General features: G+C 37.2%; 6 protein-coding genes, 2 long non-coding RNA genes and 5 pseudogenes across 22 annotated transcripts in view; 9 read left to right on the top strand and 4 right to left on the bottom strand.

Annotated features, from left to right (window-relative positions):
- LOC147506261 (uncharacterized) overlaps positions 1-5,724 on the top strand; it is a 6,911-nt gene extending 1,187 nt beyond the window's left edge. The window contains exons 3-13 of one of the 10 annotated variants that reach the window (XR_015193672.1): positions 1-130; positions 233-299; positions 788-1,129; positions 1,285-1,344; positions 1,738-1,952; positions 2,115-2,221; positions 2,327-2,424; positions 3,798-3,857; positions 3,954-4,034; positions 4,936-5,009; positions 5,380-5,724. The exon at positions 1-130 is cut by the window's left edge and continues 370 nt beyond it. This is a non-coding gene — a long non-coding RNA (uncharacterized LOC147506261). Of the gene's footprint in view, positions 131-232; positions 300-767; positions 1,130-1,284; positions 1,345-1,737; positions 1,953-2,114; positions 2,222-2,326; positions 2,492-3,797; positions 3,858-3,953; positions 4,035-4,935; positions 5,236-5,379 lie in introns of those variants that run through there. The other 9 variants (XR_015193679.1, XR_015193675.1, XR_015193673.1 and 6 more) reach the window with 9 other exon arrangements.
- Positions 5,725-12,631: 6,907 nt separating this feature from the next.
- On the top strand, positions 12,632-22,681 carry LOC147506262 (protein MOR1-like; annotated as a pseudogene). The gene is made up of 12 exons (XR_015221134.1): positions 12,632-12,774; positions 12,896-12,950; positions 14,633-14,755; positions 14,865-14,942; positions 15,032-15,179; positions 15,269-15,427; positions 15,846-15,942; positions 16,023-16,179; positions 16,272-16,561; positions 16,699-17,094; positions 19,880-20,114; positions 22,234-22,681. The product of XR_015221134.1 is annotated as a protein MOR1-like (transcript).
- Positions 22,682-25,475: 2,794 nt separating this feature from the next.
- On the top strand, positions 25,476-30,282 carry LOC147506263 (uncharacterized). Of its 4 annotated transcripts, none has more exons than XM_086558502.1 (4): positions 25,476-26,486; positions 28,150-28,817; positions 28,905-29,167; positions 30,043-30,282. In XM_086558502.1, exons 3-4 carry the CDS (start codon positions 28,943-28,945, stop codon positions 30,115-30,117), a joined length of 300 nt encoding a protein of 99 aa, XP_086414628.1. In that variant the 5' UTR covers positions 25,476-26,486; positions 28,150-28,817; positions 28,905-28,942; the 3' UTR covers positions 30,118-30,282. The 4 variants fall into 4 exon arrangements, with proteins under 4 accessions (XP_086414628.1, XP_086414629.1, XP_086414631.1 ...); XM_086558503.1 differs by having other exon boundaries at positions 28,670-28,817; XM_086558506.1 differs by having other exon boundaries at positions 25,478-26,486; positions 28,905-29,192.
- Positions 30,283-42,502: 12,220 nt separating this feature from the next.
- Positions 42,503-44,723, bottom strand: LOC147506264 (uncharacterized; annotated as a pseudogene).
- Positions 44,724-55,555: 10,832 nt separating this feature from the next.
- Positions 55,556-56,480, bottom strand: LOC147506265 (cyclin-dependent kinase C-2 pseudogene; annotated as a pseudogene).
- Positions 56,481-59,494: 3,014 nt separating this feature from the next.
- LOC147506266 (elongation factor 1-alpha pseudogene) lies at positions 59,495-93,608 on the top strand (annotated as a pseudogene). The gene is made up of 2 exons (XR_015193680.1): positions 59,495-60,623; positions 93,413-93,608. The product of XR_015193680.1 is annotated as an elongation factor 1-alpha pseudogene (transcript).
- On the bottom strand, positions 63,693-65,846 carry LOC147506267 (putative pectinesterase 8). The gene is made up of 5 exons (XM_086558507.1): positions 65,446-65,846; positions 65,069-65,240; positions 64,700-64,906; positions 64,199-64,458; positions 63,693-63,999 (listed from the first exon to the last, which is right to left on the bottom strand). The coding sequence occupies exons 1-5, from the start codon at positions 65,814-65,816 to the stop codon at positions 63,846-63,848; spliced, it is 1,164 nt and encodes a 387-aa protein (XP_086414633.1). The 5' UTR covers positions 65,817-65,846; the 3' UTR covers positions 63,693-63,845.
- LOC147506268 (RNA-binding NOB1-like protein) lies at positions 69,848-71,330 on the top strand. Its single transcript, XM_086558508.1, has 2 exons — positions 69,848-70,326; positions 70,400-71,330. The coding sequence occupies exons 1-2, from the start codon at positions 70,194-70,196 to the stop codon at positions 71,227-71,229; spliced, it is 963 nt and encodes a 320-aa protein (XP_086414634.1). The 5' UTR covers positions 69,848-70,193; the 3' UTR covers positions 71,230-71,330.
- Positions 89,637-90,404, top strand: LOC147506269 (uncharacterized). Its single transcript, XM_086605727.1, has one exon. The coding sequence runs from the start codon at positions 89,637-89,639 to the stop codon at positions 90,402-90,404; it is 768 nt and encodes a 255-aa protein (XP_086461853.1).
- Positions 92,314-93,405, top strand: LOC147506270 (elongation factor 1-alpha pseudogene; annotated as a pseudogene).
- Positions 93,609-96,521: 2,913 nt separating the features above from the next.
- On the bottom strand, positions 96,522-98,673 carry LOC147506271 (putative pectinesterase 8). Its single transcript, XM_086604228.1, is given in 6 exon segments — positions 96,522-96,826; positions 97,027-97,286; positions 97,528-97,734; positions 97,895-97,933; positions 97,936-98,068; positions 98,274-98,673. Coding segments are annotated over 6 exon segments (1,164 nt in total). The 5' UTR covers positions 98,645-98,673; the 3' UTR covers positions 96,522-96,672.
- Positions 98,674-104,621: 5,948 nt separating this feature from the next.
- On the top strand, positions 104,622-106,909 carry LOC147506272 (uncharacterized). Its single transcript, XR_015220770.1, has 3 exons — positions 104,622-104,777; positions 105,740-105,821; positions 106,872-106,909. It is a non-coding gene; the product is annotated as an uncharacterized LOC147506272 (long non-coding RNA).
- Positions 106,910-120,651: 13,742 nt separating this feature from the next.
- On the top strand, positions 120,652-124,245 carry OMT1 (O-methyltransferase 1). Its single transcript, XM_086558509.1, has 4 exons — positions 120,652-121,423; positions 123,099-123,409; positions 123,595-123,659; positions 123,817-124,245. Exons 1-4 carry the CDS (start codon positions 121,008-121,010, stop codon positions 124,111-124,113), a joined length of 1,089 nt encoding a protein of 362 aa, XP_086414635.1. The 5' UTR covers positions 120,652-121,007; the 3' UTR covers positions 124,114-124,245.
- The last annotated feature ends 19,934 nt before the right edge of the window (positions 124,246-144,179 follow it).

Raw genomic sequence — 144,179 nt, forward strand, 5'->3', positions numbered from 1 at the left:
TTTGATTAGTCTGATCCACCATCTCGACAGCATTGAAGGAACAAGAGGAACAGAATAATCGAAGCTATCATTCTCTCTTTAGATTGAGTTCTCTCATTGCAACAAATTCCACCCAATCAATTCAATCGAGGTAAAAAAAATGAATTTTCTCTTTATAACATTGTTATTCTTTTACCTTTTTGATGTTTAGTGCAAACTCCATCTCAACTAATTTGCTATATGATGTGGCAAGTTCTTCCCCTTTCGACAATGAGTTCATCAGGTTCAATATCATTGGTTCAATGAGAGAACTTCATCAGGTAGAAAATTCATTTTTAAGCTGGTCCATGTTAATTATAGTGTATTCTACTAATATATATATATATATATATATATATATATATATATATATATATATATATATATATATATATATATAACTTTTTAAGGCTGAGTCCAATGGCTCCCTATCCCTTTAAAAGTAGAGCTAAAGTCAACAGATTTTACTCTCTATCATTAATTTCCTCTTTATATATACAAATGATTCTACTCTCTATCTCTATATATAGAGAGTAAAATCCTTTGTATATATACATAGAAAAATAATGATAGAGAGTAAAATATATTGACTTTAGCTCTATTTTATTGACTTTAGCTCTACTTTATTGACTTTAACACTACTTTTAAAGGGATAGGGAGCCATTGGACTTTAACACTACTTTAACACTACTTTAGCGTTTAATGCATGAGTTTGGCGTTGATCATTTTGGCTATCTATACACCTCAAGCTATGTCGCGTAACCTCTAGGAACTATCTATGGAAGATAGGCATGAGCAATGGATGACCAATTATAGACAAGTCTACAAGGACTCTGTTGAGAAAGAGATGCGCTTCCAGATATTCAAAATCAACGTCGAGTACATTGATACTTTTAACAAAGTTGGTGATCAAACCTATGTGCTAAGTGTCAATGCTTTGCTGACCAAACCAATGAAGAGTTTGTAGCATCTCGAAATAGATACAAGAAGTCCTCTGAAGAACGAAAGTTGGAGACATCTTTCAAGTACGAAAATATTACAGCAGTTCCATCTAGCATGGATTGGAGAAAGAAAGGAGTTGTTACACCAATCAAGGACCAAGGCCAATGTGGTAAGTGAAACATACACTTCTAAGTTCTAATAAGCTATATACTAATATGAGTTGCTCTTGGTTTTTGGCATATCTAGGTTATTAAAAAGACACCACCGTACCATTTTGCTGTTTGCTAATAAATTTTTTTTATATGAAAATACACAAAAATTCAGGAAGTTGTTGGGCATTCTCTACTGTAGCTTCTATGGAAGGTATAACCCAACTCACAATAGGTACATGGATATCTTGACCATGGTTGTGGAGCCAAGTTTACCATTAATTGGTATTATTTCATTGATTGATTGTTCAAGCCATGGGTTTTTAATTCTAACATGTTTTAATTGAGTGTTTGTATATTTTTTTTATTAAAAAGGAAGAAAAAATATCATATATATCCAATTTTAATGAAATTGAACAGACCCTATTTATATATAGCGACAGCTTCTTACAGGCTCAATTGAATGGGAATAATGATTTTTTTGTTTCTTGATTTATTCTTTAACTATTTTCATTTATTTTTTTGATTTATTTGTGAGAATCCCTCTTGAGGTTATGTGGAAAACTTTTGGAATTAGTAGGTGTTAACTTGACGGATCTTTATTTTATTTTTTTTGTTATGGATACAGATAGTTTGATTTATCATTTGTTTAGGAGGATGCGTAGTGGTTTCTAGAGTCAATGTGGGAAGAAGAAATCTATTGAAAAATCTGCAAATGAGTTGAACTAGGAACTGGATAACTATCCCGCTGAAGTCGTTAACACTTCCTATTGTGTTGGTATATGTACGGAGAATGCACTGATCAAAAGTGGCGGTTGGAGCAGTAATGCTGCTGTCCAGATTGTAAGTGGGTTTTGGGATTGAATTAAGAAGCAGGAACTCAAGTGGTTTCCAGATTTTTTTTTTAAAGATTTTTTTGTCTTTGAAATATATTGTGAAATATTTTTCATGTTTGCTATCTGATTTGTATTTTATTTCTTGCATGGAATGATTCATACTTTACAGGGGTGTCTTCCTGTATAGCACATGTAATCTTTGATCGAGGTACATCAAATTTAGAGATGAACGCCAGCGTGAGGAAGAAGCCTATAACTCCATGATTTGGCTGAAAGGTTAGTTTCTTCAATGGCGGTGTGAAACTGATTGGATTGTTATGTTGTAATGTTCTAGATATTTTACAATTCCAAAGTTTTTGATTGATTAAAATTGCGTTTAAGGTTTGCTGCCGGTCAACTATATTCATTGCAACTATATTCATTGCAAACCAGTTGAGATTTGAAAGTAATCACCTTGGCTCAAGCAGCACAATTTACAGGTTTGGTATTTTTTTCAACAAGCTGAAGCAAGAAACCCAGTAGGAAGATATTGAAATTCAATCAAATGTGAGCTTCCAGCCATGGGTTTCATGGTTTACTTTTATATATCTTCGATTCTCCGATATGGGTATATTTGATTTCTTTATTAGCAATGTTTTCCTATAATCATCTACAAACTATGCTATGGGTGCTTCACTTTTTTTCTTCTTTGTTTATCTTTCTGATATATATTTTGGCAGTGTTTGAGTTGTTCTTTAACACAGGATTGATTTGGACAGATGGTTGGAATTTCATGGCACTTCATTGCAAGCATAGCCATATAAAATGAAAAAAATATCATTTCATGCTAAATATAAGATGTCTTTATGAGTTTTCATATTTGAAACGCTGTTATTTTTTCCAGTGGTGGTATATATGTGACCTTAGTCGTTAGCTCAAGCATAAACCTTTTATTCATTAATTTTATCTTATCGTTCATATGTATATCTTTTCTTTTCACTTCAATTTTTCTAATTATTCAATTTTGTTGTTGTTGTTGTTGTTGTTGTTGTTGTTGTTGTTGTTGAATAAGCTACTTTAGGAGAAAACTTGAGTATCACATTTCTCTTCTTTTATTTGCCTTCAGTCGGGTCATCAAGTGTTCAGATATATATAAACAAACATTACATTTAGTGGGTTGATAGCTTTTTAATCTTCTTAATTGTAAATGAGCTTGATTGGGGGAATTAGTTTAGTCATGTGACATTGGAGTTGTTCGATTTTATCATTTCAAGATTTATAATCGGTTCTAACAAGAAATATATTTTCCCAAATATGCAAGTGGCGGTGTTCATTTTTTCGTCAATTACCTAGGTTTTTCTTTTTCATTTCTTTTTGGTGTATGAAGCCTGACGGGGAAGCATTTATGTATTTTGGCTACAATTTGTCGTACTTAGGTTGGTATGATGGCATTGTTATTGTTAGTAATGGTACATACATTTAATGTATTTTGGCTATAGTTTGTCGTACATATATAGGCTGGTGTGATGGCATTGTTATTGTTAGTAATGATACAAATAATGACGTGGACTAATTTATGCTGAAGTATTCACAGGGAGCCAACTGTAGGGAGATAGTGGTGTATCGGTTTAGGGCATACATAATGTAGCTGGCAGTAGAAATAGCACTAGAAGTGCGGGATTGCCTGGCTTCGTACCCCAATAGGAACAACCATAACCAACCCAAGTATCGTCCTTCTCCTCCCGAACATGGACCGTACCCTCATATTCTCTAACACATCTCAACATGTTATTGCTTTAGAATCTATGATCTTTTCTTTGTTATGTTATTGGTTGTCGCCGAAATGATTTTCAACTATCTTCTGCTGCTGCAGGTAAATTTTATACTTCTCCAAGAGTCAAGAGTCAAGTATATCATTGACACCTATTCTCTGGTTTGTGTTTCAGTTTCTTCTTTACTACTCCAGTATTGTTTTTAGCATATGGCTTCCATGTACTTTTAGTTTAGGTTTGGTTTATGATTTGTTTAGGAACAACTTGATACGTGCTACCAGTTCAGATCGTATGAACCGAAAGCGATTTGGATGAACTGAAAGCTATGTTTATGACAGGTACAATTCATAAATTCCTATTCCTATACTTGCACTCTAAGCCACAAAATAACATAATCTCTTTTATTAATCCTAAGGTTTACAAGCTCACTTTCTAGATCAATTTTTGTACTTAAGGTTATCTATATGTTTGTACTATACGTAAGGTATTAGTATTGTAAAACCCGTTAAACAAGGCCCTATCCACACCGAGCTCTAATTGGAAAGTATAGACACTTATACTTCTGTCATATATTTAATTTTTAGAGAATATCTTTAATCAAGAAGTGGTTAGAATAGGTTACTAGAGAAGCTCCAAGATAACCAGGTCAGTCTTAATGAAATTACAAATGTTTGTCGTATATTATAGATGTTACGATGTTTAAATTTTTAATCTGCTTTGTTGCAAAACTCTACGGGAAGTTAATTTAAAATTTTACATTGTTATATGTATATCTAACATAACTATTTTGGAGCATACTTCATGGGTTATACGCATTCTACCCTCCTTTCATTCTCGGATGCAAACGTTCTCACTATAAATAAAATCCAGGATGGTAAGTTAGGTTAAAACTCTTAGTTTAATACTTTAACCCTGCCATATCTTGATTGAGCTTATAACGCACATTGGGTGGTCAGAGAAATGAACCTCACTCTTAAGTCCCAGACAAATGAAAGGATGAGTACAGTACCACAAGTGGAATTTGGATTTGTATTATTTAGACATGGACTTAACCATAGAAATCGTAGAGTGCGTAGGCCTTTTGACCTCAAGGAGATTATGCTTATTGGGTTTTGAGGTACTTCTCATGAAATCGAGTTAACAAATTATTTGCTCCGCAATAGCCTAGCACTTTTGTGAAAATGACCATCATCTATGAGCATTAACACTACGATTATGATCATGGCTTTTATGATCCAGATGACATGGGAGTATTATCAAAAAAATAGATGGAAGAATGGGTAGCAGAAGATGTTAATCAAAAGAAGAAAATGGTAAAGCAAGTCCATTCACAACTTGGGAACGTACTAGGCCCTGGTTTGCAATTACAGTTTGTGTAGTTTGGATTTACCTGTTTATGTGTTTTTTTTTAAGCTTACAAATATTCGTTAGTTTTGGATATGCTGAACTTATTTGTTTATGTGGCCTGTGAGAGTCTCTTCACTTGCTGTGAAACAAATATTTATTTGGTTTTGATTATGAACCATACCATATTTCATACTGTTGTATTGAGTTCTGCTTGTTTCATAATTATTTAGTTCGTTTCGTATCATGATTCGTGAGGCAACTTTCATCTATCAGTGTTACATCCTGTTTTGCCTATTTATTTGAAAACAATTTGAAATTTGGAAGTTCATCTGTCAGGGCTCTGGCTGAGTTTTCTAAATCTGCTTCTTGAATTGCTCCAAGATAAACGAAGCAAGCATTTATGCATTACCGAGTCAGGAAACTAGATTCGAGGTCAAATGTGCAGCTATGAGGATGATCATGCCATTGGAATCCTTGAGTCAATGCAGAATCAATTCAATACAAAAGCTCGCCTTTTGTTGAAATATTCAACTGTAAAGTAATCTTTAGTTTACACAAAATGCCAAAACGTTCTTTCCATTATCTTCCTAACTAGCACTCTCTTCCCATATCTATACTGCGACATTTCTTAACTGGATGTTTCTTCCAATCCTATTTACTTTGTTCACTAAATGAAATGGAATTTCTAAGTCCCTAAATTAATCACAAACTGGATTGAAATCAGATAAAATTCCTAATGATATTATACTGTTCTTAGGCTGCTTACGAGCCACAAGTGTTGATACTCATACCGGTGGATCATTTTATCAGCTCCTTGGCTTGGATCGGCTATTTGGAGTGACAAAATAAATAATTTTAGAACAAGGAAAAATACTTCATTCTCATTGAAGTTGGTTCCTATTATATGTACTAGATTGATGCATGTTACATAGAAAGATAATATCGTCAATCTCTACTAAAAAAACAGGGGTAAAATAGTCAAAACAAAACCAAGAGATTTAGAGATACATAAAAAAAATTATCACTGTTGCGGGACTGTAGATGAGGGTCACGAATTTTGAAGTAGTTTAGATATACAATTTTTACATGCATTGCAGGACATCTAAAGTACGGAGTTGGAGCTTGGAGGCATTAAACTGAAGAAAACAGGCTTGCCCACACATTTTTTTTTGCCAGGTGCCGACTAGCAAAGTCGGTAAAACCTTTGGTTGATGATACCAGAGGTCTATGGCTTGAACCCACCAGCATCAAAGAGTTACTGATCTCATTTAAAACAGGCTTACCAATAAAAAAAAAACTGAAGAAAGCTACTGCCTTTGATTTAGTTTTTTTTTAATTCACTTTCGTCTTGAGTAGTTGATTTTTTCAAAATGAACAAGTGCATTTTAATATTTTTTCAAAATGAACAAGTGCTGAAGGATGTGTTGCACATGATGGTAATTTGTGGTAGGTGTGAGTGTGATGCCAAATAATATTTTAATTTATGTAAGACTAAATAGGTTAATTAATGTTGTATCTTATTCACCTTAGTTATAATATTACAGAAAAGTGAAAAAGAAAAATGTAATAAGTACACATTTGCTCCTATGCAGCCTAAGATTTGTCAACTATGAATTATATTAATCAGTTGTATGTTCTAATCCAAGTATTTTGTAAGGTTACGTAAAGTTATGAGATTAAAGGCAAATTTGTGTGGTCTTGACTCCTTTCAAAATGTTTTTTCCTTGGATTTACTTTATTATTATATTTATCTTGCTTAGTTGCTATTTCCCCCACTATTTTTAAGTTTTCTTTATTTATATGTAAAAAAAAACACCTATACGGATTTGACCACTTAATATCTATAGTTTTATTTTGTTGGTGATTAAAAGTTTTTTTTTTTATTTTTTATGTGATGGTTTTAGTGGATCATATTAGACTATTGAAATGACTCATCACATGTCATTTCAATGTATTTTTATAAGTTTTTGGTGATCCCAAATAGTTAAAATCATACATAACTACAATATTATAATTTGATAACTAATAGAAGCATTTGTGAATTTGATTTTTATTGCTATTTTTTGTAGAGACACTGCACGAGGATCTACGTACACAGTTGGCTATTATAGATCAGCTTGATTAATCAACGGAAAATCAGAAACTTAATGCAAAACACTCACGAGACGGAAAAATTGGATCAATCCCAAAGCACCAACGGGACAGGAAAACAGAAGCCTGATGCAAAAGAATTGAATCAATCTCAAAGCACCCACCAAACGGGAAATCAGAAGCTTGAATAATACTTACAATGTCTAAGGTTCGAGCTTATTGTATCTAACCAACCAAGAAGGCCCAATGTAACAAAATATCAAGTCTTTTTCATACACATTGTCCATTTGAAGTTTTGGAGCAAGCTAAACCACTAATGTATTTGTTTTCTCATGATTTTACCATGTTTCTTGAAGAACATTATTGTTTGAATTGTACACCCATGAGGTGCTAATTATGGCACAAATTCCAATTGTATCATGACTTTCTTCTAATGGCAAATGTCTCTTATAAAAAATATAAAGATAGAATTTCAAACGGGATCGTTACCAAAAGTCCGACATAGATAGTCTTACTCAGAGAACAAATAATCCAAACTCACAAACTCTCTTTCTAAAAAGTCTGAAAGTGTTGATAGAAAGACTGAAAGACGATTATGATAATAAGCAGGATTAATGCACCATAAGTATGTAAAAACTGTAAATACGCGCTACCGTGTGTAGTAGTGCAACTCAATCTTGAAGGATAAAAGAATTCTAATTTATATTTTAAAATAATATTATTAGATGGTAACCGTTCGTAGGACGGGTTCAAAAACTAGTGTAAGTCATATATCCGTGATTCAATTCAGAGGGACCCGTGGCTTTCCTGCCCCTGAAATGTGGATGCAAATGCTAGTAACCTACAAAAGTGATGTTTACAGCTTTGGCATGTTATTGTTTGAAGGAGAATTTGTGACGGCGAAGATTGGTTTCCTGGATAAGTTTGGGACATGTTTGAGAAGAAACAACTAGACAAACTTATAGAGGGTTGTTGCATTGAGGAGAAGAATAAAGAGAAAGCAAAGACGTTATCTAGTTTGTCTGAAATAATTAATGTTTATGATAAAAGGCCTGATAACATGAGCCTTGTTGTGCAGGTTCTTGAGGGAAACATACAGCTTCGGCCACCTCCTAATCCACAATATCCATAGGTGTTTGTTATTGGCGGACCCGATATTGTTTTGGGCAGACCCCAAAAACTAAAACACTTATTACAAATGTGCCATTGGTCCTAAAAATTGTTTTGTGTTGGGCACCTTCCAAACTAAAGTGAATTTGACTTGTTGCAATCTTTTCAGCCCTTCTCTTCTATTCTCTTCTCTTCCACCATCAAAAACCATAAACCCTTAAACCCTTAAACTAACACTAAACACTAATGGAAGAGCCCAACCCCATTTTAGAACATGAAGATGACGAAGAAAATGTAATGCATCATGACCCCATTCAAGAAGAAAATGTAGAACAAGTTCCAAGTGACCCCATTCAAAAATAAAATGTAGAACAAGTTCAAAGTGAAGAAAATAGAGGAATGGATGATGATGCATTTAATAAGAATAAGGTAAATCTAAATTAAACGTAATTATGCATGTAGTAATTATACATGTAGTAATTATTGATGTGTACAATGATGTGGCTGAAAGAGAAAATTCGAGGCTTAAACGACCCGGTTAGGTCGTTTGTATTACACCAAACGGTCTGGTCACACCGTCTGGACTGAGTCCAAAACGATGTGGCCATGTCGTTTGGCATATGAACTAAAAAAAACTTGCCGGTGTGGCTACACCGTTTGGACTTAGTCCCAAACAGCATGACCACACCATTTGGAAACGGTGTGGCCATGTCGTTTGGGATTTGAACTTGGAAAAAATGACTTGTCTATTTTTTTGCCACCGTTTGGACTAGGTCCAAATAGCATGGCCACACCGTTTGGGCTAGGTCCCAAACGGTGTGGCCATGTCGTTTGGGATTTGAACTTGTAAAAAATGATTTGTCTGTTTTTTTGCCTCTTGAACGGTGTAGCCACACCATTTGGACTAGGTCCCAAACAGTGTAGCCATGTCGTTCATCCTCACAACTCAATCAAACAAGGTACCATTAACATGCTTAACTTTATAGTGTTTTCTTATTCTTTCGTTTGTTTTTTTTTTCTCTCTCTCTCTGAAATCTAACTATTTGCAATATGTATCTATATTATCCATAACAATTTAATTTTGAAAACCTAAAACGTTTCAGTGTATATACTTTTGAGTTTTTGCTCAATGTGAATATTCTCCTTCTCCCGACATTTACTATTTTACAGATATTATGAAGGGATCTTCATCCCTACCAGGTGTTCAATTTCTCTTGCGTAAGATATATAAACTATTTTCAAGGAATACAAGAGTTCAAGGACTTGATCTACCTAAAGAGATAATCTACAACATTTAGAGTAGACTTCTTGCTGAGTGCTTAGTCCGTTGTGCACGTGATACGCAACTTCGCGGCATTACAACAAGCATTACAACAAGTCCATCTTTTGTTGAAACGCACCTTCGTCGAGCTACTCCAGTCATTGCTTTCAGCCATGACCATTCTGTTTGCGAGCTACATGTTAAATTCATTGATAAAACGGCTAAGAAGATCACCAAACGCAACTATTGTTTGGATGGCTTTTACGGTTCCTACAATGGGTTCCTTCTGTTCAGATCACCCAAAGTGTTATATATGTGCAATCCCATCATAGAACAAAATATAGAGATTCCTTATGCTCACATTTGTGGGCTTTTCTTCCACCCAGCCTACATGGAGTACACAGTTTTATCTGTATGTCCCCTGACAGATGGAAACTTCCAGGTTTCTTTACATGGCTTGCTGTCCGATAGACAGAGAGCAGTTAGCACCTTTACTCATCCTCCATCTAATGAAAAAACCCCTATAATCTTAAATGGGAATTTACATTAGATGGTCTACGACAAAGCTTACAAAGAGGCAAATGGTGTTAAGGCAGATTGTTCAAACTCCATTGTGCTATGTAATATAAAATCAAGAGTTTGATGGAGAGTTTTTGATCGAGGGTTTGATGGAGAGTTTCGAAATCGAGGGTTTGTGAATTTGACGAAGGGTGGTATTGGCTATTGCTGGTTTCTCAGTTTGTTGAGTGTTTTGGTTGGGGGTATATGGTTTAGAAGTTGCGCCCAACACAATGGGCAGAGCCCGGCCCAACTCAGGGTTTGCCTAACACAAATTGGGGTATGGCAGTAACAGGACTCCGATCCATATTGTGTTTCTTCAGTGGCTTCAAGTATATACAACTGGATAGATGGTTCCACAAGCATTAGTGGACCGCCCCGTCACCAGTTTCTTTTATTGGCTTTCATTCATCTGATAAGCAATATGATTTCTTTCTAAAAATATGTTTTTGATACTCTAAGGGGGTGTTTAGATCCTATTTATTTATTGTCAAAAAGTGTTTATTAGTGAAAAAATATTTTTTGAAAAAATAAATGTGTTTGGTTTCTGTTTAAAAAATAAATAGTTTTTCATCTAAAAAACACTTTTTGGTCCCAAAAACTTGTTTTATGATAATTAGATAAAATTTGTTTTTCAAGTTAAAAAACTATTTTTCTTTGAAGGAAACACTTTGGGTGCTCAAGGCACATAAACTATCCGGATGTTTTAGACTTTAGTGATTTATGCCACGATTTACCAAAATATATCGAGAAACATAGTGCAAAATCTGATTTGATAAAATAGCTTTTAAGAAAAATCATAACCAAACATGTTTATTGAAAAACTGTTTTTAGAATAAATATTTTTTCATAAAAATATTTTTTAAGAAAAAATGATTTTTTGAAAAAATGAGAACCAAACACCCACTAAGTTTGTTATGGTGTGGATTGAACTTGAGAATTTAATGTTTCTGAAATAATTCCAACTGCTATCTTGTGTATTGTAATGACAATTAAGCACGCAATGGAAAACACTTGATGAGGAAGTTTTGGATTCATAAAATGTGGGATTCCAATGATCAGACGTCTCCCTTTTTATTTTTATTTTGTCCGTCTGTCTTTCAGTGATTTGCCGATAAAGGACACGCTTGCATCTTTTCTGCCTTGTTTTTTACTGTTTCATCTATAATGTGGAATTTGGGCGTCTAACGTGTTTTCTTCTTGTCTCGTAACTTTGTATGTGTTAGGAAAGGTAAGCCGTGCTTTAAGTTTGATTTTGCATTGTGAATGCTTTGTTCTAGCTGCACGTTTGGAAATATCTTAGAAGGTTTTAAGGAACCTGTTGTATTGGTATCTGAATATCCAATTTTGTTCATATCATATTCTATTCACTTATTTTAATTGATATTTTCATATATCTTATTTTTGCAGTGAGTTATAGTTTTCAAAAACATAACTCGCTTCAAAATTTTAAGTTTATACTTTTACTTGGTTGACTAGGGCAATGGGAAAACATGTCGTTGCTAAGTTTTTGTGGTGTAGTTAAGAATGGACAGAAGCATCTTGGTGAACAAATTGCCAGGCATTGTTTTCGTCTATCCATTCTATGTAGATGATGGAGTGACTGCTTACTTTAGAAGTAATTTGGTTGCTTTTTACATTTGAAAGAAGGTTATGTAAAAAACAGAAGGTTAAGGACTGCTTTTTGTGTTAAAAAATGGTGATAAGTGATGTATTCTAGGGTTCTAAACCCTTGGTTTAGTCCCATATTGGTTCACATATTATTAAAGTTACATGTAAGGCATCACCTTGAATGTGATGACCACCTATTAAGCGGTGCCTTTTGGAATGAGCGACAAACTAGTGTTGGATTTGAAACAAGAACAGAGTTTTCATGGTAAAATCCTTATGGCCAAGCTACAGGCAAGCGTGATCCTTCAAAAATGGACTTTTAGCAAACTTGATTACTAGCGGATTCAGTGCGAAGTACCTTACAATGAGGCTTACCACAGGAGAATACCATAATATTGCTAAACTGAGTAGAAGAATACAAAATACCCTAAAGCAATCAGTTGGCCGGGAGTTGTGGTATTCAAACAATGAAGTAAGAGCACCGAATCATTCTTGATAGCAAAGGACCTTTTGTTTTTTTTTTGGTTAGGAATCAGGAATATCAAAGTCAGAGGGCTGAAATTCTAAGACTCTTTTCACTTCACTAGGATCTATGTTGTCCAAGGCGCCCAAACAAGCCAGTTAACTTTTGTGAAAATTGTTACGACTTTTTCTCAAAGGTGTTGTGGAAATCTTAGGAAAAATTGTTGGGAAGCGTAATGCCGTAATGCCTCCCGTAGCCTTGACAACATAGATAAGAATATAAATGTGTGGTAACATTGACAACAAATAGGGAGTATCACAATTTATAACACAAATGCAGTCATTTTTAAATGCTTGAATTCTTGCTCAATGCTATGCTATAAAAAGTGCTTTCCTTTCTACGCTATAGTCAGTATATTTCTATTGATGTTTATTACGTATCCCTAACTTAGAATGGAATTGTATTGTCTGGAAAAAGTGAGAAATTGAATTCTAATGGGTGCCTTTGAATATGTTGTACGCTCCTTTTACGTGAACGATTTGATTTGGTTACATGTTTATGATCCTTACAGGTTAGATGTAGCAGAGCAGAGTGGGGAAGTTCTTTCAGGATCTGTGTCTGCTGAAATCCTGTCAAGGTATACATATCTTAGATCTGTATTTTTGGGAAAGTTTTGGCATTAGAAAGTTGTTCTTGTTGGTTGTATTGTTTTTTTTTTCTCTCCCTGACTCTTTCTATTTGGCTTTTCTAACTTATAGGGAAAACATTGGAAACTCTGCAGCAAGTCCAAATGCTTCAACAGACTGGAATGCGGTTCATTTGGTTCTCCTGAGCAGGTTCTTTATTTTTCTTGTTATATGCGTGATTTATTTAATTTATGGTTTTTTAGGATGTTAGATTTCTAAGAGAGCATCCCCCGACCCGAAATTTTTAGGAAGTTTCTATTATGTGAAGCCCTGTTATCTTTTCAAAAATATTGAGTGATACTAGGTCAAAATGAACTGAGACTGTATTATCTCTTTTCTCTCCAAGCTTTCTTCTCCATTAGCAGGTTTCGGTTCAACTTAAAATGACAGTTAAGCTTTGGGACAAAACTCACAAAAGTAATCAGTGATTAGGTTTTGCTCTTGCAAGCACTCTTGAGGTGTGACCAGCTGTTCATCTGATTAAAATCACATTGAAACTTGAGGCGTGCATTCAAGGGCCAAAACCTAATTACCTACTAATTTTGTCCCAAGGCCTAAATAGCAATATGAAGTGTGACCAAAACCTAAAATTCCTATGTTTAACTGTTTAAGTCTATGTTTAGTATTTCATGGTTTTAGTATGACAAAGATTTAGATCTTATTTATGTTGTGTCATGTGAGCTTCTAATGGGTATTTAACCTTTCTTGTGTTACAACCCACTTAAGGATAGTAGTTCTTTTTTTTTTTTTTTCTCTTTTTTCAAAATAAACTGAAGGTGTAAGAGAAAGTATTTTGAAAGTTACATTTTTCTTGGTGTTTAACCTTTCCTGTGTTACTTAATATAAATGGGAGAAAATAGTTCTAGCTATGTTCTTCTTTACCTGAGAAGCACCAGATTTTGAATTCCTAAATTTTTTAATCATTAGCTGACAATAGTTGGGACTTCTTTTCCTTCTATTTTCAGCAGTAGGGGTGACTTGAAGCTAATCTCCGTCAGACATTTGTATATTTGGAGTATTTCCATAACATGTCTAGTTGTTTTATTATGATTTATCCGATGAGTTCTTGAATTCTTGTTTGTTTTGCTCTTAATTTTTTCTTCTTCAATTTGAGCTGTATGGTATCAATCTCACAGTAAAGAAATATATGATTTATCTGTCTTTCTTTTCTTAATTTCATGCAACATGTCAATGGTCTCTCTCTCTCCTAAGTCATAAATTACATCAGTAATGAATTTCAGTCAAACAGAAAATCTTGGAACTCGACTCTCACATATCAAACTTCAAGCGACATAATCAAAGTACCTTATGCTTCTGAATCCCTTTCCTCTTACAAATTAATCCTACTATTTCTTTCATAGCCCAAGACACAAAGAACGGCCACTTGAATATGGTCAACCTATGTTACATGGACACGACATACTTAAAAAAATAATCCGTGTCGAATGTGTATCCACGTGTCCATGTCGGATACACACGGACACATATTGTATGTGAGATACCTCTACTTTTAACATTTCGCCATGTCAGACACTTTGTATTCGTGTCGGATACGGACACACGTGTCCGTGTCAATGTAACTTAGTGGTCAACCATTAATCTCGTCTCGGCTGAAAAAGGGTGGCCAATCAGCTTAGCTTCCTTTAAGCACAATTGTATTACTTTAAGTTATAATACTTTGCAATCTGTCAAGATTAGATACAGGTGGTTTTGTCTTTTCTGTTTGTGTATTGTGGCGCATGGACAATTCTGAAGTCGTGGGCATGAAAGCATGAAAGCTTCCTAATGCGCTGACTCTACTTGCTGCAGTCTGTTGAAGGCATGAAAGCTATTTGTCATGAGTTGGGAGTGGCTACGAATGACCCTGAAAGCACTGCCATAGATAATTTAATCAAGGACGCAGATAAACTTGTTTTATGCTTGGCAATTAAGGTTCAGTGAACTGACTTCATCGAATTAATTATTATCTCCTGAGGAGTTAAATTTCAATTCTTGGAGCAAGTATTTATTTCTTTTGATTTACAAATTTTAAAATTTACAGGTTCCCAAGACATTCGACTTCCTTCTGGCTGGAGGTTCTTCAAGATCTTTTAAATATGTCTTGAACACACTTATGGAGGTCTTGATCCCCTATTTTAGCAGTTTCTTTCTAAAAATTATTCATGCGTTTATCCCGCAGTCCTAATGTAAATGTTGTATATGCTGCAGACTTTTCAGAATAAAGAACTTGCTCATGGTGTGAAGGAGAGTACTCATCACAGAGCTTCTGCTTTGTCTGTTGGATGAAAAGGTTCCCTTGATAGCTGATGGTGGGCAGCTTTTGAAAGCATCTAACATTGTGATGTTAAAGATTCTGGTTAGATTTAGTCCTATGCATAAACGCTTTGATCATGTAATTTCTATTATGGCTCTGTTTTTCTCCTTGACTGATAGTCTTAAATACAGGATAATTCAGAACGGACATTGTGTTTTGTTGTACTAATCAATCTTCTGTGACCGTTAGACCCCTCCAGATGGCCTTCCCCAGCGTCCACCGAGTCTGTTGTGGCTATAAATCACAAGTTCTCGGATCTGGTTGTCAAGTGTCTTATCAAATTGACCAAAGTAATACTCGTTTCTTACTCTTTTGAACTTTCTAGGAATGTATAGTCCATATATGTGAAAGTATGTAAAATAGAACATTTGAAGATTGAATTTTAAGTTTCGAACAGGGAAAAATTTCCATGTCATTAGAGAACTTTTCTTGATAGTTTATGGTAAATACATAAATTAAGCAAGGATAACCAAAACACGGGCTATTTCTGTAACTCAGTTAACAAAAGGAGAATTAGATTTACTGAATCTGTCAAATTTCATATTGGATATAGCATTTGCGATGGGTTTCTCTCAAGAACTAGCCACCCAACCCATAACTCCCGTTTTTAACTATGATTGATTTGAAATTGTTAATGGGAATCTCTTTTTTCTTCAATTAGTTGTATTATGAAAGTTGTATTATAAACTCGATTTTGTTACAATTCAGGTGCTTCAAAGTACAATACATGAAGTTGACCTTGATCGTATTCTCAGAGCATCCATCTATTTATGCAGGAGTTAGGAATGGAAGAAATCAGAAAAAGGTAATATTTTGCTAAATATTTCCCTTAAGGCCTTAGCTGACTTTTATTTTACTGTATTATGTGTTTCTTTGCCTGATTAGAGCTGGAGCTGATGACAAGCCCTTGAGAATGGTTAAAACTATTTTACATGAACTTTGTAAGTTACGTGGGACTGCTATAAAGGGCCATCTTTCCATGGTTCCAACAGACATGGAACCTCAACCTATTGTTCTTGCCTACATCGACCTTAATCTTGAGGTACGTTGAAGATTAGTTTGAATACTAAAACCTTTCTATAAGTTCAACTCAGAAGACTTACTATTAGGTTTCTGAATCTATTATTCTACCAGACTCTTGCTTCTACCGGAATGCTGACTCCAACTGACCCTGTGGGCCAAACTCATTCTTGGTGATTCTGCAAACACCAGTCCTTCACCAGCAAAACATTTTGCATATGCCCAATTAAAGGTTCTGTATGTCTATCTCTATACATACATTATTACATTTGTTGCATTTTGGCATATGATTGCCCCTCTTGAATATAGTATTCACCGAAATCGTGGTTGTTTGATACTTTGATATGCCCGTACAGCAAAACTTGGTGAAATGAAAATTGGTGACTAGCAGACTATACCCCAAGGTAACTCTATTATATTCTCCTTGATGATGGATTGATCTTGATCTTATTGGACTAAAACTGATTGTTTAGGACACCTTCCAAAAGCAGTTGAAATTTATGTAAACTGACTGAGTTTCTTTCAATTGGTTTTTCTCCAGGTGGACATATTCTCTCAGCTCCAGAATGCGAGTGAGGCATTCAGGGCTTCTAATAGTGGAACTTTTCCTATCAAACATAGAAAAGTAATTATGATGGCTTTCAGGTCTTGCATAAATAACAGAGCTTATGCACAAGTCTGATTTGGTAGGAAAAGCGTCATTTTACCTGAATGGCAGGAATGCTGAGCCAGTGCAGCTATGAGACTAGGACAATGTTAGGGGCGGGTTTGGAAATTGTGTGGCTTTTGAGTATTGACCAAAAACCACAATTCATTTTGCCTAGGGCGGGCTTAATCTTCACACACCCACCCACCAACAGCACCATAGTCCACCACATTTTGGCATCATGAAATTGCTATCATGGACTGCTTTTGCAAGGAACATAGGATCAGCCTGGTATTCGTTTAGGTCTTCTTCGAAATTGTATTGCTAAACTTGATTGTACTTTATTTTCAATATGGTCTTATTCGAAATTAGGACGGATTGTACTTTTTTTTTTTAGTTTAGTAAGTTTAATTCATGAATCCACTTGTAAACAAGAAAAATAAATCTGGTCCCTTAGTAAATAAATTCTGTACGAGGATTTGAGAACCCTTAGTCATTTTCTTTTTAGCTTTTAGACTTAAGTAATAAAAATAAAACTATTAGTATCTTGCATGCATAGGAGTGGCATAGAGTGGAGAATTGGAAGGTGAGGGAGAGGAGAGGAAGGGAGGTCGTGGAGAGGGAGAGGGAGAGATTGAAAGGGCGTGAAAAGTGGATTGAATATGAGGAGATGTATAATAATGTGGTTTAAATTTTAATAAATTAATTGGTATTAAGATGTGGAGTGTACGTATGAATAAGTATGAGAAGATGGTAGCATATATTAATATTTCGATTTAATGGTATTTGCATGAAATTTATTATCATTACTTTGTTTTTATAAATGATGTATAGCACTATAGCCTATATGAGAATAAAAATGGGTGTGTCACTTGTCATTGTGGTTTCAACCATTATGTTGGGATTTTAAAATAAGCAATTTAGTGTTGGTTGGGTTGAAATAATAGATTTTTTTGAATTAATTGTGAAATACGTATTAAGTGAGATGGGTAATATTGTTAATGGCATCAGCCTGGTATTCGTTTAGGTCTTCTTCGAAATTATATTGCTAAACTTGATTGTACTTTATTTTCAATATGGTCTTATTCGAAATTAGGACGGATTGTACTTTTTTTTTTAGTTTAGTAAGTTTAATTCATGAATCCACTTGTAAACAAGAAAAATAAATCTGGTCCCTCCGCAGACCTCAGATCAGGAATTATGGTCCGTCCGTCCATACATGCAATTATGAACTAGGAATCTTAGTATTGGGAGCAGTAGTTAGATTTTTTCGTTAAATAATTCTTGTTTCCTATATCCCAATTGTAACAAAAATTGAAGAGATACAGTGGGTGCCATTTTTGTGTTTGTGCCCCCATAGAAAAATACAGCCCTCAATCCGGAACGAGTTTGAGTCTTTGGCAGTGGGAACTGGATTTGCTGGTTTTAAAGTTGTGTTGTGCGTTTAGCAGTTGACTCATGGAATTCTGTACGAGGATTTGAGAACCCTTAGTCATTTTCTTTTTAGCTTTTAGACTTAAGTAATAAAAATAAAACTATTAGTATACTGCATAGGAGTGGGGCGTGAGTGGAGAATTGGAAGGTCGTGGAGAGGGAGAGGAAGAGGGAGGAGTGGAGAGTGGAGAGGGGAGAGGGAGAGATTGAAAGGGCGTGAAAAGTGGATTGAATATGAGGAGATGTATAATAATGTGGTTTAAATTTTAATAAATTAATTGGTATTAAGATGTGGAGTGTACGTATGAATAAGTATGAGAAGATGGTAGCATATATTAATATTTTGATTTAATGGTATTTGCATGAAATTTATTATCATTACTTTGTTTTTATAAATGATGTATAGCACTATAGCCTATATGAGAATAAAAATGGGTGTGTCACTTGTCATTGTGGTTTCAACCATTATGTTGGGATTTTAAAATAAGCAATTTAGTGTTGGTTGGGTTGAAATAATAGATTTTTTTGAATTAATTGTGAAATAATATTAAAAAAAAATATAGAATTGTAATATTGTTAATTTTCAGGGTTTGGTGTTGTATCTAGAAGATGTCAAAGAAGAAATTATATTGCTAAACTTGATTGTAACTTTATTTTCAATATGGTCTTATTTAAATTAGGACGGATTATACTTTTTTTTAGTTTAGTAAGTTTAATTCATGAATCCACTTGTAAACAAGAAAAATAAATCTGGTCCCCCCATGAGACCTCGGATGGGAATTATGGTCCGTCCGTCCATACATGCAATTATGAACTAGGAATCTTAGTATTATTATTATTATTTTTGGGTAGTTAGTTTTTTAAGAATTAAATAATTCTTGTTTCCTATATCCCAATTGTAATAAAAATTGAAGAAAATAGTGGGTGCCTTTTTTGTGTTTGTGCCCCCATAGAAATTTTACAGCCCTCAATAATGATAATGAGTTTTGAGTCTTTGACAAGCGGGAACTGGATTTCTTTGGTTTTAAAGTTGTTTATGAATTTGAGTTTTTGTTTTTGTTTCATGGAATTCTGTTGTTAGGATTTGAGAACCCAAGTCATTTTCTTTTTAGCTTTTAGACTTAAGTAATAAAAATAAAACTATTATTACACTTGCATAGGAGTGGAAGCGTGGAGTGGAGAATTGGAACCATCGTGGAGATAAGAGGGAGGAGGGAGGAGTTATGGAGAGGGAAGATCTTTATAGATTGAAAGGGTTTAGAATTTTGGATTGAATATGAGGAGATGTATAATAATGTGGTTTAAATTTTAATAAATTAATTGGTATTAAGATGTGGAGTACATGAGACTCATATGAATAAATATGAGAAGATGGTAGCATATATTAATATTTCGATTTAATGGTATTTGCATGAAATTTATTATCATTACTTTGTTTTTATAAATGATGTATAGCACTATAGCCTATATGAGAATAAAAATGGGTGTGTCACTCGTCATTGTGGTTTCAACCATTATGTTGGGATTTTAAAATAAGCAATTTAGTGTTGGTTGGGTTGAAATAATAGATTTGTTTGAATTAATTGTGAAATACGTATTGAAAAATATATAAATTGAACTCGGTCCTAACTCACTTTTTTAGGGTTTGGTGTGGTGTATCTAGAAGATGACAAAGAAGAATTGTTCAGGCTGATTAGCGAAACGACACAACACAAAATCTTTGGAACAATCAGTTTGTTCCTCTTAACTAAACCAACTATATCTTTTGGGTTTTGTCCTAATTACTTATATTTTTTGCAGGTCATGCTGGTCGTGGTTGTCTTCAACCTAGTCGTGGTCGTGGAACCTCTTGATGATGTTGTTCTAGGTATACTTAGGTATAATGTTTTTTTGTTTTTTATTATTATTATTTTTGGGTTGAGGTATGACCGTTTCTTTAAGAATTAAGAGTGAAATAACATTATATATAATGTATAATGTTATATAGACTTATAAAAAATTAACATTGAAAATAAAAAATTACCTTGTTTTGTTTTTTTTTTTTTTTTTTTACGTGGAAATTTTATTGATATTGATAATGATAATGAGTTTTACAAATAATTATGACAAACGTGTAACAAGCTGCGCTGCAAGTCATTTATGAATTTGAGTTTTTTTTTTTTTTTTACTTGCTCGTTGTTAACACCAGCATCTTGCTCGTTGTTAACACTAGCATGCAACAAATTCTCTTGCTCGTTGTTAATACCAGCAGGCAACAAATTTTCTTGCTCATTATTAACACTAGCATTCACCGAAGCAGGCGCAACTGGAATAGAAACCATTAGATAAAGGTGAGGGAGATGAAGAGTTATGGATGGGAAAATCTTTATATAAGGAAGGGTTTAGTATTTTGGTAATTTCACCATTTTTAATGTCATGTCGAGGGATAGGACGTGTGCCTTGTGGCAAACTAACATAGGACAAGACTTTGAGTACATAGAGACTCATACTTGTATATCAAAATTACAGTTAAAATGCACAAGACACATTTTGGAAGAAGCGACTTTCACTGACATTAATCAGTTATTTCTTGTACTCAAACCTCACTAAAATTACATTTAACATTGAAGAGTACAAAGTCAAATAAGAGTTTGGAATGAGTTTTTATTGACGTCAACCTATTTTTCATTAGGCTAGTGCCTAGGTATAATGTTTTTTTGTTTTTTATTATTATTATTTTTGGGTTGAGGTCTGACCGTTTGTTTAAGAATTGAGAGTGAAATAACATTATATATAATGTATAATGTTATATAGACTTATAAAAGATTAACATTGAAAATAAAAAATTACCTTATTTTGTTTTGTTTTTTTTACGTGGAAATTTTATTGATATTGATAATGAGTTTTACAAATAATTAGGACAAACGTGTAACAAGCACTGCAAGTCATTTATGAATTTGAGTTTTTTTTTTTGTTTTTTTTTACTTTTTTTGGTTGAGGTATGACCGTTTGTTTAAGAATTGAGAGTAAAAGAAAGGAAGGAGAGCATACGAGTTTGTTAGGAGTGATTAGAATTATACAAACTGACCGGTTAGGCTTTGGGTCTTTGGCTATTTGTTTTAGTCTCATCAACCCATCAAATATTCAAAGACACATTTATCTCTCTTTAATGATTTTGAACTCAAAATAAATGATAAATGATAATTTTGTAAGGGCAAAAAGAGAAGTAAAAAAAAGTTGGTTTATTAGAAAAGTTTTTATTTTTTTTTTTCATACTATTTTTTGTTGATAATATTCTTATTATAGTTGTGAAAATTTTGAGAGGTGCGTAGTGGAAGTTTGCTAAAAAAATTTGTTGGGGGGGGGGGGTGCGAGTCCTTATAGTTTAAAGATTTTTCTAAGTAATTAGTTATGTGGTATCAGGGTGCGCCCCTATACGCACCCTCTTATATCCATCTATGGTATTGAGGAGAGCAAATCTTTGAGACTTTGAGGCGGAAATTCGTAGGATGTAGTTTTAGTGTTGGTAGAACTGTAATTGTGCATAAATTTTGGAAATGTAAATATTTTGAAATATCGATTAATAAATTTCGTTTCGGTAGATTGGAGGTTTCGGTATTTTGTTTTGTTATATCTCTACACTCATATAATATAGTTGGGTTTTGAGGAAATCCCTCTCCACTATGGAGTAAGGCAAATTGAAATCTTCCTATTTGCTCAATTTATAAACACCTCCCTCACAAAAATTAGAAACCCCCCTGTTTATTAATAATTTTAAAAAACCCTCCTAATATAACTTAAATGATATAATTATCTCCATTTTTCTATCTGAATTTAGAACAAGCCCCATCTTTTATTAATAATTTAGAAAAAAACTTCCTAATGTTACTTAAATAACATAATTGCTATTAGGGATCCTGACCCAGTTGTTTAAAATGAGTTAATGTAAGTCTGTGCATGCTTTATGACAAACTGCACCTCTATGCAACTTGATTAATGCCTTATCTTGTGGTGCAGATATGGTGATTCTTTCCCTGTTTCAGAAAAAGTTCTTGATTCCAGTTTCTGCCTTCCAATATAGTACGTTTTTTGTTGACGGAAATGAGTTGCCTTCCAATATATTATGCATAATGAACATGTAATGCATACATTGTGTACTGTTGACAGATTGAGAAAGAAGGGAAGGACGTCACTATCACAGCCTTTTCAAAGATGGTTGGCTATGCTTTGCAGGTCCGTTAGATGGTTGGCAAAAATGAGTATAAGAAGATGGTTAGATGTGTTGAATTAGGAATTAATGTTTCTACAAGTATTATAGATGTCCCATTGGGGAAAGAGGGAAATTCATATTGCAAATGATTTCCATATGCAGCTTAGATCACACATAGCTTTTGTAAGGGTTTTCGTATGACTAACTTTTGAGCTTATTAAATGATATCATTGAATTTGAATCATTTGTATCTAATTTTGTTTTTGTAGCTTTAGACAATTAAATGCCAGAACAGCAATTGCTTGATTCACACAGAATAAATTGATTAATCTTTCCATTTCTTATTCTATTTCAAACCACTGAGATGCGCGACACAACTGCCACAAGATGTCTTAGAACGACATTGATTGTTAAGCCAGTATTTCTCTATATCTTGGAAATCTTATGTCTACACAATAGAATATAGATTTAGGCATTTGAGTAAACCAGGGTGCAATGATACAGTCAGCAATTTGGTGAATAATGAATTAATTATTGACATCTTAACTGCTTATCGAAAAAAGAATCTCTCCTAATGAATTAATTAGCTCTGATAGTGATTCCAAGATTTCAAGTGATGACACCAGTTTTCGGGCCTGATACGTTGCTATTGGTAAACCAAGTCCATGAATAATGTTACTTAACAGAATGTATTGTACTTATATATATTCCATGTCTTATTCCATCGGTGGGATAAAATTTGTTTTATTGGTTATGTTCCATCCGTGATGGATCCAATGATGTCTTATATCAATGCAAATGCCTATAGAGTGATGCCATAAGGATTTCATGGATAATTGCAATGCCAGTTAGTTGGGGCACGCCCATACATTACTGTGATATTATAGCTTTTGGAGCTTTATGTGTATCATGTTTGGTTACATCATTCACTTATTTTCAACGTTGTTGTAAATGAACTAGTTTACAGGGTACAAAAGAGGAAAAGAAAAAAGAAAAATAGAGAACATTTTCTTATTAGCTATGATGCACTAGTAATTGAATTTTTGGCTACTGTTGATATTTTTAGGCTTAAAGCCTTGAATAACCATATTTTTTGATAATTGGACTCTCATTTGTTTTAACAGTTTCAAAAGTCTGTCATGAATTTGCTTCTCAGATTCCTCCTCTTGTTTTAGCACTATGGAAAGAGGGAAAAGGAAAATTAGGAGGATCATTGATGATGCTGAACTTGGAGAAGAACCAAATAAAAAATTGCCCGCGAAAAGGTTTCCCTCCTCTCCCTATTTATGGCATTATGTGTTTCGTTTGGATCAAAGCTTTATTAAATGTATTCTTGTTCTTCCAGGCTCGTCAAGAGCATCTCAAGTCATTGCATGCCAATTCAAGGACTATAGTTTCTGCAAGTTGCAGTGGGTGTGCCTTAGAAGGAGCCAGTATGGAAACGGAGGGTGATGCAACAAAAAGTTATATAGTAAATGTTTTGAGGGAGAAAGATGAAGAAGCAGTGAGCTTTCCCCCCAGTTTCTCAGCCAAGTTGGAACCTCATCAGGTTGGTCTATCTAGTTTATGTCCGAGTGTCCATTGTGTTTAATGTCCATTGGCCTAGGGATCGGCTTATTTGTATCCAGTATTTCAATGTGGTTCGTCACATCTTGAACGACTTAGCATTATAGTACGCATATAAAAAATCTGATTACCTACCCAACATGGTTGCCCATGAGAAACGTTGGGTTAGAGCAATCCTGACCTTTTTATATATCTATGATCAAACCTTTTTTATCCTTATCAGTTAATGGTCTCAATAAGATTTTTTGATTTGATAAATTAAATCGGTCGTGTACATTATAGCGCCCGCATTGTAGTATTATATTATTGTATTTGGAGGCTGTTATATATACTTTGTTACATGTTAGAGTTCTAGGAGAACATCTCCCAAGAGGCGGACTTCCCATAATGCTACATTAGTTAGTTATGTGTGGGTGGTCCATTGGGGGTTCCGGGGCAGCGCCCCCAACCCAAATATTTTAGGCAGTTTCTATTGTTGTAAACCATTATTTTTCGTATATATATTAAAGTGATACAAGGCCAGAAGTAATTAAGGTCGTATCCTCTTTTTCTCCAAAGTACTTCTTCTCCATTAACTTTTACTCATGTCATTAATTGCAGATTGCTGGTATATGGTTTATGTGGGAAAATATCATACAGTGTGTCAGAAAGGTGAAGTCTGGGGACAGAGGCCTTGGTTGCATTCTTGCTCTCACACCATGGGGATTGGTAAGACTTTCAGGTACCCACTCTCTTTTTAAGATTTTTATTTCCAATTTGTATCTAAGTTATGATGGGTGTCAATCAGAAAAACTGTAAAAAATAAAATAAAAGAAATGTAGCTTATTGCTTATATATCCTTGTGTATCTTGCTGCCATGTTGTGAGAGCCAAACTTCTTTCTTAAAGTGAGGGTGACAATGCGACATGTGATGAGATATGACAAAGTGGTAGTTTCTTAGGACATTCTTATTTATAGTAGTTCTCTTATGTATACAACATATGGGTTTCCCTTACCCTTTGCACTTACCTTCGATCACTGAATAAGATGCTAATTCATGAAAAAACCAAAAAAAGAGATAATAGTGGTGGTAGCCTTAGTTCTTCAGTCCCGTCCTGCTGCAATTTATTTCCTTGTAGGCCTAGTTAGTCAAGGCATTTCACCCTTTTATCTGGTCAAGAATTCAGGTTTTGGGTTTAATCTCCCTAGCCCAAGAACTGGTCCATAAAACCTCCCCCGAAGCGGACAACTAAAAACTGAGTCCTACCTTGATATGGTTCTTTATGTGAGCTTATCTAATAAGTCCACACATGACCTAATCATTTTCATTCACTTATAACTTAATAAAATACCATTTTATTAAGCTTTTATGTTAGTGTTGCAATTGGTTTTTTGAGAAATATCTGGCTAGTTAACTGTGTAACTGTATTCATCCTTTTCCAGGTTTAAGGAATTCTAATATTCCTGTAATATCACGCCAGCAAAAGAAGCATCCAAGGTATGCTTTTTGGTCATTCAAGCTTTCACAGAGTTAATACTGTTTGTTTCTTGAACACCCTATGCTTTTTTCTAATTCTTTTTTCCTGTAAACACCATGCACCTCTTTGTTTCACCCTAGATATTTAAATTCCTCTTAGACTTCATTATTGTGGCATTTATTCACTAAAAGTCAGTCACATTATTGTTACAGAGATTAGGACTTGGAATTTACAAGGATTGGAGAAATGTTAACAAACCTTTATTAAGCACACCATTAGCCGCATTCATATCATACCAAATGTCACCAATGATATGGTTAAAATTGGTCATCCAACTTAAAAACCAACTGGTGAATCAGGTGAGAGGTCCCAAGACTGTTTGCATTATGCGTGGCTTAAGATACCCAATACGGGATTATAACTCTCAACACACCCCCCTCACCTGTGGCGAATTTTGAGCCTAACATGTGGACATTTTTTAAATGGGTGTCGTGAGTGAATGGGCTCTTTGTGCCAGAGAAATAGCCCGCTCAGATACCATGTGGAGTTCTGGCATCCAACTAAAACCAATTTGTAATAAGTTGAGTGCCCCAGGACTTTATATACTTTTTTACATGGCTTAAGATACCTGATATGGGATTATAATCTCAACAGGTATGTAAGGTATTTCCACTGTTAAAAACGGCTACAATATTATCAGCTCTGAAGTTTGAACCTTTCCTTGCTCATAGCTCCTGTCTCAATTTTAGAGTTATCAGTAAGATTTGCAAGATGAAAATAGAAGTTAATTTCCAACTATTCTTATGGAAATTATATTTTGATTACCTACTAATTGGATACCTCCTCTATAGAAATTTTTTGGGTGATCTATCATGCTGCTTTTGTTACAAAATCCTAGAAACTCATATGCATCTCTTCTTTGATTATGAATGCTTCTGTGAAATTTGAAGCTCATGCCTTATGACTGGATGGATAATGCCTATGAAGACAGCTATAGTAATGATGTCATTGAATTGACACGAGCAAGCTCACAGAATGTGAGTTTTCTATCTCTTGTTGGATATGTGACACATGGTATGTGTGGTATAGGTTTTTCATGATTACAGTTATAAAGTGATGGAACTGATCTGCTCTAAAGTGTGCACTTTTCTATGTTTTGTTAAGAAGAATAGGTGTTAGTTTTGTGCCACGTTTATGTTAAAACTGACTTTTGTGTGTGCCTGGTAGTAAAATAGTTTAAACTAATATATACATCTGATTGTTTGTTGCATTGCTAGAAAGTGGTGATCTTATTTAGTTTGTCTTATAGTTGGAGTTCAGTTATTACTAGGTGTATAGGAACATTGCTCATCTGCGATGAACCACCTGCAGTGCATGTGGGATGAGTTTGAGAATTATCGGACTGAAATTGTGTACTTACTGTTGTGTTTTGAGAAAATAGGAGTAATTTTTTTGTCGGGTTTAAAATCAAATAAAGGGGAGTGGTGTCTGGTAGTTTTTTTTTTCTTTTCCCGCTAAGCCATACTTTATATATATAATAATAAAATTGGGATACAGTTGACCTCTGAACAACACTATGGCAGAGAACTCATGTCAGCCTTACTTGTCGCCCATCTTGCAAGGTCATACCCCATTAAGACTACGGTGTAGCCAATTAAAACAGGAAAACACAAACTTACTAGAGGTTCTAATAGTAGCTTTAACAATATTATGTAAATACCAGTTTATACTGGGTTCCTGGCCTTTTAAGATGTTTATGACATTGAGGCTATCTCCCTCAAAAACAAAATTTCCACTTCCCAAGTGTTTTGCCAGTTGAACTGCAACTTCTGCCGCCAGTAGCTCACTTTCTTCAGCTGACTTAGCAACAAACCTTCTAACTGCAGCAGCTAGCAGTCGTCCATCCTCCTTCTATGCCATAGCAGCTCCAGCTCCTTCCCTAGTTCTTTTGTTGAAAGCAGCATCAAATCAATTTAACATTCAATGTAATAATTGATGGTGTAGGACTAGCTAGTTTCTCATTTTAATGAACTAAAGATGGACCGATTAAATTTGCACGATATGGATCATTTCTAGAGATTGACACGTCAAAATGATTTTCCACACATGATGAATATAAATAGTACACATACTCGAACATTTGCACCAAACTCTTCAACAGACAAGCAGTTGCTATATAATCGCATCCCATTGTGCACATTTACAATTGTCAGCGTACTGAAGGTTTAGTTGATGACTTCTTGTGCCTTTGTTTCCAAGATGTAGCTCAGCTTATTTGGTGTTGTTGTGGATAAATAACTGCAGAAACAACATTACCCACTACAAATCAATCAACCCTACACAAGGATTAATTCTTATTCTCTAGACAAGACTTCAACACTTTCCAAGTACTATCCCAACACTTCTCATTAACAATTAATAAGCATATAAAGTAAAGATAATATGATGAAAGAACAACAAACCACAAGGCACGGATATAACGTGGTTCGGCAATCTGCCTACGTCCACACGGTGAGTTCCAAACTTTACTAGATGTCTAGAATAACAGATTACAAGAGCTCTCAATTCACTCACAAAGAATGAACACTCAACCCACTAAGAATTGCTCTCTTACAATCTCTCTTTCTTGGTTTTGGTTAGGGTTAAGTTTTTACAGAAAAAACTTATATTTATACTGTTTCTGAAAACTTCCGAAAACAGTCGAATTCGTGCTGAAAAACGGTGTAGCGCGTGCGCACCCTTGGCCAGGCAAAGTCTGAGCGCGTGCGCGCCTAAAGTACTGTTCGTTTGCCAAGAGAGGAGCGCGGGCGCGCCTTACAAGAGAAAAAAAAAAAAAAAAAAACACACCTTTTTTCTCTACAGGTGTACACTGACAGCCCGACGCTCACATAAGGTATGAGCTAACTCTTTTGCAGACATCTCTTATATAGATTGTCGGTTTCATAGCACACAGACATCTCTTATATAGATTGTTGGTTTCATAGCACACAGGCTCGTTTGCTAGCCTCCGAACTACAAGTCCGTCCTAGCACCATGGTTTTATAGTCATGACCTAGTCCTACGAGCTACTGTTCGGGTTAACTATGCATTATTGTCTGCTGCCTAATCATTGACCCCTTGTCCCTTGATATAATGAACACATTTGCATGTTGCAACTTGCAACTGCCATGGAACCAATTGTTCATAAATGTTGTAATGCTTGTGCTACTCCCACCCCTAGTGAGAGGAGCGGTATAGGGCTTTTCTGGATTGGGTCTGGTATGCCAGACCTAAGAAATATTTTTCCTGGGCCATTTTGGAAAATACCGATCTTCAGTGACCACTGGGGACTTTGATGAACAACTCTCCCTGCCGCTTTTCTTTTCATGGCACGTCTTCGTTTCTTCTTAATTTTTTTTACTTGTTTTCTAGACTTTACATAATTTTTCGGTGTTTCTACTGGTTCTATTTTGTAGCTTTTGTAGGTTAGGACCAAGGGAAGATTAATACAATCATGGATACTAAGGACTCAAATGATATGTTAAAAGGAGTTGACTGGAAAACTGTAGGTAATGCCGGCAATGAATCCAGTGTTGGACCGGTTACGAAGAAGCGGCTTCCAAAGAAAATAAGACAAGTGCCTGACTACTATTTCCTCCCCCGAAGATCCATACCGTCTGCAATTGCTCTTTATGGGACTATTATTGCTGCTGGAGTTGGTGCTGGGATGCTCATTGAGGTATGGATAAACAAGAAAATCAAAGGTGCGTTTCAGTTTGAATGGCATTTGCATAGAAGGCTTTAATTAGTATCGTTTACTGAGTTAGTGTAAAAAACTTAGTTAACAATGGCCTTATGGTATGGCCACCCCAGAATCCGAGATAGATCATTGAAACTGCAAGGAAAAAAGGTTTTAGTCTGAATTCTCGAGTACGATCAATAAGTATGTACCCTGCTTGGATAGTAACGCCACAGATACATAAGTGATCAAGGATGGGAACCAACCATTTTGAAAAACCAATAAATTGCAAACTATAAGGCTTAGCCTCTCCAAAAAATTTCAGGATAGTGTATTACTGCCACCTCATATACCTTGCCCCCCCCCCTAACCGAGATTCCTAGCTCTGTCCTGTAAGTGATAAGGCATCTATCCATGGTAGTGCTTTTCAGAGATAACCAGCAGTCTATAATTTTGTGGCTCTTTGGACGTTGTAAGTTTCTTGGATTCTATTCAAATCTGCAACCAACAACATGCTTTTTGAAACTCTCAAATAGAGTTGAGAGACGAGATGTTTATATTTCATTGGTATGTAAATGTTTTGATGCAAGTAGTAAAACTGAAATAGGATGTATGTGGCTACAAGTCCTGACAGATGCCTGTTGATACCATCACTCTGTATGAGAAATTAATTAATATAGCAGTTAATATAGTCGCTTCAGCGTGAACTCTTCTCAGTGCAAATGACTCGTTGTTCGGTAATCCTGAGTTGTATTCTTGTCAACAATGCTTCTTTATTAATTAAGTTCTAGACTTGTAGCGTCTATGCAGAGCTTGTATTTGCGGTCTGAACTCTGAAGCATAGAAACTAACCAAATCTCTCCTGGTATATGCAGAGGATGGAGGTATCATCTGGGAGTTTGACAAGTAAATCTTTAGTTGGTTCGATGAACTTTCTGGGGCCTTTATGATGTTTCACTTTTTGTTAAAAGTACAAGAATGGATGTCTTGAATTCTTTAGCTAGAATTTGCATCTGATCTAAGCATTAATGGTCCAGACTTCTGGGGCCTTATCCAAATTACAAAATTCATTTCCAGTTATATTCATTATGTTCTCGGTTTATTTCCACAAGAAAGGATTCATTATATTCTCTGTTTCTCAAATAATCTTTATCCTTAGATATATATTATAGCTCTACCCCTCTTGGCTCTATTTTCTTATCCCTCACAGAGTCTCCAATTTTTCCAAAACTCTAATACTAATTCCGAAAAAGAAGGAATGCTAAAGTAAATATTTTCGTTCGTATTCACCACACTCTCCAAAACTATTGAAACACAATCTCTTCGGAATCAAACACGAACCCATTCAATCGTTGCCTCTCGCAATTCTCAAGACATGTCATGTTCATCTGTTTTAGTTACTTGCGGCTTCTTGGGAAGATTGATACCAAATGTGTTTAGTAATGATGAAGAGAGTGTGTAGAGACATAGGTTTCAGTTTCCTATTTAGGGTATTAAGAAAGTGACTGAGGATGAAAAGAGAGAAATTTACTTCAAATGAGTTTTAGACTTTGGTGTTTCTTGATTGCTGAGTTATTGTTATCTGAACCCACATGGAATGATGATGGAGATAATGATTCCTACTGCAAAAACTAGAATTAACAGTCTTAAGAAGTTAGAATCCATTATCTGGTCCCTTCTAACATCGATCGATCTGAAGCACGTTTGTGGTTGTGCAACACGAAAGACTCAAGCTCATAATTTGAGTTCAATCACACCTCAAGCTCAATGCAAAGTGTTTTTGAAGCTATTAAGGACTAACCGAGAATAGGGAAGATAATAGCTAATAAAAGCTATATACTACAGTAGAAGTTCTTTAAAGACAAGTCCTGTTTACACCTTATGCCTTTTTTTTCATCTATGCTTTTGTCATTGCCTACATTTGTGCCCATGTGCCCCACTAAGTAAATGAATAATGGATTGCAGAGACATATCATAACAAAGTGGACGGGAGGATTGCTTGATGTACGTAGCTTCTAGACTGAGAGGCGACAATTCAACCTTTGATTCAAATAGACAAATGAAACACAGTGCCATGGCATCCGATCCCTTGGTAGCTCAAAGTCGTCAATGTCATCATTGGCATGTGTGGTTATGTCTTCACAGAATTCCTATTAGGAAACTCAGACATTAATTAATTAATTAGCAAGATCCTCGCGCAAAATACGAGGTAGAACACGCCAACTCCACACTGGATTCGATTGAGGACTGATAACACCATCAGGTTTTTAAATTTCAAATTGACTTATTTGCATTTGTTTGGTTAGGAGCAGAAACTATTCATGTCTCTAAGTTTCTCTTCTTCCTTCATTATTATTTTAACGTTGGCAGGTTATTGGTTAAGTATCTTTGAGGGGTTGTAGTAGATAATATGTTATTGGATAGTTTCAATCATCAGTAAGTAAAATATATGGTATTCTTTTCCTCTACAATCACTAAGGATCAGCCTGAAGAATAGTGTACAATTCTAGACCTTTATATATAGCTTCAAAGACATCGATTGAAACAACTTGCTTTAGAGTTTTAGAAGTACACTTGATATGGTAACAATTCCTTTTCTTTTTTTGCGGAATGAAATTTCTTTCTCTATCGCTTCTTTTTCATTTGAGCATATTACTCAGCGTCTGATGAGTTGTGAGATGATACTTGGGTGGTTCTGTTACAATGCAGATCGATCTCTTGGGTGGCTCTCAGTTGACTAAGCAATAACTCGACTAGGAGAACTTAGAGAACATGAAGAGTACCTGTGTGACCCGGCTAAAGGATGAATTTAGCATTCGGGCCTTTCTCTTTCACTTTCATCAAAGTGATGAATAGGGTTAGATATAAATTAGATGAGATCGCATTCGTGATTAATTGACATGCTCATAAGCATGAGAAAGTGCAATTTCGTTTTTCAATGGTTACTTCATATCTAATACCGTTTTTAAGGTTTTAATTTTTTTACTTTACATTTGAATGTAAAAGTGTACTGAATTTAGTGAGAGGGCTATTTCATTTTATTTTCAACGGTTAGTGGTTACTTGATATCTAATACCATTTGTAAGGTGTGTATAAGTAGACTGTTTCCAATTGAAAATTCCAATATCCACGTACTGTGGGCTTAAACATTCTTTGGTTCCATTAAGATTGTATGCACTATGGGCTTTATTTGAAATGGACGTTGAGCTTAAAAAAATTATAGACCAAACCAAATTAAAGTATAAAAAAAATAAAAATGACAAACTATATAAAATTAAATTGAAAATAACAAACACATAATGCATTTTACAAGTTAACCACACTAACAAACTAAGTAACAAAACTAAATCATATAAGATGTAGAAAATTAAATTATTTGAAAAACAACATCATCACAAAATGTATAATAGAAATTGAAACAAAAAATATGGCAAAGTGTTACACACAATAACAACAAACTAAACATGTTGAGTTAAATGGTAAATTTAGTAGTATCATCAACCAAACTAACGACGATGAAACCTTTTTAGTATGGTATTTAATTCTTTTAGTTTTATTTAAATTGTGTTGTAGGTTTAACTACAATACTCAATCCTGGGTTTCAAAATAGATACAGGTAGGGTTGTTAATGGGTTTTGATAACCCGATAACCGATCCGAACCAAACCGATAAAAAATGGTTTGGGTTTTGATAATTTAGTTTGCCCTCTACCGACCCAAAACCAAACCGAACCGAACCGATAAGATATTGGTTTGGTTTGGGTTTGCCCTCCACCGAACCGATAAGATAGCATTTTAGTAATATTTATGATTAATTTTGTATATGTTTATCAATTGTGTGGTTAAAATTAATTAATTTAATTTAAAATTTAATTGATTTTATAGTTTTTGGTTCAGGTCGGTTCGGATTCGATTTGCAATATATCTTTATCAGTTCGGTTCAGTTTCGGATTAAACATAATATTATCAGTTCGGTTTGGTTTCGGGTTCCCAATTTTCTTATCGGTTCGGGTTTAGATTTTCCAAAACCCGACCCAAACCAATCCATTGACAGCCCTAGATACAGGGCAATGTAAAAGTAAAAGTTTGAAAAAGATTAACGGTATATTAACTATAGTACTAAAATCGAAGAGATACCTTTAATTTTAGGATTTATGTTCTATAACAATATCATGTAACGGCACCCGTCCGTAGGATTGGTTTCCTCATCTAAATCATACACTTCAATATTTCAAAATTTGAATCTTCAATTAAGTTACAATCTATCAAAGACTACTCAAACTATTTTGATAGTTAAACTATTGCGAGAATTTGTTAGGTTCACCAATAACAAACATCATTCTTGAAACTGTATACAATTTTATTGAACGAATCTCAAAAATTAATTAACAGAAAATTGGAAACTGAATGCAAATGCATCGAACTAACTTTATAAAATAATTTACAAAAAATCAGAAATTGAATGCAAATGCATTGAACTAACCTCAAAGAATAATTAACGGGAAATCAGAAACTAGATGCAAATGCATTGAACATCAAACTAACCTCAAAAAATAAAAATCGACGGAAAATCAAAAATTAAATGCAACCTAAAAATAAATTAACGGGAAATAAGAAAATACATTGAACTAACATCTAAAAAAAATTTAACGAGAAATCGGAACTGGATGCAAATACATCGATTTAACCTCAAAAAATAATTAACGGGAACTTGAAAACTGGATGTAACTGCATATAAGTAACCTCAAAAAATAAAAACCATAAATTAGAAACTGGATGCAACTAAAGCTCAAAGAATAGTTAATGGGAAATCGAAAACCTGAAGTTGAAGGGTTTTATCAAAAGTGAATTCTTTTTCTTTTAATGGAGAGTGAGATTTTCACGTTATAAGAAATTTGGATGAGTGATCAATATAATATTAATATATAATAGTTCTGCATAGTTGCAAATATTTTTCAGAATAATTAATATAACAACACCCGTTCGTAGATAATCTTTGAAGATTCAACATAGTGAGTCATGCATAATTTAAAGAATAATTAACGAGAAATCGGAAATTGGATAATCTTCGATGATCCCATATAGTAAATTAAGCATAATTTATTTTTATGTCATGTTTGCAAGGATACTACAGATGGATCAATAGAAGTTGGTATTACACACCACATTGGATAATTAAAAGGAAATCAGAAACTTCGATTCAAATACATAACTGAGCTCAAAAAGTAATTAACGGAAAATCGGAAACTTTATGCAAATGCAATAAACTAAACTCAAAAAGTAATTAACTAGATATCAGAAACTTTATGCAACTGTATTAAACTAACGTCATAGAATAACTAACAACAAATTAGAAATTTGATGCAAATCCTTGAAAAATATTTAACGAGAAATCAGAAACGGTATGCAAATGCATCAAACAAACCTCAAATAATAATTAATGGAAAATCGGAAACTGGATGCAAATACATTGAACTAACATAAAAAAAAATTAATATAAAATCAAAAACCAAATGCAACTGCATTGAACTAACCTCATAGAATAATTGGTGGGAAATCGAAAACTAAATGCGCGCAAATGCAATGAAAATACCCTTTAAGAATACTTAATGAGAAATAAAAAAACATATGTAATTGCATCGAACTAACCTCAAAGCATAAATAATCATAAACTAGATGCAGATGTATTGAACTAACCTTAAAGAGTTATTAACGGGAAATCGGAAACTGGATGCAAATGCAATGAACTAATCTCAAAAAGTAATTAATGAAACATAAAAAAATGAATGAAACTGCACTGAACTAAACTAAATAATAATTAACTGGAAATTATAAATTTGATGTAATTGCATTGAACTAACATCAAAAAATAATTAACGGGAAATCGGAAACTTGATGCAAATGCATTGAACTAATCTCAAAGAACAATTAACATAATGCAATTGCATTGAACTAACTTCAAAGAATAATTAATGAAAAATCAGAAACTGGATGCAACTGCATTAAACTAAAATCAGAGATTAACTAGCGGGAAATCATAAAGTTGACGCAATTGCATTGATCTAACCTCAAATAATAATTAACGGGAAATTGGAAACTAGATGCAACTACATTTAACTAACTTGAAAGAATAATTAATGAAAAATCAGAAACTTGATGCAAATGCATTGAACTAATAACCCTGAAACATATTTGTATTATATGTAAGGGAATAGAATGTCTCGACAAATATAGTATTGCATTTTAAGTAGTGTTTATTATAATTCTTTTATTATAATTGGGAATGCCTTGCTATTTAAGTAGCTTCAATATTATCTTCACCACATTGGGCATTCTCACAAAACTTTAATCAAACTTCTATTATTAAACCTAACAACAACAAAAAGAAGTCAATAGGTTTTATCAAGGTTTGGTGTTTCCTTTTTATAGAGAGTGGTGCAAAAAATTTAAATGAGTGATTAATATAATTTTCATATCTCATAGTTATGCATAGTTGCTAATATTTTTTAGAATAATTTAATATAATGACACCCGTTCGTAGGACGGGTCTAGTATATATATATTATAGATATACTCTCTTAGCTCTATTTTTCAAGACTTCACAGAGTCTTCAATTTTTTGTAAACTCTAATACTAATTACGGAAAAAAAAAAAAAAAAAAAAAAAAAAAAAAAAAAAAAAAGGAATTCCAAATCCTTATATATATATTATAGATATACCTTCACCAATCTATTTTTTGGAAGTTTTTTCTAAACTCTATACTAATTACGAAAAAGTAGGATATAAATAAAGAAACAATCTCATTTAGAGTTTCACAAAGTCTTTAACTTTTTCTAAACAATATAACTAATTACAAGAAAAATAAAATGAGACAAAAAATTAAATTGCTAAAAACAATAATTTCAACTAAAAATGATTTTCTTAAAACTTTTACGTCGCAAATAATAGTTTCCATACTAATCTCAGGTGAAGTTTAACATAACAAAGTTTCTTTCTAGAAAATATAACAATGAAACTATGTAAGAACAAAAGAAAAAAAATATGAATTGAGTTGCTTAAACATTTATTTTATGCATTTGTTAGGCTAAGTCTAATGGTGTGGCAAAACACCAAATATCACAGAAATTCTAATACAATGGTACTTCAAAACGCTAACCTGCCAATGCTATCGGTATAAGTTTACTTATCTATAGCGCCAGTTTTAACAGTATGAGTGGCGGGTAGAAAAAATCTAAGCCACACGCTACATTGTGTGGCGGCTAAATTTTTTTTTCCCACACGCCTGTGAGAATGGCGGCTGGAGAGTGAGAGTCCAAAAAAAAAAATCCTTCCTATACGCCGTTGGTATTGGTGGTTGGAGAGTGGACGGAGAGTCCAAAAAAAAATAATTACTCCCATACGCCATTGGTACTGGCGGCTGGAGAGAGGAGAGTCCAAAAAAAAATTACTTCCCATACGCATGCCATTGGTACTGGCTGCTGTAAAAAAAACATTAGTTTTGGAAACGCTAACCCGCTAATACTATCCACTATACTATTGTGGTTTGGTGGGATAGCGAAAAAACAGGAAAAAAGTCAACTAATCATAAAATAAGTAACAATGTACACCCAAAACAAATAAAATTGTATTATATGCACTATATATATGGGCCTAAACAAATAAAGTTTGATCAATTTGATGTGTCATCCATTGTGGGATTTAGACATTTAGTCATAGTTAAAGATTTCAAAAACCACAATTCCGGCCACAATAATTACGACATATTCCAATTAAATTTATGAATTCTATAATTTCCAATTTTAACGGAATAATGAGATTCAGCTAAAACGGACGTTGGCTTAAATAAATTATATAACTATAGATTTAGTTAAAGTGGATGTTGGGCTTAAATAAATTATATACCAAACCAAAACAAATTACTTGTAGAAAATTAAATTATACAAAAAATAACATCACAAAATATATAATAGAAAATAAATAAATAAATAAATATTGGCAAACCAATAATGACAAATATATTAAAATATATATAATACTGCATGAAACTAACGTCAAAGAATAACTAACGGGAAACAAAAAACTAGATGCAAATACATCAAACTAACCTCAAATAATATTTAATGGGAAATCGGAAATTGGATGCACATGCATTAAACAAATCTTAAAAAATAATTAATGGACAATCGGAATATGGATACAACTGCATTAAACTAACTTTAAAAAATAATTAACGGGAAATCAAAACTTGGATGCAAATACATCGAACTAACAAAAAAAATAATTGACGGAAAATCGGAAACTGGATGCAAATGCATTGAACTAACCTTCAGAGATTAAATTAACGAGAAATCAAAAACTGGATGCAACTATATTGAACTAACCAAAAAAATTAACTATAAATTAGAAATAGGATGCAAATGCGTGGAACTAATCTTAAAAAATAATTAACGGGAAATCGGAAACCAGATGCAACTACACTGAACTAATCTAAAAAAATAAATCGGATGCAAATGAATTGAACTAACCTCAAGAAATAATTAACAGAAAATCAGAAATGGGATGCAAATTCATTGAACTAACCTCAAACAATAATTAACGGGAAATCAGAAACTAGATGCAAATGCAACCTTATCGAATAATAAACGAAAATAAAAAACTGGATATAAATGTATTAAACTAATCTCAAAAAATAATTAACGGAAAATCGAAAACTGGATGGAAATGCGTTGAACTGACCTCGAAGAACAATTAAGAGGAAATTGGAAATTAGATGCAAATGCATTGATAAACTAACTACAAAGAATAATTAACAATAAATCATAAACTGAATGCAACTGTATTGAACTAACCTAAAAAAAAAACATAAAATCAGAAACTGGATACAAATGCATTGAACTAACCTCAAAATATAGTTGTGTTATATGTTGTAGGAATGTCTCGATAAGTATAGTTTTGCATTTAAAATGGTGTTTTATATATATTTTTTTGTATGATTGGGAACATCTTGCTATTCAAGTAGCTTCAATATGAACTTCGTCTTATTAGACAATCTCACAAAACTTCAATCAAACTTCTATTACTAAACAACAAAATGAAGTTGAAGGGTTTTATCAATGGTGAATTATTTTTTTTAATGGAGAGTATGTGGGATTTTCATGTTATAAGAAATTTGGATGACTGATCAATATAATATTTGTATATAATAGTTATGCATAAATAGTTGCATAAATTTTTCAGAATAATTAATATGACAGGTACCATTCATAGATAATCTTTGAAGATCCCACATAGTGAGTTAAGTATAATTTAAAGAATAATTAAAAAGAAATTGGGAACTGGATAATCTTTGATGATCCCATATAGTAAAATCAAACATAATTTATTTTTATGTCGTGTTTGTAAGGATACTACAGATGGATTACTAGAAAGTTAGTATGACACACCACATTGGATAATTAAAATGAAATCGAAAACTGGATTCAAATACATTGAACTGTGCTCAAAGAGTAATTTACGGGAAATCAGAAACTTTATGCAAATACATGCAATAAACTAAACTCAAAAAGTAATTAACTATAAATTGAAAACTGGATGCAACTGTATTAATCTAACGTTAGAGAATAACTAATATGAAATTAGAAATTGGATACAAATCTTTGAAAAATATTTAACGGGAAATTGAAAACGACATGCAAATGAATCAAACAAACCTCAAATAATAATTAACAAGGAATCGCAAATTGGATACAAATGCATTGAACTAACATCAAAAAATAATTAACAGGAAATCAAAAACCGAATGCAACTGCATTGAACTAACCTCATAGAATAATTGGCGGAAAATCAGAAGTTAGATGCAAATGCATTGAAATAACCTCAAAGAATAGTTAACGGGAAATCAGAAACCAGATGAAATTGTATCGAACTAACCTCAAAGTATAAATAATCAGAAATCATAAACTAGATGCAGATGTATTGAACTAACCTCAAAGAGTTATTAATGAGAAATCGAAAACTGGATGCAAATGCAATGAACTAATCTCAAAGACTAATTAACAAAACATCGAAAAATGGATGCAACTGCACTGAACTAACCTCAATGAATAATTAATAGGAAATCATAAATTTGATGCAACTGTATTGAACAAACCTCAAAAAATAATTAACGGGAAATCAAAAACTTGCTGCAAATGCATTAAACTAACCTCAAAGAACAATTAACGGGAAATCAGAAATTGGATACAACTGCATTGAACTAACCTCAAATAATAATTAACGGAAAATCGGAAACTTGATGCAAATGCATTTGTTATGGATAAATAACTGCGGAAACAACGTTACCCACTACAAATTAATCAACCCTACACAAGGATTAATTATTATTCTCTAGACAAGACTTCAACACCTTCCAAGTACTATCCCAACACTTCTCATTAACAATTAATAAGCATATAAAGTAAAGATAATATGATGAAAGAATAACAAACCACAAGGCACGGATATAACGTGGTTCGGCAATCTGCCTACGTCCACACGGCGAGTTCCAAGCTTTACTAGATGTCCAGAATAACAGATTACAAGAGCTCTCAATTCACTCACAAAAAATGAACACTCAACTCACTAAGAATTGCTCTCTTACAATCTCTCTCTTTCTTGGTTTTGGTTAAGGTTAAGTTTTTACAGAAAAAAACTTATATTTATACTGTTTCTGAAAACTTTCGAAAATAGTCGAATTCATGCTGAAAAATGGTAGAGCGCGTGTGCGCCCTTGGCCAAACAGTCTGAGTGTGTGCGCGCCTAAAGTACTATTCATTTGCCAAGAGAGGAGTGTGGGCGCGCCCTTATCTAGGCATACACAAGCACGGGTGCGCCTTACACAAGAGAAAGAAAAAAAAAACACCTTTTTTTCTCTACAAAACCCCGAAACATAGTTGTATTATATGTATGGAGAATATAATGTCTCTACAAGTATAGTTTTGCATTTTAAGTAGTATTTATTATAATTCTTTTATTATGATTGAGACTGTCTTGCTATTCAAGTAACTTCAATATTATCTTCGCCACATTGGACATTCTCACAAAACTTCAATCAAACTTTTATTATTAAACTTAATAACAAAAATAAGTCGATGGGTTTTATCAAGGTTTGATGCTTTCTTTTTATAGAGAGTGGTGCAAGAAACTTGAATGAGTGACTAATATAATTTTCATATCTCATAGCTCTACATAGTTACTAATATTTTTTAGAATAATTTAATATAACAACACCAGTTTGTAGGACGGGTTCCAAAACTAGTTTCTCTCTTATGCATAAGCCATAAGGTTCTTTTTTTTGGCTGAAAAACCATAAGGTTCAGTAAGACACAATTTGAAATTTGTTTGTATTCCATTTGTTCGTAGAGACTTAAAGATTAGTCAGTATAATTATATGAAGTCGTCCAATGAGTCCTTCCTCTCATAGCGTCTTTGTAGGTATCATGAGCTTGGTAACCTCTGCTGTCTAGCCTTGTAATTTTCATGGAAAAAACCAGAGTCGAGTAATGGCGTGTGGTTAACAAAGACCGTAGAACGGCCCTGATAAACCTCGTGAAGCATTATGAAGATTTTTAGGAACTTTGCTATAGTTAATCTGTATTGCAGAGAATTCTCTTATATTTATTTATGTAAAGAGCTATATACTTCCAAGAGTTTAGGGATCAGATCTTTTGGGGTGTGTTGTTCAGAAATCAGAAGTTGAGTGAGGTTGGAGAATGATGACCTGTGGATTACTTATACTAGCCTTTTGGGCACGCTCAATGAGCGTGAAATTTACCATGAGCTGTATGTTCATACGTACAAAGATTATTACATATAATTATCCATTATACAATTTTGCTATTTTGCATGTGAACATATGTAAATGAGATATAAATGTTGAATCATGCATAGACAGAATGATGCATAATTGCATAAATGAGAGCTCAATTCGATTAAAAACTCAGCTGAAATATACACTCACCCCAATAGACTGATGCGTAGATGAAAACTCAATTAAACCAAAAAATTCAAATATAAATAATCGGAACCCGATCTCACTCGCGTTTGTAAAATTAAACCGATCCCAAAATTCCAAATCAAGATATAAATGTTCACGAATGTAAATATATTGAATTTGTGGTGTAAAATAATGTAAATTTCAAATTTTAGAATATATCAAAATTTCATTCGGAATTTCAATTTAAAAACTTTGAAATTTTGGATGTGAGGGCGAAATTATGAAAGAGATGTGAGATATGGAAGAGAAAGAATAAAAAGAGATAGCAAGAGATACGAGATATTGAGGAAAAGATGAGATGAGATATTAATTTATTAAGACAGAGAGGGAAAGAAATGAGAGATGAGATATTGAGGAGAAAGAGATAATAGCAAAAGAGATGAGATATTAAAGAGAAAGATATGAGATACAGTAAGCATGCTTATGTTTGTACCCATCCTTTACATCACTTAGGGCATCTCCAATGGGGGGTGTAAACCGTATAGAGTGGAAATTTTACACCCCAAATATAAAAAAACTCTCTCCAATGGGGGTGCTATACCGTAGGTAATAGTGTATTAGTTAGTAGAGAGGGTGGGGAATTCCCTCGCTATTATTAGTTAATAAAAGCCGGACGTCACTTAAAATAACGTCTGTTTAACTTTTAAAACTTCGGACGTCACTTCAACACACGTTTGAAGCTTTATTTTTTGTTTTCTGACGGTCTAAGTCCGTCGCTCAGTGATATATTAAACTTAAAAACACGGACGTTGCTTTGAATGACGTTTGAAAGTGGACCACTATTTGTTTTAAGCTTTTGCGACGGACCAAATCCGTTATTTTACATTATTTTGAATAGGCTGTGACAGATTAAGTCCGTTGCTATCTATTTTTACACATTTGCCTCCACCTACTATTGGAATAACCACAAATAGTAAATATACACTTTATGTATTTGGGATTTCTCTAGAGTGTATAATCCTAATGGTGCCTATGTGGAGGTGGATTTTTCCACTCTCTATTGGAGATGCCCTTATTATGTTATTTTGTTCATATATTTTTGAAATAATGGAAAAGCACCAGGGGCAGTTTCAGTATAGAAATTATTTGACTTGTGAATTTGTGTTTAGTGGGTCATATAAATTTTGTTTTAACCCTTCTCACCATCAGTTATTACATATTTTTTCTTTGGTAACAGTTGAAATAAGCGAAAACGGTTAGGGGCAAAATAGGAAGAAAAAAATCCAGTTGAACCAAAACACATTGTTATGTGAGGAGTTTTCTTTATAGGTGAAAGATTTGTCAATTAAAAAGTGGAGCTGCTTTTCTGTCAACAAAATCAAAGTCAGTAAGTTAATATACGAGGGAGTCGGCCACAATCGTTCGGAAGCAATTGTAACCTCTTAGTGCTGCAGTTATGCAGAAGCATTAAGATTTCAATGACATCCTGCTGGCCTGCTTATCCCATGGCCTCCGGTCGATGAAGAGGAAGACCAGCGGAGGTGGAGCTAAATAAAGCCACATACTTCCTTTGCAGCATGTGAGCTCTTCCTTTTCATTTGATGTCAGACCAGTGCTAGGGTCCCTAGGTTTCACTGTTTAGGATAAGCATTAAGATTTCAATGACATCCGGTTGCTGCTTTGAATTGCTTAACCTGTAGTTTAGTAGTATCTTTCATCACACAATGCCCTTGTTGCAACCAAAACAAGCGTCTTTAAAACTGGAACATCAGAAACTTCATCAGATCTCCCAGATTTACACCAAAAACTACCAAACCTCTTCATCTTTGCTGGCTCATCACTTCCAAACAAGATATTTGGGATGTAGGGTCTCATTTCCATCTCATTTATTGGAAAGTCGTAAGGGCAGACCATGACATTTGGTTCCATTCCTTGACCAGGGTGGTTGGCAAAATGACCAAAGGCGAGTGGATTGCGTCGCTCCAATACCTCCCCGTTATTGTCACTTCTGCCACCTTCCAAAGGCTTTGAGCAATTTCCACATACGGTCTGAGCCTCTATCAGTACCTGGACGAACATCTGATCCAACTGCTGGCATGGATAAGCCATTCCATAACTCACGAGTCCAACCACCAGTACCCCAAGGCTGTGCATTAATCACGACGCCATCATACCTTGTAATCAAGTAAGGATTATTAGCGTCTACTCTTGGATACCCTGGGATATACCGATAATAAGCTGGGGAGTATGTTACACCAGGGTAAAGGGCAACCACTGCTCCCACATCAGCCTCACCATTTAAAAATAAACCTTGGCCAGCTTCCTTATGGGGAATTTGAGATGGTTTGATGTCAAGGGCATAAAAAAAACAAAAAAAAACAAACAGGCTTTACGTTTTCAAGAAAAAAAAAGGAGGTTTGTAATAAAGATAGTAGCATACAGTTTATTAGAAATAAAATAAAAGGGTCACTAGTCAGGACTTTGCTGCTGTTCAACTTGCCATATATTCATACAGTGAGGATTTTATCTTAGGGTGTCTTTGAATTACAAGAGAATTTCCATCTGGAGATCCCTTGTGGTTTTTCTCTTGCTTCATGCCATCCCATTTTAGATTCTCCAATGGGCCCTACTGTCTGATTTTCCATGGAATTTTCCTATAGAAGCTTTCTACGGGATAAAGATATGCTCTCAACTTAAAAGTTAAAATTACCCATGAAAACTATTCCTCTCCAATCACACACACACTTAAACGACATGAAATATCCTAGACGAGAATCATTTATCCACAACTCTCCCTCATAATAACAATAATATTACAATGATCTGGGCTACCACGAGGATATCCCTATAGAGATGAGTGTTCCGAGACCGTTGGATCCGAGATCCAATGGTCTGAAAATCAAAAACAAAAAGAAAACAAAAAGGAAGAGAGAATATGGGTTTGTTTTTTATTTTCGGACCGTTGGATCATCCAACGGTCTCAGCTGGCGTCCCTATGAGGATATCCTCGTGGTAGACGAACTCTATTACAATGGTCGATTTACACTTGGTCACTTGGAGTGTGAAATGGTGGGCCAGGCCTAGCCCTCCAGTTTGGTATTGGTTGGTCAAGATGCACCCGAGGCTTAGATTAAGACAAAGAAGCCGCCGAACGCTGAACGCTGCCTCTGAGGGGCAACATAAATATTTCCAATCTTACATAGTTTTGAGAATTACTTGATGTATTAGCTGTAAGACCTTCAGAAATATATGACAATTGATGATGCTAAAAGACCTTATAGAATGTTGGGAGCAAAAATTGGAGTTCCTTTGCAGTTTAAATCTTTCTAATTTTACAACTACCGCACTATGAGATTTCACAAAACATGCACTCACCGGGTTGATTGGGAGGTGGCCCACCTTTGCCAACAGCAAAACTTAGGCCACTTCGACGAGGAACACCACTTATATTCAGAGGGTTGTTAGAGTTCATGAAATTGGGAACAAGAATCTCGTCCATCAATGTTGAGTAGCTTTTGATTTGAGAATGTATGTTTTCTTGAACTTGTTTCTGTTGATCAGCAAGGGCAGCTTTGCTAGCTGTATGCAAGGCCCAAAATTTCGATATCGTTTAATATATCGGTGTACCCAAAAACCGAGATATATCGGATATATCGGATATATCGGATATCTCGGTTTTTTTGGTGACCAGTCCAAAGTTTCTAATATCTCGGATATCTCGCCGATATATCTCGGATATATCGGATATTTCGGAAATTTCAATATTAAATTATTAAAAATTGGTCAAAAAGTCAACCGATATATATCGATTATCTCGGAAATATCGATTATCTCGGCGATATAAACTTTCATATCGGAAATTCCGATATATCTCGGAAAAAAAGGGGTTTAATATTCGGTGGATATATCTCGAAAATATCGATCTCGGTGTACCAATTTACCGAGATATATCGGCGAGATATCGGATATCTTGGCGATATTTTGGGCCATGGCTGTATGTGCCGTCATATCTTCACCCTCGTAAACAATCATTGGGTTGGGTACCGTTATAGCGAAACTATGTACCATGCCCAAAATTATGGTATGCCGGAGCCCCGCCCAAAATTATGGGGTGCCTGCCCTGCCCAAAGATATGACATGCCTGCTCTACCCAAAATTATGGTGTGCCTATCCTGCCCCAAAATTATGGCACCACAAGCTATATATGGCAGATTCAGATTTGTCAAGATATGCTTCCATATTAAGACTTTACATAATTACAGAAGATTTTCTAGCAATTAAAGAAAGGATATTTCTTATTATTATCCTATAAATACTTCATTCCTTTGAAACAAAGAACTACTTTCATTTGAGAAATTTGATTCCAGAGAATGATTTGGATACGTAGGCAGTCATTAAAGGTACAGTCTCAACAATTCTGCAACAATTTTCCTAACAAGATCGTTAGTGTGTTCGGGTGAGTTCTTACCCAAACATAATTGGCGCCGTCCGTGGTCCTTATTGACGGGCCCTCTTCCACGTTATTTCTTCCAAGCACCATTAATGGTAAAAACTACAAGGTCCCAAGCGAACATGAATGCAAGAACACAACAACAACAACAACAACAACAAAATCCAGAAGTACTAATCAATCAGTAAGTGATAGATCAACCCGTAAGCGGATCGCAAGATCGCCTTCAGTAACTCAAGTGCCACGACAGCCCAGATCTAGATGTCTGCCACCTCAGGCTCTAGTAACTCACCTTCAAGAACTAGATGTTACAAATGCAAACGAAGTAGATCCGGAAAATATGAAGATAGGAGATGAAGACGTGCCTTTAGAAGTGTTGCGTCAGAGGTTTAGAAGAGAGAAGGAGCATAGCAACTACTTGCAGAAGCAACTGGACAAAGGGAAGCAAGTACAAAGGGATGACGCTGATTGTCACACCCCGAATTTTCGACAGAATTTGGAAAAACAATATTTGTTCCCGACTCTTCGATTTTCGAGGTGTGATGCACTCTCAATTTCCAAAAACCCATAAACAGTTTAAATATGCGGATAATTAAAAACCAATAAAAATTTTAACTTAAACAAAAGTCATCTTCATTACAAAAATTCACAAATAAGATTAGGTTACAAATCTATTTTCAATAACTCTTTATTTAAAATTACAAATGAAAATACAAATAACATTGTCTCAACTGAAAATCTATATCACCTCAAGGGAAAACAAAACCTATCTTGCAATGCGACGCTAAGGCAAACCACAAGCAGCAACCAACCTTCTTCAATACTAAACCTGTTAAGACTTATCAACTATGTTCATTTAATGAACACACCCGATAAGAAAACATGCAAATCGGGTCAGCATTATAAAAATGCTGGTATGAGTATCTCTAAAATATAACATATACTTATACATATATATATACACAATCCATAAGGCAGTTAGTTCCTCCACTGAGGCGCCTTAACTTCCAACGACTAATACAACATACCATACGCATAATAAATAAGACATGTAGTTTCTCCATCGAGGCGCCTTAGCTTCCCAACAATAATACAAAGGCATTTAGTTCCTCCACCGAGGCGCCTTAGGTTCTAACTAAACTAATAACCAGCTAAGCATATTCTATACTTACCGAATTTCATGCTCAATTACAGAGTGGGTCGTCTCTGCACAAGTAATTAGTTTGACCCACCCTTCTGCAAAACCATATACAATCATATATTTAAAGATATATCATTAACCAACATATTACCATAATTATAGTATTTAAGGCTTTCTTTTGCGTGTCCTTAAAATCCGTCAGATATCTATGTCTTACCTAGTTTCCTGGCTACCACAATCGCTTCCCCAACGCCCGAACATGTACATCCACATGCCTCCCCTCACATAATAAACCACTCCGTGCGTAACTACCTACCGGCGGGATGCAGACATCGAGTAACCCCACACACGGAAGCCATTATGTGAGTACTGCCATTATACGACATAAAATATCGCGCGTCTCGTTCTAAATTTTGCGAACGGAATAATCAAGCTACTATTCGGCTACGCCAGAAGGGCCATTCAGCTTCACTGAAACGCTAGAAGGGCCAATCACATTACTTACGCCAGAAGGGGCATTCAGATTCACTGAAATGCCAGAAGGGTCAATCATATCACATACGCCCATCACAAGGGACAAATCACATGAGTTGTGGTAGCTAGGTTCTAGGATTTTCATTAGTAATTTATTCAAGTGTCATACATTTATATCTCAGAATAATTCTTATTCTATCTCATGCCAGTATACTTAATTGTACTGAAGCTCAACGTTTTTCATTATAATACAATCCACATTATCACGTGCCAATACTATTCATTGCACGATATCTAAATATCTCTATATCAAATCTCGAAACTTATTATTTCACGTGCCAATTATATATTGCACTACACCATATGGAATATCTCAAGCCTTCATAAATACTACAATTCATTTAAGTAACAACTCATAATAGTAATCAATCCTGTAACATATTCGTTCAATATATTTATATGAACTCAAGTCACCATCAAAGCCCAATACTAAAGTCCATGAATCTAAGTCCGTATATAATTTAATCCTCATAAAAACGTATATATCTAAGTCTTATAAGAATTCTCCTCTTGTTACGTGTCAATATTTATATTCTTTACACACTACTCACGTCAAATCTTAATTAGATAATGACAAACAAAGTTATACAATTTGTGACAATATTTTATTACTACATTTGTCTATATTCTTAAATATGTGAAAAACTGGAAAAAGTCAACATTCCACAATCAATGGTCAATGGTCAACGATCAATGTCAAAGTCAACTTGTCATTGTCAAAGTCAAACTGTCGTTTCCATGTTCAACAGGTTCACGGTCATAGCCATGGTTTATGGCTAAGGGCAAAGGTGCATGGCTCATGGGCTCATGACTAAGAAAATGATTTGGACCCAACTAGCCGAGCCCAAACCCAAACCTTAGAACCCGGCCCCAAAAGTCTAAATATTTAAAGATCCAATTAGATCTATTTTAAGTTATATGGACCGGCCCCCAAAACAAACTTGAAACTGGCCCAAAACTTTAATCGGTTCGGCCCAAAGAAAACTAAAGTGGTGGACCTAAGAACAAAATAGAACCGCCCAACCAAACAACCAAAAACCGCCCAAAGAAACAAAATAGAACTGGCCCAACCAACCCAAATAGAATCGGGCCCAAAGAAACAAAATAGAACTCGGCCCAACAACTAAACAAGCTAAGGACCAACCAAACAAATGTTTAGGCCCAAGCCCAAACACAGCAACAGTGTCATCTTCTCCCTCCAGCAGCCTCCACCACCGGATCGACCACCGTCAACTTCCACTAGTCCACCCATTTCAACCAACTGATTTTAATCCCTATAAAAACCCCTACAACTTTAACAAAACCAAAAACCTCAAATCATTCAATCCATATACTCCATCAAAACTAGATCTATAATTTTCGACCTCCATTAATGGCTGCTACAAGCTTCGACAACCCTATCCAATCCAGCATTAAATCACCCATCACTAATCCAACTAACCCACAACATAACCCACCAGAACAAACAACATAATAAAGGGCAGTACCAATTCGAGCTCGCGCCTCCATTAACGCTTGTTCAGAGCTTCAACAGTCCACCCAATTTCAACCAACCCACCGATTTGTTTCAATGGATTTCTCGATTTGTTTACTCGTTTGATTACTCAACAACATAACCCCACTAACACAAACAACATAATAAAGGCAGTACGATTCCCAGGGGCTCGCGCCTCCATTACCAAATCTCCAGAGTTCCAACTGTTCCAACAGTTTCAATAATTTCTGTAGTTACGAACAACAAACAATATATAAGTAACCAGTTTAACAATCTGACAAGTTTAACACTTCAACGCGATAAGAAAAACATCGAAAGAAGAATAATGGCAACACATAGAAACTGAGCGGAAAAACTCGGCAGTAAATGTTTTTATTTGCAGCAAATGTTTTGAATTCGTAGACGTAAAACTCTAGTTCCGATGAAAAAGGAAAACATAACTACTCACCTTAATTAACAACTTGACGAATTCCTCCTAGTCCAAATCGTCGCGCTCTAGCCAACGAGCTTTTATCTCCGCTTCCATTTTTATTTTATTTTTATCTAAAAACCCTATTCTCTAGAAAAATATGTATATATACCTAGGTTTGAAACCTAAGCCCAACACAGACTCGGGCCCAGAAATCAGGCCCACGTATCCCAAATCCAATCCAGCAAATTTTAAATAAATAATTAAATTAATTAATTAATAAATAAATACATATTTTAAATACGGGCGTTACACCGATGCTACATCTTCCACACTGGCAAGAGCCCCCAGATCTGATGAAAACCGGAGTGTATTCAACCGACTATAATTTAATTACGGTATAATCCATCCATTGGAGCCTGTCCCTAAGCATCATCCATATCACTCAAGGTCAAGCAGACATTCATCCCAGTCAAGAAGGCGATCCAGATCTCGAAATACCAACAACATTAGGCGTAGCAGTGGTCATAACATGACAAGATCATTGAATGTTGATCATAGCGCATCAGAAAGGTGGACAACATCCACCATAAGACGTACCCTTGGACTCCAAGATCAGGACCTCAGAGACGAATTGCTACATGACCTTAGACATGGCTTGAATGTAGCAAACCGATATAGACAGGTTAACGAACGTCAGCCCAGAATACGACGACACCAAAGATACGACTCCCCAGTTTGACAGCCTAGCCCGTTTTATCGGCATAGGTCTCGCTGCCCAAGGAACCAACCAAATCTAGAAGCAAGCAACAGTTGGGGGCAACAACACCGTGAGATGCAACGTAGTGAAGTTACTCCTCAAGTCAGAAATCTAGAAGCCACAGGAGAACCATTCACGGAACAACAAATCAAAGACATCATCAAGAAAACAATGACTAATGTGGGTGTCACTGAAACACGATGGAAAGACCTTGCAGTAAACGAAGATGTCGTCGGGAGATTTTCCCTAAAGATACAAAATACAGAGCATCAGGAAGGATTCAAACAGCCAGACCTTCCTACGTTCAAAGAAGCAGGAGGTGACCCGAACGATCATGTTATGGAGTTTAAAAGCAGGCTAATTCTCTGGCGCAGAGATGCCCCCTCTTATGCCAGCTCGATCTATCGCTTCATTCCAGGAATTAGCAAACTAGTTTACAGATCGGTTTAAGCATAATTGGACACGTCCTAAGGATGTCCACATCTTGCTAAACACCAAGCAGCAAAAGGATGAAGCACTGGCAAAGTTTGTTGTTTCCACCAAGTGCAAGCAGAGACCGCTGATGTCCCTGACGTAATGATCATTCATGCATTCAAGGAAGGCGTCCATTTCGACAAAAACGGAATTTACAACTCCCTGGTACGAGACCCCCTACAATCTAAGTACGATTTGTTTGCACGAACGCATCAGTTCATTAACGTGGAGGAAGATGTTAGATCAAAAGCCTCCAAAGACAAAGACTTTCGGAGTAAAGACTTAAACGAAGGTAAATGCAAACAGAAGCAAAACATATCGGAAGGGCAACAACAGAAATCAGAATATAAAAAGGTAAACACAGTTTGTGAGGAAATGAAGCTCACTCCATTAAAAGCCAAGTATGATGCGATATATGAGAAGATCAAGGGGAACTTACTTTTTCTTTTTTGCCCTTGCCCCGAAAACACTAAGTCTAAACGTGACAGAAATCTTTGGTGTCACTTTCACAATGATTTCGGCTATGAAACAGAAGAGTGCAAATCCCTCAGGGGAAAAATACATAGGCTAGTCGACAAGGGACAATTAGACGAGTTTTTGCTGTAAAAAATTATGAAGAAAAATTTAGCAATGACTAGCCCACAATCACTACACCAGAATTGTTGATTAAGGACGACCCTATAAGACTAATTCTACCGTCCTTAATTAACTACTTGTATTCCCGTCGTACATCCTTCAAAACCCGTCGCAAGTACAAAGTGTAGGACTCTTCAAAGATTTGGTAATTAAAAATACGTCTTAATAAAAACACTAAACTCAACGCGTCTTAAACTTCAAAGACTTTCACGCAACCTAAAAATACCCTTTTCTTTGGTCCCATGATTTGCTTCACTTCAACCTAAAAACTCATCTTCTCTGCTGAAGTTGAAGCGCCCAATAATCCCTTGATTTGGGTGAAGAAGTATTCTTCTCTCATGGGGATCCATTTGGAATAGAAGAATCATTATAAAACCCTTAATTTTTCTCTATCATCCAATACTTAACTCAAAACCTAAACCCTAACTCATCCCATCTTCTTCTCACCAAACCCTCTTCTCAAGAGATCGTTTTTTTGTTTGGTGGTGGTGCGTTCAGATCGCGAAGGAGACATGGTCTTTGTGAATGCTTTTCTCAAATGTAATTTTTGTCTCTCCTAGTTTTTCAATTTTGATTATTTTCTCATTTCTTTGTTATTTTATTTTTGTGTTTACAATAGGGTATTTCTTCTTCTGTCTTTGTGTTTACCAAAGGATTACTAATACATATTTTTATTTGTTTTTTGTTTCAGTGTTGCTTGTTGTATTGTAGGTGTTTTGACACTTTTTCTCCTGCCGCTTCTTGCTAAGACCACTTATGTTTCAGAAAATGTTCTTATGCCATGTCAAATTTGTTAAATGATTGGTATTTTTACTAGGAATAATTGTTTGTTAATGTTAACGAAAGAAAGTATTGATTTTTTATGTTATATCTAGTTGGGCATGTGTGTTTATGGATTCTGTAACATGGGGCTCAATTGTTATTAGCATTTGAAAGACTTTGAATGTATGATTAGTGAGGCTTTGTCAGCTATATATGGATTGTTCATAGAGATATTAGGGAAAATATAGCCTTGAATAATTAACAAACTTCGTCTGCTCATTTGGTGATTTTTCTAAAGTCATCTCAATTTGGAGCACCTCAAGGTCATAACTATATAAGCGCCTCTCATTTTTAAGTCGTTATTTGTTTATTTAGTTTTCTCATTTATTTACTTTTTCTTTTACAATACTTATAACTTCTAGTACTATATAACTACTTAGTTTTTATTCCATGCATCTCATTATAATACGGTGATGCTCTGAGGTCTTTTATCTTGCCATGTGCTCTTGGTAATTATAACACCATGATGCTCTGGTCATATGTGCCCTAGGAGTAAGCTTTTTAAAGATATAATATTACTGTAGAGGTCTTCCTAACTCCAACTTGCTTGTGGAGATATAGAAAACTTAAGAGTAAATTAGGTCTTCGTATTTGCATTGTAATTAAGATTTGGTTACCTCGAACCATACTCTGTCCACCCACATGCCAACTCGAAAGTATCTTCGAAAGCACGGGGAAATTGGGGTTGTATAGTATTTGTATTGGTGATGATTTTGATCCTGATTCAAATTGGCCTATTGTACTTCTTTGGAATTTATGTAGTAATTATTTGGTTAAATATCTTACAGAGTCATTGATAGTAAAGTATTGTATTATCTTTGAGTACATTATATTCTCTGTATTCTCAATATATTTATGTTCCTTTTTTCCATTTGCCGAATGTCATTATCCTTTGCTATTTTGGAGCAACTTCCCAACCGATTTCATAATGTGAGGAATTTGAAATTGACTAGATTGAACATTCATCATCTTTGTTGCCACGACAAAGATCTCTCCTAATGCCGAAGGGTAAGATGCGGTAATTGGTGAGGTACTCTCCAAACACTTTGGTATAATTTAGAATATTAGTAAAAGTGAAAACTTAACACTACTATGTCTCGAGGACTACTATATCCACTATAATGTATCCACCGGTCCATACTTAAGAAGTTTGTTTATTTTTTAAGCAAGTGTTTCATTTATATCATGAAGCTATGATTGATTAAGTAAACAAAAGTAATAAGAAATAAATGAAACTGCTCTAGTGTAATTTTTAAATTCTTTTTTATTAGAAGTGTCCGTATACACACAAGTTTTACGTATTGACACTATAGTGTCCATATATATACCAATTTTATGAGTTGCCACTAGTGTGGGTCTATCATCTTTAGCACGTCTTTGGCCTTGTAGACACTAGTATCTATATCTGTTTTTAGCTTGTTGTGTGTGTCAGACACTAGTGTCGGTTACATAGCGCCACATGTGTGTCTGTTTTTATCTGTTTTCGCCACATGTTGTATGGGAGGGGTATGGAAACTTGATTTCTCTATCATATCATTTTTATTATTCCTTGTTGTAATTAGTTTCACATTAGATGTACATTAGTTGATTAGTTTAATGCTTATGCAGCTGGAAGGAGAGACTGCTTTTAAAGCTATTTGACTTGTTGGTTTGGTGAGTACACCTATGCATGTGCATAGTCCATTTATGTACATGTGTGTAATTGAAGATATAACAAGGCTCAATTCAAAATCTGGTGAGGTTTCCCCTTGTCTTGGATTTTCTAGTTTCGCTTGATAATTTTAGTGCCTTAGTTCAAGTTTGCTTTTCTGTTCAACATTACATACTTCTTTTGTTTTCAAGCTTTTGAATGGGTCGCTATAATAGGATCTTATTGTGTACTTTGAGGATAATTGGCTTTGCATTTAATTTGGAATTACGTGGGGCAGGGTATTGTGGGATTATAAGAAGATCAGGTGATATCTTTATGGGTTGATGCATCTGAAAACAAACTAGTTTTTTTACTTTATCCCATTGAATAGCTAAAGATTTAGGGGGCGCTTTTCATTGATGGTTTCTTCTTCTTCTTTATGTAATTAGTACCAAGGTGGAATTCAAACATCAAGGGAGTTGTATTGCTAAAGTTTTAATTGAAGAAGAAAAGAAAGTCAAGTTGATTATTGGCAGATTTGAAATTGATTTCAATTAGACTTGATTCAGGTGAGTTGATTCTCATGTTTTCTCTGCTAAAATTGATTTGGGGTTGATATGTTTCTAAAAGTTAGAAACTTGGGTTTGTAGAGTTTGAAATTATGACAAATAGGATAACTTAGTTTTGTTTGTCTTTCCTTTTTGTGGTCTATTGTGCTGACTTGTGTGGATTTATGTGTAGGAACTAGGTTTTGAGGTTCAAATAGAAGTTGTAGAATTCTTACTTAACTTTGATATCCAATTGGATTTGTTTCAATCCAATATATATAGTAAAAGATACAACTGTTTTAGCACAGCTATGTTAACTAGGATTTTCCAGCTCATGTTCTATGTTTAGTCAGCTTCCTTAAAATATTTATGTGGAATTTGCTTGATTGGTCTGAACAGAATCTGTAGACTTTCGAGTGCAGTTTTATATCCATTTTGGTTTGTTCCATTCTAAGTTATATAGTGATAGTTATGACTGTTTTACTTCAGAGTGATGAATTAGTTCTTGTGCTGACAGTTCAGCAAGTTCTGTCAACGTCTGTGATTTTCTGAATAAAATTTAGCTTTCAAGGTCTGAAGGTAAGTTGTAGTTCTGTGAGTCTAGTTTCAAACCCAATTGGATTTGTCTCTTTCCAAGCTATATTGAGAAATATACGTCTGTTTTCGTTCAGGGTGGTTGATGAGAAATTTTCTGATTATGTAGCATGTTTAATTGTGTTGTGGATTTTTAGGTATTAGTTTGTAAAGTTATTATTTATGTGAACATATTTATTAGTTTCTTATGTGTCGAGAAACTAATTGGCCTCTTGACGAGGGGAACTATAAGATGGTTGAGTTTGAGTTTTCATTACTATTGGGCCGGGGGATCATCTCACGAGTCATGTCTTTGTTGGTTGTGCTTTAAAGCATGCAACATCAAATTAAATTGACCTGATTTTGACCAAAACAACTGACAGCGCACTATGTAGAATTATAGAACAAAAAAGAAAAGAAGAAACCACCTTGAAAATTCAGATCCTCCAGTTACCACCACAACACTTTACGCTTCAAAATTCTCGATGGCTTTTTGAAAGAGCATGTTGTTGGTTTGGTCAAGGTGGCTTTCTATTGTTTTAGAATTTTTTGAATCTTTTTTGGTGTTTGATGTTAAAATTGTAACTCTACTGTGATTTTATAGATGGACAGGATGGTATATTTTTTAATATCGAGCTTTGGAAGGATTGGGTGGTGGATTTTTTTGTTTGGTGTTAGGAACTGTGTTGTTGTGTGCAAAAGAATGAACATGTATTGCAGTTGACGATTTCTTTGTAATTGCTTATAAAATCTGTTCTTTTGTGTATTCTATATTATGCAATGGGTGGTGTTTATTTATTTTCGGGTTATGGGTGGATTTGGTTGTAGAATTTCCAGATTCCTTTTATTTTCAGCTAGGTAAGCAGGAGATTTGTATTAAAAATAAATGAAGGTAGAGTTTACATAGTTTGTTACCAAAAGGTAGGATAGTGTATCCTCCTCATGGCGCTTGCCAAACCTAAGTACTATAGGGGGCCTCCCATTTATTTATCCATGGGTATGGCCCGCTGTCGTAACCTCCTCCGCCTTGACCTCCACGATTTGGGTTGTACCTCCACCGTGATTCCCCCAGTGGGTATCTACTTGGCCCTCGGATGGTCGAGGCTTTCCGTAGTGGTGGCTAGGTCCCGCAACCACCGGAGGTCGTGGAGTGCATTGGCTGGTTAGGTCCGTGTCGGTCGTGGCGCGTCTTTGTCGGCCTGTTGAATGGGAGGCGTGCACGATGTTCTTTGTGGATCTTTGTAGCTTCGTAAACTGCGGCTTCTTCTTCATGTTGACGCTGCTGTTGACGCTTCTTCTTTGTCTGGAACTCGTGAGACGATTCATACTTTGGTAAACTCTTGGGGTCGCAAGGCAAAGGGTCAGTCCAGAAATACTCCGCGTCAAGTGCATCCTTAGCAGATATCCTCTGTGATGGATCAAGAGTCAGCATTCTCTCCAGTAACTCCAAGGCATGGCGGTCAAAATGTTTGTAGGTTTCCCTGACACGTCTCTTCATTGGTCTCGATGGCTTGAAATTGTTGTACCAAGGAATCTTTGAAACCCCAGGCCAATTAACCTCATCTGGGGCGCCACACAACTCAAAAAATCTTGTTTAATTGCTCGCTCATTTTTCCCGAGGCGGGGATTGGCTTTCCATGAAGAAGCTCAAGAAATATACAACCGACCGACCACATGTCAAGCTTCCCGGACCATACTTTGTGGTTCCCAAAGAACAGCTCGAGGCTGTACCCACGGGTAATAACACGATTTGTTAGATTGCCATTGTGATCGTTGGAGAATGACCTAGCAAGGCCAAAATCAGCAAGTTTCAGGTTGCCCTCGCGGTATTGTCCGGTACACACTGCTGCGCCGCTTGCTGCTGCCATGGACCTCTTTGGTGCTCACTTCATCGGTGCTCGCTTCTTCTGGCTGGTGTCGTTGCCATGGACCCATTGGTGCTTTCACAAGCATGGGTGGTAGTGTCGCCACCGGTGATTCACCACGAAAAGAACAAAATGTGTGCAAAGGTGATGAAGATAGGAATTTCAAATTGTTTTTTCATTATGTTTTATTCTTCTTTGTATACTTTGAAAGCCTAGTTGTTGGCAATCATAAGCTTGAAGATATTGTAAATTGGAAATTATCAATGTATATATCAATTTTGAAATGTGTTGTTTTAATATGTTGTTTTACTAATTGATTTTATCATCGAGAAACCTTAAATCGAGGGGGTCCGGAAAAATAGATTCTACAAAAAATATATATATATATTAAAAAATTACCTTAAACTTGTAATGACGGAAATGCATGTCCTAAACTAAGGACCCAAATTTTCTGACGGTTAGTAGAGTTCCAGTTTTGAAAACATGTAGTTGCATTGGAAAACAAATATCTGACGGTTTTGAGAGTCCTATATTTAACGACGGCATAAACTGTCTCAAGTCCGTCGTAGTTCTAATTCAACTTACTACACTCATTCCCGTCGTTAATATTAACGACAGGGCTATTCGCGACGGAGTCTGGGACACTATTTTCCGTCGTAAATCTCGATTTAGGACGGATTTAACCGTCGTTTTTGGAATAACATTGATTTTGTTGAAGGAATTCGTTCAGAAACTACAGAGTCTACTCTCCTATGTTTTAGTGATAGAGATCTAATTGACATCCATCATCCTCATTATGATGTTGTCATTATCTCAGCTTTCATTGGATTATGGCGAGTTCAGCGCACCATGACAGATACTAGAAGTTCTGTCAGCATCATTTTTGCAGGTTGCTATAATAACATGTAGCTGTCAGAAAATTTAATTATTGCAGAAAATAATCTAATCATTGGGTTTGACGGAACAACAACAACCCCAGTAGGAAGAGTCTCTTTACTATTCATGCTTATGGACAAGTCAATCGACATTGAATTCCTTCTGATGAATTGCAAATCCCCTTACAATGCAATCACAGCATGGGTGCAGTAGTCTCTACCTTCCACCAACCAGTAAAGTTCCCATCTCTTGACAAAATTTGTAAGGTGCGCGGCGACTAGATGGCTTCCCACACCTGTCACGAAAAGGTCTTGGAGGAATATCGTCAATTTGATATGTGGAGAAATACAATTCTCAGTAATTCGCAAGAAATGTCTAAATTAGAATCAGTCCCACACCGTATTTGCACTGCTAGTTCACGAAATAAAGGACCACCGACTATAGACCGCCGATTAGAAGTTCAAATTGGGAATTTAGGTGGAGAAACAACTTTCATATCGGCAGAATTGAGGGAAAATGAACAAAAGGAAATGGTGGCACTCCTCAGAAAGAACAAAAAGATCTTTGCTTGGTCAGTCGAGCAGATGCCAGGAATTAGCCCAGAAGTTGCATGCCACACACTTGACTTTGATCCTGCCATCAAGCCAGTTCGGCAGAAACCTAGGCGCATGGCCCCAGATAGAAAACTCACTCTCAACTAAGTTTATTCGACCCATCTCATATCCGCAGTGGTTGTCTAACGTGGTTACAGTACCCAAGAAAGATGGGAAAATGAGAGTGTGTATTGATTTCACGAACTTTAACAAAGCTTGCCCGATTCATCCCTACCCTATTCCACGAATATTGGAACTGGTAAATGCCACGTCTGGCTACCCACGATTATCATTTTTGGATGCGTATTCGAGATACCACCAGATCCCCCTAGCTGTTAAGGACCAAGAAGTAACGACATTCATAACTGACCAAGGGATTTTTTGTTACCAAGTTATGCCTTTCGATTTAAAAAATGCATGGGCTACTTACCAGAGGATGATCGACACCATATTCGGAGATATGTTGGGCAAGACAATGGAGGCTTATATTGATGACATGGTTGTAAAATCCAAGCACAGTGGAGATCACATCTTCGACTTGCAATCAGTTTTTGACAGAATTGATAAATTCAACATGAGGCTAAATCCTTTAAAATGTGTTTTTGGACTAATATCAGGGAAATTTCTAGGATATTTGATGACTCGTTGAGGCATCGAAGCTAACCCAGAACAGATCCGATCCATTCAAGTCATGCCCTCTCCAAAAACAAAAAAAGAGATTCAATAGCTCACAAGGCACTTAGCAGCACTAAATCGTTTCATCTCTAAGTACTCGGACCGGTGTCGTCATTTCTTTCAGACGTTAAAAGACTCAGCAAGGTGGAATGATGATTATGAAAATGCCTTTCAATCAATCAAGAACTACATGGTCTCGCCACCAATCTTAGCCAGCCTAGCTACAGGGTAGCATGTTGGAGCTTACTTGGCCGCTACAGATACTGCAGTAAGTGCAAGCCTGTTCATCGATGGAGAAGACGGTCATCCGATCTTCTTCATTAGTAAGACACTAACAGGGGCGGAAACCAGATATTCGAGAATTGAAAAAATCGCTCTAGCACTGGTTCATGCTGCCAGACGCCTCAAGCCGTATTTCCAAGAAAGACTGGTCAAAGTATACACAGAATATCCTCTTCGCAAAGTTTTCTGAAGTGCCCAGGAATCAAATAGACTCGCGGAATGGGACATCTACTTGAGTGCTTATAACATCAATTTTGAACCTTGCATTTCAGAAAAGGGTCACACACTTGCATCCCTAATGACAGATTTCCCTATCGATGATTTCGTCCCTAAAATCAACCAAGACAACGACATCTCTAACGAAATAGCTACAATTGGGGGCGAGGAAGCACCACCTAGGAAACCTTACATTTAAACAAACTAGGAGTGGAACAAATTCTCTAATCCACATTCTTCACGATAACCGAGAGTAGATAACTTTGATAGTATAGCAGTAAAATAGCTTTAGTTTTATTTATTCGTAGCATAAATAGTTAAGTCTAGGTAAAACTATCATTTTACACTTTATCATTGATGCTCCAGGCCATTGCGATTTCATCAAGAACATGATTACTTGTACTTCACAGGCTAATTGTGTTGTCCTCATTATTGACTCAACCACTGGAGGTTTTGAAGCTGGTATATCCAAAGATGGTCAGACACGTGAGCACGCTCTACTTGCCTTCACTCTGGGAGTGAAGCAGATGATTTGTTGTTGTAACAAGATGGATTCCACTAAAGTATTCTAAAGCTAGGTATGAGGAAATTATCAAGGAAGTCTCTTCCTACTTGAAAAAGGTTGGGTACAACCCTGATAAAATACCTTTTGTTCCCATCTCTGGTTTTGAGGGTAACAACATGATTGAAAGGTCTACCAACCTTGATTGGTACAAGGGTCCAACCCTCCTCGAGGCACTCGACCTGATCTCAGAACCCAAGAGACCTACAGACAAACCTCTACATCGCCCACTTCAGGATGTTTACAAGATTGGTGGTATTGGAACTGTGCTAGTCGGTCGTGTCGAGACTGGTTTGATCAAACCTGGTATGGTTATCACCTTTGACCATATTGGATTGACAACTGAAGTTAAGTCAGTCGAAATGCACCATGAGACTCTTCAGGAAGTGCTACCCGGTGACAATGTTGGTTTTAACGTGAAGAATGTTGCTGTTAAGGTTCTCAAGCGTGGGTTTGTTGCCTCCAACTCAAGGATGATCCTCGCCAAGGAAGTTGCAAACTCCACTTCCCAGTCATCATCATGAATCATCACGGGTCGATTGGCAATGGATATGCCCCAAATCTTTGAACTGTCACACCTCTCACATTGCCGTCAAGTTTGATGAGATTCTCACAAAGATTGGCAGGCGATTTGGAAAGGAGATTGAGAAGGAGCCAAAATTTCTGAAGAATGGTGATGTAGGATATATGAAGATGATTCTGTCAAAGCCCATGGTTGTGGAGACTTTCTCTAAATACCCACCACTCGGTCGTTTTGCTGTGAGGGACATGCGTCAGATTGTTGCTGTGGGAGTCATCAAGATTGTTAAGAAGAAAGATCCATCTGGAGCCAAGGTCACAAAGTCTGCAGCCAAGAAGAAATGATCCAACCTTTTCTGTGATGAGGTTGTTTTTGTTAGCTATTGTTGTCAGTATTTTGAAGATGTTGTACTTGCTACTAGAGTTGTTGATTGTTTAGTTGTTTGTAGTGGCTTTGGCCATTTACCTTTTCCTATCTCAAGCTACCATTCCCAGAATTGGGTGCTTGGCGGTGGTACTATTATGTAGTATCGTTTGTGCTTTAAGAATTTTGGTTCCCTCATTTGAATCTGTTTAATGGTGGAATTTAAGGAGTTGATAAAACATCTATTATTCTACAAAAAAAAAACTTACTAACCAACGAATTAAGTGCTCATTCCCAGAATTGGGTGCTTGATAGGCAGTGGTACTATTATGTAGTATCGTTTGTGCTTTAAGAATTTTGGTTCCCTCATTTGAATCTATTTAATGGTGGAATTTCAGGAGTTGATAAAACATTTATTATTCTAAAAAAAAAAAACTTACTAACCAACGGATTAAGTGCTCCTGGCCTTTGAACATTGCATTCTGTCAGGTTGTTAGTTTTTCCTTTTAATATCCATAATGATATATGTCAATCACATTGCACTTTGGCTGATATATACTAATATATTTTTAAATAAGTTTTACTTAGGGTAAGTTCATATTTTCAAATTAGCTATAAAAAAAAAGTGTGTTGCTCAATATAAATGAAGTGGATATGTACATGTCTTTAACCTGATTCACAAGTAGCTAGCAATTCAAGCTTTTGTAGGGTATGTCATGTCGTGGTTGCTGGAAGGAAGATGGCTAGAGGAATTAGAAAGTTACATAAATGAAGGATTAGGTACTCATAAATGGCATGAAGCCAAACGGTTAGCAAGGAAGGAAGCAACACTTGATCCATCCAGCCCCAGGAGTAGTCCTGTGCAACAACGTTGTTAGGCCATACTTTGTTACTAGAACATGGATCCCTTTCACTGTAAATGGTAATGTTAGGGGAAGAGCTAATCTTTGACAACCATTCTCTTAACAAAAATGTTCCACAAGACTACCATTTGGGTCAATTTTTTTTTTTTTTTATTCTCTTAAACCATTTGGGTCAATAACCTAAGCCCATGCTTATTCAAGAATGAAAATAAAATATAGGCAAACAGACGAGCTCATGTTCTCTTAAAGAGTTGATCATTATAATACAAAACGATAATTCAGGCTCTTGGCGATGTTCCCTACTAAATGATTGTAAATTGAATCAACTGCCTAATTAAATTTATGTTTCCCATCAATATTGAATTTGTGAAAGATGCATGTTACGACTTTTTTGTTGCCTCCTCACCTCAATGGAGTATATGCATGACTTTAATGTATTAGTTAACCGATTGAATTTGTCTAACCATGATTTTCATTTAATAATTAAATTACAATATTTGTTATACACCCTTTTATAACTAAGCATTCTTAAAATATTAATTGGATAATCAAACTTCATAACTTACACAATTCATGCGTTTAAAAGCTGCTATGCTGGTTTTCTACCACTAAGGTTTTTTCCATTAAAAAAAAAAAAAAAAAAAAAGTGTAACCTCTAACTCCCATAAAAAACTTGGAGCCTCTCACTTTTGGCATAGTTATTCGAAAATCATAATATGAAACATAAACAGTTGAAAATATCCATTGTTTACTTCTTTGTTGTGGGGTCCTAAGGAATAGAAAGCGCATAAAAAAAAAATATTTGCCAATACGCTTAGGTTCCAGTCTCATTATTTCTTTCTTACATGTGTAAATGTGATGTAGTTATTATTATTATTATTATTTTTTGCACTACTATAAATAAACTTACTTTTTATACTACTGTTTTCTATTGCCTTAAATTTTCTTCAGTCATGGAATCAAACGATGGTAAGTTATATCTATGGTGAAAATTTTGTTGAACATGGACTCTTTATTTTGACTCCAGAGTACTAAATGATAGGAAACCAACGCATGGAAGAAAACCTCTTTTTAAGACATTTGTAGATGAGGTTTTTATTCAACATGACACCTCTGACATACAAAAGTTCCTTCTATTGGAAGCAATATTAGAGTTTTTAATACCAGTCCAACAATTTTTTTTCTTTACGAAGAATACTACCATTTTCCCAGTACACCCATCTGCATTAAGGATGTTTTTATAATCAAATTGTTGCCGCTTGACAAAATGTTTCTATAATCATGTAAGCATGGCATAATGCTTATGCACAATGGATCACACCTTATAATACCTCTGCACTCCTTCACCGTGCACTTGCTCCTAACTACTCAATCATTACACTTAATTTGACTCTCAAAGAACTAACATTCCATTGCATTATGTTAATCAAGTTGAAGCCCAAAACCTGCCAAAGTTCTGCATGTGGCATTGGGTGCTAATAACATTTTCAGAATGGGGACCAATAACCAATGTAAGAATTCAACAATGCAACTAGCTAGCATCCATAATTTCTTCCTTTTGTCACCTCCATACAGATGGTTTGAAAAAAATCAACACTCCAACATTTAAATCATTGAATCTCTATACACATGAAATAAGATCCACATTATATTGAAAGCTTTTGAATTGTAATCTTGCTACATAACCATATTCTGGAAAGCTATTATTTACACATTCAATCCACTCCACATATTCATTCCAAATATTAACAGTGTCCAATGCAGTTTTTCTAATTGTTTCCAAATGTAATCGTTTCTAAATCAAAAAGAAATAAATAAATAAAAATTGCTTTTTTAAGATAGCTCCAAATTCTTTCTTTGTCCAAGCTACCTACTTATTTAAACCAACAAAAAAAAAAAGCTGATAGTAGAGCATCATAATTCGAATCGAACAAAGAGTACAACTAGCGTATTGAAGTGTTTTTTCCTTATTAAACTTTTTAATTTACTATTCTAATTAATTTACATGAGTTCATTCTTTTCCCCAATTTTTCTTTCCTAGCATGTGCAACACACGTACCTATTTACTAGTATATATAATTGCAATTTGAGTCCAATATGATTAAATCCCTTTGTCTTTTGAAAAATTAAGACGACGAGAAAAAACAAATTAATTGTGCAGGTTAAGGAGGATTATGTATTTGTACAAATTGAGTAAGATTTGATTGAATTTTTTTGCTATGTTATAGAATACAAAAGTTATTTCGTATATGGATTTCACCTACATGATTTCAATTCGTTTATTATCATCCATCAAATTGACTGCACATTGTAAATTAAATTACAAAAACTGATAGAATGAACTTGATATTTTTGCCATTTCATTTTTTTATTACATTTGGAGGGCAATAAATGTAAACGGTAGAAGAAAATGGATTTCTACTTATAGGGTTCCAGCCATTGTTCTCCATCAATGTAAGATATGTTGAGGAAAGGAGCAGCTTGGGTGTCATTGAGTATTTGAGCATAGGGCGCCCTCAAAGTCACATTTGCACCTCCTCCAGTACATTTGTACTCTCCATAAAATATAGTCCTGTTTCACAGGACAATTAAATGAAATCAAATTGGTTTCGTATACTCACGGCGGCGGTCAATTGCAGTTCTCTAAGGATCTATATTATTTTCCGAACCATGGTCCTATGATGTAATGTCAATATTGCATATCAGCAACCAGCTTATAAAGACACAAATCTCCAAGATAATAAAGAAAAAAAATGGAGGTGTATACTTACTGGTCCCTTGTGGGATCATTAAAATCATTCCATCCTTCAGGAGAGATGATATCAGACATGAATGTGTAAGAAAAAACCACTCGAGAGAATGGCCTCCATGCTCGACCAAGCCATACCCTTCCAGTCCCTCCCACACTGCAATTGACAAATGAATATCCTGAGTTCTCGTCGCTGGATGCTCTACCATGCGCAGTAATGGCTCCATTTATGCTTTTAACTCCTGCTGGTACTGGACTTGCCATAGAATTCAACTGGCAATTCTGAGATTGTAAACAGATAAGTTAGGCCAGTTCAGTTATTTATAACTTTTTCATCGGTTTGTTTAGACTTTAGACCGGCATGGATCAAATATTAGTCCCACGCCAATCACAGCAGAGTTTGATGCTGGAAACCTAGAGCAACAAGAAATCCATAAGGCAGGGCAGAATGAATGTGTCACTCACTAGCTAATGAAGTACGAATACTTTAGTTCTCTTATGAAATTATGCCAGAATTATTTACCTCATATAATGATTTTCCATTGCCAAAAACGAAATCAATGGACCCTTGAATGAAACATTCTTTGAAGTAGTGTCTACCTCGATCGTCATGAAGGGTGTCTTGAGCCCCAAAGAATCCACAACCCCAGAAGGCGGCCTGATCTCCAGATATTCTTATGGCCACTGCTTGAGCTCCAACAGCACCTGGGACTGGAATTGGAGCTACATTCTGGTATGGATCCAAAGTTTCAAACATGATTAGGCACTAGTATACTTCCTTGTTTGTTGTAGGCTAAAATGGCCTAATGTAATGTATTTTGCCATTCTACATTATGGGCTCAAGCTCATTGTTAAGCTCATTCACATTACAAAAAACCAGAATAGTACTCACCATGAAGCTTATGTTCTTAGCGACGAAGTTGGTAGCAAAAACTTGAACCGAGCCACTATAGAATGTACCATGTGAAGAGTTGGCTGTGTCGTTCCATACGATTGCCGTAGTTTCAAATCCTTGTCCTTGAAACGTGATATTTGGTTTGGCTCTTGGAATAATAACCTTCTCACTAATACAAGTTATCATCATTTTTAGTTGAAAGTGATCGACAAGCTTAATTAAACGTCATTTCAAGGCTAACAAAATACCAACATCATATACTTCATAATGTACTAATTTTTTAAAACCGTGGTCCGAGGGGAAAATATATGTTCAGTAAAAACATGGATGGAATCATAGACAGGCATGCCTCATAGATATCCTGAAGTACTTACAAGTAAATGCCATTATTGATCCATATAATATTTCTTTTCATGCTAAAATTGCCTACAGCATCAACAGCAGATTGAACTGTAGTAAAATTACAGCACCCGTTTCTATCCACACAAAGAATGGAAGTCGTACTAGTGTCAGGGGGAGGAAAGTTGGGGGGGAAATCGTCACAAATGGATATTTTTGTTTCCTCCTTATGGCGGTGATGTTGGTGGTGTTTCTCTATGCTATAGGGATTTAGTAGCGCTGAAAGAATAGGTGATGAGAAGGTGGTGAAACTAAGATGATTGGTTATTATGAACTTTGTGGATAACAAAGCAACCAAAATCGAAGGTAGAATAAATGTTAGAGAATGTACTTTGTTAAGAAACATTTTTCTGCTTATAGTTGGAATTGTAAGAAGAAGGATGACATTTTCTTTTGCAGTAGTGGAAACATATAAAAGACTGAGAATGCACTTGAAGTGCAAGGCTACATAACATGTCTTGCAAATCACCCCTTCATTCATCTCCACTTTGTAAGGTTTGCAAAACATGGCCAATTTTGAATTGATGTTGCTTGAAAGATAGTGCGGGAACTCAAGGGGATTGTCATTATCAGGATTATATAGTGTCCAATTAAGAGTAGTTGTGGGTTCACAGGAGGGGGCCGTGGTGGAGTCCGTGTTTTTAAGCCTCCACCCAGTTCTCTATGCCATGGCTACTTTTATGTCAGTGGTGGCACTTAGCTTGGCAGCCGCATTGGTCATACTTGGATCATTGCATGGAGCTTTTGACAATAACGAACACTCCTCTCTTTCAGCAAAGAATGGATTTGATCAGATATTCTCAAGTGTAAAAAATGATAGACAAATCACTAATTCTGGACTAGCTTAAATGAAATGAGATAAGAATGTGATTTTAGTAGAATAGTCATTTGTGCCATAGACTAAGTGTTGATATTTGGTGCTATGTTTTTTTTTCGATAAGAAACTTCCATTCATACATAAAATTTGTACAGAGGTTCAACAGAGTCTCACCCAACTAATCCCTGCATACTTGTTGGCTCATTTTGCTAACTGATCATTAGCATTTCTATTACATACTCTAGCGATCAAAAAAAATTAACTGTAAAAGAGGATTCCTGTCAGAATATTTGGTGCTATGTGAGTATACTCCATTGGATAATACAAGTTACATGTACAATTCGATATTTTTCGTAGTTTTAGATTCTATCATGTCGTGGAGGTGAATTATATCGATAAATTGCAACTCCTCAATACCAAGTCAAAGTACTAATTAACGCAAAATTTTATAGAATTGTCTGTACAAAATGGAAAACTTATCATTACTCATAAACCATCGGACCTTTTTCTTTTCTTTAGTGGAAATGAGAATTATGTGTCCAAAGCCTAATTCAACTACAACTAGCTAGCTGGTTAAGGACTTAAGGGCATCACCAGTGGAGCATATATACCTTTATCTTTAAATTTAAGGGACTAAATAAAATAACAATCTAATGCAACCCCTATATGCAACACGTATAGTCGTATACTATGAATTAACTAATACATTGTCTATATTAACTAATGCATGAATGTGTACGTGCTTGATATATTACATGTATATATATTGGATAATGAATACGTGCAATGCTAACTAACAATTGTGGTACATGTGATATTTATTCTATATATGACGCATTACGTATAGTATAATATACACATGTTCGATTTAAAATATTCACATACGTATAATATATGAGAATGTATTTAAAGTTTTTAGATAACTTTCAAATACAATTATTGAATTTAGGACCATTATTTCTTATGAGAGGACAAAAATATCGATGACAAGTGTTATAGTCGCCGTAAACCAACTTTTATATCGGTTATATAACTAAAAAAAATAATTTTAACCATAAAAATGTATATCCCGAGAAGGAACCGAAATCTGAACTGAAACTGACTTAATTAATGGGTATGGGTCCGGATTTTCAAAATATAAGAAAAAAAAACTGAAAGAACCGAATCCAATAGGAACCGCTAAAAATAGACCCAGAACCAAAACCGAGAAGAACCGAACCATGAACACCCCTAATTTACTATTTAGTTTCACGGTTGGAATTTAATGAACCTGATTAATCCAACCTGGCTCTCCAAAAATTGTGACGTGGGCCTGGCTTTTAAGGGCCTACATTGGTGATGGCCTAATGGACTTAAACTCTATATAAGTTTATTTGGGCTGGGCTTGAGTTGGACGTTAGGCTAGTGTACGTAAGTTCAGAGCTCAACACCCGGTCATTGTACTAAAATTCAAGGTCTTCCATGAATATTGCTCCTCCATGGAAATTAAAATTGGTTCTTAGAGCATTTGCAATGCAGGTGATAGTTTTCCCTCCCTTATTCACTGCCACCTCATCACTTATTCACCCCTTTTTCACCAACCCGGTGAAAAACAAAGTGAAGCTGTGCAATGTAAAGGTGATAAAAAATATCTCGGACGGGATGTTAGATTCCGTCTGGAGGTTTTTGATACGAGATGGAATGTAACATCCCGTCTGGTATTTTATAACATCCCGTCTGATGACTCAATATGAACAGACGCAAACAGGCTCCATTTTCACTTCCTTTCCAGCCAAAATTGCGATTTTCTAGCCTCCATTAACAATCTTTTGACACAAACTTCCATTCATAATGACTTCCTCCCCAATGCATCCCCACCAACCTCACCACATGAAGAGCATTCCCGATGGTTTGGAAATGTTAAAATTTCCAAAAAAAGGATCGTCGTCGAGAACGCGTAATGTGGGCGAGGAGGACGAAATTGAACTTGGGTTCAATTTTCCACCGCGTTGTGAAATCGAGGAACACCCACCATTAGCGTCAACATCGGTCCGACACGTAGCAAATCGAGTGGCGGAGTCTCAAGTAAGTTTTTGATTTTTTTTTATGTTAATTATTATTATTTATGTTAGTTTATATCAAGTTTGTTGTTGTGTAATTAGTTTGAATTTGTCGCATTGTTTTAAAAAATAATTAGTTGTAATTATATTGTATTGCGTGTTGGTTGAATGTAGGAAGTACACCTATGGAAAGTGCATTGTGCACTTTCAAATGTTGTGTTGTGGTGGTGTTGTATGAAATAAAAAACGGATCCTAATTTTGTCATTTCTGCTATCGACATTATATCCGCCACACCATTTGGGAACTTTTTGCATTCTAATTTGGGACAAAATGATCAGGCGTTGTTGTTTGAGATAGTTGAGCGGTGGTGGCAAACTACCCACACATTCCATTTCCCATGGGGTGAGCTTGAGATTACCCCTCTTAATTTCACAATGCTCACGGGTATCCCAATTGGTTATGGAGATGCCGTTCCTTTTGATGAAACTTTAGAGGTTTTTACTACGGCGATGAGTTTCTTTGAAGGTTTTGATTTGGTTGAAGATGATGAGCAAGACGGGTTTTTGAGATTATCGGCTGAGCAGTTTAAGGGATGAGCTATAAATATGAGTTGGCTTACTTCGAGATATTTGAATAGACTCAAGGAGAAGCCGAAAGACTATCATATTGGTGATGAGTCGATCCACGAGTATGTACGTGTCTTCCTCTTCTACTTTGTTGGTGCGGTATTATTTGGATATGCTGATAGTTATTTACGTATCGGGTAGATGTCCACTGTCTTAGACGTAGAGAGGATGTGGGCCGGAATTATGACTGGGGTCAATCCATCTTGGCATACCTTTACTGCTGGCTAGACCTCGCAGTTGAGACGAAAGCCGCTAAAGGCGATTTGTGCGGCTTTGTTTGGATTATACCGGTAAGTTTTATTTATTAAGTTATTGTTTCATTTCATTTATTTATCTAATTATTAATGTTGACATGTTTATATATATATATGGGCAGGCTAGGTAGACAGCAAAATTTCGGACAGCATCCAGACAGCAAAATCTCGTCCGTTCGATCAAAATCAGATCAAGATCAAGATGCAAATGCAATATTTCGGAATTTGGGTGAAAAAGCGATATTTCGGAATTTGGGTGGTTTCGAAATTCTTCTGCGAAGGGTTTGGGTTTTGAATTTCAAAACAGCATAATCAAACCCAAAATCATCAACAACGAAATCATCAACAACAAAATCAAACTACCAAAATCATCAACAACAAAATCAAACCACCGAACAACCCAAAAATCAAAACCCAAAAACCCAAAATTCAAAACCCCTTATTTTCGAAGTTCATGGGCGAAGCAGTTTGTGGAACAACGAAATTTTTGATTGTCAACACCCAAATTTGACAATCTCAGCTACAAAACACAACATCATCAACAACAACCTTCAAATCCTAATTTTCTCTCCCTTATAATTTCTTGCCGACATTTCCAAGGTCAGTTTTTTATTTTTATTATATGCTATCCTCAAATCCTAATAATGTATCAACTGTCTTGTTGTTGCCTGGCTTGGGTTTGATATTGTTTTATGGGCACGTGAATTGGGTGGGCTAGTTATAAGAAATTGGGATTTGAGGATAAAAGTGTTATGATCATTTGTTGAGTGATTTAGTTAAAATGGGAGTGGCAATGACGATGTGAATTTGTGGAGATGTAGATGAAAATGAGGTAATGGCCGAGAACTTTGGAAGTTCAGACGGAAGGAAATAATAAAACCAAATGAGTCAGTTTCAACCCAGCATCCTCTAACTAATTGGCAATAATCTGTGATATTCAAAACTTGATTGATTTATTCTGATGTTTACAAAATGACATACATTTGATGGTTCCTCATAAGTTTGTTTCCGTTTTGGAAGTCTTGGAAGAGATTAGAGATCCTGTTTCGAGGCATAAGCTCGCTTTTTTGCCCTTTACTGTTGAGACTGTAGAGCCTTCTTCTCAAGCACTAAAGACAGGTATAACTATTTATGTATATTGCATTGTTTGCCTGCTTCAGGTATCATTAACATTTTCATTTTAATTTGGCAGTTGTCAACTTTGCAAGGGCAACTGGTGATTTACAGACCCTCTCAGATGTTGATCTCAAACTTATTGCGCTGACTTATACATTGGAAGCTCAGATTCATGGGACTAAGCATCTAAGGGATACCCCTCCCCCAGTCCATCTAGTTAATGTCAGAAAGATGGCTGAGAAAGAGTTGCCTGGATGGGGTTCTAACGTCCCTAATTTGGAAGAATGGGAAGCTTTAGAACATGCGGCGGAGGTGGGTTCAAATTCTGAATCCAAAATCCTCCCCTTGAAGGACCTAAACTTGAATGTCATCTCCATTGATAGTCATACTGGTTGTTCTACAGGAAACGCTGCTGGTGTTTGCGATGAACATGAAGATATAAGTAGCAGTTTTAGGAAGCCTAGAAGATATAGGCCTGTCAAGAAAGAGATAAACATTGAAGGTAAAAAGATGGTTGCTGATGGAATTGATGCTTCTCAGGGACAAGTTGATGAGAATGGGAGCGATTGGCTGCCTGCTGTAAGTCGAAGTACTCACAGAAGATTTCTGAGAAGAAAAGCTAGACGGGAACTGTCTGAAGCATCTTCTGACAAAGAGGATTTCCAAGTAGAAACTAGCATGGAAGCAGTTGATGATAGTGAATGCCCTGAGCTATTGCATGAGAGTTCTGATGTGACAGGGGATTTATCCCCTGATGCTGAAGAAAATGCCACTGAGATATGCAGTGAAGGATCTGATCACCCAGAGATGATTAATCAGACCAACGAGAGTGTTGATGCATCATGTGCAGATGACATGAGTAGTGAGCAGAGTTGGATGTTGCGGTCCTTATCTGAATTTGTTTAGGGAATTTGGACATTTCTGTTTCTGGAATAACTCTGGAATTTTCTGTTTCTGGAATGACTCTGACATTTCTGTTTCTGTAAAGATGTGGTATCATGGAATAAGATAAACATTTAACACTTCACAACAATAACGCCGAATAAACACGCCCCACCCGTAATGACACAAAATCTTAGTGGTAATCTCAACACCGGAAATCAGGGACTACCGTGATCTACCCCCAATCATAATCAGATCCAATTCAACACTCATCCGCGATCTCCACCCCACATTTGTACAAAAGAATACACGCCGGTCGAAGGATCTCCCTCTCAAAACTCTATAAATACCACCTACCGAACTACGTCAGACCGCGATGATTCTCTCCTTAAAAAAGGAAAACGAGAGAAGAAGACACGCAGTTAAGCCACAAATGACCTCTGGCCACATCCAAAATCCTAACCCTTCCCATTCTTCCTAGTTGTAATTGGGAGAAGACCAAAACGCCCTTTTTACATTGGCGCCGCCTGCGGGTTTCGACATCGAGAACCACTTCGAGATCATCTCTAATTCTCCAAACCCACCTAAGCATGGTTAGTATAGAAGCACAAGTTCAACCTTGCTCACCGCGGTTGGGAGTAACGAACGAGAGCATTTCCTTGCTCAGGGGAGGAAAATGCTACCTTACGTGCTCAAAGTGGATAGTTACCAAGAATAAAGAAGTCGGGCAATGGAGCCGAACACAAGATCAACGACGTTAACCGCCAGCCTTTAACGAAGTTGTCCCGAAAGTGATCGGCGGACCTCGCGAAGAAGGACTCGACACGATTGTACACAAGATGCTTAAGGCGTATCACAAGATCTCCGCATCGCAGAGGTCCTCAAAGAAATCCTTCCACACGACTTCATCCCTTTCCACGCTTTCCCATGTATGCGACGGCAAAGACCGCGCCGGTCAAGATGCGTGGCTCGCTATATTCAAAGTCCGCACTTTACATACTCACCGAAGTTTGATTATCTCCACCGCCAGATTAGATTATTTCGCGATGGCGCCTCGATTGGTTCTTTTCATCGAGTCCGATTTATCAACACCTTCGAAAATTTTTCATCGACTTGTTCACCAAGACGCCCACAACAGCGAAGAAGGCAGATCTTGATTCTCTGCTTCAATTATCTTTCAAGCGAGGGCTTAAACTATTCGTGAATTCCTAGGACGGTTCAAGGCCGAATCGGCGGCATGGAAAGTGGCTTGAAAAGAATCTTTCGCCCATAATCGGCTTTTTCTAATGCTTGCCGAAAAGCAAAAAATGACCTCAAGCTAGTCGCCGATGAAGTGAACGCATGAGATTAATCGCCCGAGCTCTACGCCGTGGTCGACAAGTACATCAAGTTGCAGGAAACCTTAAAACTCCATGGTTTAGCGAGAGAGGCACGAGGTCGCCGTCTCGGATCGTTCCCTGCGGACAAGAACGCCGCCAGTCGCCAGACCGCCAGCTTCGTCTGCGATCGATAACAGCGAGAAGTTTATTGCTCCCACTCGCCCCAGTCCACATACCGGATAAGATCAAAGCGCCTCATTTTTTCCGCCAACCATCGTGACCGCAGATCGACTGGGGCAAGCCTTTTGTGCATTTCATAAAGCAAAGTGCCTAAACCGATGCATGCCGGGGCTCAAGCATTATCTCCAAGACTCGGTGGAAAGCCGGTTATATCAAACACTACATTAGCATTCGATGGCCACTGCGTCACAAGTTGCCGGGCTTTCGCGGTAATGCTAGCCGATCTCCACCCCACCGTCACCGCCATAAGGGATACGTGCTCGCCCTCACAGCCAGGACGCCCCGCGGAGCGTTCGCCACGAATGTTTAAAGATTTCGTCCGATCGCGGACAATGCTCGCTGACTATTCATGTGATTACCTTTCCGGACGATTCGCGCGGACTTCTTCCCCGAGAAAAGACGCTCGGTCGGCTCTTCAGAAGTCTATCATTTTACTTCACAGCCACGCCCGCCGCGGGTTTCAGTCGTGAAGCTTGCCAGCGATATCACTTTCCGCGGAGGCCGACTTAAGCAAAGTTTGCCTTCCTCATAATGACGATTGGTCGTTCATGTCAAAATCGCCGACCGGACAAGTCCTGGCCCCGATCGACCACTCGGCAGGTTCTGTGACATCTTATTTTACCACACCATGCAAGAGATGAATCTCCCCAAAACCGTTCGCCGCCGACCCGATCGGCTCCCCTTTATGGGTTCAATGGCTCCAGAGCCGACTCGCCGTGACATTATCTTACCAAGATCGGTGGGATCTCAAGAGGATAAGATTACCGGAATACTCGGTTTCTGCTTCGACTGACAAGTCGCCATACAACGCCATCCTCGGGCGATTGATTCATCGGCGTGCCGTACCATCTACTTTACATCAAGTTCTCCGCTTCCGGGACCTCGAGGCATGATGGAACTGGCAATCAACTTGAAGGCGCACCATCAAGAACCAGTCCAATCAACAGATGCACGCCGCGGAATTGCTTCCCACCATACGAGGAGCCCTCCAGCCTACACAATGGCACGCGGGACTTAGTCGCAGAAGTCCAACCCGAATCGCCAGCGTATTTGGGGGCTCTTCCAGTGCAGCAGTTCTTCCATCGCCGACACTTTTCGCACCGAGTCGAGGTCCGCCAAATAAGCAGGACCCCAAAGATCGAACCGGTCGATTACCTTTGTGGAGCCCCTTTGTCGGTTAAAGTTTCGTAGATCGTCCCAGCCATATCAAGCCGCCACAATTGTCACCGCAGCGCTCCATCAATCGTGCTTAGCACCGTGGCCCTCCCCGTGTCGTGGATACCGGCCCGTTGTACGAGAAGGTCGCTCCACATTCAAACCGGTCGGTCGTCCCACGGGTGCTCGATCTCCTCCGATGGCGAAGTAGGCTAAGCGGTGCTTCGCCATCACCGTAAAAGCCTCCAAAGAAGAGAAAAGAAAGAGTGAATCTTGGTACCGAAGGCGACCCCAAGTTTGTGTATGTAGGGCTAACCTCGACCCCACACTCGGATCACAACTTGTAAATTTCTTATCTATGAATAAAGATGTTTTTGCTTGGTCAGATATCGATGTGCCCGGAATCGATCCTAACTTCGCAGATGCCACAAATTAAATGTGAACCCCAATGCCGCACCGGTTCGGACAACGACCCTGGCCGACTATCCCTGCGTTTTCAAAAGCCATCAACGACGAGGTCGAAAAACTCAAGCAAGTCGGTTTCATCGGAAAGGTCGACTACCCCGGAGTGGATTGCCAATATTGTTGCCGCCCCAAAAAGAATGGCACACCTTCTTTATGTGTCGATTTCACAAATGTCAATCAAAGCCACGCTTAAAGATAGCTTTTCCTTTGCCTCAGATTGACCCGGTGGGTCGACCAAACCCGTGGTCACTTAACTCCTCTCCTTTATGGATCGCGCATGATTGGGTACAACCAAATCCCACTCGCCCGAAGAAGATCAAGAGAAGACTTCGCTCATTGGAACAAGGGATATATTGTTACAACGCCCTCCGGATTCGGTCCCAAGAACGCTGGAGCCACGCATCAACGCTTTAGTCACGCGGACATGTTCAAAGACATGTTAGCGCACACCATGGAGGTCTACATTGACGACATGGTGGTCAAAAGCAAAAAGTCGGGCGATCACCTCACCCACTTAGAACAAGCGTTCCGCGACTTCGCCGATACGGGCATGAAGTTGAACCAGAAAATGCCTTCTTTGCGCCCCTCCCAAGTTTTAGGGTATCGTGTCGCAGTCATGGGATCGAAGCCAATCCTCGACCAGATCCGAAGCATTCTTGGATATGCCCGATCCACGACAAAGAAACAGATACGTGTTGTCGGGGAATGGTCGCGCGCTTTTAACGGGTTCATATCAAGGGCCTCGGATAAGTGTAGACCGCTCCCTACGGCCTCCTCAAAAGGCGAGCCGTTCTCATGGAAGGCGATCAATGTCATCATGCATTCGCTTTACTCTCAAAGAGTATCTCACCACGCCTCCGCCTTAGCCAAGCCGCATATGGAGAGACACCGGGCTTTATCTCGTCGTGATCCGATTTATCCTCGGTTCTCTTAAAGAGGAGAACAATTCAGAGAAGCCGATCTACTTCACGAAGTAAGACACTCCACGCCACCGAAAAGAACTACTCCTTCCCCGAACGAAAATTACTCGCTTTTTGTTGTATTCCGCGACGGAAATTCGGACCGTACTTCCAAGCACATCCAATCAAAGTTCTCACCGACCTTCCATTGAAGAAAGTCCTTCATAAAGAAAACAAGACTACTCGAATGGCGGTTTGGGCGAAGAACTCGGAGAACACCACATAGAAGTTCGCCCCCGCGACTTCTCGTAAAGGTCGTCGCCGCCGATTTACAGATTTCCCAACCGAGGACCCTAACCGGGAACAAGAAGCGGAGCTCCCAAACATGCAACGCTGAAGTCAAATCGCCTGGTCTCTCTTTGTGGATGGTTCGAAAGTAACCTCGGTGGAAGCTGCATCGAGTCGTATTAGTTTCCCGATTGAAATATGATTGAAAAGTCGGTTAAGATTGACTTTGCCACTTCCAACAATGAAGCGGAGTCTGAAGCACTAATCGGGGACTAAGGATATGCCGCTTCCGTTGTCGAAGAGCTCCAAGTCTTTAGTGACTTCCGAACTGGTCGATTAAGCCGGGTTGCAAAAAGAGTACACTACCCATTTAAGGTAACCTTTCAAAGTATCTTGGTCGTCATCGGTCATTGCTTATCGCTTTTTAAGCGGTACACATACATCATTTCTTGCGTGAGGAGAACCGCCACACGCCGGTTTAGCTTATTTGGCTACCCGGACCTCGAAGTTCGTTCCCGACAAGTTCTCATTGAGGTAGTCGATCGACCGCATACCAAGTCGACCATACCTTGATGATGTTTACCTATTTCCTCTCTCCCGCCCGGTGAGCCAAACATGGATGCAACCCATCATTGATTATATCCAAAGACCAAGACGCCCCGAGGAGCCGTGCCAACGCCCTCAGCAGTCTCTTTATCAAGCTCGGCGTTATTGTTTAGTCCAAAACAAGCTATTCAGAAAACCATTTGGTGGTCGCGACTTACGATGCATTACCCCGCAATGTGGTCAATTGATTTTTGCGAAATTCACGAAGGCTAGAATGGAAATCACGCCGGGCCGCCATTTAGCCCACAAGGCCATCTCTCAAGGATATTTCGCCCCGGATGCGGATCGATGCTAAAGCATACGTCCTCAAATGTCTCAAATGCCAAACGTCGCCACAATATCATCCAACCCGCCTTAACCGACAAGATAGCGGAGCCCCGCCATTTCACATGTGGGGCATGGACATCATGGGACCATTCATTCCACGTAAGAGTACTCAAGCTTCCCGCTTTGTCCTAGCCGCCCCACGACTACTTCACCAAGTGGGGTCGAGGCCATTCCTCGCGACACCATCAAAGAGTCCCATGTCCGCAACTTCATCCGGACTCACATTATCACCAGATTTGGGTTACCACATACTGCGGTAATGGACAATGGGCCTCAATTCAAAGGCCGAGCACCAAAAGAGTTCCTAGCCAAGTGGAAGATCATTCATCGTTTCTACTCGCGAAGACGCCGGGAGTAATGGGCGAAGCCAAGAACAAAGCTATCTTGGAAAATTTGAAGAAAAAGATTGAAAAAGAATAAGAGCCAATGGCCAAATCGGTTGGAAAACATTCTATGGGCTCACCAGACAACTCGGCTTCCCAAGACGGGATTAGTCGCCATTCTCCTTATGTTATGGCACGAAGCGTAATTCCCACCGAATCGACCGTCACTACTTCGCCGGAACTTGTCGAATTCGGGGCATAACGACTCAGTGTTATCAAGGAGACGTCGACCTTTGGAAGAAAAGCGGGACCGCTGCCGAGTAGCGCCTTATCGCCAAACTCTCGAAGAACTCCTACAACAAGCGAGTTCATCCTAGGTCTTTTCAACCCTGGTGACCTAGTGCTCAAAAGACGGCGACTCCAAGTTAGCACCCACATGGGAAGGCCCCTACATCGTGGAACGCCGTGGTTGGCAATGGAGCATACCGATAAGAACCCAAGAGGGGAAGATGTTGCCTCGACCTTGGAATACTTATCACTGAAAAATTTTTATCGAAGGCGACATTCATGTTGAAAATCTTTTGTTTTCATTAATGTATAAGTTTTTGCCAGGCCGACCGATACTATCTACTCCGATTGAGTTGTATTGCAGTGCACCACGCTACTTAGCCTCTCCCCGATTGTTACGCCGGGACCTATCTTTCTAGGATCGACTACGAGAACATTTCAATGAGGGCGGCGACTCCGGGGAGCTCACAGGCTACATAGCCTCTCCAATTCTTGTAACGTCGAGGACCTATATTTCTAGGATCGACTACACGAGAACGCTTCAGTGACGGCGACTCCGAGGAGCTCACGGGCTACATAGCCTCTCTCCAATTCTTGTTACGCCGAGGACCTATATTTCTAGGATCGACTAAAGCGAGAACGCTCTCCTCATGAAGCGGACTCTCGGAGCTCAGGTGCTACTTAGCCTCTCCAGTTCTTGTTACGTCGAGGACCTATATTTCTAGGATCGACTAAAGCGAACGCCTCTCATGAAAGCGCGGCTCTCAGGAGCTCACAGGCTACTTAGCCTCTCCAATTCTTGTTACGTCGAGGACCTATATTTCTAGGATCGACTACACGAGAACTCTCCTTGGCGAGACATACTCTCCAGGAGCTCACGGGCTACTTAGCTCTCTCGATTCTTGTTACGCCGAGGACCTATATTTCTAGGATCGACTACACGAGAACGCTTCTCCATGCGAAGCACACACTCTCTGAGCTCAACGGCTACATAGCCTTTGCAAGTCTTGTTACGTCGCTGCCCTACATTTTAGGATCGACCACACCGAGAACGCCTCATCGCGCAAAAAACCTTCTCCGGGCACCGTCAGAACCCATCCAGTTCTGTCCACATCGGCGACCTATATTTCTAGGGGTTGACTACTTTAGCGGTAGCATATTCATAAGATCAAGTTGCTAGTTATACACAAATACAATGCCACGAGTATGCATACACATCCAAAACAACGTTCCATGACAATACGTCATCATTGTGGCTGCGTCGCCGATCTGGCGGGATTACCCAGAAATCCGGATCGATGATCATTACAAAATAAACAAAGTATAGAGCGCCACTTTCGTGGAAACCGGTCCTCAGAACAAAAGAAGCCTTTGGGCAAGCCCGAAAACACACTCTATTGTTTGCTCCGTTATAAGAGAGAGGAATGTAGACTATATTCACAACTTACGACCGAGTCGATCCGATGATGATCACCTTCTCAACTTTCGAATGACATGCTTGTCTTCCCGGCTGCGCTAGTCGAAGCGGTATGTCGAGTCGACCTCGGTGTCATACTTTTCGTCGAGGCGGCATAGGCGATACAAGCTTCGAGATATCGCCTTCGCTTCACCCTTCCGCCACGCCGACATTTCTTCGCATAAGCCCGTCCAAGCCGGTTCCGCCTTTCCATTTCGGTCAAATCCGACACCAAGGCGTTCTCGTGATTACGTTACGGTACTTGGTGGACATATCATCCGTTTCTTCTTGTCCACCCCCACGCAGACTCGCGTCAACCCCATTTCCCACGCGTCGCGGGTTACCACTAATCTCCGAAGCGGCCGCGGCATCTTTCGACTTATCATACCCGGCGGCATGAACATAGTTAGAACACCGGACTCCGGAAGCGTAAGATAAAATGACTTAAGCTATCAAGAACTCACCAAACAAGCGGCCATATCCATCGTCCCCGGTGGTGTCCCCATGTCACCGTCCTCAACTTACGCTTTGTCTCCATCTAGCACAATCCCGGAAACGCGGGTCGCTATGGGGCCGAGTGAAGCTACTGATCCGGCGTTTAACCATCCGCTTCTTCCCCGTCTTTTCCGGTAGTAGAATTCGCTCCCCACATCCTTACATGGTGGGGCGAACTCTCACACAATAGCTGGCGACCTCGCTGACTTCGTTGTGCTTTCGACCAAACGACCGATGGTTTCACCAGCTTTCGGCTGTGGCGACGAATACAATGCCACCCGCCAGAGGCGACTATCTCTCCCTCGGCCGTTTATGACCGCCCGGCTTCTCCGGCAACCTTTCTCTTCCCCGATCGCCATGAACATGGGGCTCAAACTCCATTTCCTCCATTGTTAGAGGGGCGTTTTCTCTCAAACGCCGCGACATCTAGCCATACTAGCCTACCAACAAAGTTACGTGAAAGAAAGTTAACACTTACTCTAGGTATTTCTCAAACTGAATAACGCATAGAAGAAGCGACATACGATGAACAAAGCGGCGAAGAAAAGCCACCAGGGGCAAAGCCGAGCAAAGATGAGGAAGGAAAGCTTAGGCAAAACAATGACAAAACCTCTTGATGATATGTGAGAAGCGGTTTATATTCCTTAGGAAGCGTCTTTTCCTAAATGCCTCATTATCACCTTGAGGCGTAAGCGCCATCGCGCCGCCATCATTATGTCCCATGAACCCTCGTCTCCTACACGTGTCATGCACGCATAGAGGAACTGCGATTAGCGGCGCACGAATCTGAAGCAATTCGACTGCATCTCGAGGCGGACTCGGCCGATCGATCGATGCTCACGTCGCGTCACACTTCCGCAATCTAAAGCACTCCAATGACGGACCGGCTCCCTTCATTTTACCACTCGTAAGTAAGGAGGTCGCCATCACAATGGGCCTACCACGTTCCATTCTAAGCCGTGTCATCTACATAACTATGGGTGAGCAACCGGCTTCGGACATACACACACAACCTGACTATCTATCATCGCGTGTAAACAAAGGAAGATCGGTGTAATAAGCGTTATCATGCTTTCAATGTTGAGCGAGTTCTTTGAGATTATTTTCGGAAACCAACCCGCCCCACACGAGTTCGTCACATTGGCTACCCGAATCGCCAGAGACACCCACTTTGTTCGGGGACTACAAGATTACACAAACATATAAAGGCGAACTGCGGGTTACCCCGAGAAACCGGGTTTTATTGTATCCACAAAGATATAAAGCCGATAAAAAGGCAAAGAACAAATTTTACAACTCGTCATCTCGACCACATTAACTACTCCTCCTCCACGCCAAGCGCTTCATCGACCTCGGCATCTCCCGTCCACAATGATCGATATGCCATCCAACTCTAAGCTTCATCACGTCGGTGCAGCGCAAGCTTATTTCGAACAACTGCGACTTCGGCGCGCTCACGAAGAGGCAATCGCCCCACCGGCACCCCTTGAACCTCCTCCACTGAGGGGCGGAGGCCTTACGCCGGCGTGTTCCTCCTTGAAACCCATTGTAGTCGACCTCCGGTTCAACGAAGTCTGCGTCCGTATGTCATAGGCGATTAAGCGTCCGAGCAACCTTCTTGCGAAAGGTGCAAGGCATAATCGTTGACCTCCCAATCTCCACGGTGTTTGCTTTCGCACATTATCTTGACTCCTTCTAGCTTTTGCCTCGGCTCTTCCGCTCAGTATCTTTCAACATCTTGGCGGATTCAACGGCTTCCATGAGCTCTCTTCAAATCTTCCGGTTCCTCGGCGCTCCATCTGCGGCCCCTGGACATTTTCACTCCGCGCTTCAGCACCATTTCCCTATCGATTACGCGAACCGGGCGATCTCTTTCAACTTCGGAATCCACTCACCGATTTTAGCGAACATACACATGGTTAACACAACAACAATTTGCATTTGCAAGCAAGTACCTCGGATGAAGTTATAAGACATACCAAGCATTCGCGTGATTTCCATTCGTCTCAAGTTATCGGCTAACCCTTCTCATCTAGCTCTCTGCGTTTGCCATCGGAGCTATTTGTTCTAGCAAACAACCCGCTATCTTCTTTGGATCGAAGCGGCCGATTAAACCCGTTTCGAGTCGCGGCTGCGCCCCATTCGCCCGGATAGACAAAATGTCCTTCCGGATCGCCCATGAGACGCCACCGCTTTTCGGCCGCCTTTACGTGGAGCCTTGGCCTTCTTCACCGGTGGGATCGGCCCCGCCGGTCGGCGCCTTTGGACCCCTCAAAAAGTGGCCAAGTCCATGACTGGCTTCCGGTCGGGCTCCACTCACTGGCGATATCGCGGGCCCCCGGCCGCACCACCATCGGATCCGCCCCGTTGCTAGCACCATCTTCCACGAGCATGTCGAGCTACTTTTCGCGGCTTCGTCCGGTCTCTTTCGAGACATCGCGTGGCCTCCTCTCAGGACCTGCCCCTAGCACGGCGATCAAAACCACCGGCTCCAACTCTACCGGGAGCCTCGATCGAACCCCATTCGGGCCGGTTGCCCGATCCTCCACTCTGCGGTTCCCCCTAACAGCCGCCTTGCGCCCCCTGCACCCGCCGCCTCTCCTCCGGCGTTATCGGATCACTTGTACGCTTCTCCATCACCCCTCCTGCCGTTCGACTTAGAGGCCGGGCTCCTTTTGCACCTTCCTCTTCTCGGATCGCCCTCCCCTTTTCCTCAAAGAAATGAGCAACCTCGGGCAACTTCGCTTTGTTTTTCAAAGACGAGTCGGTCACCCCGGCGAATCTTTCTATCTCCCCACGATCGGTTCGCGCTTCCACGTAAAACTTCTGCAGCCAAAGCAAAACAAAGACACGTTAGAGCGGCTATCAAACGTTCGAAAAATAACAACGAAAAGTGTTCCTACCCCGGATATGTTACAAATCCTAGTTCGCGGTATACACCCGCTCACCACGGTAATTGCCAACTAGCAACAACGGTCTCTTAGTCCAGGCCTCATTGCTTACTCCATCGATCACGGCGAGCAGCGTCGTCATGGTTTGCAAGCTAAAGTTCATGTTCCCCGATCGACGTATCACATAGTGCTCCACTATATCCGATACCCCTATGTCATATTCCCCTCGCGTTCGCCAGGTGAACACCTTAAATAATCGCCCGGTATTACCCATTTAACCGACGGGGAGACTTCCAACAAAGCGCCAAGAAGTCGCGATACCGGTTTGAAGAGCGGTATGTGCATCTGGCTCTCGGTAACCCTCACAGTTATAACTCCACCGTTCGGGGGTTATACTCCTCACTCTGAACATTTTCACTTTCGATTGCATTGGCTCATATATCCCGTGTCGGGGACATTAATCCCATCTGCTGCCCATTTCGGGGAAAGAGTTAGCAAAGACGACGGTTCACACCTAGGGGGCACATAAGCGATGATGCCGACCTCTCCCCTCGACGGACGCATCTTGGCCACGCCATCTCCTCCGAGGATCGGGCATTACCCCGCCTATCCTATCTTCTTCTTCTAACTCAACCCCCACGCCCGACACTTCATCGATTCTTCATCCGCATTCTCCACAACTCAAAGATATCTCACCGGACCTCCTCCGACCGAGTATCATCGAATCGGACATTCTAACACCCCTTTTCTACCAAATATTCGGGTTCTAAACCCTATAGCCTTACAATAACCTACTTACTTAAAATAACGAAGCGGATGGAGAGGAAAGCAAATGGAAATGGAAAGATAACAAAGAGCGGGAGCACTCGCTTTGGGAAACCCTAGTCGGCGTTTTGCGGAAGAAGAAAACACGAAGTAACTTTTTCGTATTCCAAATCTGATTTAGTATAAACCGCCCGTTCGGTTACCAAGGTGTAATCATTACAGCCCTTCACGCTTATAGCCCCGCACACGTGTTCCAAGGCGCATTTGTCCTTTTTCCAGTTCCAAGATAATAGCGGCGACACGTTTCGCTTCAACCGCTACGATTACATTCACGCGTGCGTAAGTTAAAACTACTTTTCCCCGCCAATTCACGAGGCCACAACATTCAAAAGTGGCGCTCTACCGTCGGTTCATCTCTCTTGTTTCACACGCTCCACCATTTCGTCGGACTATTTCTCTCGGTAGCGTTTCCTACACCAACGCCTCTAACCGTAGGGGCAGGTAGGGAGCGATATCCTCATAAATAGGGCATCGCGACTTTCGCGAGAGCATAAGCGAACCGAAGATATCGACCTCAAGACCGACCTGCTGGCGGCTCGGTAGGTGGTGCGAGCGGAGATATCTCGATCACGAACACTTCGCAAATACTGTAACGGCGAATAGAGAAACACGCCTTTGGGGTAATGATTGCCAAAATCTTAGTGGTAATCTCAACACCGGGAAATAGGGACTACCGCATCTACCCCCAATCATAACAGATCCAATTCAACACTCATCCGCGATCTCCACCCTACATTTGTACAAAAGAATACACGTGTCAGAAGGATCTCCTCTCTCAAAACTCTATAAATACCACCTACTGGAACTACGTCAGACCTGATTCTTCTCTCCCCAGAAAAAGGAAAAACGAGAGAAGATACGTAGGCAGTTCGCTCACAGCGACCTCGGTCACATCCAAAATCCTAACCCTTCCCATTCTTCCTAGTTGTAATTAGGAGAAGACCAAAACGCTCCTTTACATGGCCCACCTTTGCCAACAGCAAAACTTAGGCCACTTCGACGAGGAACACCACTTATATTCAGAGGGTTGTTAGAGTTCATGAAATTGGGAACAAGAATCTCGTCCATCAATGTTGAGAAGCTTTTGATTTGAGAATGTATGTTTTCTTGAACTTGTTTCTGTTGATCAGCAAGGGCAGCTTTGCTAGCTGTATGTGACATCATATCTGCACCCTCATAAACAATCATTGGGTTGGGTACCGTTATAGCGAAACTATGTACCATGCTCAAAATTATGGTATGCCGGAGCCCCGCCCAAAATTATGGCGCGTGTCTGCCCTCCCAAAATTATAGGGTGTCTGCCCTGCCCAAAGATATGACATGCCTGCTCTACCCAAAATTATGGTGTGCCTATCCTGCCCCAAAATTATGGCACCACAAGCTATATATGGCAGATTCAGATTTGTTAAAATATGCTTCCATATTAAGACTTTACATAATTACAGAAGATTTTCTAGCAATTAAAGAAAGGATATTTCTTATTATTATCCTATAAATACTTCATTCCTTTGAAACAAAGAGCTACTTTCATTTGAAAATTTTGATTCCAGAGAATGATTTGAATACGTAGACAGTCATTAAAGGTACAATCTCAACAATTCTGCAACAATTTCCCTAACAAGATCGTTAGTGTGTTCGGGTGAGTTCTTACCCAAACATAATTAGCGTCGTCCGTGGTCCTTATTGACGGGCCCTCTTCCATGTTATTTCTTCCAAGCACCATTAATGGTAAAAACTACAAGGTCTCAAGCGAACAAGAATGCAATAACACAACAACAACAACAATAAGAAAATCCAGAAGTACTAATAAATCAGTAAGTGATAGATCAACCCGCTGCAACAGATCTGCAAGATCAGCCTTCGTAACTCCAAGTGCCACAACAGCCCAGATCTAGATGTCTGCCACCTCAGGCTCTAGTAACTCACCTTCAAGATCTAGATGTTACAAATGCAAACGAAGTAGATCCGAAAAATATGGAGATAGGAGATGAAGACGTGCCTTTAGAAGTGTTGCGTCAGAGGTTTAGAAGAGAGAAGGAGCATAGCAACAACTTGCAGAAGCAACTGGACAAAGGGAAGCAAGTACAAAGGGATGACGCCGATTGTCACACCCCGAATTTTCGATAGAATTCGGAAAAACAATATTTGTTCCCGACTCTTCGATTTTCGAGGTGTGATGCACTCTCAACTTCCAAAAACCCATAAATAGTTTAAATATGCGGATAATTAAAAACCAATAAAAATTTTAACTTAAACAAAAGTCCTCTTTATTACAAAAATTCACAAATAAGATTAGATTACAAATCTATTTTCAGTAACTCTTTATTTAAAATTACAAATGAAAATACAAATAACATTGTCTCAACTGAAAATCTATATCACCTCAAGGAAAAACAAAACCTATCTTGAAATGCGACGCTAACGCAAACCACAAGCAGCAACCAACCTTCTTCAATACTAAACATGTCAAGACTTATCAACTATGTTCATTTAATGAACACACCCGATAAGTAAACATGCAAATCGGGTCAGCATTATAAAAATGCTGGTGTGAATATCCCTAAAATATAGCATATACTTATACATATATATACACAATCCATAAGGCAGTTAGTTCCTCCACCGAGGCGCTTTAACTTTCAACGACTAATACAACATACCATACGCATAATAAATAAGGCATGTAGTTCCTCCATCGAGGCACCTTAACTTCCCAACAATAATACAAAGACATTTAGTTCCTCCACCGAGGCGTCTTAGGTTCTAACTAAACTAATAACCAGCCAAGCATATTCTATACTTACCGCATTTCATGCTCAATTACAGAGTGGGTCGTCTCTGCACAAATAATTAGTTTGACCCACCATTCTGGAAAACCATATACAATCATATATTTAAAGATATATCATTAACCAACATATTATCATAATTATAATATTTAAGGCTTTCTTTGCGTGTCCCTAAAATCACGTCGTATCTATGTCTTACCTAGTTTCCATGGCTACCACAATCGCTTTCCAACGCCGAACATGTACATCCACATGCCTCCCCTCACATAATGAACCACTCCGTGCGTAACTACCCTGAGTGGGATGCCGCACACCAGGTAACCCTCACACGGAAGCCATTATATGAGTACTGCCATTATACGGCATAAAATATCGCGCGTCTCGTTCTAAATTTTGCGAACGGAATAATCAAGCCACTATTCGGCTACGCCAGAAGGGCCATTCAAGCTTCACTGAAACGCCAGAAGGGCCAATCACATTACTTACGCCAGAAGGGCCATTCAGATTCACTGAAATGCCAAAAGGGCCAATCATATCACATACGCTCATAACAAGGGACAAATCATATGAGTTGTGGTAGCTAAGTTCTAGAATTTTCGTTACGTAATTTATTCAAGTGTCATACATTTATATCTCAGAATAATTTTTATTCTATCTCATGCCAGTATACTTAATTGTACTGAAGCTCAACGTTTCTCATTATAATACAATCCACATTATCACGTGCCAATACTATTCATGCACGATATCCAAATATCTCTATATCAAATCTCGAAACTTATTATTTCACGTGCCAATTATATATTGCACTACACCATACGGAATATCTCAAGCCTTCATAAATACTACAATTCATTTAAGTAGCAACTCATAATAGTAATCAATCCTGTAACGTATTCGTTCAATCTATTTATATGAACTCAAGTCACCATCAAAGCCCAATACTAAAGTCCATGAATCTAAGTCCGTATATAATTTAATCCTCATAAAAACGTATATATCTAAGTCTTATAAGAATTCTCCTCTTGTTACGTGTCAATATTTATATTCTTTACACACTACTCACGTCAAATCTTAATTAGATAATGACAAACAAAGTTATACAATTTGTGGCAATATTTTATTACTACATTTGGCTATATTCTTAAATATGTGAAAAACTGGAAAAAGTCAACATTCCACAGTCAACGGTCAATGGTCAACGGTCAATGTCAAAGTCAATTTGTCATTGTCAAAGTCAAATTGTCGTTTCCATGTTTAACAGGTTCAGGGTCATAGCCATGGTTTATGGCTAAGGGCAAAGGTGCATGGCTTATGGGCTCATGACTAAGGAAATGGTTTGGACCCAACTAGCCGAGCCCGAGCCCAAACCCAAACCTTAGAACCCGGCCCCAAAAGTCTAAACATTTAAAGACCCAATTAGATCTATTTTAAGTTATATGGACCGCCCCCAAAACAAACTTGAAACTGGCCCAAAACTTTAATCGGTTCGGCCCAAAGAAAACTAAAGTGGTCTGACCTAAGAACAAAATAGAACTGGCCCAACCAAACAACCAAAACCGGGACCAAAGAAACAAAATAGAACTGGCCCAACCAACCCAAATAGAATCGGGCCCAAAGAAACAGAATAGAACTTGACCCAACAACTAAACAAGCTAAGGCCCAACCAAACAAATGGTTAGGCCCAAGCCCCAAGCCCAAACACAGCAACAGTGTCATTTTCTCCCTCCAGCAGCCTCCACCACCGGATCGACCACCGTCAACTTCCACTAGTCCACCCATTTCAACCAACCGATTTTAATCCCTATAAAAACCCCTACAACTTTAACAAAACCAAAAACCTCAAATCATTCAATCCATATACTCCATCAAAACTAGATCTATAATTTTCGACCTCCATTAATGGCTGCTACAAGCTTCGACAGCCCCATCCGATCCAGCATTAAATCACCCATCACTAATCCAACTAACCCACAACATAACCCACCAGAACAAACAACATAATAAAGGGCAGTACCAATTCGAGCTCGCGCCTCCATTAACGCCTGTTCAGAGCTTCAGAGCTTCAACAGTCCACCCAATTTCAACCAACCGTTTACCCACCGATTTGTTTCAATGGATTTCTCGATTTGTTTACTCGTTTGATTACTCAACAACATAACCCCACTAACACAAACAACATAATAAAGGCAGTACGATTCCCAGGGGCTCGCGCCTCCATTACCAAATCTCCAAAGTTCCAACCGTTCCAACAGTTTCAATAATTTCAGTAGTTACGAACAACAAACAATATATAAGTAACCAGTTTAACAATTTGACAAGTTTAACACTTCAGCACGATAAGAAAAACATCGAAAGAAGAATAATGGCAGCACATATAAATTGAGCGGAAAAACTCGGCAGTAAATGTTTTTATTCACAGCAAATGTTTTAAATTCGTAGACGTAAAACTCTAGTTCCGATGAAAAAGGAAAACATAACTACTCACCTTAATTAACAGCTTGACGAATTCTTTCTAGTCCGAATCGTCGCGCTCCAACGCTCTAGCCAATGAGCTTTTATCTCCGCCTCCATTTTTATTTTATTTTTATCTCAAAACCCTATTCTCTAGAAAAATATGTATATATACCTGGGTTTGAAACCTAAGCCCAACACAGACTCAGGCCCAGAAATCAGGCCCACGAATCCCAAATCCAATCCAGCGAATTTTAAATAAATAATTAAATTAATTAATTAATTAATAAATACGTATTTTAAATACGGGCGTTACACCGATGCTACATCTTCCACACCGGCAAGAGCTCCCAGATCTGGTGAAAACTGGAGTGTATTCAACCGACTATAATTTAATTACAGTACAACCCATCCATTGGAGCCTGTCCCTAAGCATCATCCATATCACTCAAGGTCAAGGACATATTCATCGATCCAAGAAGGCGATCCGATCTCTCGAAATACCAACAACATTAGGCGAAGCGATGGTCATAACATGACAAGATCATTGAATGTTGATCATAGCGCATCAGAAAGGTGGACAACATCCACCATAAGATGTACCCCTGGACGCCAAGATCAGGACCTCAGAGACGAATTGCTACATGACCTTAGACATGGCTTGAATGCAGCAAACCGATATAAACAGGTTAACGAACGTCAGCCCAGAATACGGCGACACCAAAGATACGGCTCCCCAGTTCGACAGCCTAACCCATTTTATCGGTATAGGTCTCGCTGCCCAAGGAACCAGCCAAATCTAGAAGCAAGCAATAGTTGGGGGCTACAACACCGTGAGATGCAACGTAGTGAAGTTACTCCTCAAGTCGGAAATCTAGAAGCCACAGGAGAACCATTCACAGAACAACAAATCAAAGACATCATCAAGAAAACAATGACTAATGTGGGTGTCGCTGAAACACGATGGAAAGACCTTGCAGTAAACGAAGATGTCGTCGGGAGATTTTCCCTAAAGATACAAAATATAGAGCATCAGGAAGGATTCAAACAGCCCGGACCTTCCTACGTTCAAAGAAGCGAGGAGGTGACCGAACGATCATGTTATGGAGTTTAAAAGCGGGGCTAATTCTCCGCGAGATGACCCCCTCTTATGCCAGCTCGATCTATCGCTTCATTTCAGGAATTAGCAAACCAGTTTACAGATCGGTTTAAGCATAATTGGACACGTCCTAAGGATGTCCACATCTTGCTAAACACCAAGCAGCAAAAGGATGAAGCACTGGCAAAGTTCGTCGTTTCCACCAAGTGCAAGTAGAGATCGCCGATGTCCCTGACGTAATGATCATTCATGCATTCAAGGAAGGCGTCCATTTCGACAAAAACGAAATTTACAACTCCCTGGTACGAGACCCCCCACAATCTAAGTACGATTTGTTTGCACGAACGCAGTAGTTCATTAACGTGGAGGAAGATGTTAGATCAAAAGCCTCCAAAGACAAAGACTTTCGGAGTAAAGACTCAAACGAAGGTAAATGCAAACAGAAGCAAAACATATCGGAAGGGCAACAATAGAAATCAGAATACAAAAAGGTAAACACAGTTTGTGAGGAAATGAAGCTCACTCCATTAAAAGCCAAGTATGATACGATATATGAGAAGATCAAGGGACGCAACTTACTTTTTCCTCCGTTGCCCTTACCTGAAAACACTAAGTCTGAACGTGACAAAAATCTTTGGTGCCACTTTCACAATGATTTCGGCCATGAAACAGAAGAGTGCAAATCCCTCAGGGGAAAAATACATAGGCTAGTCGACAAGGGACAATTAGACGAGTTTTTGCTGTCAAAAATTATGAAGACAAATTTAGCAATGACTAGCCACAATGTCATACTAGCTGGTCATGCCAAAATCAATGACATTTTTCGAACAAGGCAAAAGGGTGAACAGCGAGTCAAGTTCAATTTCTTGCGTGAATTTTATCACATCAATAACATTGATTTTGTTGAAGGAATTCGTTCAGAAACTACAGAGTCTGCTCCCCTATGTTTTAGTGATAGAGATTTAATTGGCATCCATCATCCTCATTATGAAGTTGTCATCATCTCAGCTTTCATTGGATTATGGCGAGTTCAGCGCATCATGATAGACACTGGAAGTTCTGTTAGCATCATTTTTGCAGGTTGCTACAATAACATGCAGCTGTCAGAAAATTTAATTATTGCAGAAAATAATCTAATCATTGGGTTTGACGGAACAACAACAACCCCAGTAGGAAGAGTCTCTTTACCAGTCACGCTTATGGACAAGTCAATCGACATTGAATTCCTTCTGATGAATTGCAAATCCCCTTACAATGCAATCACAGCATGGGTGCAGTAGTCTCTACCTTCCACCAAGCAGTAAAGTTCCCATCTCTTGACAAAATTTGTAAGGTGTGCGGCGACTAGATGGCTTCCCACACCTGTCACGAAAAGGTCTTGGAGGAATATCGTCAATCTGATATGTGGAGAAATACAATTCTCAGTAATTTGCAAGAAGTGTATAAATCAGAATCAGTCCCACACAGTATTTGCACTGCTAGTTCACAAAATGAAGGACCGCAGATTATAGACCGCCGATTAGAAGTTCAGATTGGGAATTTAGGTGGAGAAACAACTTTCATATCGGTAGAATTGAGGGAAAATGAACAAAAGGAAATGGTGGCACTCCTCAGAAAGAACAAAAAGATCTTTGCTTGGTCAGTCGAGCAGATGCCAGGAATTAGCCCAGAAGTTGCATGCCACACACTTGACTTTGATCCTGCCATCAAGCCAGTTCGGTAGAAACCTAGGCGCATGGCCCCGGATAGAAAACTCACTCTCAAATAAGTTTATTCGACCCGTCTCATATCCGCAGTGGTTGTCTAACGTGGTTGCAATACCCAAGAAAGATGGGAAAATGAGAGTGTGCATTGATTTCACGAACCTTAACAAAGCTTGCCTAATTCATCCCTACCCTCTTCCACGAATATTGGAACTGGTAAATGCCACGTCTGGCTACCCACGATTATTATTTTTGGATGCATATTCGAGATACCACAAGATCCCCCTAGCTGTTAAGGACCAAGAAGCAACGACATTCATAACTGACCAAGGGATTTTTTGTTACCAAGTTATGCCTTTCGATTTAAAAAATGCATGGGCTACTTACCAGAGGATGATCGACACCATATTCGAAGATATGTTGGGCAAGACAATGGAGGCTTATATTGATGACATGGTTGTAAAATCCAAGCACAGTGGAGATCACATCTTCGACTTGCAATCAGTTTTTGACAGAATTGATGAATTCAACATGAGGCTAAATCTTTTGAAATGTGTTTTTGGACTAATATCAGGGAAATTTCTACGATATTTGATGACTCATCGAGGCATCGAAGCTAACCCAGAACAGATCCGATCCATTCAAGTCATGCCCTCTCCAAAAACAAAAAAAGAGATTCAACAGCTCACAGGGCGCTTAGCAACACTAAATCGTTTCATCTCTAAGTACTCGGACCGATGTCGTCATTTCTTTCAAACGTTAAAAGACTCAGCAAGGTGGAATGATGATTGTGAAAATGCCTTTCAATCAATCAAGAACTACATGGTCTCGCCACCAATCTTAGCCAGCCTAGCTATAGGGTAGCATGTTGGAGCTTACTTGGCCGTTACAGATACTGCAGTAAGTGCAAGCCTATTCATCGATGGAGAAGACGGTCGTCCGATCTTCTTCATTAGTAAGACACTAACGAGGGCGGAAACCAGATATTCGAGAATTGAAAAAATCGCTCTAGCACTGGTTCATGCTGCCAGACGCCTCAAGCCATATTTCCAAGAAAGACTGGTCAAAGTATATGCAGAATATCCTCTTTGCAAAGTTTTCTGAAGTGCCCAGGAATCAAATAGACTCGCAGAATGGGACATCTACTTGAGTGCTTATAACATCAATTTTGAACCTCGCATTTCAAAAAAGGGTCACACACTTGCGTCCCTAATGACAGATTTCCCTATCGATGATTTTGTCCCCAAAATCAACCAAGACGACGACATCTCTAGCAAAACGGCTACAGTTGGGGGCGAGGAAGCACCGCCTAGGAAACCTTACGTTTAAACAAACTAGGAGTGGAACGAATTCTCTAATCCATATTCTACACGATAACCGAGAGTAGATAACTTTGATTGTATAGTAGTAAAATAGCTTTAGTTTTATTTATTCGTAGCATAAATAGTTAAGTCTAAGTAAAACTATCGTTTTACACTTTATCATTGATGCTCCAGGCCATTGTGATTTCATTAAGAACATGATTACTGGTACTTCACAGGCTAATTGTGTTGTCCTCATTATTGACTCAACCACTGGAGGTTTTGAAGCTGGTATATCCAAAGATGGTCAGACACGTGAGCACGCTCTACTTGCCTTCACTCTGGGAGTGAAGCAGATGATTTGTTGTTGTAACAAGATGGATGCCACTACTCCAAAGTATTCTAAGGCTAGGTATGAGGAAATTATCAAGGAAGTCTCTTCCTACCTGAAAAAGGTTGGGTACAACCCTGATAAAATACCCTTTGTTCCCATCTCTGGTTTTGAGGGTGACAACATGATTGAAAGGTCTACCAACCTTGATTGGTACAAGGGCCCAACCCTCCTCGAGGCACTCGACTTGATCTCAGAACCCAAGAGACCTATAGACAAACCTCTACATCTCCCACTTCAGGATGTTTACAAGATTGGTGGTATTGGAACTGTGCCGGTTGGTCGTGGTCAAGACCGGGTTTGATCAAACCCTGGTATGGTTATCACCTTTGACCCTCTTTGGATTGACAACTGAGGTTAAGTCAGTCGAAATGCACCATGAGACTCTTCAGGAAGTGCTACCCGGTGACAATGTTGGTTTTAACGTGAAGAATGTTGCTGTTAAGGTTTTCAAGCGTGGGTTTGTTGCCTCCAACTCCAAGGATGATCCTGCCAAGGAAGTTGCAAACTCCACTTCCCAGGTCATCATCATGAATCATCCTGGTCAGATTGGCAATGGATATGCCCCAGTGCTGAACTGTCACACCTCTCACATTGCTGTCAAGTTTGGCGAGATTCTCACAAAGATTGACAGGTGATTTGGAAAGGAGATTGAGAAGGAGCCAAAATTTCTGAAAAATGGTGATGTAGGATATGTGAAGATGATTTCGTCAAAGCCCATGGTTGTGGAGACTTTCTCTAAATACCCACCACTCGGTCGTTTTGCTGTGAGGGACATGCGTCAGACTGTTGCTGTGGGAGTCATCAAGATTGTTGGGAAGAAAGATCCATCTGGAGCCAAGGTCACAAAGTCTGCAGCCAAGAAGAAATGATCCAACCTTTTCTGTGGTGAGGTTGTTTTTGTTAGCTATTGTTGTCAATATTTTGAAGATGTTGTACTTGCTACTAGAGTTGTTGATTGTTTAGTTGTTTGTAGTGGCTTTGGCCATTTACCTTTTCCTATCTCAAGCTACCATTCCCAGAATTGGGTGCTTGGCGGTGGTACTATTATGTAGTATCGTTTGTGCTTTAAGAATTTTGGTTCCCTCATTTGAACCTGTTTAATGGTGGAATTTTAGGAGTTGATAAAACATCTATTATTCTACAAAAAAAAAAAACTTACTAACCAATGAATTAAGTGCTCATTCCCAGAATTGGGTGCTTGATAGGCAGTGGTACTATTATGTAGTATCGTTTGTGCTTTAAGAATTTTGGTTCCCTCATTTGAATCTATTTAATGGTGGAATTTCAGGAGCTGATAAAACATCTATTATTCTAAAAAAAAAATTTACTAACCAACGAATTAAGTGCTCCTGACCTTTGAACATTGCATTCTGTCAGGTTGTTAGTTTTTCCTTTTAATATCCATAATGATATATGTCAATCACATTGCACTTTGGCTGATATATACTAATATATTTTTAAATAAGTTTTACTTAGGGTAAGTTCATATTTTCAAATTAGCTATAAAAAAAAATGTGTTGCTCAATATAAATGAACTGGATATGTACATGTCTTTAACTTGATTCACAAGTAGCTAGCAATTCAAGCTTTTGTAGGGTATGTCATGTCGTGGTTGCTGGAAGGAAGATGGCTAGAGGAATTAGAAAGTTACATAAATGAAGGATTAGGTACTCATAAATGGCATGAAGCCAAACGGTTAGCAAGGAAGGAAGCAACACTTGATCCATCCAGCCCCAGGAGTAGTCCTGTGCAACAACGTCGTTAGGCCATACTTTGTTACTAGAACATGGATCCCTTTCACTGTAAATGGTAATGTTAGGGGAAGAGCTAATCTTTGACAACCATTCTCTTAACAAAAATGTTCCCCGAGACTACCATTTGGGTCAATTTTTATTTTTATTCTCTTAAACCATTTGGGTCAATAACCTAAGCCCATGCTTGTTCAAGAATGAAAATAAAATATAGGCAAACAGACGAGTTCATGTTCTCTTAAAGAGTTGATCATTATAATACAAAACGATAATTCAGGCTCTTGGCGATGTTCCCTACTAAATGATTGTAAATTGAATCAACTGCCTAATTAAATTTATGTTTCCCATAAATATTGAATTTGTGAAAGATGTTACGACTTTTTTGTTGCCTCCTCACCTCAATGGAGTATATGCATGACTTTAATGTATTAGTTAACCGATTGAATTTGTCTAACCATGATTTTCGTTTAATAATTAAATTACAATATTTGTTATACACCCTTTTATAACTAAGCGTTCTTAAAATATTAATTGGATAATCAAACTTCATAACTTACACAATTCATGCGTTTAAAAGCTGCTCTGTTGGTTTTCTACCACTAAGGTTTTTCCATTCTAATTTGAACAAAAAAAAAAAAAAAAGTGTAACCTCTCTCACTTTTGTTCCAGCGTCTATAACTCCCATAAAAAACTTGGAGCCTCTCACTTTTGGCACAGTTATTCGAAAATCATAATATGAAACATAAACAGTTGAAAATATCCATTGTTTACTTCTTTGTTGTGAGGTCTTAAGGAATAGAAAGCGCATAAAAAAAAAAAGATTTGCCAATATGCTTAGGTTCCTCATTCATTTTTTTCCTTCTTACATGTAAGTGTTTTTTTTTTTTTTTTTTTTTGCACTACTATAAATAAACTTACTTTTTATACTACTGTTTTCTGTTGCCTTAAATTTTCTTCAGTCATGGAATCAAACGATGGTAAGTTATATCTATGGTGAAAATTTTGTTGAACATGGAGACTCTTTATTTTGACTCTAGAGTACTAAATGATAGGAAACCAACGCATGGAAGAAAACCTCTTTCTAAGACATTTGTAGATAAGGTTTTTATTCAACATGATACCTCTGACATACAAAAGTTCCTTCTATTGGAAGCAATATTAGAGTTTTTAATACCAGTCCAACAATTTTTTTTCTTTACGAAGAATACTACCATTTTCCCAGTACACCCATCTGTATTAAGGATGTTTTTATAATCAAATTGTCGCCGCTTGACAAAATGTTTCTATAATCATGTAGGCATAGCATAGTGCTTATGCACAATGGATCACACCTTATAATACCTCTGCACTCCTTCACCGTGCACTCTGCACTTGCTCCTAACTACTCAATCATTACACTTAATTTGACTCTCAAAGAACCAACATTCCATTGCATTATGTTAATCAAGTTGAAGCCCAAAACCTGCCAAAGTTCTGCATGTGGCATTGGGTGCTAATAACATTTTCAGAATGGGGACTAATAACCAATGTAAGAATTCAACAATGCAACTAGCTAGCATCCATAATTTCTTCCTTTTGTCACCTCCATACAGATGGTTTGAAAAAAATCAACACTCCAACATTTAAATCATTGAATCTCCATACACATGAAATAAGATCCACATTATATTGAAAGCTTTTGAATTGTAATCTTGCTACATAACCATATTCTGGAAAGCTATTATTTACACATTCAATCCACTCCACATATTCATTCCAAATATTAACAGTGTCCAATGCAGTTTTTCTAATTGTTTCCAAATGTGATCGTTTCTAAATAAAAAAGAAATAAATAAATAAAAATTGTTTTTTTAAGATAGCTCCAAATTCTTTCTCTGTCCAAGCTACCTACTTATTTAAACCAACAAAAAAAAAGAGCTGATGGTAGAGCATCATAATTCGAATCGAACAAAGAGTACAACTAGCGTATTGAAGTGTTTTTTCCTTATTAAACTTTTTAATTTACTATTCTAATTAATTTACATGCGTTCATTCTTTTCCCTAATTTTTAGTATATATAATTGCAATTTGAGTCCAATATGATTAAATCCCTTTGTCTTTTGAAAAATTAAGATGACGAGAAAAAACAAATTAATTGTGCAGATTAAGGAGGATTATGTATTTGTACAAATTGAGTAAGATTTGATTGAATTTTTTTGCTATGTTATAGAATACAAAAGTTATTTCGTATATGGATTTCACCTACATGAGTTCAATTCGTTTATTATCATCCATCAAATTGACTGCACATTGTAAATTAAATTACAAAAACTGATAGAATGGACTTGATATTTTTGCCATTTCATTTTTTTATTACATTTGGAGGGCAATAAATGTAAACGGTAGAAGAAAATGGATTTCTACTTATAGGGTTCCAGCCATTGTTCTCCATCAATGTAAGATATGTTGAGGAAAGGAGAAGCTTGGGTGTCATTGAGTATTTGAGCATAGGGCGCCCTCAAAGTCACATTTGCACCTCCTCCAGTACATTTGTACTCTCCATAAAATATAGTCCTGTTTCACAGGACAATTAAATGAAATCAAATTGGTTTCGTATACTCACGGCGGCGGTCAATTGCAGTTCTCTAAGGATCTATATTATTTTTTCCGAACCATGGTCCTATGATGTAATGTCAATATTGCATATCAGCAACCAGCTTATAAAGACACAAATCTCCAAGATAATAAAGAAAAAAATGGAGGTGTATACTTACTGGTCCCTTGTGGGATCATTAAAATCATTCCATCCTTCAGGAGAGATGATATCAGACATGAATGTGTAAGAAAAAACCACTCGAGAGAATGGCCTCCATGCTCGACCAAGCCATACCCTTCCAGTCCCTCCCACACTGCAATTGACAAATGAATATCCTGAGTTCTCGTCGCTGGATGCTCTACCATGCGCAGTAATGGCTCCATTTATGCTTTTAACTCCTGCTGGTACTGGACTTGCCATAGAATTCAACTGGCAATTCTGAGATTGTAAACAGATAAGTTAGGCCAGTTCAGTTATTTATAACTTTTTCATCGGTTTGTTTAGACTTTAGACCGGCATGGATCAAATATTAGTCCCACGCCAATCACAACAGAGTTTGATGCTGGAAACCTAGAGCAACAAGAAATCCATAAGGCAGGGCAGAATGAATGTGTCACTCACTAGCTAATGAAGTACGAATACTTTAGTTCTCTTATGAAATTTTGCCAGAATTATTTACCTCATATAATGATTTTCCATTGCCAAAAACGAAATCAATGGACCCTTGAATGAAACATTCTTTGAAGTAGTGTCTACCTCGATCGTCATGAAGGGTGTCTTGAGCCCCAAAGAATCCACAACCCCAGAAGGCGGCCTGATCTCCAGATATTCTTATGGCCACTGCTTGAGCTCCAACAGCACCTGGGACTGGAATTGGAGCTACATTCTGGTATGGATCCAAAGTTTCAAACATGATTAGGCACTAGTATACTTCCTTGTTTGTTGTAGGCTAAAATGGCCTAATGTAATGTATTTTGCCATTCTACATTATGGGCTCAAGCTCATTGTTAAGCTCATTCACATTACAAAACCAGAATAGTACTCACCATGAAGCTTATGTTCTTAGCGACGAAGTTGGTAGCAAAAAAACTTGAACCGAGCCACTATAGAATGTACCATGTGAAGAGTTGGCTGTGTCGTTCCATACGATTGCCGTAGTTTCAAATCCTTGTCCTTGAAACGTGATATTTGGTTTGGCTCTTGGAATAATAACCTTCTCACTAATACAAGTTATCATCATTTTTAGTTGAAAGTGATCGACAAGCTTAATTAAACGTCATTTCAAGGCTAACAAAATACCAACATCATATACTTCATAATGTACTAATTTTTTAAAACCGTGGTCCGAGGGGAAAATATATGTTCAGTAAAAACATGGATGGAATCATAGACAGGCATGCCTCATAGATATCCTGAAGTACTTACAAGTAAATGCCATTATTGATCCATATAATATTTCTTTTCATGCTAAAATTGCCTACAGCATCAACAGCAGATTGAACTGAAGTAAAATTACAGCACCCGTTTCTATCCACACAAAGAATGGAAGTCGTACTAGTGTCAGGGGGAGGAAAGTTGGGGGGGAAATCGTCACAAATGGATATTTTTGTTTCCTCCTTATGGCGGTGATGTTGGTGGTGTTTCTCTATGTTATAGGGATTTAGTAGCGCTGAAAGAATAGGTGATGAGAAGGTGGTGAAACTAAGATGATTGGTTATTATGAACTTTGTGGATAACAAAGCAACCAAAATCGAAGGTAGAATAAATGTTAGAGAATGTACTTTGTTAAGAAACATTTTTCTGCTTATAGTTGGAATTGTAAGAAGAAGGATGACATTTTCTTTTGCAGTAGTGGAAACATATAAAAGACTGAGAATGCACTTGAAGTGCAAGGCTACATAACATGTCTTGCAAATCACCCCTTCATTCATCTCCACTTTGTAAGGGTTGCAAAACATGGCCAATTTTGAATTGATGTTGCTTGAAAGATAGTGCGGGAACTCAAGGGGATTGTCATTATCAGGATTATATAGTGTCCAATTAAGAGTAGTTGTGGGTTCACAGGAGGGGGCCGTGGTGGAGTCCGTGTTTTTAAGCCTCCACCCAGTTCTCTATGCCATGGCTACTTTTATGTCAGTGGTGGCACTTAGCTTGGCAGCCGCATTGGTCATACTTGGATCATTGCATGGAGCTTTTGACAATAACGAACACTCCTCTCTTTCAGCAAAGAATGGATTTGATCAGATATTCTCAAGTGTAAAATGATAGACAAATCACTAATTCTGGACTAGCTTAAATGAAATGAGATAAGAATGTGATTTTAGTAGAATAGTCATTTGTGCCATAGACTAAGTGTTGATATTTGGTGCTATGTTTTTTTTTCGATAAGAAACTTCCATTCATACATAAAATTTGTACAGAGGTTCAACAGAGTCTCACCCAACTAATCCCTGCATACTTGTTGGCTCATTTTGCTAACTGATCATTAGCATTTCTATTACATACTCTAGCGATCCAAAAAAAATTAACTGTAAAAGAGGGATTCCTGTCAGAATATTTGGTGCTATGTGAGTATACTCCATTGGATAATACAAGTTACATGTACAATTCGATATTTTTCGTAGTTTTAGATTCTATCATGTCGTGGAGGTGAATTATATCGATAAATTGCAACTCCTCAATACCAAGTCAAAGTACTAATTAACGCAAAATTTTATAGAATTGTCTGTACAAAATGGAAAACTTATCATTACTCATAAACCATCGGACCTTTTTCTTTTCTTTAGTGGAAATGAGAATTATGTGTCCAAAGCCTAATTCAACTACAACTAGCTAGCTGGTTAAGGACTTAAGGGCATCACCAGTGGAGCATATATACCTTTATCTTTAAATTTAAGGGACTAAATAAAATAACAATCTAATGCAACCCCTATATGCAACACGTATAGTCGTATACTATGAATTAACTAATACATTGTCTATATTAACTAATGCATGAATGTGTACGTGCTTGATATATTACATGTATATATATTGGATAATGAATACGTGCAATGCTAACTAACAATTGTGGTACATGTGATATTTATTCTATATATGACGCATTACGTATAGTATAATATACACATGTTCGATTTAAAATATTCACATCTCTATTAGTAAAATACACCATAATTAACCTGGCCTTTTAAATTAGACCAGCCTTTTTTCTACCACCAAATACCCTTGATCAAATATTAAAACAAATGATTCAATGCCCTTACAATGGACTATTTCGTCATTTCAGTTTTTGCTTCCGTTTATACCCTTAAGTTTACATAATACCTTTAGGGATTGTTGTGTAAATTCAAGTTGGAAATAAAATGCACGCACCATTTCAATTGTCCATGAGAATACGTTTACCATTAATACCACTTTTATTAACATTTATACCGACTTCATTACTAGAAAACCGGTTACATCGTTCTAGCTTCTCTTTTTCTCTCCAATCTCCTCTCATTATTGAAAAATTATAAGGCCATGGACAAGAAAACCATCGACTATTTCTCTAAATTAGGTATGATTGTTACTTTCAATTTTCTAAATCACGAGAATTTCCTTTTATTCATCGATTTTGATTTTTTTGAGATTTTTGTTTGGATTAATTCAATGCTAAAAAGATGATGTAGAAGATGAAGGGAAGGGTTTTGAGGGTGTTGGGGATTTGAATAGAGATGGGAAAGAGTTATCGGTGTCCCCGATCACTGTGTCTTTTTCTTTCTTCTCCTTTGTATATTTTTTTAATACATTCATTATTTTTAATGCAACGAAGTTTGGCTTATAATCACATAGTTTGGCAGGAAAAATATGCATCCTCTTTCAATTTATGCTAAGCATGTAAAATTCTTTTCTCGGTAAACTGCAGAGGTGCTTTGAGGTTGGAGAGCTCTTGTCGAGTATGGACTTGAGCCCCACAGTATGCACCGGTCGTGAATGCTCTTCGGAAGAACCCCAAGCATGGCTTGATTTCATGATGAAGTAAGTTTCAGATTTCGATCTCCTCTATGTTGCTTCCATTTTAAATGCTTCTCCATATCTGCTGAAGTTTCATTTGTCGCCTCCTAAATTTGATGATTTGCTTTCATAATCGTTTTAATTTGATGGCTTTGAATTGCATTTTTTTTTTTTTTTTTTAATTTCATTTTGATTAACTCAAACTTGGTAATGTTTAATTTTTTTTGTCCGCCCTTAAGTATATAAAGACTTCATGGGCAGAGGGTAAAGTTATGACCAATACGAGTACTCGACATATGGAAGGTCAAATTCGGATGATAAGGACCAAAGTGAAGTAGGCAAACTAATCGAGTTGTAAGATCGCCTATGGACTAGGTAGATACCTAACATTGTATATTTGTACTTGCGCATAATACTAAGCCCAATTGGCATCCTAGCTTGACAAAACATACAACAAGATATGAGTGGTCCGGAGGTCGAATACTATCCAGCTAGGCTTCGCGACACCACAACACCATATACCTCGTCACATACACGTAGTGCGGGTAAAGCGACCATGTATGTATGGATGGATGGACGAGCTAACTTGATGGTGATTAGCTCGGAAATTTCTGCCAACACTTTTCAGCTGACCTTCACAACGTGCCGCCGACATGCCCTCTCTAGATGATATACTATCCATACGAAGAAGATGAAGATAAAGCACCCGATTCCATTGGAACTAAACCCACAAACGAATCTGCTAAGAAGTAAGTTTATTTATATGGATTTGTTTTGTTATATAACAAAGTGGTGGTTTTATTGATTTTTTGGATATTGTATTGGTGGTGCAGGGGCTACGTTGGAATTCATAGTTCGATTTCAAACTTTCTTTTTTAAAGCCCGAGCTACTTCAAGGCTATTGTTGATTCGGATTTGAGCATCCTTCCGAAGGCAATTTTCTCTCTAAACTTTGTTTTATATACTTTGGAATTACTATTTAATGTTTTCGTGCTTTCGCTTCAATGAATTCATCTTATACATTACAAGGAGTCACCTTGGTTCAAGCAACAAAGTTTACGGTGTTCGACATCGATTGCAAATAGTTTCGTAATATGTTTATTGCTTTTCGTAATAATCTGTTTCGCAAGATCAGTTTTTGGCTTCGATAATGGCTTCATATACTTTCTTCTCTTCTACCTGTTTTATAAGAGGAACACATTTTTCCCAATAAATATGCTTCAATAAAAAGAGGCTTCGATTATGCTACAATAAAAAGAGGAACACATTTTTCCCAATAAGTATGTATATGATCGCTACTCTTTGGCTTTGTTACCACTGACTTCTGAATGGTATATTTTGGTTATAAAATGTGCACAAAGCTGATACGAGCAGTTTCGTTTGTATATATCTAGGTATGCATTATTGACCATGTAAATTTCCTCTATGAAATACATATAAAGGGGTTTCTTATGGTAATGTTGGTATTGAAATGTTCAATACAGAAACTTCGTTACGTAGGATTTCGTGGAAGAATCTCTCATATGTCCTCTTAGAAAAGTAAAGTGTCTTCTTGATATTGTTGAGTTGATTAGGCTGCCTGGTGAACATGGAAAAAAGTATAGTCAATTATAAGATCCCTTGCAAAAGTCGCTTGGGATATTTTTCATTTGAAATCTGCTGCCTAAGCTCCTGTGGCACCAAAAAATTGAGTTCCTTGGTTTCCATCAGTGCATAATAATCAGTAAGTCGTACTAATCTCAAGATACTTCCATGCTTGCTAGAGGAACAATTATGATCTTTGAAGGTAAGAAGATTACTAGCGCCCATAATAGAGACTAAGCTTAATTTTCTTCTTTTTTGTGGTTGGGTTGTACTTTTGAGTATTTTTCGATCAACTTCTATTTCTTGAGTTTTACAATGTTGGGTTTCCATTCACATGTGAAGGTAAGCTAGCAGATGGAAGCCGATCCTAATAAACGAAAGCGAGAAGAAGAAGAGTCACAAGGCAATGCTAAAGCTTGGTATGAAACCCATTCCAAGGTTAGGTCGTGTTACTATCAAGAAGAGCAAGAATGTAAGCCTCTTTCTTAACAATTATTGATTCGGTATGAGTAACAATTATTGATTCAATTCGAAGCATTTTTTTTCCCTAAAGGTTTGAGGAGTTAGATCATGGCAAAATCAAGACAATAGTGTGTCTGAGGATGCGTCTCTGACTTCTGCAAGATCGAGGGAATGAGATGGACCAACTAGAAGGTGTGAATACTTGATTTCTGAAATGAATTTGCTTGATATGTCGTCGTCTTGGAAGCCTGTAATTAAGTTCCGAAGGATAACTACAAGAGTTTGGTAGATTCCATAAAGCTTTGAATATGCATTCAATAGTACCAACTCACCGAAGTTGCAGAAGGTTTGTTGGCTAATAGTACCAACTGACCCCTATATCACATGTATTCTTCGAACAATTTTTGCAAGCGGGCGTCACTCCAAATCATCCAAAAATTTGTCTGCTGGTTTGAAAGGAGTTTCCGGAGCATCCTAGCAAATTGCAACTAGAAAGGGTAAGAGTTGTTTCTCTCTTTTTTGTTAGGGTGCTAGATTAGCCTTCTTATTGAAATTGAGAATTGATTGTTTCATCTATCATGGAGCTGTATATTGACAAGGTTCCTCTAGATGCTCTCCATGATAATGACATAAGTTTATTTCATGGTTTAGAACCATGGGTCATACTATGTACTCAGATTCAGTAACATGCTGCCTATCTGTTTGTGGAATTGAAAAAAAAAAATGAAGGTTCTATAGATCTTATGGTATATCGCATTCTTACTAGATGTCTGGGAATCAAAATTAGTGCACTAGGGCAGCGTATTAGAATGGCAAAGTTTAAAGCTGGAAGTATTTTGTAAACAAGTAGAAACATTGGACTATATTTAATTACACTTTTAGGAAAAAAGAAAAACACAAACTTCTTGCTTGAGTCGATTAGTTACTTTATTACTTGATGCATTAGAGGACCCCCCACCAAAAACTACTTATATTGGTTGATGTCCAAATAAGACAGGAAAATCTTAATAAAGACTGCTTCAACAAACCAACTCTTAGAGAGTATATTTTGCATGCAACACATTTTAAGCAAACTATCTAATGTTCTAGGTCACAACAGGTTTGTTTTTTCACTTGGTCAATTTTATGTGGCATTGATCAGCTATTTCTTGATTTAATGTCATTTCAGAGCACACACTAGATTTATATTGGATCTAAATTCCAAGCAAAAGATCTTGTGATTACGTTATTGGTAAGTTGTTGAAATGTTCTTCTAATGTGCATGATGCTTATATAGAGTTAGACACAATGCCCTGAAGTTTTTGACTTGATAGTCTCTAATGACATTACAATTTTTTTTTTACAGCCCGTTTGCCACATCGTGTTAGATGTCTACAATGTCCAGTATAATTGCTTATGGACAAATAGGGACTGGAAAGACATTTACGATGGAGGGCCCAAAAGAAGACTGTGGTGTAAATTGTGTAACTCTAGCTTGAGGCGTTGTTTCATACCATGAGAGATCGTCAGGGACTATAACACTATGAAGTTTATGTAAAGTCTATAATGAACAAATTCGAGACCTACTTGTGCCTGGATCTCGGTCTGAGAACTTCAAAGAGGTAATTAGAATGTTATTTTACGTTTTTTTTTACTGCTAATGGTAATACTTTGTAGTTTTTTTTTTAATATTTTTGTTGAAAAGCGATAAATAGGTTATGCGCCTAAATGATATTTCTATGTGTTTAGGTTTGAAATTAGGCAAGTGGCAAATGGAGTCTATCATGTTCTAGGATTGGTTGAATCCCATGTGAGCAACATGAATGATGTCTGGGAAGTGTTACAAACAGGTGACAACTTAAGGGCTGTTGGTGTTGCCAATGCAATTGAGCATAGTAGCCGGTCTCATTGGTTTGTCTTTTCCCTACACCTCTTAATCTTTGTAACTACTTGAACACAAATATTTTAGATACACAACAACATAGTCTCCTTTTTAAGATTACTATTGCTTGATATAAATGTAAGTTGCCTTAACAATGTAAAACAAGAACTTTTAGATACACAAAAACAAATGTAAGAAAAAGCAAGAAAAAAGATTTATAGGCTCTATGCATTGATGGCTATGCCTGTTATTATGATTGTCCGATTCTTAAATCTGTTGTTGTTATAAATGAATGGCCAGAACCAACATTTAAATATGAATTCATACAAAATCTCTTAAACTTTCTTGAGATTTTATATTTTAGTTTTGGTTTGAGTGGCCTTGACTTATGTAACACTCGTGCTTTTTAGATGTGAGAGGCGTATTATCATATGTAGTTGATGTTGTCAATGTTAATCTCAAAATTCAAACATTGTTTTTATGGTTTAAATGCCCAAGAATCCCTAAAGAAAGTACCTTAGATTGCCATTGTTCGAGGTTTAGATCAATTTCTTAAATGTCATGTTATCGTGAATAATGATGGCTGTATATACTTAAGACTCTTATATTCATATTAAACCTCTTCCCTTTTTCCCGCGTCAAGGGAGGCAATTTTTTTCTTCTTAGATAAGGTAGGCTGTTTTGGTTGCATTATGAAATATAAAGTTTGTCTAAGTTTTAGGGTCTACCTCTTGAGCTTGAACTTATTGGACTATAGGGTTTATAATAGGTTGGATTTTTCATAAAATAAGATGAATGTGGGGGAGGATGATTCGTTTTGGAGAGTTTCCTAATGTTAAAATCCAAGCGGTAGGGATTGGGCAATGTGACGTAGCTTTAGTGAAACATGTTTTAGATTATTGATGTTAATAGTTTTCCTCTAACTTCATGATGAAATTTCGACTTAGATATTATGCATTAACTCTTTTTTTGTATGATTCCTGGTTTTTAGGTCTCATATTATTTCCGATAGCAATGAGTGGGGACTTTTGCAAATAGAACAATGTATCTTGGTATGTGCCTACGAACTAAAGGTAGAATTCTTTTCCCTCTCTTGACAACCCTGAAAGACTTCAATAGCTTATAATTTATGTGTTGTAGGTGACATTGGTTGGATTATGAATTTTTACCAATGGAGTCTAACACATTTTTTTTTATCATGACGAATCTGTTTAGCTTTGTAGGGCATTGGTATGTTGGATTTTCCACATTTTAGTAATTTGATTGTTTAAGGAGAAATGAGTTTTTTAGACCTTACTTTCAATCATCTCACAACTTACAAATCAAAATTCAACCAGTGTACAAGACGAGGGAAAATATTAAACAATTGCTCTTAGACTAGGAATTCAAACTGCTTTCAAGTAATTGGAGAAGTTTAACAATCCAAGGCATATGCACTTTCCCACAGTTGGTCAATACTTTGTAAGTGCCTACTCAACTTTATAACTTTATAACTTTTTATTTTTTTAATTTTTTTTAAATTTTAATATTATTGATTTATTCGTGAAACTCTTATACCATAGGATAGATTGATTAGAACTCATTCCTTAAATCTATCGATATGCAGATGTCGACCAAGGTTTTAGTTACTATTTCTGGTGTAGGTATATTGAACAAATAAATCATTATGTTTGAAAGGTTGTTGAATGATTTTGTTGTTAACTTTTAACCCTCAATGGACATCAAGGTGGTGAGGAGAGGCTTGAAATTAAGATTAATGTTTACAACTATTTTAATTTAGTGTTTTTAATTTCCTTAAACCTTGGGTAAATATTCCCTCCACAACTTGCTTTGTACCAAAGTGATTTATGGATGTATGGTTTTTAATTTAGACATTCATTCAGGTCTCTATTGTCATCCTTACTATCAAGTTTATTGCATATGTTTGTAAAAATCACTTATGCAAATCATTTCAATTTCCAATTGGCTAAACTATATCCTTTGGTTTAGTGACATTGCTAACTATACAAGCAATATGTGTTTTTTTTTTTCTTATACTTTTATATCAATGTGTTAACCCCATGTATTTGAATTCTCAATTTACTTGACTTTTCATACTTATCTGGTTCTTTTTCATTTTTCAGGATGCATATAAGAATTATAAGAAGAGGATGAATGCATGGCAGTTGCCACATATGGAAATCCTATGTCTGTGTTCAGGAGCATGTCCTCTCTGTTTTTGTCTTATTGTAACTTTTGAGTAGGTTGAGTGAGTGGTTTTATCTTATATATGGTGATCACTATATGTTTCACAACGGATGTACTTTTCAATGGGAAAAGATATTCTACAGGTTCGCTTTGTCGAACAATTTTAACTAAGGTATGAATTTTAAATAGTGTGGAATAGCAAAAGTGAAGACAGGAGAATTTGTTAGCAAGCTGACTGATTTTCTTCAATTTTTTTACAAGTGTATTTGTAGCAGTAAATGGATTACAGTTTTAGTTTGTATTAAAATATATAAATGGGCATTGCTTCTTTTACAGTTTTTACATTGTGAGGGTCAAAGGCTCCTTGCTTAGTATACAGTGTTTCCCCTTGCTTTGAACCCAGCACTTCTTTGAATCTCTGTAGCTGTGTAACCAACTATGATCTATTGCTTTTGTAGTTTCATGTACATGGTGATCATATTTTTTCCCTTTTAAACGTATTATTGCATGAACTCCACTCAAACTTGAGTTGGTCACTAGAAGTTATTGAAGTGATTGTAAATGTTCAGAAAAACAATATGGAAAAAAGCTCGAGTAATCATTTTTATTTTTATGAACTTGGATAGCAGGAATATACAGAATTGGGTTTCACAGTTCCGCCTTCTAAAAAAAATTCATAAAGGCATAAAATGTTCACTCTCTTCAATAAAATTTGTTTGTCAAGCATGTGCAGAGCACGTGCATTTTTGCTAGTACGTATAATATATGAGAATGTATTTAAAGTTTTTAGATAACTTTCAAATACAATTATTGAATTTAGGACCATTATTTCTTATGAGAGGACAAAAATATCGATGACAAGTGTTATAGTCGTCGTAAACCAACTTTTATATCGGTTATATAACTAAAAAAAATAATTTTAACCATAAAAATGTATATCCCGAGAAGGAACCGAAATCTGAACTGAAACTGACTTAATTAATGGGTATGGGTCCGGATTTTCAAAATATAAGAAAAAAAAACCGAAAGAACCGAATCTAATAGGAACCGCTAAAAATAGACCCATAACCAAAACCGATAAGAACCGAACCATGAACACCCCTAATTTACTATTTAGTTTCACGGTTGGAATTTAATGAACCTGATTAATCCAACCTGGCTCTCCAAAAATTGTGACGTGGGCCTGGCTTTTAAGGGCCTACATTGGTGATGGCCTAATGGACTTAAACTCTATATAAGTTTATTTGGGCTGGGCTTGAGTTGGACGTTAGGCTAGTGTAAGTTCAGAGCTCAACACCCGGTCATTGTACTAAAATTCAAGGTCTTCCATGAATATTGCTCGTCTCCATGGAAATTAAAATTGGTACTTAGAGCATTTGCAATGCAAAGGTGATAGTTTTTCCCTCCTTATTCATCGCCACCTCATCACTTATTCACCCCTTTTCACCAACCGTGAAAAGGCAAAAACTTGAAGTGTAAATGTAAAGGTGAAAAAAATATCTCCCGGACGGGATGTTAGATCCCCTTCACGGAGGTTTTTGATATTAAATGGAATGTAACATCCACACGGTATTTTATAACATCCCGTCGATGACTCAATATGAACAGACGCAGTATAGCTCCATTTTCACTTCCTTTCTACCAAAAACCATTTTCTAGCCTCCATTAACTAGTTTACACAAACTTCCATTCATAATGACTTCTCCACCCCAACCCCAAATCATCCCCACCAACCTCACCACATGAAGAGCATTCCATGGTTTGGAAATGTTAAAATTTCAAAAATTGTGGGCAAAAGGATCGTCGCTAACGCGTAATTAAAAACAAAGCTGAACTTGGGTTCAATTTTCCATATACAATCGAAATTGAATCGAGGAACACCCACCATTAGCGCTTCGCCCATGAACTTCGAAAATAAGGGGTTTTTTTAATTTTGGATTTTGGTGTTAATTATTATTATTTATGTTAGTTTTTCAAGTTTGTTTTTTGGGTTTGTTGTAATGGTTTGATTTTGTTATTTATTCGTGGTTGATTTACACCTATGTTCGTTGTGCACTTTCAAATGTTGTGTTGATGGTGGTGTTGTATGAAAAAAAAAACGGATCCTAATTTTGGGTTTGATATTATATGCCACACCATTTGGGTTTTGCATTCTAATTTGGGACAAAAACCCAAACCCTGTTGTTTGGGATAGTTGAGCGGTGGTGGCAAACTACCCAAATTCCATTTCCCATCGAGCTTTTACCCCTCTTGATTTCACAAACGGGTATCCCAATTGGTTATGGAGATGTCGTTCCTTTTGATGAAACTTTTAGAGGTTTTGATCGATGAGTTTCTTTGAAGATTTTGATTTGGTTGAAGATGATGAGCAAGACGGGTTTTGAGATTATCGGTTGAGCAGTTTTAAGGAGGAGCTATAAATATGAGTTGGCTTACTTCGAGATATTTGAATAGACTCAAGGAGAAGCCGAAAGACTATCATATTGGTGATGAGTCGATCCACGAGTATGTACGTGTCTGAACTATTTTGTTAAAAGCGGTATTATTTGGATATCCCGATAGTTATTTACGATCGGGTAGATGTCAGCTGTCTTAGAAGAGGATGTGGGTCGGGATTATGACTGGGGTCAATCCATCTTGGCATACCTTTACCGGGCTGGCTAGATTCAAGCAAGTTGAGATTAAAGCCGCTAAAGGCAAAGCGACTTTGTTTGGATTATGGGTAAGTCTTATTTATTAAGTTATTGTTTCATTTCATTTATTTATCTAATTATTAATGTTGACATGTATATATATATATATATATATATATATATATATATATATATATATAGGTCCCCATACCCCCGCTTCACGATGAAGCCCCCATGCTTGAATTCGTGGAATCGAGGTCATGAGTCTCATCCTCTTCCAACCTCTTCAACACACGGGATGCATCATATAAAATGTTTGTACCACCAATCGCCATCAATAGATAAAATACAATGTCAATATCTGAGGGGGGTATGGGGACCTATCGCATAATATTCATAACACTCGTCGCCAGATTGAGCTTTTAGGAGTTACCGAATTGAGTGGCAACCCCGGGGCGAAGTCCTTCATCTTTCGGACCCTCTTTATGCGGATATTCCGGATGTTCCAGAAAACACCGAAAGTACGTAGACTATCATATATGTGTCATAGAGCAATGTTTCTTTTCAAAGAGCAATAATGATACTTATAGGGTCGATCCAACGCATGGTACCTTAGGGACGAGATGTTGGCGGCAAGTATCCGAGAGATTGTTATACCTTACCCACCACTCATAGATATGACTGACCTCGATATTCTTCCTCTTTGATTTCTTTCACACTATAGAGCAAACCCAAATGAGTGACCAGACACATCAGCTTTCATTTTTACGGGCGACTATGACTTATATTGGAAGAGGGTTGGTTGAGGTCCCTTGCTAGGTGCGTTATACCGGGGCACCAATTTTGAAGGGGTTACTTCTGGAGCATTGAGGCCCGACATTCATTTCCCAGGAGGAGTGGAGTTGCCACAGTCACAACCCAGGGTGTTTCATGATATTCAGATGCCACAAAGAACTCCACAGATATTTGATGATGATGATCTTTGGCATTGGAGCATGATTACTTCTCAGGGGCAAGATCTGAAAATACCTATTCCACCAATAGATGTCGCAGTGGTAGCAGATTTGTCAGTACAGTTTGAGCAGTTAGCCGAGGTTAGTATGATTTGAATTTATTCATGATTTGTTATTATTAGTATTCACTATAACCCCTTATATGCATTTGTTTTGTTAAACAGGATGAAGTAAGGTCAAAGCTCCTTAACTACAGCTCTCTCAGTTATGCCATGTGTGAGTCCTTCATGGAGTCCTCTCGTCACAGTTTTGAGTACTTACAAGAAGAGCTTAAATCAAACTTCTTCGCCTGGAGACGTGTGCAAGAGTTGGAGAATCTTTGGAAGTGGAGTACCTCAAGCTCAACCTCAACAGAGAGGGACAACGACATGGGGGGAGCTCTTCGACCGAGAAAGCCTCATCATAGGGGAGGAGGTCTCGATGGAGATATTTTTTTTGTAGTTTGTAATAACTGTGCGCCATTACTTGTCTTATGGCGTTTGGGATTGTTTTTTGTAATGAATTTTTGATTAGCAGGTTTTTCTTTGATGAGTTTTGGATATGAATATGTCATTAAACAAAGGAGGTTATGTCCAATTTTTTTAAAAATTATAAGTTAGTTTTTTTACCAAGTTTTTGTGTTAGACTTGGGTGTTGTTCATGATTGTTGTTTGTCTTATTTATTATTTTTAAAGTATATTAGCAGGTTTTGGATATGAATATATGTCAATAAAACAAATGAGGTTATGGCAAAAAAAAATTAAAATTTTATAAGTTCGTATGTTTCCAAAAATTTCACATTCGTTTCACCCATTTCCTGTCTTTGTTGAAATAGAAAACTTTGATGGAATATCACTCATTTTTGCAGGTGGTTTGGTTCTGACAGGTTCTGACAAGAATAGTGTATGGGGATACCGAGACGGAATGTAACATCCTCGTATGGTTTTTTTAGACCGAGACCGAATGTAACATCCCGTCTGGTTTTTCAATCCTTCTCCCTGCACCTTTTACTATTCCAAACATTGGAATTATGGATGGGGATGGTGGCCCATTGGAATTATTGAGGATACATTTGGATACAATGTGTTGTCACTTGGAGAGTGAACAAAAATTTGATAAAATGTGTTGTCAATTGGTAAGTGGACCAAAATTGAAGTATCATACATGTGACCTTACCTTTCATATTTCGTTTTACTCTTCTTTCTTTTAGATCAAACAAACAAACAGCCATCTTCTTCCCCACAACCAAGCTAAAAATAGGAAAAATGTCTAGAGAAGAAAGAATTGCATATAACCAAAGGTTATGGGGAGGATCTAGTAGTAATAGTTCGCCTTCGGTTTCACCGGAATTAGATCTCGGGTACTTCTACCCAAGATGACTACATGGAAAGAGTAAGAGATGAGCATAATGATATGATGAGGCGGAGGAGGAGGAGGAGGTTGCGTTATTATCCCTTTGTTGGGGCATTAATGACTCAAGCAGCCATTGAAATTGAAGATGTGGATACGCATAAACGCGTGGATCCGTGGAAGCGGCGAGAGAGTACACGTTTAGAGATGGTGGTGATTTCAAGAAACAAAAGATAATGAGGGATTACTTCACAACACCTTGTAGGTGGCCTCCTCATAAGTTTAGACGAAGGTACAAGATGACAAGAAAGTTTTTTATGTATATGTTGCATACTGTTGCATCATTCGACGATTACTTTAAAGACAAGGTGGATGGATTAGGTCGGCAAGCAATTTCTGGGTTACAGAAGGGACTAGCTGCAGTTGCACAATTAGTAACTGGTTGTTCTTCTGATTCAACAGATGAGTATTTATAAATTGGAGATTCCACAACAAATGTATCTATGAAGCGTTGGTGCAAGGCAATTATCACGGCGTTTGAGGAAGAGTACTTGAGACGACCAACTGAGGTAGACACTGCTAGGATATTAGCTGAAAATGTGGCAAGGGGTTTTCCAGGAATGCTTGGATCAATCGACTGTATGCACTGGGTGTGGAAGAATAATTGTCCAAGTGGATGGGCAGGAACACATGTAGGGTACAAGAAGGAACCAACTTTGATACTTGAAGCCGTTGCAGACAAACATTGTTGGATCTGACATTGCTTCGGCTTACCAAGTTCGCATAATGACATTAACGTGCTTCATCGTTCTCATGTTTTTGAATCATTAGAGCAAGGTGAGGCTCCTGCTGTTGCATTTAATGTGAATAGTAATGATTATGATATGGGATATTATCTTGCTGATGGTATTTACCCAAAATGGGCCACATTTGTTCAAGCCATTCGTTATCCAAGAAATAAGCATGAAAAGATATTTACTCAACGTCAAGAAGCTGCAAGAAAGGATGTTGAAAGGACGTTTGGAGTTTTGCAGGCACGATGGCATATTGTTAAGGCTTCTGCGCGTTGTCATAGTGTTGTTGTTCTTGGAGACATAATGAAGGCATGCATTATAATGCATAATATGATTGTTGAGAATGAACGTGAAAGTGGAGTTTGGAATTGGAAAGGTCAGAGGAAAGAAACAATATCTGCGCTCTTCTTCGAAGAAGATGATGGTTTTCATTTTGTCTATCAGATGATTGAAGCAAGAAATAAGATCAGAAATGAAGTTACACATACTAATCTTCAAAAGGACTTAGTTGAACATGTTTTTAATTGGACTGGCATTGAAGAAATAGCATGTACCAATTTATGATCCAAATTGGTCGGATCCAGATGAGGGAGAAGGAGGCGAAAATTAAAATGGAAATGAAAGTGTATTTCCTATGTATTTCCTAATGTGAGCTATTAAGTTCCAACGTATTTTCTATGTATTTCCTATATATTTCCTAATGTATTTCCTATGTAATTCCTATAAGTTCTTATGTGTTTAATGAGTTGTGTTTTAATGAACTAAATGCACTATATATTTTAATTTTATTGGTAATTGTATTTCTATGAAAATAATTATATTAGACAGAACATACATAATGCATTAATTAAAAAAACAGTTAGATAAAAATACATAGTTCATTAATTAAAAATACAATGAAATTAAAATACATAGTGCATTAATTAAAAAGACAGTGAAATTAAAATACATAGAGCATTAATTAAAATACATAGTGCTTTAATTAAAATAAAATACTATATATTACATAAGCTTAGTTAGAGCTAGAACCACCTCTAGCCCTTGCCCATTCAGCACGAATTTCAGCTTGTTGTTGCTCGATTATAAAAGCGGTATCAGGATGGAGGACACTTGTATCGGTCGCTAAAATTTTAGTTTCATATTGCATCTTTTGAAGCCAATTTTTTTCCAATTGAACCTGATTTTTTTCTGTTTGAATCCGATTTTTTTCTTCTCTTGCCATCACAGTTCTTTGACCATATGCAAGTTCCCTTTCCCTAAGTTCTAAACATTTTTGTGTTTCATCTGCATCCTGTGAAAATGTATCCTCTAAACGTTTAAAGTAACCCTCCAACATACCAATTGATTTTTCTTGGTTCCTTTTGGACTTGGCTTTCTTCGATCCAAGAGGACGCTCCATTTCTTTTGGACGCTCTATTTCTTGAGAACCCTCCAATTCAACTCCACCAACACTTGGTGAATTAGAAGTTGAATCTTCACCATCATTTTTGCGACATTTTCCCTTTGTGGGGTGGCTTGACCTTGCCTCAAAAACGTTACTTCACTTTAGATTATCCTTGAGTATAACGTAACAATGATCAAGTGAAAAATCCGATTTTTCTTGTAGTTGGTACGTCATCCTTGCCTCGGACAACTAAAAAATAAAATGGTGGTAATTAGACTAAAATAATCACTAGGACTAAGATAATTAAACTAAAATAATAATTAAACTAAGATAATAATTAGACTAAGGCTAAAATGGAAATAATAAATACACTAAGATAATTAGACTAAGACGAAAATAATTAGACTAAGATAATCAATAAATTCCAAATTGACAACGTTGTAATTACCCGGTTTTGTATTGTTGTCCCACTTGCATGTCGAGCCTCCACCGCATTCACAATTGCAACAAACTTGTTCATCATTTTTGAAATATATTTCCATCTACCGCTAATTGAATCGGAAGACCTATCCGACCCACGTGCTTGATTGAACTCGTTTGCTACACGATTCCAAAATCCTTTTGCATTTTGGAAAGCACCAACAATGGAGTCTTCACTAATTTTTATCCAAGCAAGACATAGAGCTTGATCATCGGACATGCTAAAGTGAGTTCTCGCTTTTGCTTGAGTGCTACCACTTGCTTGAGATGCTTGAGTTGATGCCATTTGATATTTGGTTTTTTTTAAGAACTGATTTTAAAGAAGAAGAAATATGATATATGATTGTTGGAAGTGTGAGTTGAAATGAAACAAATGTTGTATATATACCAAAGTTTTTTATTTTGACCGTTTTTTACCGTTCTGACTTTTTGACCGTTGGTAAACTAGGACTCCGGACGGGATGTTGGATTCCGTCTAGTGAGTTTTGTAATCCAGACGGAATCCAACATCCCGTCCGAAGTTAACAAGTCAGTGACTATCTCGGTAGACAGTTTCACCTTGTTTTGAACTGGGGAAAATAGTCACCGAGTTTTTCACCCTGCATTGCATTGCACAACGCTTTTGGACCCAACTAGGTGAAACTTTTCACAAACCCCCCTTATTTAACCTTGCACTGTATCCTCGAACATGAAATTTGGAACTGTTAAGAGGTTGTCCGCGTCAAAGAATGGATTGAACTCCTTTTCAAGCGCATTAGCTAAAGTGGACGCCACACCAAAAATCAAAATCATGCATATCATCTTGATTCTCCTCGAGATATCTAGTGTTTGTTAGAATGACATGATGTACAATTTCAGCTGTTGGGGCGCATAGAAAAAGGAGGTTTGGTTCACTCTACGCCCCTACGCCCTTGTGACTCGTGATTCAGTTTGCATTTCATCTTCTCCTTTGTATTTTGGGCAATTGATAACAATTATACTTATACGAATATCTTTATCTCTTGTTTGCAAAGACATGTTTTTATTTATTTATTTTTTGGATAAAGAGCAAAGACATGTTTAGAGATGTATGTTTTGAAACAATTACATCTTACCACAACCCCATTGATTGGTTGGTAGTGTGGTTGACTATTAGTTAGTTTGGTTATGGAATCAAGTCGTGGTAAAGCACCCAAAAAAAATTATATCTTATACGAAAATCATAAGGTTACACATTTGATAGCGAACCCGGAGACATTCAAATTTTGAAATTGACAAATTAACTTTCTCAAATACGAAAAGTTCTTAGCAAACAAGAAATCATAACGTCAAGATATTCATTTTACACTATGGTAGTTGGTAAGTTGTTGTTGCTTTTACAAATCATCAAATCATCCAAAAACTATTATAATTAGGGTGACTTGTTGCTTTTCCTTGTTCAATCTACAACAAGATAGAATCATTAATTTAATTTTCATTGAATAGATAGAAAAAACTTTCTATTTATTTATAAAATAGTTTGGTGACGTGGTGTATTTGTGTCTTTGATCGCTAAACTATCTGGAAAAAAAAATGGATCCACGATAACTCCACAAAATTATTTGTTGGGTCACTCTTCGACAAAGTTATAGTAAGACTGTAAGACGCTTCTTTCTTCTTTTTTTTTTTGTTTAATGGTAAGACACTTGAAATAAGAAGAAAAAAAAAAACCCAAAAATGAGAAATTCAACCTGAAGTTACTCTCAAAACAATAGTCAAACCATCATATGCTTTATTTAGTCTTTAAACAATATATATATGATAGAGACATTAAGCTGATATTATATTCCCTTCATATATTGGTCACTAGAATTCTAGAAGTCTAGAAAAATTATGTACAACAATTCTATTAAATACTCGGATTATCTCAAATTAGAGCAAGTCCAACATAGAGCTGCTAAAAGGGTGCCACATAGGATTTTAATTTTAGACTTTTTAGCTTGCCAGTTAAATTTGGCATGCCAAAACATAAAAAACCAATCCAATGGGTTTTTTTTTAGCATTTTGTGGAATTGGTGGATGGAAGACAGGCTTTCTGACTGTCTGCCACTAATCACTTGAAAATAAATAATAACAGTGAAAATAATAACATGAATAGTGACATACGGCAAAAAGTCTGTCGTCTGTTGAACAGTACCCATGAACAGTATATACGATAAAAACTTTGACGTCTGTTGCAATTTAACACACGGACGGCAGAAGTCTATCTCCCGAAACTTGTTTTTAGGAGCTGATAGATAAGGCCACAAATTTAGTTGGGTATATCACACCAGCCAAATTTAAGACCCTTTTAGTAGTCCCATTGGAATGATTATTTGGGTTTTGGGGTGCTATATGACCCCATTGGACTTGCTCTTAAGATTAGAAAGGGAATTGAAGAAACAAGTGGAGTATAACAATTGAGGAGAGATCAAGGACAAGTGTCCATATGCAGTCAGGGCCGACTCAAGCCTTGATGTGGCCTTAGGCGACTGATCCAAGCGAGGCCTTTTTTCCTTTAAAAAATTATTGAAAATTTGAAAGTAGTGTGTGTGTAAGAGAGAGACTCAGAGACGTTGATAAGGAGAGACGTTGGTTAATATGCCTTTAATATATGGGAAGGGTTCTAGGGACATATTTTATTTTGACATGTAAACAAACTCAAAATCGTTAGGGCATTTATAAGTTTTGAATTAGGCTAATATGTTATAGATATGATCTCCTAACTATTTTAAATATTGTCACAAATAATCAAAAAAATTAAAATTTTCTAAACTTGCCAAATATAGTATCAAAAATGGTGAAAATGAACGGTCTACAATTAGCCAAATTTTGTAAATTGTTAACTATATTTGGAAAGTTTATAATTTTTTGATTTTTTTGATTATTTGTGACAATGTTTAAAATAGTTAAGATATCATATCTACAAAATATTAGCCTAATCCAAAACTTATCGATATCTTCCTTTTGTGTTGGGACCTTTTGCGCGTTCACGATTTCGGCATAATAACTAAGTTATTATTATCTCTACTTCTACAAATTTCTAGCCATGGCTTGCTTAATTATCTATGCTGGAAAATCTAAAATTCTTATAGTTTTGAATGTACTAATATTTCAGTATGATTTGCACACTAAAAAAATAATAATTAAAAATTTCTATCAAGTGTTGGGGAGTTCTTAAAATTTGTTGTTGTCGATTGTAGATAAATAAGATAGGGATTTGAACTTGTTTGTGAGTTCTCTATAACACAATTTTAGTCGGGTTTGGGTTTGTTCTTGATTGTTAATGAATTAAGGGTTTAATAAGAAGAAGAAAGGGGGAAAAATAAGAAGAAGAAAGGGGAAAAAAATGTAAAAAAAAAAAAAAAAAAAAATAAGAAGGGAAGAAATTAGGAGCGGGAGTTTAGTGAGGTTAGCTTGGTTAGTTTGGTATGCAGGCGCAGTAGAGCTATTTTTTTGGACGGTCAAGATTAAAGTGCGCTCTGATTTAAGGATAGAATGATCTCTCCTTATCAATTGTCATAAAAAAACAAAAAAAACTTTGAATGTCTACATCTCTTCGAGAACGCCATGGAAAGCTTCCTCTTTCTTTTAATTTTTTATTTGGTAAACGAAAAACAACTAAAAAAGGTATCAAACTTTACAAGTTTTGACAATGTGAGGACTAAACTTTTTTTTTCCGGTCAAATTGGGGTCCAAATTTTATAATTTTTGCAATGTGGGGACATGTGTAACATGACATCTAAATTTCTCACACGGTGCTTCACAATTCGAATTAATTTCTATGGTCATGAGGTTGTAGCATGGATATACTTTGATAAGAAAGTGTATAATAATGTATGTAACTTGTGAATTATGAAACACCATGTGAGAAATTTAGACTATATGTGTAATTAGTCCCTACATTGTAAAAATTAAAAAGTTTGGTTCCCAATTTGACCGATTTTTTTTTTTAGTCACCATATTGTCAAAACTGGTAAAGTTAGATACCATTTTTAATCGTTTTTCGTTAGGTAAAAATCCAATGTTGAAGTAGTTCTAATGTTGAATTACTTCTTATTAATCTAGCAAACCAAAACCCAATTTAATAAAGGGGAGTTTGTTAAAAAAAAAAAAAAAAACTTGAATTTAAAAGCTTATATATTGTGAGAATTGTAATTTTTTCGGATTGTTGATTTGTTACTACTTACCACAAGATTAATTTTTCGCACTTCTTAACTATAGTTGAATTACTTTTTGATGATATATGTAATAACAATAAGCATGGAAGACCTGGTTGTGATATTGATAGTTGACACGTGTTTTGTTTAAATGGAGAAAAATACATGAACGAAGAGTAGAGCAAGAGATATGCACTAAAGAGGAGATGATGACCGGATATTTTCTCCGGCCTTTTTTGTGCAAGTGTTTTGTTTTCGTGGCCTTTGCTGACTATGTGTGTCTATGCCCTTGTTAAAATGCGCACATTCTCTCCTTAACCTTGATATCAGCGCATCATATAAGAACACATGCTCATTTCAAAGAAGGGGTGGACTAGTCTACTTCATGGCCCAAAATATCGCCGAGATATCCGATATCTCGCCGATATATATCGGTAAATTGGTACACCGATATCGATATTTCCGACATATATCCACCGAATATTGAACCCCTTTTTTTCCGAGATATATCGGAATTTTCGATATGAAAGTTTATATCGCCGATATAATCGATATTTCAGAGATAATCGATATATATCAGTTGACTTTTTGACCAATTGTTAATAACTTAATATTAAAATTTCTGAAATATCCGATATATCTGAGATATATCGGCGAGATATTCGAGATATATCGGTGAGATATCCGATATTTTAGAAACTTTGGACTAGTCACCAAAAAAACCGAAATATCCGATATATCCCAAATATCCGATATATCTCGGTTTTTGAGTACACCGATATATTAACCGATATCGAAATTTTGGGCCTTGGTCTACTTCCATAGCTATGCTTTTGTCAGATTTATTAACCACACTCATTCGAGTAGTTGCATAGTTACATCATTACCAAAATACTCAATCATACAAAGCCTTGCAGCTTGCTCATGTGAAAGAGTCAAAGAGGGCTAGTACTGTAGTACGTGGACAATCGAAATAGGTGGAGTACTTGGACTGGTCTTAGTAGGACTACATGCTATAGTTATCAGACCCATTTAAGAGGCTGACCTGGCAAAGGAACTAGGTCATTGAGTCATCAGTTCGACCAATGGGTCACTAGTTCAATCAGTGAGTCAATACTTAAATTGAAAATATTATATAATTTATTTAGTACATATACTTTCACAATTTTATTAGTGGCCTAAGTGGTCTTAGAGCCATTTTATTTTTCTATAAACCAAAATTCAGTTTATAAGAAAGCTAAACGAGTTAACCGGGTTTAGTCTAGATCAACTGTTTAAATGATCTACTATATGACCCAATCTGATTTAGTGACCAGGTCAAACCGCTGGGGCGGGTCTGATAACACTGCTACATGCAATTGAAATTGAAACAAAATCTGCTGCCATGCAGACGAACTTGTGGTGCCTTATTTAACGCTGTCATCAAAAACTTAGAAGTTCAAGTTGACCAAAATGACTAGTTGAACTGTCGAAGTATTTTAAGGTTTTTCATATATTTTCAATGTGCAAACTTGGTGGGTATGATAATAAGAGTATAATGCCTTGTCGAAAAAAAAAAAAAAAAAATAATGGGCTACTGCCGTCTGTCTAAAGACAACTAAAATCAGAATAGAGTAGCTGTAGGAATTTTGTGTGCGTGTATCTCATTGGCAGATTATTTTCATGGGCTCCACTGATCTTCCATGTATTCAATTAGTGTGTAAGCTGAACAGTCAAAGATCACACAAACCCGTGTGAACTGTGAAGTCAAAATGGGATGGCCTGTAAACTTCGCCAATAGTGTCCAAAATAAGGACAACCATAATAATAACAAGGGATTCCTAATAACGAAGGTGTTGATACTAATTAAGTAGTTAATGGGTCATTTTCACTAAAATTGTAACTGAAGCCATAAAATTTGGGGCAAAGTAGCTTAAATACCCTTCTATCATGAAATTTTGGCAAAGTGTATGCATTGAAGATGCTCTTATAAGGTTTTACGTAAAGCTGAGTAAGATTACCCAAACAAGTGAAGCCTTGAATTGTACTCGATGTCTCGATCATTTGTGTCCGGGGTTGGTGAAGAGAGGTACGCGCGTACTGTTCCTACTGTCAACAACTTTGAATCAAAGTGCCTATGGGCTGTGGGGTCTTTTCTATTCCTTGGTGGGTGAGCAACTACATACATTATAAAACACGCGTTCTACACCTTAGTCCATCATCAATATCCACTTCATTATCTTTACGATCATCCTCTGTTACTCACTTCACCTCTCTTCACACTTGCACACCAAGGTTCCATAATGGGTTCAACTCAAAACTTAATCAACCTCACTCCACAAGAAGAAGAAGAAGCATGTTTACACGCCATGCAATTAGCTAGTGCATCAGTTTTACCCATGGTGTTAAGAGCAGCTGTAGAGCTTGATGTATTAGAGATCATTGCTAAAGCTGGTCAAGGTGCATATATCACACCTTCTGAAATTGCATCTCAACTATCTACTACTAATCCACATGCTTCTGTTATGCTTGATCGTATGCTGCGATTACTTGCTAGTTATAAGGTGCTAAGTTGCAATTTGCGCACTTTAGAGGATGGTGGTGTTGAGAGATTATATGGACTTGCACCTGTTTCTAAATTCTTAACCAAGAATGAAGATGGTGTCTCTATGGCTCCTTTGGTTCTCATGAACCAGGATAAGGTCCTCATGGAAAGCTGGTAAGCACCACTAAATTTTATTATCCATTTTGATTAATTATGTTTCTTGTCGGCGGCTAATTATGCTGCAATGCGTGTGACAGCTTTTAGACAATTTTTACTCTGTCTGGGTTGGAGTCTTGTAGTTCACAGTCTTCACACTTCACACGGGGTATAGAAAAATATTTTCGCAGCAAAAATGAACTCATGGAGTGAATGACTAATTCGAAACATCTTGATATTATTTGGAAAAGTTCCAAATTAAATCGTATTCATTTAGGTGTTAAGCTTTTGAATTTTAAGTTTGAGATTATTGTTTTAGACGAGCATATTTCTATTGTTTGTGCATCTCAAATGAAATCTCAAATGAAACTGTGTCCTCTCAATTGAAATAAGATAAGTTCTCTTTCTGAGCTTGTCAAACAAATTGAAATATCCAACTTGGCCCTTTGAGCAAATGCATACTTGAATTAATGATACCGTATGTTTTTCAACACGTGAGAAATGGGTCTCACGGATGTCTTTTAGTAAAATGCATTTATTCCTGGCGGCACTTTAATTAGACATTAAAGATAGTTAAGATTGTCACCATTACCCTTTTCTTAGTGGCCGGGTGGGGTAAGAATACCAAAATAGTCATGGCCGGGTGGGGTAAGAATACCAAAATAGTTATAGAGTATTACTCTAAGAGCATCTTTAAGAGAGAAACTAAAAAAACACTTAAATTTTGAACGAAATCAAATACCAAACCAAAAAAACACCAACTAATTTCAGGAACGATATCAAATAGTTGATATCAAATGACGCGGTTTTGGATAAATCGCACCGTATAGCTCACGCCACTTTCTCAAAACCGCGCCACAGAAGCCCAAGTCTATGCGGTTTTCTAGAAACCGCGCGATGTGTCGCACATCAACTTTTTTCTTTTCTTTTTTCAAATCTGGCGCGCGGTTTTTGCAAAACCAGAAATCCATTGTTTAGCTCAAGCCCATACGGTGTTAGAAAAACCGTGTGGTTTGCGGTTTGGAAGAACTGCGAGAGAGATTTGATATAGCACTAAAATAAACACTAAATTTTGGCCAATTTTAGTCTTGTATTTTTTTAATGTTTTCATCAACATGTGTTTGATGCTAAGATAGTATCTCACCTAAAAGATGCTCTAAAAGGAGAGGCCGGTGTTGATAAAACACGATGGGTAGTGCGTGCGTGGAAAGTGCCAAAATTTATTTTGAGCATTGGATGAAAGGCTACTGTCGTTTTACTAAAAGACATTGATTCAGACAAATGAGTTGGGACCGGTCGTTATCTGTCGACGTATGGATGCGATCAGTGTGTCATTACTATTATTTTTGTTAGAATACTGAAATATGGGTGCAATGTGCCATTATTGAAGACAAAAGAAATTAATACATTACTGTTAAAAAAAACACCCTTCAATTAAAGGGCATTATTGAAGACAAAAGAAATGTATTATTATCTTTAACTCTTAATCAGCTAAATATTGTAAGTTCTGCCAAAATTATTTATATTACTGTCTGACATCATTCTATCACAATTTAATTAGTAGGATTTTAATCGTGAAAATCCGTCTATTATCTTTGGAACAATTGACAAGAATTACTGTTACTAATTTAATTTTGATTCTCCTATCAATGGACTTATGGCCGGACTGATCAACTTGTTTTTAATTCAATAGGTACCATTTGAAAGACGCAGTTCTTGATGGGGGAATTCCATTTAACAAAGCGTATGGAATGACAGCATTTGATTATCATGGCACAGATCCTAGATTTAACAAAGTTTTCAATAGAGGAATGTCAGATCACTCAACCATAACCATGAAAAAGATTCTTGAAATGTACAAGGGCTTTGATGGTTTGAACTCTCTGGTTGATGTTGGTGGTGGAACTGGTGCCACAATTAACATGATTGTTAAAAAGCACCCTTCAATTAAAGGCATTAACTTTGACTTGAAGCATGTGATTGAAGATGCACCAACTTATCCAGGTAAAATCTCACAAAATTTCATATATTTGGATATCCTTTTATGGTGGAAATTTGGATATCCTTTTATGGTTCACTAACTACAAGTTGAGACTTGGTAGTTGGTACTTTCACATGGATTTAGAGCACATTGCTTACGTTTGTCTTCCCATATCTTGTCTAAATGAAGTAACTGGCATTCCGTGCAGGTATAGAGCACATTGGAGGAGACATGTTTGTTAGCGTTCCAAAAGGGGATGCCATTATCATGAAGGTAAGACAGACTTTAATTTAACTCGGTCATCACGAAATTAACAATTATTTTCCAAGTGTCAAATAAATCATATTTCAACACATTTTTGTCAAACCGTATCACTGTTGGTAATGTCTAGCATACTCGACTAATTCTGCATATTGGTCTATAATTGCAGTGGATTCTTCATGATTGGAGCGATGAGCATTCTTTGAAGTTTTTGAAGAACTGCTATGAATCATTGCCCGCAAATGGAAAGATGATAATTGTCGAATCAATTCTTCCGGAATTTCCCGAGACTAACCCTGCTGCTAATGGTGCATTCCAACTGGATAATATTATGTTGGCTCATAACCCTGGAGGCAAAGAGAGGACTGAGAAGGACTTTGAATCTTTGTCAGTTGGAGCTGGTTTTGCTGAGTTTAAAGTGATATGTTGTGCTTTTAATAGTTGGGTCATGGAATTCTGTAAATAGATGTGAAGAGTTTTTATCTTTGGGCATAATTCTTATGGTATTAGAATTATGGTTCTGCTATTGAATTTGTGATTTACTCAAAAAAAATTGTATGCTACTTCTATCTAATAAGAATTTGTGGTATTAGAATTATGGTTCTGCTATTGAATTTGTGGTTTGCTCGAAAAAAATTGTATGCTACTTCTATCCGATAAGAATTTCCATGTCAGCTTGTGACTTGTGTATTGTTCACTCATCTCAAAACGCTAAAGTTCATTTATATTCTTTACCAAAAATGTTTGATTTTCTGTGTCAATTTTTCTCTTTTTATACAAGAAATTGGTAGGCAAAGCACAAAAAGGGAGGAGTGGAGAGCTGTAATTGGTATGTAGACTGTGGTGGCAGTCCAACTTGTCTCCTAGAGTCCTAGATGGTTTATGGCTGCCAAGCCCATGAGTACGACCACTGTTTTCTTTCTTGAACTATAGAATTAAGGGACTCCAAGCCCAACAGAAAGACACCAAAACATGAATCCCAACATTAGAGTCTCAGCACCATGACGGCATGACCCTCCATGATTCTGCAATTTTGAAATTGGTGAGTCCCTTAAACCTCTTCTCTGTGATAGAGGACTTGCATGAAGAAAGATGAGATGTAGGTGCTAGTTACGTTATCGAAAGAAAACTCTTACCTTCAGAGACAGCTATTGATTAACTTTTGTCATCGTCTACATAAACCAAAGGCTAGTATCAGCACCCAATGAATTACTCACAACGGAGCCATAACTGATTGTGGAGAATATAAGCAGGAGGGCTCTTTGTCATTGGGGGCCCAATTGTTAAACGGGTGAAAACTCACAATTGTCTGAATTGCCGATCAATGACATTGGTTAAATGATTGGTCGCTTAACACTTTGTAATTTCATGCAGGGTTTTGGCAATTGCGATAAAAATCCACAATTGCTGTAAACTCTAGTATGTCAGTATGACGGTATGTGGCCCATGCTTTGCATATGCCTACTCAAACTCTGATGCATCCAAAAACTACATTTTGAATTCGTTTTAAATCTAATTATGAAGTTAATTAAGGCATGGTTACCAAGCTCAATGGGACTACCATATCTAGTTTATCTCCAAAGAAATTAGCAATTTCTTCATTAAAGTTGAGAACATAAGCAAAATTATTACACAAATATATAAGTATCTGAATCCTATAACATAACAAAACCTCATTCATAGTAAATCTAGAAACTTTACCCAACTGAAATGTGTATTCTTGAAATGTATCATTCTCAATTTGGCAATGCCTTGTTATCAGCTCAAACACTAATATTTGCTCTAAAAAATTTGAGCAAAGAAAATTATTCATACTCTGATTGATCAATTATACAAGGAAACACCAACCTCTTCTGAAGTATGAAAGAAAAATGAGAAGAAAGGAAGAGCAAACATAATTGATTGATGGTGTAAGTATTGAAAATACCAAGGCGGGTATAGATCACACTTTCAACTCCATAAGTGGGGGTCTGATATGGAGAATAGGAAAGGGAACCACCATTTCCATTCTGAAGGATCCATGGCTCAAATGTCTTGATAAGCCTGTGACTCTAGAAGAATTGGGAGTGATGGATGATTCTCTGTCCAATCTTCATGTGTCGGACCTTTTTTTGTCAGATGAAAGTGGCTGGGACTCAGCCAAAATTAACCAATACTTCCACCCTTTCATTTGCCAGGCCAGCTGATACAAGAGATAGTTGTGAGACCTGAGTTTGCATCAGCTGATAAAATGATATGGGCTATGGAAAGATTTGGGAAGCTCACTGTTAAATCAGCATATGGGTATCTGAAAAAAGAAAAGAACACTGACTTGGGGCAAAGTTCTAGTGTGAACTATATAGATCTTAAGCAGATTTGGACAACCCCTTTGTCCTCTTATATACAGATGTTTATCTGGAAAGTATACATGAATGTGCTGCCCCTAGGAGCCAGGCTGGCTAAAAAGAAAATGAAAGGGGACTTCACATGTCTTTTTTGCAATAAGGAGCTTGAAACAACTAAGCACCTATTCTTCACCTGTGACTGGACTAGAGCAGTATGGTTTAGCTCACAAGTGGGATTGCGAATGAATCACTACCAGCAGTACCAAAGCTTGAGGGAAAGACTAGACCTGTTCTTGTCTTGGTGTTATAGTAAAAACAGTGAATTATCTTTGGTTGGGACGCACATCATGTACCTGCTCCAGCACATTTGGAGAGCCAGAAATGAGGTCAAATTTGACAACAGGAAGGCAAATAGGGACCGTATTATCATCAGACTGAGCAAATGGTTGGCAGACAAGTGCTTTGATGCATTCAGAGAAGCTCCTTTAAACCCTCGAGATTCTATTAACTCTTTTCATGATTCTTTGGATAATATGTTTCCTGTAATACCAAATGATTGTATTGTGATTAGATTTGATGCTTCATTCAATAGGAACACAGGGTGGGCAGGAGCTGGAGCAATAGCAAGCAACAACGAGGGGGAAATAGCTGGAGTTGTAGTCAGGAGATTCAAGGCTAAGGAGATAGGGGAAGCAGAGATGGTCGCAGCAGAAGTGGCAGCTCTGTTGGCCAAACAACTTGGACATAACAACTTTGTTTTGGAAGGTGATAATTTGGAAGTGATAAAGGTGCTTCAAGGGGCTAACTGTCTTTGGACCCTGGTGACACTACCTCTTTTTTGTGTGTGGAGATAGTATATGGATGATATAGATAGATGATGGTCGTTGAACAAATAGAAGCATATCAAAACCTAATTATCCCTCAATAAGTAAAGGATGAGTAGGGTATCGTTCCACTTTTAAGTGTATGTTATGTGAAGAACGAGAATTTGGAAAGGGGTTTGAGGGATTAAAACTAATATTTGAGATTATAGATTCTAATGCTAAACTAAGCTAAACTAATTAAAACTGTTGAGAATTTATAAAGAGGGAATTCAAGAGATTAAAATCCACCAATACTTTTAATCTATGACCTTCGCGCTTCATGGTTGTTCTTACAAGTAGAGACTACAATTAGGTAATCGAAGCGAAAGTGCCGATGCCCTCTTCGACGAAAACATCGTTAACAATTAACTCTACTTAAGGTTGTTCCTATGTTTATGCTATTAATATCTTCTTTCCTTTTATGTAAGCTCGATCGGGCGACCATTGATGTATTACCAAGAGCAACATCAAGGAGTACTTCCTAATAGGGCGACCATTCAATGAATCACCACTTAAGGCAAACACAAAGAATACTTCCCTAGGCAGACCACTCCACTCGAGCTACCCTTCTAAGGCAACACAAAGAATACTTCCCTAACTCTAAAGAACTATACTACTAGAAGAAAAGTAAAGAACACTAGCATGATATTAATATTGCAAAACATAAACCTTATTCTATACTTCCATCCCTTGGCGTGGGCAATGGAACTAATAACTATAAACATAAAGAACTAATCTGATTGAAGAACACCATGAACTAGAAGAATCATTAAACCTTAAGTACTGGCTTCATCTTCTCCCTTGAAGGAGAAGATTAGCCTTCCATAAAGAAGGAAGAACAAGAAGAAGAAGAGTTGAAGAACATAAGACTAGAAAGACTAATTTATTAAGACTCAGCTAGTTAAAACCGATCTTTTATTATTAATCTCTCTCTGCCTCAAGTTTTGGAGACAAGAATATAAGTGAATTGGCAAATTACATGAGGCACTTAGGTCCTCTATTTATAGGGGTTACAATGAGCTCTAGAAGCATTCCAAACCGTCATTTGTTTCCTAATACAAATAGACTTCTTCCAGAGTCCGACTTCGTTTTCAAAACTGAGAAGGAATTGGCTACAGTGTCGATTCATGCGTCCCAGACTTAATCAATGCATCTGGATGCTCGATTTATGCGTCCTAGATGCACTCAATGCGTCTGGGCTTTCGATACATCGCCCCTGCACGCATAAGCCCGATTTTTCGTCTTACGCTTCTATCCTTCTATCCTCTTTTGCGGGCTTTGGTCCAAACAACGAATCCTTTGGCCTTGGGCTTCCAAATAGACTTTAAAATAGGTCCAAGTCGCATCTTTAACAGCTCCAATTCCTTGGCCTTCTCCATGATTGTCCACGGGCCTCCCATGTGATCTTTAATGTTCGAATTGCCGCTTTTTACCCCATTTTTTCTCTAATATTCTACAAAACTCTCTTGTTCACTGTAGAATCTTAAAACACAACTTATAAACACTATTAGTCCACTAAAATGGCTAAACAAGAGGCATAATCGAGGGTTAAATAGCACTTTTTGAGCACTTATCACAACTCCCAACTAGCCTTTTGGTAGTCTCTTAGCAAATAAAATAAAAATAGATAAGTGATCAAAATCACATCCTAATAACAAAAATAAAATCCTAACTCATTTTCAAGAGGGCATCACATTGCATTTACCATATGCAACAAGGCTTTAAACCTTTATGTTCCCCAAAAAGGACGAAGTTATAGTCTTGTGAGGGTTTTCGGGTGATATACCCACAAAATCAATCAATAGCATGTTCAAGAATGATAGTATTTTTTCAGAGAGAGAAATTCCTTACCCACTTAGTGCTTACTCCAAATGACGGTCTCCATTGCTAACTACATTGCTGCAAAGACTCATAGATTATGATGGGAGATAGTAAAAATTGATAAAATTCTTAATCAAGGCTTATGTGTGTACTTAGTCAATCTCCTATACTCTCCTATCCAAGAAACCGAATCCCTAGTTTACCATAGGTAGATAATCTCGACTTTCAATCCTCATCGGTCATACTACCGAGGAAAAGAATCTCGAGGAAGATGGTCTACTATTTTACCTCATGTATGTGGGGAAAAGAATAATGCATCTAACATCCCACATACTACCTTGAAAAACGGACTTGAATAAAAGTAGTCTCATGGAAAGAATGTCAATCACATATGAAGTGTCGGGTCCTTCACTTTAGCATCCTCTCACCTATTCTAGACTTCGTACCATACTGTAGTGATAAGTCATGGGTTGTAACTTGGCTTGGGTATTGGTTTATGAAGAAAAGGTAAAAAGATTCTAAGGTTATTTCTGAAAAACACTAAGGGTTTTGCTTCTTTCTTTGGAAGATTTTTTTAAATTATATATTGCAGAGAAAATTCTTTCTTTGTCTTAGCTTTTCCATCCATTCTTTTTTTTTTTTTTTTTTTTTTTTTTTTTTTCCAGTGGTATATCCTTGATTAGTACTGGATATGCTTATTTTCCACTAGCTTCTTTCACTTAGAACAGAATGATGGTCTTTATTGTATCTCTTTGATATTTCCTTGTAATCTTCCTTTTGTGCTCTTTCTTCCTCTTTGTGTCCCTCGTATTCTCAGAAACATATGGGTATAGCTGATAAAGATTTTGGCTATACTCCATGCGGAGTTGGGTGTGGGTAAAGGTTTTATGAAAGAAAATGGCTTATTATTAAAGGCTCAAAAGGGTTTAACATGATGGTCCTACTAGGTGGGATAAAGGCTGAATGGGTTCACTACTTGACTTATCAAGATGATACTCTATTTGAATAGACTACAAGACCTAATGGCTATCTCCCAGTTGATGTCGCCGTGATTAACCAAATTAATGAATAATGAGACTATATTACAACGACATAAAGAACTGAAAGATGTTGAGTCACTAAGACTGGATTTTTTCGTAAGAACTTCTCCAAAGAATGGGTATAAAGCTCAAGTCTCACGGCTAAGTCTAAAAATTCTACTTCTAGTTTACTAGGGGTTTAAATCTCTTTTCTAGCAAAAGTACACAAAACTGACCAAGTACTATGGTGGTGCCTTGATAAAGAATTCTATCAATAAGAACTATGTCCAAGCATAATAAATAGTCTAAGCGGTAATGAAATCAATAATATCGACTATCTATCAAACTCAACACTAAGCAGTATATAATCTATATCCCAGACTCATCATTAAAATTCATTTTTCTCATGCTACTGATATAGAAACAAAAATATTTTTGTTTTTGAAAACTAATTTTGAAATTCATTTATCAAGTACACCCTCCCCTACTTATGCATGCATTGACCTCAATGTATAAAGAAGTAAATGAAATGGATGAGAAAAAGGTAGGATATTACCATTGATGCGAATATCGAGAATTAGTTCAAGAAACAATTTTTTAGGTCTTTTACGTCGGATCCCAAGGCGTAATGTGAGTCTTTTAAAGTCGGATCCTCAAGACATAATGTGAGTCTTTTAAAGTCAGATTCTCAAGACTTTTGAGTCTTTTATAGTCAGATCCTCAAGACTAGTACTCCCCACCCACTCGGTTCCACTTTGTAGGAATTCTTTCCCGATCTCTCGGCATGTGATTGACAAAAGTATACCTTGTACCAACAATTTTCTCTTAATGGTTGTAACCCGGGACAAGTTTTGAGAATGGCAATTCTTACAAGCAACCTAGCTTACGCACTCTCCTCTTATGTGCAAATGGACTTTTACCGAACCCTACACGAGCCATACAAATAATCTTCCTTTGAAGGTCAACAGGGAGTAAATCCCATAAACTAATAGGTGGGGAATATTTAGGTTTCCATCTCAAAATTGATCTTTCGACAACATGCTTACTTCCTGTAGACATTTTTGCTCGATCTACTAGAATTCCTTCCAGCAGTATCCCTTCCTTTACCATGAAGTGACACTTTTCCCAGTTCAGAACTAAGTTGATATTGCAACAACGTTTAAGGACTAAGGAGAGATGATGCAAACAATCCTCAAAAGGACATGTGAATGTCTTCTCTTGGTCCTCAGGGTGAATATGGATCTGAAAGTATCCTAAGTAACCATCAAGAAAGCAGTAGTAAGCTTGTCCAGCTAATCTTTCAAATATTTGATCGATGAAAGGCAATGGAAAATGATCTTTCCTCGATGCGCTATTCAACTTCCTGTAATCGATGCAAACTCTCCATCCATTCTGAATCCTGGTTGGAATCAACTCATTGTTCTCATTCTCGATTACTATGGTTCCAGACTTCTTCGGCACATCTTGAACTGGACTAACCCATTGACTATCAGAAATAGGGTAGATAATGCTGGCATCAAGGAGTTTGACGTCCTCTTCTCGAACTACTTCCTTCATCTTCGGATTAAGCCTCCTCTGTGGTTGCTTAGAAGTATTGGAATCCTCTTCCAAATGAATCCTATGTTGAACTATCATAGGGCTGATCCCCTTGATATCATCAATTGTCCAACCTATAGCTGACTTGTGTTCCTTTAAAAGTGCTACTAACCTGGATTCCTGCTCCTTAGTCAAATCTGATGCAATGACTACTGGGTAGGCTCCCAAATCTCACAAGAAAACATACTTGAGTGTAGACGGCAAAGGTTTCAATTCTAGCTTAGGCGACTCCTTCTTAAACTCTTTATATGGTCTATTAGGCATTGCCTCAACACTAAGTTCCTCACAGTCTGAGTCTGTCAGAGCTTTCAACACTTTGTCAGCAGGATATGAATGAGTCTTATAATCCTATGCTAACGCTTCAATCATACAAACCTCATTCACAGCACACACCTCCTGTGGTTGCTGTAACGTATGGAAAATATTGGTTTCGACTCTCATATTACCAAAGGATAACGTCATATTACCGTTTCGACCGGTTGATGAGTGCATTTGCGCGGTGGCCAAGAATGGTGCGCCTAGAATGATTGGTATCGCCTACCGGATGTAGGTTACGTGGTCTAGTACTATGAAATCAACCGGATAATAGAAGTCTTCGATCTTGACTATGACGTCTTCAATGAGTCCTCTAGGTATCTTCATTGATCTATCTACCAACTGTAAAGTAACATCAGTCGGTTTTAGATCCTTCAAGCCCAACTTCTCGTAGACGAAATATGGTAGAAGATTCACACTGGCACCCAAATCTAATAAAGCTTGTTCCTCCAAAGAATCTCCAATTACGCATGTAACAGTTGGACTTCGGGATCTTTCGGTTTCAACCGATAGATTCGTAGATGTAACGATGAACATCTTTGAGTGATAAAAGCTTCTTTCGAATGTTGGTCTTCTTCTTTACTAGATCATGGAAAGGAAAGGAAATAAAATTTCCATTATGGAATGGAATATGGAATGGGAATAATTTTAAATGGTATGTGTTTTGAATAATCATGTTTGTTTGATGGAAATGAATAATTGTAAATGGGATATTATTTATCTATTTCCTTTCCTTTCCTTTCCACAAAAAATTCTAAAGACACAAAACCTTTTCCATTTGTTTCCATATGGAAAAAATCCATTTCCATGGGTTGAGCTTTAAAACTATGGAAAAGGTGGACCACTCTTATTTTCTTTTTTCCCGGTATTCCATCTAGTTCAGAAGCATAAAACTTGCTTGATGGCGGTCGAAATGGGGTTAATGTAGAATTCTGAAATACATCGCAAATTCTTCAATATCGGATTCTTCTCGGTTCTCTTCTTCGACTTCATTTGGCTTGGTAACAAATAGTGGAGTGACAGGTGGAGTCACTCGTGATGGCTTCTTCTTACTTACTTTCCACGGTAGTTCCTTGAGCTTCTCTCAGCGGATTCTTGATTGGGTGGCCACAACACTAGATATATCTGGAATGTTAGAACTGGGTGGGATGGTGGGGACATAAGTTACCTTAGGCTCCACAGAATCTTTTCCTAGTTCATAGACAATCTTGTTATCAACTTTCTTGCCTAACCTCAGAGTGGTGACATCATTAACTTGTTCATGAGTAATCTCCAGGTTATCTACTTGCAGGACACCTCTTCCTTTCGGATTTGGCTCCGGCTGGCTTGGTAATGTTCCTTTTGATCTCTCTGTCAAGGCGGCAACGATTTGCCCTATCTGGCCTTGAATGACACTAAAATTATTCTCCAACTTCTGGGTTCTTTGATTTGTCTGTTTCAGCTCATTGACAATGGTGGTGATAGCTTCTTCCAGATGTGGGATAACCGCTTTGCTTTCGACCGAGTAGTAGGGGCAATATATCCACTCATAAGATCCGGTACTAACTCTCTATTTGTGTTGGCTTGGTATTCTTTGGTTCCGGTATGATTTGTTGATTTACGTATGGTTCTTTGGCGGTTTTGGAACCGAGCATCGGGTTATTCGGAAGATTTGATCGATTCTCACGAATCACGGAGGAAAATTCCTCGATTTGTATTTTGTGGCTTCCAATAATTCTGTCCCACGATTGAACTGGTTATTTCTTCCTAAAGAGTTGATACTACATGCCTCTGCATTAGTATCCGGATAATCTGAACACTCTTGATTGGTATGGCATTCATCGTAACATAGCTCACAAATGGTATAACAAGGCTTGGATGGGTGAGAGGTTTAGCTTGGAAATTGTTTGGTTTTGGAGGATTCATGGAGAACTCGATCAAACTTCTTGTTCAGATTTTCAAGTCCCGTTGATAGGCTTGCCATAATTGATGACATTGCTTGATTTGGGTCTTCTTGAATTTGGTTGCCAAATTTCTTCGGCACCCCTCCACTCTAGCTACGTCCTCGTTGCTAGTACTCCATTATTGAGTGTCTTGACTAAATTCTCAAGAAAGTTGTAGGCTTCCTCTCCATCCAATGATGTAAACTTACCTTGATGCATTGGATCGTATCATCCGCTTGTTCATAGTAGAAAGTCCTCGAAAGAAAAAAATGAGCCGATTGTGCTCTTATCATAACCATGATGTGGACATGAGACTAGCGCAGATTATTGAATTTCTCCCGGCTTTGATGATATTCTTGACCACCTTCCCTTTGAAATTAGCGATGGCTTGCTGCATGGCATCTGTCTTACAGGGTGGGTAGAACTTGTTCATAAACTTTGTTCTCAACTTCTCCCAGGTTGTTGATTGAATTGATCATTTGTGGGCGGTTAACCATCGGATGCTTTACCTTCGGTGAGAGTGAAAAAGAATTAACTTGATACTCTCATCCCCGATATTCCGGTTCTTGAAAGTTCGAGGATCGATAGAAATTTGTTCATGTGAACATAAAATTTGAACATTATGCGAACCATTGAACTTTGGAAGCATAGAGATTACCGATGCTCTAAGTTCAAACCGATTAGCTTCTCTGCGGAAAAACAATATTCTTTGGGTGGGTCTCCAATGATTGGTGAATAGAAATCATTTCGCCTTCTTCCTGTGTTTGTGCTTGCATGGGTGGGATACCGGGGATTATTGGTGTCCAAAACACCTCTATCATTGTGTGCGCCATTGTATCAATCTCGTCTAGTATTATTGTGAGAGTCGGTTGTTAAACCTTGTCCATTGTTGTGTTCTTCTTGGACGATGATATGGACGACGGGCATACACTAGAAAATTCTATCACGAAAATAACAACAAAAACTATCCTACTATGCAACTATTCTAAATTATACTAGAATGTAAAACTACTTTTCTTCATTTGGGTTGGGCTTTGCAGACTAGTATCTCGCCCGTTGTCTAAAAGTCGTCTCTTCTAGGGTTATGGTGAATCACTTGGATTGCTTAAGTACCAATTACCTACTGCATGAGGGCGATAGTCCGTTTGTCAAGATTCGGACAAGAAACACTAGAGTTTGATTTTTCCTTTGTGTTGGCTTACAACTTCAATTGTTGAAAAGATCCTAAATGCAATTATACTAGAAAGCAATAAAACTAAACTATGATGCAACTATACTAAAGAAAGCAATAAAAGAATGAAGATTCGACTAACTTTGGATAGTAGATCTTGTTTTGAGATGTCCTTCAAGCTTCTTTCTTTCTTAAAAGGATGGATGATGCGGCTAAAATTACCTCAAGATCCAAAATTCTAATCTTGAAAGAAAACGTTAAACATAGATAACTTAAAACGGCAGCGGCGCCATTGACACTACCTCTTTTTTGTGTGTGGAGATGGTATATGGATGATATAGATAGATGATGGTCGTTGAACAAATAGAAGCGTATCAAAACCTAATTATCCTTCAATAAGTAAAGGATGAGTAGGGTATCGTTCCACTTTTAAGTGTATGTTATGTGAAGAACAGGACTGGAAAGGGGGTTTGAGGGATTAAAAACTAATATTGTAGAGATTGTAGATTCTAATGCTAAACTAAGCTAAACTAATTAAACTGTTGAGAATTTATAAGAGAGGGAATTCAAGAGATTAGAATCCACCAATACTTTTAATCTAAGACCTTCTGCTTCATGGTTGTTCTTACAAGTAGACTATAATTAGGCAATCGAGCGAGTGTCGATGCCCTCTTAGACGAAACATCGTTAACAATTAACTCTACTTAAGGTTGTTCCTATGTTCATGCTATTAATATCTTCTTTCCTTTTATGTAAGCTCGGGCAGCCATTCAATGTATTACCAAGAGCAACATCAAGGAGTACTTCCTAATAGGGCTGCCATTCAATGAATCACCACTTAAGGCAAACACAAAGAATACTTCCCCTAGGCAGCCACTCCCTGAGCTACCCCTTCTAAGGCAACACAAAGAATACTTCCCTAACTCTAAAAAACTATACTACTAGAAGAAAAGTAAAGAACACTAGCATGATATTAATATTGCAAAATATAAACCCTATTCTATACTTCCATCCCCGGTGTGGGAAATGGAACTAATAACTACAAACATAAAGAACTAACCCGATTGAAGAACACCATGAACGAGGAAGAATCATTAAACCTTAACATCGGCTTCATCTTCTCCCTTGAAGGAGAAGATTAGCCTTCCATAAAGAAGGAAGAACAAGAAGAAGAAGAGTTGAAGAACATAAGACTAGAAAGACTAATTTATTAAGACTCTCGATTTAGTTAAACCGATCTTTTATTATTAATCTCTCGCCTCAAGTTACGAGACAAGAATATAAGTGAATTGGCAAATTACATGAGGCACTTAGGTCCTCTATTTATAGGGGTTACAATGAGCTCTAGAAGCATTCCAAACCGTCATTTGTTTCCTAATACAAATAGATTTCTTCCAGAGTCCGACTTCGTCTTCAAAACTGAGAAGGAATTGGCTATAGTGTCGATTCATGCGTCTGGACGCATTATTCATGCGTCCCAGACTTAATCAATGCATCTGCATGCTCGATTTATGCATCCCAGACGCACTCAATGCGTCTGGACGCTCGATACAGGCGTCCCAGACGCATAAGCCGATTTTCTCTCTTCTGCTCTATCTTTCTATCCTCTTTTGCGGGCTTTGGTCCAAACAACGAATCCTTTGGCCTTGGGCTTCCAAATAGATTTTAAAATAGGTCCAAGTCGCATCTTTAACAGCTCCAATTCCTTGGCCTTCTCCATGATTGTCCACGGGCCTCCCATGTGATCTTTAATGCTCCGAATTGCTTCGTTTTACCCCATTTTCTCTAATATTCTACAAAACTTTCTTTTTTACCTGTAGAATCTTAAAACACAACTTATAAACACTATTAGTCCACTAAGATGGTTAAACAAGAGGCATAATCGAGGGTTAAATAGCACTTTTTGAGCACTTATCACCTGGATATGCTGAAAACTTCTATTTTCTCTATTGTTTTAGAGGTTAACTCATGCAACTTTTTTTTGGGTTAGTAGGACTTTAAATGGGGATGCAGACTCACTAGCAAAATGGGCTAACCATCAGCTGGGAGGGTCTGATCTTCCGAAGTGTATGCTTGATGTGGATTGTGTTCCAGTTCACCTTTAGGTGCTTTATATTTAATCCAAGTAGATTTGCATCGAAAAAAAAGAAAATACCAAGGTGGTGCTTCTTTAGCGGTAATTGCATGTGATGCCCCACCACTTATCCCACCCAAATGCCATGTCGAAAATCAGCTCAGAGTACGGAGTTTTAACTAAAAGGCCTCAACATTAGTAAGTGGAAAGCAATCCAATAATATATATAGCTAGATCCAATATTGTTTAGCTAGGCATTCAACAATGAATCCCGAATCTCGACATACACTTTCTCTCAAGTGTGGTATGACTAGTGACTTTAGCCTAGCATGTGGGTTTTGATTTAGTTGGGTGATCGACATGGAGAACACAGGGTCTTTGCCTAAATGTTCAAATAGTTTCTTTGATAGTTTATATTTTATACCATCTCATAAGTCGATCATAACATCTATCAATTTCTATAAATATGTTATAAATTAAATATGACACATCTTGAACTGTGGTGGAATAATCTCAACATTAGCAACTTCAAAGGAAAATAAACTTTGAAAAGTAATTTTTTTTTAACATACTCAACATTAGCAACTTCAAAGGAAAATAAACTTTGAAAAGTAATTTTCTTTTAACATACACCACCTACGTCAAGGTGATGGTTAATACTTAATAGGGAAAATGGACTATAATAAAATGATGAGTCCTTAATTTAGAGAGGGAAACTACTTTGCCATTACGAGCCAATTTATTATCAACACTTCTCTCATCTCACAAGTCATAACATGTGACATCTTGGATTGGGTTTAGTCCCACATTGGTTAGGAAGTCGTCTAGGATCTTAATTATATTGGATCGACTACCACTTACTAATGTCGATGCCTTTTGAGTTAAAACCCCACACCCATAGTTGGGAAGACTTTGGACTTTGACCTGCCGACCTGGGCCTTTAGGTGAAGTAAGTGGGGGACAATATTGACATTGTTTGAGTGTGTAGTAGTAGGGTCGTTACAGTGGTATCAGAGCCAGGTTGACTCTCTCCTAAGGTGGTGGGATTGTGACACCTTGGATTGGGTTTAGTCCCACATCGATTAGGAAGTCGTCTAGAATCCTGGTTATATTGATCGACTACCACTTACTAATGTCGAGGCCTTTTGAGTTAAAACCCCACACCCATAGTTGGGCGGGCTTTGGACCTAGACATGGGCTTTTAGGTGACGTAAGTGGAGACAATATCGGCATTGCTTGAGTGTGTGGGAGTAGGGTCGTTACAGTGGTATCAGAGCCGATGACGACTCTCTCCTAAGGTGGTGGGATTATGACACCCTGGATTGGGTTTAGTCCCACATTGGTTAGGAAGTTGTCTAGGATCTTGGTTATATTAGATCGACTACCACTTACTTAAAGTAGAGGCCTTTTAAGTTAAAACCTCACACCCATGGTTGGGCAGGCTTTGGACCTGAACCTAGGCCTTTGGGTGACGTAAGTGGAGACAGTATCGGCATTGTTTTAGTGTGTGGTAGTAAGGTCGTTACATAACATATATCAATTTCTATAAATATGTTATAAAATAAATATGACACATCTTGAACTGTGGTGGAATAATCTCAACATTAGCAACTTCAAAGGAAAAAAAAACTTTGAAAAGTAATTTTCTTTTAACATACACCACCTACACCAAGGTGATGGTTAAGACTTAATAGGGAAAATTAACTATAATAAAATGATGAGTCCTTCATTTAGAGAATGAACTTGCTTTGCCATTCCCCAATTTATTATCAACGCTTCTCCATGATCAATTTCTTTTTTTTTTAATATATATGTGCATCCCTTGCATGTGTGTAGCACCAACAATACACTAATTGATGTGTTCAATTTAATTTATATCTGAAAAACTAGTATACATCGTTGTCCAGTCTCTAGTTTACTCTCATTTTTCGGTCAAGTCTATGGGATAAATGAAAGTTACTATCATTTGCCACATCAACTTAATTTTTCCATGTAGATTAATTTATTAATTTTTGATGATTAAAAAAAAAAATACAACTGTTAAGTGTATTTGGATGGAAAACTGTCGGAATCCCCACATTGTTAAAATTGAAAACTTGGATGCCCAAAGTGTTATATATATATATATATATTTCCATGTGAAACTGGCCACAGTTGGATGCCCAGAAATTCATTTTTTCACTGAAAAGCTGATGCAACTTGTGAACTAGAATGAAGTGTGTAATGCTAAAGAGAAACTCCTTAAAGAGTTGAAGGGTTACATAGATGCCACCCATGAAATGACATGTGCCAACCATTTTCATCTGAAAGTGTCACTATTGACTATCACTCTCAAGTCTCAAAAAGAAAATATTTATAGAACCAGCTCTACGAATTTAGACAGGTCTGATTTCAGAAGGGTGATTCTGAACATTTGCTTTCTGAGGCAATTTTCCAAGTGAACGCATGGATCAAAAGACATATTCAAAGTACAATGGATTTTTTTTTATAGAAAATAGTATAGAGGACCAATTTCGGGGAAAAAGAACTCTAGAGGACACTGTTTTTTTAGTAACTCACAAGGACAAATTCCAGCATTAAGTAACTCACGAACCTACTATTTCAATTTTAGTAACCCTCAAGGACCAAATAAGTTGGCCCGGCCTTTTTACTTTTTTTTAAATACCTGTTTTGTGTTATTATAAATATAAAACATAGTTTTTTTTTAAATACCAATTTCACCCATCTGTGTTATATTTATAAAGCAGAGAAATTTGGCGATTGTTCATACCCAAATAGATGAATATACCTCATACACTATATTGATGTATGAATAATGATTGTTCATACTCCAGTAGGTGTTCATACCTCAAATAGATACGAACAATGATTGTTTCATAGTTCATGTTGAAATATGAACAGTGTTTATTTATACCCTAAATAGATATGAACAATGATTGCTCATACAAACATTGATTGTTCATAGCTCATGTTAAAGTATGAACAATGATTGTGCATATCTCATGTTGAAGTACGAACAATGATTTGTTCATCCTAACAATGATTGTTTATAGCTCATGTTGAGGGATATTGTTCATACCCCAAATAGGTATGAATAATTAATGTTCATATGAACATTGATTGTTCATAACTCATGTTTGAGGTATGAACAATATTGATGTATGAACAGTGATTGTTCATACCCCAAATAGGTATGAACAATGATTATTCATACTCCAATAGGTGTTCTTACTAATCATACATTATGTTGAGGTATGAACAATGATTGTTCATACTAAATACACCGAGTCGTTTCGGTTGAGCCGAGCCATTTATTATTTCACGTCAGGGGTATACTTGACCTTTCATCTACCCCGTCCATTTTTTATTTTGCGTCAAATGTATACTTGACCTTTCATTTATCCGGTCCATGTGAGTTACTAAAAAAAAGTGTCCTCTAGAGTTACTTTTTCGGCAGTTTTGTCTTTGAGAGTCACTCTCTGATAATATTATTACCTAAACAAAATATCGCTAAATATCTCCCAATATCGTAAATATCGCAGATATTTACAGTCTTATAATCTCTAACATATCACGATATTTATGTATCATTTGTTGAAATCTCGATAGATATCGATCGCGATATATCACGATATTTTGTACTTACGGTATGGACTTTCAACAACTTTGGGGTTTTTTTTTGGTAAGATAGTTATTACTTTGGTTGGTAACTTTCATTACAACGAAATAAAAAGGAAATTGGTATCATGACATTGCTTACTAGTTACTATTAAGTATTAACAAGAAGGCAAATGATAAAAAGAGATCGATCTCTCCTCATTTGGAGCGCATATGGGCTACTTCCGTTAGATTAGTCTGTTGGTTCGTTTCCCAAGTTGACCACCTGGCAAGTGACAAAAAAAAATAATAAAAGCAGACAAAGACAGTATAGAACTCCTAAAAAACCAAAAACCAAAAAGAAAAACTCAAAACTCAAAACTCAAAAATGAAAAGAAATCTATTTTCATCCGATTTATTAGAGTTGTGGAGATATCCTGAAGTTCCAATTTTACCTTTTCTTTTCAGTAAGGTAATTAGTCATTGTAAGGGTTTTGAATTGTCATGTCTATAAAATTTCGATTTGTACTATATATAATTTTGGATTTATGGGACATTTTCTACTTTTGAGTTTTAGCAAGAGAAACTATAATCTTGGAAACACCAATTCATGGCTTCAATACTGAGATTTGGTTGAATGGGGGTAAGAAGAAGAGTTTGAATTGAGTTTTTCATTTTTGGAAATGGAACATGAAGAAAATGATGAACTATGGTGAAGAAGAGAATAACTCTCAAGAACCAGAACATGTCATTGAGGAAGATGATAAAAAAAGAAACGTTTTTTTTCCCCATTTTTGTATTGTTTCTACTTACAGAGAGAAACTCTCCACGACAAATCGGAGAAGAAAGTAACTCGTAAGGACACCTTTTTTTTTAATCACTCACAAGGACCAGGTAGATGAAAGTTCAAGTATACCCTTGACGCGAAATAAAAAACGGCTCGAGTACATGAAATGTCAAGTATACCCCTAGTACGAAATAATAAACAGCCCGGCCCAACCGAAACGACCTGGTGTATATAGTATGAACAATCATTGTTCATACATTAACATGAGCTATGAACACTCATTGTTCATATAAACAATCATTATTGATTGTTCATACTTATTTGGGGTATGAACAATCAGTGTTCATACCTCAACATAATGTATGATCAGTAAAAACACCTATTGGAGTATGAACAATCATTGTTTATACCTCAACATAAACTATGAACAATCATTGTTCATACCTATTTGGGGTATGAACAATCAATGTTCATACCTCAACATAATATATGATCAATAAGAACATTTATTGAGGTATGAACAATCATTGTTCATATATCAACATGAGCTATGAACAATCAATGTTCATACCTCAACATAATGTATGGTAAATAAGAACACTTATTGGAGTATGAACAATGATTGTTCATATGAGCTATGAACAATAATTGTTCATACCTATTTGAATTGGGGTATAAACAATCAATGTTCATACCTAAACATAATGTATCATCAATAAGAACACTTATTGGAGTATGAACAATAATTGTTCATGCCTATTTTGCGTATGAACAATCATTGTTCATACATCGACATTAGCTATGAACAGTCATTGTTCATACATATATTAGGGTATGAACAATCAATGTTCATACCTTAACATAATGTATAATTAGTAAGAACACCTATTAGAGTATGAACAATCACTGTTTATACCTCAACATGATCTATGAATAATCATTGTTCATACATCAATATATTGTATAGGGTACGTTCACTTATTTGGGTATGAACAATCATTATTCATACATCAGCAGAAGGTATGAACACTCATTGTTCATAGTAAAATGACAGAAAGGGTAAAATCGAAAAATATTTATTTTAAATCCAGGTCATTTGTCCTTGAGAGTTATTTTCACGCGAAAATTGGTTTTCAGGGTTATTTTCACCCGAAATTTGTCCTTGTGAGTGATTATAAAAAAACTTTGTCCTCTAGAATTGTTTTGAATCGAAATTAGGCCTTAGGACCAATTTCTTGTTCTACTTATTTATTATTCATCAGCCATGTGTCTAGAGATTGGTGTGAGATATGTTTTCCAGTGGACGATTATGCCCTCGCGCACGTATGAAAGCAAGGAGAGATTGATCTCTCCTTATCAGGAATCTAACAAGAAAAGGATTGAATCATCACTTATCAGAGTGTCAGTATCACTAAGTCCACAACATTTCGTGTGAGTTCTGCAATCATCTCCGCGAACTATGTCCTTCATGATCTTTTGTACAAACAAAATTGATTCTCCAAAATGTCCAAATAATGCTCTGATGTGATTTTCTTGTAGGAGTAAAATGGACCCTAACTGATGAGGGTGACTACAACACATGGCCCAGCACAAAAAAACACTTCTGAAGTTGGCTGTGATTAGCTAGTTGAGAGAGGAGAGAGGAGAGAGGAGAAAGATAGAGAGAGTTTGACTCGTTATTTTATTCCAAGCAGCCAATCACAGCCTGTCTTTTTTGTGCTAGGCCATGTATTGTAGTTTTATCCCAAATTGATGCACTAAGGAGACATCCTGCCACCTCTGCACCAAACCCGGTTGGCTATGCAGATAATTGCCGGCTCCATCCACCAACTATTTTTCTTGCCACGTAAGTTCATGTTGTTTGAGCTTTAGTGTTCTCGGAGATTTCAAAATCCTGAACCTTTCATTGATATTTGGATTTGTTGGCTATCAGTTCCTAGAGAAGATGATATCATCATTAACTTCTCATTACAATTTCCAATCTCCAAACCATCAAATGAGGGTGACTCCAACACATGGCCCAGCACAAAAAAACACTTCCGAAGTCGGCTGTGATTGGCTGGTTGAGAGAGAGGAGAGAGAGAGAGAGTTTGACTTGTTATTTTATTCCAAACAGCCAATCACAACTGACTTCGCAAGTTTTTTTTGTGTTGGGCCATGTGTTGTAGTTTTATCCCTATCAAATCATAACACATCATTAATTTTTCATTTCACAGTCCCACACAGTATAGCCAAACGATTTATAGACCCAAACTAAAATTAAAAAGTACAATTATACTTGATTAATCCTAGGAAAATCATGTAGCCAAACTCTTGTGTTTATTTGACAGTAAACATCAAAGTAGGTGTATAGGAAACTAACAATCTTTATAAAAAATAAAAGGTGTATACTGTATAGGAATCCGGCTATGCAGTAACTGGGTACTGGGATTGAATCCCAGTAACCGTTGCTCTCTGCCACCCACATGTCCACTATATTTAGTTGTTAGGGCATCACCAATGTAGACCCCTAAAACCCAGGCCCACGTCATTTTATTAAAGGGCTACGTTAGATTAATCAGGTTCATTTACAGGAGCTAAAACTATTAGACTATGTCAGTATTAGAATATGTCCTATATATAAAGTCTCACGTTTCTATAAATGTGGACATCCATATCTAGTAGTTTCTATTATCATGTTTTAGGTTAGTATAAATATGTAACTCTAGATAGAGAACAATAACTAAGAACTCTCTAACCCTAATCAATCTCTCTCTTAATTAATTAATCTATATTCTTCTCTATTATCTTTCTTCCTGGTTTCTCTCAATATATCAATGTCACAACTCTCCTAGCATCACCACTAACATAGAATTTAACAAAAACTCTAAAAAAGACAGTGTTCCAACGCTAGAGCTAAACACCCTTCAAAACACACGCGAAATTCATTCTCGTTCGCAAAAAAAAACCCAGAATTTCGATTATGGTGGGAGCTCTCTTCTGGAAGTTCCATTGTTGGTCTCTCTCTTTCACTAAAGTAGCTCCAACTTCTATAAGCACTTCT

This window comes from Coptis chinensis, chromosome 4, assembly GCF_015680905.1.
Source record: "Coptis chinensis isolate HL-2020 chromosome 4, ASM1568090v1, whole genome shotgun sequence".
Classification (NCBI taxonomy): Eukaryota; Viridiplantae; Streptophyta; class Magnoliopsida; order Ranunculales; family Ranunculaceae; genus Coptis; species Coptis chinensis.

Coding starts and splice junctions, on each gene's coding strand:
- LOC147506263 (XM_086558502.1), top strand. CDS start 28,943: ATGGATACTAAGGACTCAAATGATATGTTAAAAGGAGTTGACTGGAAA. Junction 29,168..30,042: donor GTGCTGGGATGCTCATTGAG/GTATGGATAAAC, acceptor TGGTATATGCAG/AGGATGGAGGTATCATCTGG.
- LOC147506267 (XM_086558507.1), bottom strand. CDS start 65,816: ATGTTTCTTAACAAAGTACATTCTCTAACATTTATTCTACCTTCGATT. Junction 65,241..65,445: donor ATCAATAATGGCATTTACTT/GTAAGTACTTCA, acceptor AACTTGTATTAG/TGAGAAGGTTATTATTCCAA. Junction 64,459..64,699: donor ATGGAAAATCATTATATGAG/GTAAATAATTCT, acceptor TTACAATCTCAG/AATTGCCAGTTGAATTCTAT.
- LOC147506268 (XM_086558508.1), top strand. CDS start 70,194: ATGGTTCCTCATAAGTTTGTTTCCGTTTTGGAAGTCTTGGAAGAGATT. Junction 70,327..70,399: donor TTCTCAAGCACTAAAGACAG/GTATAACTATTT, acceptor TTAATTTGGCAG/TTGTCAACTTTGCAAGGGCA.
- LOC147506269 (XM_086605727.1), top strand. CDS start 89,637: ATGAAGCTCACTCCATTAAAAGCCAAGTATGATACGATATATGAGAAG.
- OMT1 (XM_086558509.1), top strand. CDS start 121,008: ATGGGTTCAACTCAAAACTTAATCAACCTCACTCCACAAGAAGAAGAA. Junction 121,424..123,098: donor AAGGTCCTCATGGAAAGCTG/GTAAGCACCACT, acceptor TTAATTCAATAG/GTACCATTTGAAAGACGCAG. Junction 123,660..123,816: donor GGGATGCCATTATCATGAAG/GTAAGACAGACT, acceptor CTATAATTGCAG/TGGATTCTTCATGATTGGAG.